Source organism: Canis aureus, chromosome 5, assembly GCF_053574225.1.
Source record: "Canis aureus isolate CA01 chromosome 5, VMU_Caureus_v.1.0, whole genome shotgun sequence".
NCBI classification, from domain to species: Eukaryota; Metazoa; Chordata; class Mammalia; order Carnivora; family Canidae; genus Canis; species Canis aureus.
This window is the reverse complement of record NC_135615.1, coordinates 85229929-85331150: the sequence shown is the minus strand read 5'-3', so window position 1 is coordinate 85331150 and position 101222 is coordinate 85229929. Positions and strand designations below refer to the sequence as shown.

Sequence of the window (101222 nt, the reverse complement as noted above, 5' to 3'; positions counted from 1 at the left end):
TTGAGCCCCACGTCAGGCTCCCTGAGCCTGCTTCTCCCTCTCCTCTGCCTGCCACCCTCCCCACCCTACCTGCTTGGGATGCGAGCTCACTCTCTACCAAATAAGTAAATAACATCTTTTTTAAAATTTATTTATTCATGAGAGACACAGGGAGAATGAGAGTCAGAGACCCAGGCAGAGGGAGAAGCAGGCTCCATGCAGGGAGCCCGACGTGGGACTCAATCCCGGTTCTCCAGGATCACAGCCTGGGCTGAAGGCAGGTGGTAAACTGCTGAGCCACCCAGGCATTCCAGTAAATAAAATCTTTTTTTTTAAGTTTTTTTTTTAAATTTTTATTTATTTATGATAGTCACACAGAGAGAGAGAGAGAGAGAGGCAGAGACACAGGCAGAGGGAGAAAAAGTCTCCATGCAGGGAGCCCGATGCAGGACTCGATTCCAAGTCTCCAGGATCATGCCCTGGGCTGAAGGCAGGCAGTAAACTGCTGAGCCACCCAGGCATCCCAATAAAATCTTAAAAAAAAAAGGTCCTCTAAGGGGAGAAAACCAGTTTGTGAGCCCCACTGGAGCCTGTGGCTCAGCGTCTCTAGGGAGGGGGCTTGGCCATCTGCGTGTTTGACGAGCCCCCTGCCTGGGTTTGAGACCGTCCTGAGAGCTCAGTCTCCTCCCCCACAGGCCCCAGGCGCCTGGTGAGCCTCGCGCTGGGGATGGTGCTGGGGCGTCGAGCCCGAAGCTCCCCCTTCATATGAGCTCCAGGGTCCTCGTCACCGTGGCCCTGCTGCTCAGCATCGCAGACAAGGCTGAAGGCGGGTCCATGCACTGGGAGCCCGACGTGGGACTTGATCCCGGGTCTCCAGGATCGCGCCCTAGGCCGAAGGCAGGCGATACGCGCCAACGAGTGAGCCGTGATCCTCGTTTCACACGGAGGGGCAGCGCGCTGGCTCTGCCCGGGGTCTGCAGTTTGCTGAGCCCCAGGCCTGTACGGCTGACTCCGGGGCGCGTGCTCGCAGAACCCTCCGCTAAGCTTTTAAAACCCCTCTGTCCTGGGACATCAACTCAAATCCATTTCCTTATTTTTTAAAGATTTTATTTATTTATTCATGAGAGACACAGAGAGAGAGAGAGAGGCAGAGACACAGGCAGAGGGAGACGCAGGCTCCATGCAGGGAGCCCGATGCCGGACTCGATCCTGGGACCCCGGGGTCACGCCCTGAGCCGGAGGCAGACGCTCCACCGCTGAGCCCCCCAGACACCCCTCAGATCCGTTTGTGCTCATAAGGGTCAGAGCGTTACTGAAGTGAACCCACGGCCATGGGGGTCTCGGCTCCCTGCTGGCAGCCTGGGTGCTGCCCTTGGGGCTCAGGTAGCTGCCCTGGGGTGTCAGCCAGGGTTCTCCAGAGAAGCAGAACCAATAGAATTTGTATTTTTTTTTTTTTTTTTTTTTTTAGAATTTGTATTTACGTATCTTTACACGTCTGTGTATTTATACTGTATTTATGCCACTCTACTCTGCGGCACCGGCTCACACTCGCGCAGGGCCGGCAATCCGCAGGGCGGGCCTGAACCTCCCGCAGGCGTTGATTCGAGTCTCGAGACCACCTCTCTTCTCGGAGATCTCAGTTTCTGGCATTTCGGGCCTTCACCTGATGAGATGAGGCCCACCCACAGGGTGGGTTACCTGAAGCCGATTGCTTGTAGATGATGACGCCGTCTCGGCTGCGCCTAGGTCAGCCTGTGATTAAATCCTCACCTGCTACAGCTGGGCCGCCACGAGACCGAACACCACTCGTCACGGGGGGGCTCCTGGAGCTCGGCGCCCAGCTCTGGATCACAGCGCCCGGGCACGCGGCGGAGTTGTGTTTGGTGCGTCCTGAAGTTCTGGGCTATCTCGGTCCTTCGTCAGCTTACGCGTCAGGTGGCAGCAGTGACCACCATCTGTCATGTGAGGGGACACGCACGTCCTCACCTCACGTCGGGATGGGAAACCCTGCAGGGCAGGGGGTGCGGGAAGGTGGGATCGTGGACCTTGCCCCTCCTCCTGCTCCTCGGTGATGGCGGACCCTGACACCTGTCTTTGTGCCCAGGGGACCACGCAGGACGTCCGGGCCCTTCCCGCAGGTGACCGTCCAGAGGGCCAGGCTGGCCAGCCCCGCGCACCGCGGTCCTGGTGTCTGTCCACGCCGGGCCTTGACCTCACCTCAGGGCGTGCGCAGAGCGGGACACGAGCTCATCTGCCGGGCTGCACCCACGGGGGGGGGGGCACCCTCCCCTTGTGCAGCTGCAAATGGGTAGAGCCGCCCTCCCAGAGCGGGGCACACACCACACCGAGAGATAAAGGCCACTTGTCCATAGCGGTGCAGCTGCTTAGTAGCAGGTACCAGGGGCCCCAGCCGGGCCTCTCTGACTCCGGGACCCGATTATGTGCCCCCGTCTCACGTTGCCTCTCAAGTGCCACGAGTTTGCTGAGCACCTACTAGGAGTCGGACACCTGTCCCGCTCGCCCCCTCCACCCCGCCCACACCCCAGGTCACGGGGGCTGCCCGGTGCATCCAGGGCCACCGAGGCTGCTCAGGGCCAGTAGGGGACAGGAGGTCTGCTGGGCAGGCCCCAGCCTTGGGCGGCCAGAACCGAAGGGCATGGCTCCCCTGGGCCGCCTCCCAGAAGGCCCCTCAGGTCGAGGTCCCTCTCAGGGGCCCGGCTGCCTGACCCCAGCGCCCACGTCCCCATTCTTCTGTCTCCCCCACACGGGCGCAGGCTCCCTGCTGCCCGCCCCCAGCAGAGGAAGGTGAGACCTCACGGAGCCCGCAGACCTGGACCCGAGAGCCCCGTGGGCCATTCTGACGCGTTCTCTGGTCCTGACGTGAGCGTGGGCTCTGGAGGGACGGGGCAGGTCTGGTGAGGCCTTGCCAGGATGGGGCTCCCGCCAGCGAGGATCACGGCACCCCGACGAGGCGGCAAAGCCTCAGGGACACCGGGAATCACGGGCTGCATTTTAAAGCTCAAGGCTGAAAAATAAATAAATAATAAAATAAATAAAATAAATAAAATTAAAATAAAATAAAATAAAATAAAATAAAATAAAATAAAATAAAAATAAAATAAAATAAAATAAAATAAAATAAGCTCAAGGCTGGTTTCGAGGAACCTGACTGGGACCCACGGACGACGGCCGTGATGCTGCCACACGCCCGGATTCTGAGTCACTCGGACACATATTTTGGAAGTGGCCCCCCTGGCTTTGACCAATCATAAAAACAAAAGCGTCCTCTAGAGAGGAGGCCTCTCGCACCTCCCAGCCTTGTCCGGGCGCCTCCGGAAAACCCGGGAAAGGAGAAGTAGCAGAACCCGACTCCCTCTGGGCCCGTGCTGCCCCAGGATCCTGTCCCCTTCCTGGCTCCGAGTGAGCGGTGCTGCGACGTGGTGACTGTCCTGACGAGTCACAGTGGTGTTTGATGCTTCCGGTGTCTTGGCATCAACCAGGCTCTGGGCTGAAGGACAGCGAGTGAAAGCTGGGAGCCCAAGAGAGCCACCCGACCCCAGTCCTACCGGGCTCCACTCGGGGCCTTAGCCCCTGCCCGTGCCCGGCCGTCTGCTCACGGCAGCTGGCCCTCGGGAGGAGAAAGAAGAGCACAGCCACGGGGGCGTCTGGGGGGCTTAGGGGTGGAGCATCTGCCTTCCCCCAGGGCGTGACCCCGGGGGTCCTGGGATCGAGTCCTGCGTCGGGCTCCCTGCATGGAGCCTGCTTCTCCCTCTGCCTGTGTCTCTGCCCCTCTTTGTGTCTCTAAGGAATAAATAAATAAAATGTTAGAAAAAAAAGGAAGAGCATAGGTGCAGATCCCAAGGCCAACACTGACCCACAGACCCCAGGCCTTCCCTAACCCCGGACCTTAGGCCGAGAAACACAGAGCCTGCATGATGGACACTAGCTGACACAGACCCTGGAGGACAGGTCTCAGGTCAGACCCCAGAAACAGCCCCTGTGCCACCAGGGCCCACGGCTCTGCGTCCAGGCCCTTCTCGGATCTTGCGGAGGGTCCTGCTTTCTGACAGGCACGTGTGACTCCGACGACGGTGTTTCAGTGACGCTCTTGGCTCTTTTCCTTCCCAGTTTGATTTGCCGGCTCCGGAAAGGGAGTGGCTGGGCGGCATCACAGCTGTGGGCCTCCCGCGCCTTGAGAACCAAAGGACCTTAGTGGGAAGGAGCTTCAGAAACCTTTTCATATTCGGTGCCCGGGACTGATTATCACTGTCCTCATTGTCAGGATGCAGAGAAAAATTTGGAGGGATTAGGTGAGAGATTAAGTGACAGATGCAAAGTGGCAGCGGGGGGTGGGGGTGGGCCAGAATGCAGAGGTCTCTAATAGGAAAAGGAGGATGGGGTCTTCTGTCCATCAGAGGGGTCGCCCCTGTGCCTCCATTCAGCAGGATTTATTAATAAATCAGCTGATTTATTAATCAGCAGGATTAAATTCAGCAGGATTTAATTAAAAAATTACCAAAGGAATTTTTTTAAGGATTTTATTTATTCATGAAAAAGACAGAGGCAGAGACACAGGCAGAGGGAGAAGCAGGCTCCATGCAGGGAGCCCCATGCGGGACTCGATCCCGGGACCCCGGGGTCCCACGCCCCGAGCTGAAGGCAGATGCTCACCCGCTGAGCCCCCCGGCGGCCCCTCCAAAGGAGTCTCTACATGTTAGACTCTCAGGCTCCTGGGGGTCGGGCTAAGCTCACCCGGTGCCCTCAGCAAAGTGTTGACAGTGAGGCAGCTGAGTCCCCGGAGGAAGGTCAGTCTGCCCGTGTCCGGGACTTGTCCGTGGGCTGTAGGTAGGAACGAAATTTAATTTTTCCGGTCTTTGTTTCCTGCATCACGGGGAGTGACCTCCTGGGGTACCCGCGTCGCAAGAGAACTGCAGGGAAGCTAAGAGCCAGTCGTTACCACCGGCCGCCGTGGCTCTCCGGGACGCACTTGTCGCTGCGGCGGGAGTTCTCGGCTCCACACGCCCCCTTCACCTCCGGGACCGCGGAAGGGCTTGGGCCTGACACCAAGTGCCCGGCGTCCGTGGGCAGACAGGGCAAAGGCACGTTTTCCTTACCTGGCCCCCGGCAGGCTTTGCCCTCTGGGACCTTGGCCAAGTCATCCGAGTGGCAACAGCCTCTCCGGTGACACAGCAGGAGTGGCCGCCCCGCCACGTGAGATGTGAAAAGAGAGCCGAGAGCCTTTCTAAAGGCAGGGCCACCGCCCCAGCCGCCCACCCCCCCCCGCCGCCCCCAGCAGAGCCTGACTCCCAGCGGGACCCTGAGCACAGGCCGAGGGGTGGGTGGCAGGTCGTCCAGGTCCTGTGATGGGAGGAAGCGGTGCACACGCACGTGTCGGCTGGTGTGTGGGTCGGTTCACCCCTAGGGCCTGCTGCGCGCCAGGTGGTGGCCGAGCACCCCGAGCGAGACCCCCTGTGGCACACGGGGGGGGGGGGCGGCAGATAAGAAACAGCCCGCAGGTAGCCCGAGAGGCCCACACCTTCAGACGTCGATAAGTGCTACAAAGAAAATAGGATAGGGTGCCCCGGCGTCTGGGACAGCGGTCTGGCAATTTCTTAAAAAGGTGACTCGACACCGGCCACGTGACCCGGTCCTTCTACTCCTGGATATTTTCCCAAATAGGTGTTGGGTGACCGGCCCGGGCGGGTGAGCGGATGAAAGCATCCATCCTGCACGTCTTTCTGGGTCGAAGGCGCAGAGGCAAGGCCTGGCCGCGGCACACAGGACCGGTGCGGGCGCGGAAACGAGCCCCGGTTCCCCCGGCCTGCTCGCCAAGGCCACGACCCCAAAGCCTCGGGGATCCGCTCTGCGGGGGATCAGGAGCGGCTGGGGGCGGAAACTCGGGCTCCTGGGAGAGCCGGCACGTTCCTCTGTTGCCCCAGAGCGACCCGCTAAGTCCAGCCACCAGGCCGGGCCCTCGCCCAGGCCGCCAGCCCAGGATGGACACAGGGTGACCGCAGGAGCCGCGGGGACACTGCATGGCCCCCGCCTGGTGCCCTCCGCTGCCCGCTCGCCCCAGCCTTTGCAGCCCAGCCTGGGCGCTGTCTCCGGGACACAGAGGCTCTAGCCTGAGGGGCCGAACGTAGGGCAGGAGCCAGCGCTCCGGGACCCAGGCCAGGCGCCCACCAACCGGGGCCTCGGGAAACCCTGTCGCGTCCTCACCTCAGTGGCCCTGCTGGACCGAAGGGCGGGGATGACACCTACACCGCGGGGTCACTGTGACGGAGCGGGTCTCACACTGCCTCCCACCGATGAAGTACTTAATGTCGCCCGTACTCCCGGGACTTGTTCGGGGTGCACTGTGCTCCTTCTGAGGCGACGGCGGTCTCGTTACACATCCAGAGGCTTGGAGGAAACGCGGCGAGGACCTGCGGTGCAAGGGGACTAGCTCCTAGAAGAGGACTGATAGGGACACCTTGGTGGCTCAGTGGGCGAAGCATCTGCCTTCGGCTCAGGTCATGATGCCAGGGTCCCGGGATGGAGCCCCATGTCGGGGGCGGAGGGGATCTCGGCTCAGTGGGGAGCCTGCTTCTCCCTCTCCTTCTGCTGCCCCCCCTGCTTGTACTTGTTCTGTCAAATAAATAAAATCCTTCTAAAAATAATAAAAACTTTTTTAACAAAGAGAATAATAAATAATATAATGTTATAATATCCACCATTTATTTGGGAATTACTCTCTTCTAAGATACCACATAACCAATCATTAACAACACCTTCTGCAGGCGGCCCCATGGCTCAGCGGTTTAGCACCGCCTGCAGCCCAGGGCGTGATCCTGGAGACTCAGGATCGAGTCCCACGTCGGGCTCCCTGCATGGATCCTGCTTCTCCCTCTGCCTGTGTCTCTGCCTCTCTCTCTCTCTGTTTCTGATGAATAAGTAAAATCATAAAAAAAAAAGCACACCACCACCATTTAGTGCTTACTACCTGCGAGGCGCTGTTCTAAATGCTTTTTCTGTATCAGCAAATCCTAACAGCCCTGTGAGGGAGGTGACCATTATTATCCTCATCTTACTGTGAAAAAACGAAAGCACAGGGAGGCAAAGCAACTTGCCCAAGTTCAAGCAGTAAGTGGCAAAGCCAGGACACAGACACCTGTTCCCCTGTGTGCTGACTCTGGAAAAACCAAACTCGGTGTGTGGCCATTTCCCAGCTCTCGATCACAGTGGCAGGTGCTGCGGTGCTCTGTCCCCTGGGCTGGAGCATCGAAGCAGGCCCGTGAGCCCTGAGGCCCTGCAAAAAGTCCCCCTTTCTTTGTGTCCGGAGAGAGTCTGTGTGTCTTGATAGGCTCTCCGGACCCTCCCACTCCCCACGGCCAGTCCCAGGCTGTTTCGCAGCCTCCCACCTGGTTTCTCCCTCCTAGAAACAGGAGCAAGCACTCAGACCCACCCTGAGGGGGGACCCCTACCCCAAGTGATGCTCAGGAAAGCGGGTGTTCTCCAAATGAAAATGTTCTCCGGTTACGGTGAAGGGTGGGCTGGGGAGGGGTGAGGGGAGGGAGTGGGAATCAATGCTCCTATTTGGGGTGGGGAGAGGGTAATCGCTAAGAGAGGTGCCGGTTCCCGCCCTTCCTTTCCGCAATTCTTCCCACTTACAAGGGGCAGACAGCGTTTAGGTAAAATCTTTCTGTTCTCTCCCCCTTCTGGAGACAGGTGCGTCCTACAGATGTTCTGCTGTTTTCCAGCTACGTTTTCCTGCAGCTTTTGGTAGGAGACTTGAGGGGACTCCCCCCAGTGTATGGTAATGACCTTGTGCGCGGCAAAGACGCTCTCCTCGACCTTATTCTAGCTAGGCTCCTCCGAGCCCTCCTCCCGACCAGGCCTGGCCTGTGTCCCCCTGTCCTTGCGGGCGCCGCAGGATCCAGCTTTAGCAAGAATCGCACTCAGTTGAGTGGGGATCCCCGGCTTTGCCCCCGGGGCACCGTCCCCACCCCCGTCTTTGGTGTCTCGGTGCTGGAATCCTGTTGCTCGGTGTAGGGAGACTCTCCCCGCCCTTGACCGCTGCTCTTGGTAGTTCCCAAGGCGGCCTGGAGCCCCGGGGGGCGGGCTCCCTCCCTGTCCCCCTAACGGCGATGCCCCTGCGCCAACCGTCTTGAACCAGGTCCAGCCAGGCCAGAGGCTTCCGTCGTCACCAACGGAGGAGTCCGTCTAACCCCGCACGGCTCGGAGGGGCAGGTTACGGGTGAGGCTGGGATGGGGAGGGGTGAGAGGGCGGGGAGGCGGGGGCGCCCTCGGGAGGAGGCATCAGCGCCGCCCCTGGACGGTCCCCCGGTCTGGGCTGCAGGGCGGCCGTCCGTGCACCTGCTGGGGCGCGCCCCGGGCAAGACCACGCGCCCTCTGCGGGCCTGCGCGGGAGGCGGCGGAGCGGGAACCCGGAGGGCGCGACGCCGTCGCCTAGCGACCGGGGGCTGGGCCACGTGACGCACCTCACGTGGTGGGGGCGGGGCGGAGGGGCGGGGCGGAGGGGCGGGGCGAGCGGGGCAGGAGGGCGGGAGGGGCGAGCGAGGCAGGAGAGGCGGGGCGGAGGGCGGAGGGGCGGGGTGAGCGGGGCAGGAGGGGCGGGGCGAGCGGGGCAGGAGGGCGGGAGGGGTGAGCGAGGCAGGAGGGGCGGGGCGGGCGGGGCAGGAGGGCGGGAGGGGCGAGCGAGGCAGGAGGGGCGGGGCGGAGGGCGGAGGGGCGGGGTGAGCGGGGTAGGAGGGGCGGGAGGGGTGAGCGGGGCAGGAGGGGCCGGGCGAGCGGGGCGGAGGGGCGTAGCGAGCGGGGCAGGAGGGAGGGGTGAGCGGCGCGGGCTGGAGGGGCGGGGCGGACGGCGGAGGGGCCGGGCGAGCGGGGCGTAGGGGCGGGGCGAGCGGGGCAGGAGGGACGGGAGGGGTGAGCGGCGCGGGGGGGAGGGGCGAGCGGGGTGTAGGGGCGGGGCGAGCGGGGCAGGAGGGGCCGGGCGGACGGCGGAGGGGCCGGGCGAGCGGGGCAGGAGGGGCGGGGCCGCCAAGTTAGTCGCGGGAGTCGGAGCCCGGGAGCGGCCGCGGCGGCCGCGCAGGTGCCCTGGGCCGCGTCGGGATGGAGCTGCCGTCGGTGAACCTCAAGGTGGCGGCGGGCGGGGCCGCGTGGCGCGGGGTCGGGGCGGGCGCCGCTGTCCCCGGCGGGTGAGGCTGCGGGCCCAGAGCGGTGGCACGAGGGCTGCTGGGCGGGGGACGGCGAGCGGGGCAGGGCCCGGCTGCGAGGGGGAGGCGGCCGCCGCGGCCGAGGGCTCCGGGGAGGGGCCCGCGGGGGGCGGGCGGGCGGCGCGTTGCCCTTCCCCGGTGACCCCGCCGACCCCGCCTGGGCCTGCACGCCCCGAGCCCCCTGCAGGAGGCCGGGAGGGGCGCCGAGAGCCCCCGCGGGCCGGGCGGACACCTGCGCTCGGGGACCCCGGCTGACCCCGCCCGACCCCGCCCGCGGCCCGCAGGCCCGGAGCCGCCCCGCCTCGTCCCTGTCGGCGTCAGCGGGTTAACAAAACCCGCAGTTCCCGACACGTCGTTTCCAAGCCTGTAGCTCCAGCGCCCTTATTTCCTAAGAACCGGAACAACGGATCGAAGTTACTTAAAAGCAGAAAACCTCAACTCTGGGCCACTAGGAAGACGCTGCGAGGCTTCCTGGGGTGTCTTCATTCCTGTGGCCTGTCCTCCGCCCCTCCAGATGCCAGCGGCTTCTTCTTTCTGTCGCCGCCCCTGGCCCCATGGGCTCCGCGGGCAGGAGGGGCGGGGCGGGCGGGGCGGAGGGGCGGGGCGAGCGGGGCAGGAGGGGCGGGTGGGGTGAGCGGGGCGGGGGGGAGGGGCGAGCGGGGCAGGAGGGGCGGGGCGGACGGCGGAGGGGCCGGGCGAGCGGGGCGTAGGGGCGGGGCGAGCGGGGCAGGAGGGGCGGGAGGGGTGAGCGGGGCAGGAGGGGCGGGAGGGGTGAGCCGGGCGTAGGGGCGGGGCCGCCAAGTTAGTCGCGGGAGTCGGAGCCCCGGAGCGGCCGCGGCGGCCGCGCAGGTGCCCTGGGCCGCGTCGGGATGGAGCTGCCGTCGGTGAACCTCAAGGTGGCGGCGGGCGGGGCCGCGTGGCGCGGGGTCGGGGCGGGCGCCGCTGTCCCCGGCGGGTGAGGCTGCGGGCCCAGAGCGGTGGCACGAGGGCTGCTGGGCGGGGGACGGCGAGCGGGGTAGGGCCCGGCTGCGAGGGGGAGGCGGCCGCCGCGGCCGAGGGCTCCGGGGAGGGGCCCGCGGGGGGCGGGCGGGCGGCGCGTTGCCCTTCCCCGGTGACCCCGCCGACCCCGCCTGGGCCTGCACGCCCCGAGCCCCCTGCAGGAGGCCGGGAGGGGCGCCGAGAGCCCCCGCGGGCCGGGCGGACACCTGCGCTCGGGGACCCCGCCCGACCCCGCCCGCGGCCCGCAGGCCCGGAGCCGCCCCGCCTCGTCCCTGTGGGCGTCAGCGGGTTAACAAAACCCGCAGTTCCCGACACGTCGTTTCCAAGCCTGTAGCTCCAGCGCCCTTATTTCCTAAGAACCGGAACAACGGATAGAAGTTACTTAAAAGCAGAAAACCTCAACTCTGGGCCACTAGGAAGACGCTGCGAGGCTTCCTGGGGTGTCTTCATTTCCTGTGGCCTGTCCTCCGCCCCTCCAGATGCCAGCGGCTTCTTCTTTCTGTCGCCGCCCTGGCCCCATGGGCTCCGCTCCCGGGCAGCTCCCGGGCAGCATTGGCCACCCAGGAAGGTGGGGAGCTTGGCCCAGACCTGCCATTCGGGGTGTCGGGCCGCCCCCTCTGACGCTGTACCCAGGGACGCCCTCTTACTCACCAGTGACAAAGCATTTAGCCCCCGTGGTGTCCAGCATGGAAAGGGAGATATGGGGGACCAGGAAAGGACACGAGATCCGTGCTTGGGTTACTGGGGGGGCATCTGTGTTACGACTCCCCAGGGGCAGATTTTTCTCTAATCAGAAGCCTCCAGCCGGTGAGGTTCCCCGAGGGCAACCGAGGGGCGGGGGAATCAATATTCACCTCCGTGGGGGCAGCGGGCGTCAGGCAGTGAGGAGTCCGCGCCCGCTGCTACCTTTTCTCCGATGTGAGATTCGCCTAAAGCCGTTGCCAGGGGAGCACCCGCTGAGGCACAGAGTTGCAGAAACTCGTTCCTGGAGCGTCTGTGGCTCGCCAGGTTGTTCACTTGGTCACAGCCGCCTCCCGAGAAAGCTGACACTGTCACCTTCCTGACAGGTGAGCAAACTTCAGCTCGGGTCAGATGAGTAACCTGCCAGGGTCTCACAGGGATTAAGTGGCAGAGTCAGGCTTCGAGCCCACTGGGGTCAGACTTCAAGGCCATGTCCTTTCCTGGCCATAAGTGTATCCGAGGCAGGGTCTGGGACACCCTAACAGAGGGTTTATTAACCAACATTCGAAACTGAGTGTCCTGTATTTGTGTCGTTAAATCTGGGCATCCTGGGGGGGCGGGGGGTGGCTGATGACTCCTTTCTGTAGGCACTTCAGTGGGATGTTCTGAAGTCAGGTCCCCTCGGGGGCTGGGGAAATGCGCCCCTGTGGGCCTGCACCCCCTCCTTTCTTACGTTCTCCGGCAACTGGTTGAATGCCTGTCGTGCCCAGCCCAGCCAGAGTGGCCGGTGTGGTGCCGGCGAAAGCAACAGCTGCCCCAGGCCCTTCACACAAAGGGCCGTCCCTAACCGAGTCCCATCCGTGAGGCAGGTCCTGAGCCGGAGACGTGACATTGTAACAGGCTTAGAAAGGAATAGGCTTCGGTCTGGGAGATCTTTCCAGAAAAGGCGGGTGGGAGGAGGGTCCAGGAGGGTAGTGTGCGCGCTTAAGGACTTCGGGAGCCGACTTCCTGATGGTAGTAGCGAGCAGGGCCATGCACGGGGCTGACCACCTGGCAGGCTATTATTGTGTGGTTTTTTGTTTTTTGTTTTTTTAAAGATTTTATCTATTTGTTTATGAGAGACACAGAGAGAGAGAGGCAGAGGCAGAGGAGGCAGAGGGAGAAGCAGACCACCTGCAGGGAGCCCGATGTGGGACTCGATCCTGGGACTCCAGGGTCACGCCCTGGGCCCGAAGGCAGACGCTGCACCGCTGAGCCCCCCAGGTGCCCTCTGTGTCCTGTGTTTGACGCCCCCCTCCACCGCCCTGGGCCCCAGGCTCCACAGAACAACCCCACGACACGGGCACGATGGGCCCTACTTTATGGAAGAGCAAACAGCAGTTCGAGGGCCCGGCGAGTTGCCCGGGGTGCCGGCTCCTGCCCCCCGGAGCCAGGCTGGGAAGCCCCGCCTGACTCTGCCGCCGCGGGAGGGTGCTGCCGTGGGCCTCTCAGCCCGGCCACCCTGGGGGCTGCCACCCCGTCCGCGGGCCGCTGGACCTTTACGCAGGACTAATGCAAACGGATTGCCTAGGAGGTGGGCCCGTCCCGCGCCGTTCAGCCCTGGGCCCTGTGTGGCAAGCGCGGGGCTGGGTCCTGCCCTCGGGCCCCGGCCTGCCCTTGGCCTGCCCTTGGCCTGCCCTTCTGGCTCAGCCTCCTGCTTGCGCCGCCCTTCCCTTGCTCTTCCAGGCCCTGCGGCGCAGCGCACGCCTGCGGCTCCCTAGCTGTGTGACTCGCGGGGCCTCTTACCCTCCGGAGTGTCCATTTCCTCCCCGTAAGAAGAGGGTCAGAATAAACGCTCCGTCCTGGGGTGACAAGAGGACAATCCGCGGTCCACGAGGGGGGTGGCGTTGCGTTTTATTAGACCCGAGAGCCGTTCAGACGCCTGCACCGAGCGCCGTGTATCTGAGTGTCGCCGTGTGGGCCGCGGGATGTCCCGCCGCCTCGGGGTTAAGAGCGTCGGTGCGCGCGCACACACACACACACGCACATGCACGCACACACATGCATGTTCGGTCGGGGCAGTGCAGAGGCAGCGGTCCTGGTCGGGGGCGGGAGCTGTGTCGTTAGGGTGGTGCAGGAAGCCTGAGCCACGTGGGGACCCATGGTCAGTGCGTGGACACGCAGTGCCTGCGGGACCGTGTCTGTGCACAGGAGGCACCGCACTGGGACATGGGGAGGACAGGGTGGCCTCTGTTGCACAGAGAACGAACCCAGTGCACAGACACCCAGGGCTGCGGCCCCGGACCGGACCCCAGGCGTCCAGGGCAGCACCCCACGACCCCGGCTGCCCTGGCTCCCCCCGCCCCCAGTCTCCTGGGGAACAGCCGGGCAGCCCCCAGGCCGAGCACTGTGTGAAGAGTCCTGAGCCCCCGGCTCTGCTCTTGCCCAGGCGCGTTGTCAGAGCCCAGTGCCTCCCTCCCCCGGTCTCAGGCGGTACCTGGGGATCCCTGGTGTCCCCCCCCCCGGTTACCAGAAACCTCTAGAGCAGCCAGCACGCGGCTCTTTGTGCTGAGACAAGTCGGGGGGCCCTCGTGGGTCGGGAGGGGCCGACCCACGTGGCTCGGTTTCTGCTGGGAGCTCTCCCAGACGTCGGGCCTCTGCAGGCCTGCGTGGCTGTGCCCTCCCTCCTCTACAAAGATGGGGACACCTGGGGAGAGGAGACGTAGCGTTCTGGGGCTTTCTCCTCCCGAGGGCTGAGACACGATCCAAAGCTGCCAAGTTTCTTAACTATAAAATGAAAGTGATGTCACGTGGAGGGCACCCCGCGGCCCAGTTCCGGGTCGCTCTCTTCCCAAGACAGACGGCAGAGGTTTGGGCTTCGGGCAGGGGCCCACTGCGTATTCCAGGTCTTTCTAGCTCTTGGCAAAGTCTTTGTCTCGCAGGTGACACCGCGATTGCCCCCGGGTCTCAGCCCTTCACCCTCCCTTCGTCACGCAGGCGCCGCGGGGCCCAGAAGCGCCCCGTGCTGGAGCCCCGCCGTGTGCGCGGTCTGGAGGTGGGAACCAGAGCGCCTGGAGATGGAGACGGTTCTGGAATAAAGGCCAACAAGGGGGGAGGCTCAGGTGTTGAGTCTTAGGTGGAAGGTGGTGATAGGAGCCCCTGCCCTGTGCTTCCTTCCCTGGGTCCGCCTTAGTGGGAAAGGCGGACGCCAGAACCACTGCGGCCGGTCACGTGCTGTGGCCTTGAGGCAGGCTCCCCTGTGGGCAGGGTTTCCTGTCAAGACTGGGGGGGCAGTGGTTGGCTCTTGAGATAAAGATCAGAAGTCTTCCCACAAGCCCCAGCTCCCCCACCCCCGCTTCCTGTGTGCCCTCCACGGTCTCCTGTCCGGCCACCTTGGCGTCTTTCCAGTTTCCAGAATGTTCCGTGCTGCCTTCTGCCACAGAGCCCTTGCAGGTGCTGCCCCTTCTGCTTAAAATGCTCTCTTTTTTTTTTTTTTTTTTTTTTTAAGATTTTGTTTATTTGATGGAGAGGGAGAGAGCACAGGCAGAGGGAGAGGGAGGCACAGACGCCCCAGTGACCTGGGAGCTGACACGGGCTCCGGCCGGACCCTGGGATTGTGACCCGACCCCTTAATCAGCTGAGCCCCCAGGTGCCCCGCGAAGTCTCTTCTTGACGCCCGCCTCGCTCACCGGCCTCGTAACCCCCCCGCACCCCCCTTGTACAGGAGGCTCCTCTTCCTTTACTAGAATCTCCCTCGGAAAGACGGTCTCATTGCTCATTGGGGCAGCCGCTGGTGGCTTAGCGCCGCCTTCAGCCCAGGGTGTGATCCTGGGGTCCCGGGATCGAGTCCCACGTCAGGCTCCCTGCACGGAGCCTGCTTCTCCTCTGCCTGGGTCTCTGCCTCTCTCTCTGCATCTCTCTGTATCTGTCATGGATAAATAAATAAAATCTTTAAAAAAAACAAAAAAGAAAAAAAAAAGACGGTCTCGTTGGACCCCTCGCTCTGCGGTGATGATCTGCTCAGCAGGTGTCTCCCGCCACATGAGGTTCTGGGAGGGCCGCCCAGCCCCACGTGTGCCCCGCTCACCGCTGGGTCCCCAGGCGGGTGCCAAGCAGATGCCAGGGGCGCCGGCCGACAGTCCAGATGTCTGAGACAGGTAGCCCCATTTGGTCACGTCTCGTAAGCCTCTCGGAGGACACCCTGGCACCTCAGCCTCCTCTGCCTCGGTGTCCCCATTTTGTAATGCAAGGAGCACACTGGGCCCCCAGAGGCCTGGCGGTCAGGGGCCGCGGCCTCCTCCCCTGCACATGGCTCCTCCGCTCCCCGCACAGGATGGAGGGTGTGCGGCCCTCAGGACATGCCCGGAGCGCCACCCCGGCCCCCCGGGTGGACAGAGCGGCTTCCCCAGAGGCGGGCGCTGGCCCCGGGGTGCAGCGGGACGTCCCGGCCGTCTGACCCGATTCCACCTCCCCCGCCTGCGGAGAGTGTGCGCGGTCGCCACCGGCTCAGGCAGCTCCCCTGGACCCTGGGAGCCTGGGCCACACTCGCCGCTGACCCCTAGGCCCACCGCCCGCCGTCCGGGGAGCCCGGGGCAGCCTCAGCTTCCTGAGTCTGGTTTTCCGTCCATAGAAGGGAGCGATCGTGGCATCTGTTCCAAAGGCTCGCGTGAGGGCTGGGCGCCGCTGGGTGCGCAGCAAGCGGGGCTCTTCTCGCAGGGCTCTTCCCTCCACGGCCACGGCTCCTTCCAGCAGGTGCCCTTCTGCCCTTTGCGGGGTCCGGAAGCCTGGACTGTTCCCTGCACGGCCTCGCCCTGTGTGCCCCCTCCTGGGCTCTCGGCATCCCCCCCAGCCCGACCCCCCAATCCCCTGAGTGACTCCTCCAAGGCCCCTTCTACCACGGGGACCCCGAGGAAGCCCCTGCTGGTCCAGGTCTGCTCTCTGCCCCCCTGCCCGGGCTCTGGCTCCTGCCTCCCCGTCTGTGCTCCCACCTGTGGCTCTTGCACACCTTGCCCCTCCCCTTTGCCAGGCTGGGCCCTGCTTGTCCCTTGGCACCCAGCGCCCTCCTCCTGAAGCTCCGCCCGCCGCCGGCAGCACCCTGCCCTCCCCATGGCATCTGCACCTCCTCCTCCACTTCCAAGCGGGGCCCTTGCCCTCACCAGCAGTGGAGACAAGTTCCACGAAGAGGGCTGTTATTTTAAACACATCCGGGACGGTGAAAGGGACGGGATAGCACAGAAATCTAGAAAAAAGTCGGGGGTTGTGTTTTGTTTCCTTAAACCGCAGCAAGTTACTTCCTTGCACAAAGCCCTCGGTGGCTTCCCTCCATGCACTTCAGATAAAATCCATGCTCCGCTGAGGCCCCAAGGCCTGCTCCTCCCGGGCCCCCCGCCGCCCTCCCCTGGCTCTTCCCCCGGCCCCCCGGTGCTCTCCCGCTCCTTGCACACAGGTGGCCCCCCACCGTACCCCAGCTCTGCTGTGCCAAGAAAGCAGCCTCGGTGGATGGAGTCCCATGCACCCCCCCACCCCAGCCATTCCCGGTCCAGGCGTCCGCTGACGCCAGAGCCGATTGCCAGGTGCCCCCGAGGAGCCCCCCCCACCCCGCCTCTGGGAGCAGGAGGGGCTGTGGGCGTCTGCTGCTCCAGGGCACGCGGCAGCCCGGGCCTGGCCTCGCTCCTCGTCCTTCACCTGAGCCTGGTTCGCTCAGTGTGGCTGGTGGGTTTTTGTATTTCAACAGGTGTTTGCAAAGCTTGTTAGGCCCTATGCAGGGGCTTCCTGTGTTTCCTGGCTCCACAAGCCCCCCTCCCCGCCTCCCCGCCTCCCCGCCCCGGGGGGCGTCTCACTCAGTTCTCTCCTTCCTTCCCACAGATGATCCTGCTGGTTCACTGGCTGCTGACCGTCTGGTGAGTGACTCCGCAGGTGCCCGGTCCTGGGTCATGTATCTCCGGGATCCTGTCCATGCGTCCCCTGGTCTTACCCGCGTGTCTCCTGGCCAGTCTAAGACTAAACAGCCCCTCTGTCTAGAACGTCATCAGCAAGCACCCCCGTGTTCCAAGACTGTCTGAGGGGCAGGCGGCTTCCAAAGGCCTTTGCCATCCCTGCCCCCCGTCGAGGCTTCAAGCCGTCATCGTCGGGGAGGTGGCCGGCCCAGGGCAGTCCGCACGGCTCAGACCCTCCTCCAGGCACTGCCCTTTGGGGCTTGGCTGACTCTGGTTCCTCCCCAGGCCTTCGTGTCTGGAGGGCGTGAGGTGCTAAAGCCAGGGGCTGGTCTCGTGGGCAGCTGGACTCCCTGGGCCTAGAGCTCCTAGTGTCTGTGACCTCGGGTCAGTCATTGGGACTCCCTGCGTCGTTCTCTCACCCATAAGACGAGGCATAACTGACCCGTGTAAGGTCACCGGGCGGTGAACGCACAGCTCCAGACACTAATAGGCACGATGGCTTACGGAGGGTGTCTGGGAGCAGCCACCGGGCCGAGCACCTGTGGGTGAGTCAAGGAGATGCTCACGACCCGAGGCGCAGGGCTGGACCCCTTTTCCCATATCGCAGTCCTGCCCAGAGACGGCCGACTCAGGATTCACACGCATCTGAGCAGGGCCTGAGCAGGGCCTTACCGAGTGTCCCGCCCCCTGGGGCCTCGGTTTCCATCTGTAAGGACGGCACACCCCTCCCTATGGGGCTGGGGGTGGGGGGCGTGTCGTGCCATCCAGCCCCCGGGGCCTGCCGCCAAGGAGGGCCCGAGGGTGGCGGGCGACTCCACGATCGCCGTGGGGCTGCCGGGGCGACCTCGCTGTCCAGCCAGCGCTGGGAACCGTTGAGCTCCCGCGCCTCTGGCAGCCCCCCAAGTACGCTGCGAGTGTCGCACACGGTCACGGCGGATGACCTCGGGAAGCAGGGTCAGGACGCGGACTTCCCAGTCACACTCCCGGGGTTTGGGTTGTGGTCGGGCCGCACTCGCTCCTGAGGACCTGGAAGTCGGTGACTTCTAAGGCTGCGGCGCCGCTCGCCTTCTGCTCTGAACTGCTGCGCGGCTCCCTAGGGCCGCTCCAGGGCCCGCGAGGCTGTGAAGGGGCGGCCCGGGCCGGGGCGAGCGTGGCTGGAGCCGCCTCTGCAGCGGCCCCTGAGCCCCCGTCCCGGCCGCAGCACCTGGGGGCTGTGCGGCCTGGGCCGAGGCACGTCATCTCCCCGTGGCCCAGCTTCCTCGTCTTCATTTTTTTTTTTTAAACATTTTATTTATTTGACCCAGAGTGAGCACAAGCAGGGGGAGCGGGAGAGGGAGAAGCAGGCTCTGTGCCCCGCAGGGAGCCTGACCTGGGGCTCGTTCCCAGGACCCCGGGATCGTGACCTGAGCCCAAAGCAGATGCTTCCCCAGCCGAGCCGCCCAGGCCCCTGGCTTCCTCCTGTTCAGAGCGAGGGTACTGCGCGCCCTGCTTTCTAGGGTCGTTACCATAAACGCGCATCCCTGAGTTCACGTAAAGCGCCTAAACGGGGCCAGGCGCCCCCGGGGGCTCTGGGTTAACTACTATTTTCGCTGGGTTGACGACCACCGAGGTAAACGTGTCGGTCGGCAGTCGGTGACGACACCCCGGGAACCACACGGGGCGGCACCGAGTGAGGAAGAGTCGAGGGGCGCGTCACACCCGGCGGTCAGGGCGAGGGCGCGGCGTCCACGCGGGGCCGAACCTCAAGCGGCACAGCAGGCCCCGCGTTCAGGGCGGCGCACGCAGGCGGCCGGCGGCGAGTCACGGGGCCCCTCGGGTCACGGGGCTCCTCGGGCCACGGGGCGGGTCTGTGTTTCATGGCACGTGGGCAGGAAGCTGTGGGAGACTCAGCAGACGAGGGGCGGCACCCGGTGACGTTAGTCGCTGCTGTTGAGGGAAGGGCCGGTGGGCAGGAGTGGGCGTCCGGGGCCCGCGGGGAGAGGCCCCGGTGGCGGGTCCTGGCGGGTGGGGGGCCGTGTGGCTGGAGGGGGCCAGAGCAGGGTCCCTTTGGGAAGCGAGGGCGACGGGTTTGCTGCCGGTTCCAGCGCCCAGCTGGGCGGGAGGAGAGCGAGCGCCCGGCCTCTTCACAGGGGCCCGGACCCCGGAGCAGTGGCCTCGGGAAGGGGGGCACCTGCAGGGTGGGCACCTGACGGGACCTCTTCCCACAGGGGCTGCATCACGTTCTCGGGGCCCTATCCCTGGGCCAACTTCACCGTCCTGGCCGTGGGCGTGTGGGCCGTGGCTCAGCGGGACTCCATCGATGCCATAAGCCTGGTGAGACAGGGGAAGTGGGAGGTGACCGGCCTGAGGGGCCGTGGCCCCCCATCCCATCCCATCCCACCCATCCCATCCCAATCCTGTCTCTTCCTGACGCCCCCACCTGCCCCCGATTCCCAGGTGTCTCACCCGGCCTGCCTGGCTCTGATAGCCCAGAGTCCCTTGTGGCTGCCCCGACAGAAGCATGGGTGGGGTCCCCCAGGGGGCCCCAGCGTCCCGCTCCTCGGGGGCGCTGGAGCACGTGCCCAGTAACCCGCCTCCCCAGGGAGGGGTGCGGCCGGGAGCCCCACCAACGGGGAGCTCGTCTCCGTCGTGAGGTCAGAGCAGATGCAGCCGTGCTGAACTCTGTCCCGGAGGCGCTCCCCCAGCCCCACTGCACCCCGAGGGCCCGTCAGGGTGACTGCGGAGGAAGGAGCTCCCCCTGGCAGAGACGGACCGGGGAACCCGAGGGACCTTCTATCCCAAAGGTTCTGGAACCGAGTCTTGTGCCCCATCCTGGCCTCAGGGACAGGGAAGAGCGGGAGTGGTGACGGGCTAGGCCAGACCCGGGTCCACCCTGCGCTCGACCCTGTCGCCCTCGGTCGGGCGTCTCACCCGCGGCTCCTGCCCGCGGCCCGACCTGCCGTCCAGCACAGCCCGGGGCCACGGGAGCGCGGACGGAGCGCCCAGGCTGGCGCGTGTGGCAGCGGACGGCACAGGCCCGCGTGCCTCTGTCTTGCAGTTTCTGGGCGGCTTGGCGGCCACCGTCTTCCTGGACATCGTCCACCTCAGCGTCTTCTACCAGCGGACGGGCTTCTCGGACACGCAGCGCTTCGGCGCGGGCATGGCCATCCTCAGCCTGCTGCTCAAGCCCCTGTCCTGCTGCTTCGTCTACCACATGTACCGGGAGCGCGGCGGTGAGCACCTGCTGTATACGGGTGAGGCCGCCGCCCCCGGCCCCTCTGTCCCGCCTGACCCGCAGCCCTGCCCCAGCGAGCGGGCCTGGCCCCGGGGTGAGGGGTCCGAGGGTGGGGCCGGGGAGCGGGGCCCGGAATGCCGGGGAGCAGGAATGCAGGCTCCCGTGTCGCAGCGCACAGGCTGCGGGCAGAGCTGGGGGCGGGCCCAGACCCCGTGTCAGCCGGAGCTCGGATGCCGCGGGGTAGGCTCCTGCGGGGCGCCGGGCCTAGAGCCCCCCCCAGCAACATGCGGGCTCCGCGGCCAAGGGACGGGAGCTGCTGGCCTGGGCCACGGAGCCTCGGCCAGCGGGCACGGAACCGCGGGCGCTTTGTCTGGGGCGTCCCGGCCACGTCCCTGGCCCGCCTGTGCCCCCACGCTCCTCCTCGTGGTGCCTGGCCCATTTTCCTCTTCTCCTTCCCATGCTTCTCCCGTCCCTTCTCTCAGAGGCAGGGAGAGGGTAGGCGGTGGCCTTCCACTGTCCCCTCCCAAGGAGAGAGGCCGATGGGCCCGCGACCCGCCTGCGGGAGCAGCTGGATCTGGGCAGCAGCGGCCTGTGGCCTCAGCATTGCCCTGGCCTGGCCCCCAGCTGGGGACGGTCAGGAATGTTCTTGCCGTGGGACAGATGAGGGAGTGGGCGACCAGAGCCCCTGGGACTTGTGCTGGGTCACAGGACGGTGTGCAGGGCAGGAGGGGAGCGAAGAGTATGGGCACACGGAGTCCGCCCCCCTGGCACCCTGGGCTCTGCGAGTGCCAGCTCTGGGCCTTCTGCAGAGTCACGTGGTGTCCACTGTGCGGGGAGGACCCTGCGGGCCCAGAGCAGAGAGCGCCGAGCGCGGGCTGCTCCGGGAAGGCCATCGCGGGGTGGCCAGGGCACTGGCTGCGGGCTCGCGCCGCCCTGGCGTAATGCCCTCGGCTTCAGGCTCCGCGCTCAGGGGCAGTCAGGCCCTCTCTTGGAGCCTCAGGTTCCCCATCTGTTAAGAGCACCCGCTCAAAAAATAAATAAAATAAAACAGATAAATAGATAGATGATAGATAAAAAGAACACCTGCTCTGTAGGGTTACAGGAGGACTAGCTGCACACCGGCCAAAAGCTGGGGACTGTCACCCCCTTGGCGTCTCAGTGCCCTCCTGGTCGGGGGTGGATCTTGGTTGGGGCTCAGTGGAATGTCCCGAGTCCTCACCCTTTGTCTTTCTCTTTCCCCTGTGACCCCCCAGGTTTCCTTGGGCCGTCACAGGAGCGCAGTGACTACCAGACGATTGAGTCACCAGAGGTGCCCGCGGACCCCTTTGTAGGCTCAGAGGGCAGGGGCCACTCCCCGCAAGGATACTGAGGCCAGCCGGCTTTGGCCGCAGCGCAGGGGCGAGGGTGGTGGAGCCCGGAGATGGCCCAGCGGCATCACCCCCCTTGCGCCGCGGGTGGCATCCCAGAGACGCTCCTGACCCCACGCCCCTGTCTTGGACTATGTTCCCCTGTCCCCAACCCGTCAGGTGCCCTGAGTGCTCACCCGTCCCAGGCTCCCTGCGGCCGCCTCTCCCTTCGCTGGTCCGGGGCCGGGAACCTGGGGTCTCGTTGCCTCCCGCAGCTGCCCCGTGCAGCCCCGTCCCAGCCTCGCCCGAGCCAGGCCCCACCTGTGGCTCCTGGCCTCCGAGCTGCCTGTGGGTCGCACTCAGCCCCGGAGCAGCCCGGCATGCGGTGGGGGTCCTGTGCTGCTCACTGCCTGGTGGCTTGCCACGTGGGGTCCTTGGGCTTGGGGGCAGCACCTGGGACCCACCACAGCCTCGGGCGGCCCTTCCTGAAGCCCGGCGTTGGCGTCGGGGCACGTGGCTGCGTGCACTTTGAGCCTATAACCCCCAGCTGGGCCGTGCCTGGACCTGCCTGCGATTTCCTCTTTGAGTCCGCAGGGAACCGGGACTCAGCTGGCCTGTCTGCTGTGGGAGGACGTGGCCTCACGGGCAGCCGGGCCCACGCTGCGCCCCGCGTTGGCCCAGCGAAGGCCCAGCAGTGGAGGGCGCTGCGTGGTGTCAGCGGCCTCCGTGTGTCTGAGTCAGAGGGCTCGGGTACCGGCTTGAATCCCTCTCTGCCGCTTCTGGCCGCGTGCCTCGAGCGACTTCACGCCTCCGACCTCAGTGTCTTCTGGAAAGGAGCTAATAATGCTGCCGGGGTGGTGATGCTGGGGAAGCGTGCAGTGCCCGGCCCTTGGAAAGCTCCCGAAATGGCGGCACAGTTGGTGGGCTGCTCCTTGATCCTGGGGTGCTGTGGGGTCCGTAGGTGGGAGGTGACCTCTTCTGGGCAGACCCTGTGTCTGGCCGTCGCGGGGACGGGACTAGCACTCGCCCAGAGCGTCCCACAGCCAGGCTCCTACCCTGTGTCGACCGGCCCGAGTGCCTGTGCTCTCCCAGGCCGGCCCGCCTGTCCCCGGCACGTCCCCCACGCCCCGTGTCCATCCATCCAAGGGCGCTCAGGACCTGCTGCTGCTGAGCCAGGGCTGCGGGGCTGAATCTGGAGCCTGCTCTCAGGGGACAGACCTCAGGAGTCTCTGTCAGGAGGCAGGAGCCCCACAAGGGACCTGTGGGGAGGGACCCGCACTTGGCACCCAGGGACACCGAGCTGGGGCAGCTTCACCGTCAGGGGGGTGAATAGATAATCCGCGGTACGTGCACCCTGTGGATGTGGCTCAGCAGGCCGCGCGTGTGAATAAACCACACCTGTTTCTGTCGACGTCGGTCCCCCGTGTGAGCAGATTGCAGAGTGGCCCCTGCGACGTGTTAGCATGAACTTGAAACCCGCCAAGTGAGCCCGTGTGTCATTCATGAGCGAGTGGGTGGTGAACTAGAGAAGTGTGGGCTAGAAGGGAGGACCCTGCAAGCTCGTGGTCGGGGCAGCCTTGGGGGGCGGAGGTGGGGCCTCCGGGCAAGGGACTGACCCCAAGTCCTGGGTCCTTTGCTTACACCAGCCCCTGGCACATGGCAGGCTTGCGCCGCACATGCCCCTGTGCGTATGTTGTGAATGTATCAGGTTTTCAAGGGGAATGACAAGGTGAGGGGGACAAAGTGGGGAGGCCGCTAACTGCCTGTGTCAAGCAGCGGGAAGAGTATATTCAGAGACTCTGGGTCCTCATAGTCCCAGATCTTCAAATCAGACCAGATCTTTACGAGGGGTGCAGAGAGGGCCCCTGTCTTAGGTCGGGGTCCCCAGAAGCAGACCCTGAATGCAGTGTCTGGCTTAAGGCGAAGCAGGGGAGCTGGGCTTTCTGGTCATTGGCCGGGGGCTGCTCCAGCTTCGGGGGACGGCGACTGAACCTCCCAGCTACACTGGCTCCCCGAACCCGCAGGCCAAGTGGCCCCGGGAGCCGGACGGCTGGCCTGCAAGAGCAGGGCCCTGATCCGAGGCCCAGGGACAGCGAGGGCCCCCAGTGGGGTGCCCCCTCTCCAAACAGCAGGTCTCCTAACTGACATTCTAGCATTCGTTCAACAAGCAACCAAGAGCCTGTGGGAGCTGGGAGTCCTCTAGCTGCTGGGGCTGCCAACATCAGGGGGAAAAAAGCCCCAAGTACCAGGCGATTCCCTTTGATCTGAGAGCTTCCAGGCAGGGGAACAGCTCGCGGGAAGACTTGAGCATGTGTGTGCCTGCCCAGCCTGTTTCCGGGCACAGTCAGGAGGCTGGCGTGGCTGGAACCAAGGGAGGGAGGAAAGAATGAGGTCAGAAGGGCAGCAGGGACCCGGTAGCAAAGGGTTAGGAGGGCATGTGGGGACTTTGGCCTGTTCTGAGTGCGCTGGGGCCGCTGGAGGGCTTGGCGGTCTGACCTACACTCTGAAAGGACCCTGTTGGCTCGGGCGGGCGGGGAGAGTGGGGTGCTGCTGGCCACATTGAACAGAACACCACGCACCCGTTCTCGGTCCCAGGGAGGGACATCCGAGTCCTGCCCACTGCATCCTGGAGGTCGGGACACCGAGGGCAGCAGGGCAGGCGCGCCCTGGACGGACCACGCTCTACTCGAAAGGAGAAGACCAGCCTCGGTGGGACAGGGTGGGGGGGGTGTCAGTCCCCCCTGGCCAGCAGCAACCCCCGCGCCCTTACTCTCACCCCTCCCTGGCCCCGGTGGGAGGACGCTCCCCTCCCCGAGGACAGGCGCAGCAGTGGCGTGGGCCGGGGGCCACATGATACGCATGCTTGAGCAGAACAAAAGAGCAAACCTTGGACTTGAAACAGAGTAAGATATTCCCACACGGGTGACAAGGTCAGCTCCGCCTGCGTGGGCTCTGCATCTCTGGGTAAGGAAGTGTTCCAGCCTCAAGGCCCCATTGTCACCCGGCGAGTGGGATGCAGCCAGCTTGCAAGAGGCGGCCTTTCCCAACAGGGCAGCCCTTGGGTGTGTTTTGGAGGCAGAGCGGCAGGATTCACTCGTGGCCGGGGTGTAAGAAGAAGGCCTGGGGCCCGAGCAGCTCGGAGCTCCAGCTGCCCCCGGCTGGGGGCGGGCGGCAGGAAGGCCGGGTCCAGGGAAGGGCCAGACGGGAATGGAGCTTCCAACCGACCGTCTCAACAGCGAGCTCTTCCAAAAAGGCCAGCTCTTGTAGACTCTTTTTTTTTTAAATATTTCTTTATTCATGAGAGACACGGGCAGAGGGAGAAGCAGGCTCCCTGTGGGGAGCCCGACGTGGGACTCAACCACTGAGCACCCCGGCGTCCCTGTAGACTCTTGCCAGCACTCCGCATTTTAGTCTGTAGCGTCTGCCGCTCTGGACTCTCGACCGCAGGCTGCCAACTCCTCTTGCCTCGGGTCTCCTGCTGGTGAGGGCTGAAGCCACCTGTCCGGTTCCCAACTCTTGTGTTTCTTGTTTTCACAAAGCTGAGCTTTCCAGATGAAGGAGCTGGAGATAAGCCCTGGTCCCGGGAGAGGTCACTGTCCTGTCCTGTTGGCCGGAACTGGACCAGAGCCAGCCGTCCCCGCAGGGGCCCCCGCCTTAGGCTCATCCTGCCTCAAGTCTCCAGAACAGCCTGGAAATTCCAGCTCTCCCCGCCTCCCCCTCCAAAACGGCCCTAGAGCCAGAAAGCTTTGGTCAAATCTCCACTGCCCCCCGTGACCGGCTGTACGAGACACAGGACAGCCCCTTCCCTCACCGTGACTCGGTTTCCTCATCTGAGAAGTGGGGATTGTCCCAGTGCCTGGCCCCGGGACGAGTGAGATCTGAAAATGTGTGACATCAGCGTTTCTCGTTGTGCTGTGACCGTTAATCATTGAGAGAGGGAGGGGGTGACGAGCGTAGGGGAGGAGAGAGCTTTCCTCCGTCCTCCGAGGGTCCCTGGCTGGGTCTGAAAGTTAAACTGACAAACACGAACAGGAGAAAAGCATGTGCGTTTTCTCGAACTTTCCCACGTACATGAGAACCTTCACAACAGAAGGACGTTTTCATGCCTTTCACACAACGAGACGACGAACACGCGAAGAATTGAGAGGTGGGGCCCGGGCTGGGGTAGTGAAGGTGACGCAGCAGGAAGACCAGGGTTAGTCTAGCGAGGTTGGTTTAGGCAGATCTCTCGGAGAGGAAGCCCCGTCTCTGGTGATAAGGATGTCCTCTCTCCCAGGCACACGGAGAATACCTTTCACGTAGGGATTTAGGGCTTGTTTTAGGGAGGTTCAGGGGACGGGGGCAGAGTGACTTTCCTGCTTAAGGCATTTTTTTTCCCCAAAAGCTTAGGGTAAGATGTTCAACACGCCACAGTGCCAGGCCTTGGGGGTAGCATGTCCTGAGCCCATCAGTCTGTCTGACCATCCACTCATTTATTCATTCATGATCAATTCCGTAATAATTTATCGAGTGCTTTCTACAAGTTTTGAAAAAATTATAAAACAGAGGTTTTCCTCACTGGCAACAGCAGAGCCCTGAGGGTCCAGTTCTCCGGGTAGTTGAGGGCTCACGTTCATACCTATTAATGTAGAGACTGTTGACAGAGTCAACAGGTTATTATAAAACATTACCATGTCAATGATCTTTTTTTTTTTAAGATTTTACTTATTCATGAGACACACAGAGAGAGGCAGAGACACAGGCAGAGGGAGAAGCAGGCTCCATGCGGGGAGCCCGACGTGGGACTCGATCCCAGGACCCTGGGGTCATGCCCTGAGCCCAAGGCAGATGCTCCACCCAGGTGCCCCCATATCAAAAATCTACACTCAGATTCACAAACTTGAACTCAAGGGGAGCTTCAAGCTCCCACAGCCCAGAAGTTTGAAAGTTTTAATTTCAAAACCTTGATTAAAAAAGAAATCTTGGCCAAGGAATAAGACAGAGCAGGTCTGGCAGAGCACACCAGCACCACCACCGCTGCCGCCACTCTGAGGTAGGGCACAACTGTTCTACATCCACCTTGTTTCATAGCTCAGGACACAGGCCCACAAACAGGAGACTTGGCCGAGGGGTACATGGAGACTTCTTGATTTTAGGGCCAGAATGTGCCAATGTGGAGATTAGGAAGCCAAGTAGAATTTAAAAGGAAATAAATAGAACTTCCACAAATAAATAGGAAAAAAAAAAAAAGGATTGTTGACATGGTAATGTTCTATAATAACCCGTTGACTCTATTATTTCCAGAAATAATAGAACAGTTAGAGACTCAATGGATGGGTTAATTCAAAGAATAGAAACACCAGAAGAATAGTAGCCTTGAAGATATATTCAAAGAAATTGCTCAGAATATACCAAAAAGCACAAATAAGAGAGGTTAGTAAAGAAACAAAGGATAGCAGGACAAGATCCAACATAACTCTCTTGGAGTTCGGAAGGAGCCCCTGGGAGAGAGGCAATAGTCAAAGGAATAATGGCAGAGAATTTTCCGGAACAGACAAGACACCAAATGCAGATTTGGGAAGCCAAACAATCCCCGCACGTAAGAAATCCACATCGGTAGTCATCCTGGTGGCCCTTTGTTCAGAGTTGCTTAATCTTGGACACCTGGAAGGGTTCTGGCACTGCTTTATAACAAACATAGAATGAGTGGTTCAGGACACCAAACATGAACATTAAGATCCCGAGAGCGGAGGCGGCTGACTGGCTACTTTTGATCTCAAGGTCATGAGTTTAAGCCTCGTGTCGGACTCTAGAGATTACTTAAAAAAAAATTTTTTTTAATTTAAAAATTAAATTTAAAAAATCCCAAAAGCAACCGGGTAGAAAAGATGTTGTCCTAAAAGAAATGACAATTACATGGGCAACCGATGTCTCAACAGCAACAAAAGGAGTCAGAAGACAGGGGACTGGTATCTTCAGAGTGGTGCGAAAGCAGCTGTGTGCTAGGAGTTATCTTTCAGGAATGAGGAAAATAAAGGCCTATTCAGAGAAATGACAACAGAGTTTGTCACCAACAGATCTTTGATACAGAAACATCTGAAGAATCTTCCGAAGGCATTTTTCCACAAGGAAGGGCTGACATACACAAAGGAAACAGTAAACACGATTTAATGATCAAAACAGTCCTGGTACACGGCGGGAGGAGCTGGCCAGGCACAAAGTGTGATAAAGTCCTTTTCTGTCTGCAAGGAGGGTAAACACTGGATTAACTTCAGATTCTGCCAAATTAGTGTCTCAGAGAACCACTGAAAGAATAGAGGTGGAATGTGCAACTTCCAGGACAGTGTTGGGCCTGTGGGGGAGAGAGAGCCTTGATCAACTCCCCTGTTGTGGTGGCGGTTGTTTGATTAATTCTTAAAAAGTCGAGAAAGGAGAAAAAAAGAAACATGAAGTTGGACCATTAGCAAACACAAAAATAAGATGGTTTTTGTATATACACGTCACGATCATACCTTTGCAAATGACTTCCTAGAAACTCCCAGCCCTGCTTGTGTTTATAAAAGACACACCTAAGATACACAGACACAGGAGGGCTGCCCATGCAAGAATGAAAGAACGTCAGGCAGGCGGGGGTGCCAGACCGGCTCAGTTAGTGGATCACGCCGCGCTTGATCTCCGTGACCTGAGTTCGAGCCCCGCGTTGGGTGTGGCGTTTACCTAAAAATAAATCTTTAAAAAAAAAAATAAGTCCGAACAGGCAAATGATGACCCAAGAGAGCTGGTGTAGCCGCATTAGTATCAGGCCAACTCGCCTTCAAGGCATCAAGTATTACTTGAGATAAAAGAGCACCAAGACCCGAGGAACGGCAGGGGCGGGCGGTAGACGAGATCTGGGAGACGTTAGACCCACAGACTCGGGCAGGAGGTAACAGTTGCTCCTCCTTCCAGAATGCTTCCCTTTTAGGAGGCTCTTCGGCAGTTACTTGGTAAAGGCTCGCCTCAAACCGGTGAGACGGCAGAGGAGGCGATACCACCCCCGCGGCTGCAGATGAGAAGCTGAGTGAGGGTCCTAGGAGTTAGGGACCGGCCTTAGGGCACAAGCAGCAGAACGATGGCCTTACGGGTCCTCTGACCCGGGGCCAAGTGCCCTTTCCTGTCTCGGTTGGAACCGGGAAAGCGACGGATCTGGACAGAGGGTAGAAAGGCAGGCTCCATGGGAGCAGCATGGCAAAGGCCTGGCAGGTGGGCACGCCTGGCCCACCCCCGGGCTCTGGGACACGGGAGGAGTGGGCGCGGGGGACTCCGGGCCGTTTCAGGGGGACCCGGCGGCCGGCAGCGTCTCCCGTCTCGCAGGGCAGCCCTTGCCCCAGGCCGCGCGCTTCGCCCTGGCGCTCGGCTGGTCGCCCCATCGCGCCCCGGGGCCCCCGCCTCGAGCCCCCGCCGCGAGCTCCCGCGTGCACCTGCAGGCTCCGTGGTTCCCCGGCGCCCCTCCCCCGCCGGGTCGTTAGCCTCTGCGGACGCTCAAGCCCCAGGGGGTGAAGGAGGCCCCGAGGGAGGCCAATGGACGCAGGAGCCGGTCCAGAAGGCCAGGAACACCGCCCCCGTTCTTGGGGTGGGAAGACGAGGAGGCTCTGAGGTCCTTAGCTGGGCGGGGGGGCAGACGGGGGGGGGGGGAGCACTCAGCTGGCAGGTGTGTGAGGGGGAGGGCAGGCTCTGAGGTCCTTAGCTGGGGGGGCGGGGGGGGGGGCAGACAGGGCGGGGAGAGGAGCACTCTGCCTGGTGGGGGAGGGCAGGCTCTGAGGTCCTTAGCTGGGGTGGAGGCAGACGGCGGGGGGGGGGGGGGGGGGGGGGGAGGAGCACTCAGCTGGCAGGTGCGTGGGGGGGGAGGGCAGGCTCTGAGGTCCTTAGCTGGGGGGCAGGGGGGGCAGACAGGGCGGGGAGAGGAGCACTCAGCGGGGGGGAGGGCAGGCTCTGAGGTCCTTAGCTGGGCGGGGGGGGGCAGACGGGGGCGGGGGAGGAGCACTCAGCTGGCAGGTGCGTGGGGGGGGAGGGCAGGCTCTGAGGTCCTTAGCTGGGGGGCTGGGGGTGGGCAGACAGGGCGGGGAGAGGAGCACTGAGCCGGGAGGCACAGGGCAGGAAGGGATCCCGCGGGGGCAGGGGTCCTCCCGGGTCCCTCGGAAAGAGGTGGGGGCAGGGCGGTCCTGGTTCTGAGCATGCGCCTGGAGCTGGGCCCGGGGCCTGGGCGCCTCCGCAGCCCCTGCTGGGCAGGTGGCCCCGTGGAGTCCCAGGGCCTCGTCTCTAAAACAAGGGACCCAGGGCTTGGGGCTGCGGTGCGGATTTGACGGGCGCGTCCGACGGCTCTTTGCGCGCAGGGTGGAAGCAAAGAGGCTGGGCCCGGGGGAGGGGGTCGGGGGACTGGGTCGCAGCCCCGCGGGGGAGCAGCCCCGCTGCATTGGCCTGTTGGGGGAGAAAAGTCCTGCAGGATAAGAGAGGACAGAGTGGGGATGGTGTGATTCAGGAGCCGACCGTCGAACACTGGAGAAAGAATTCTTTTTTTTTTTTTAAGATTTTATTTTATTTATTTATTTATTTATTTATTTATTTATTTATTTATTTATTTATTCATGAGAAACAGAGAGAGGCCGAGACAGGGGCAGAGGGAGAAGCAGGCGCCATGCAGGGAGCCCGACGTGGGACTTGATCCCCTGACCCCAGGGTCACACCTGAGCCAAAGGCAAATGCTCAACACCCAGGTGTCCCTGGAGAAAGAATTCTTGAGATGTTATCAGTGCAAAAAAACAAAACAAAACAAAAACGGGGGGTGGTTTTATTAAAGCACAGGGACAGGACTCATGGGCAGAAAGAGCTGCACCAGGATTGTGAGGAGTGGCTGATGATGGACTTTTACCTCTGTGGAGGGCCGGGCCGGGGGAGAGGGGGTAGAGGCGACTGTTTGTCGGGAATTGTGGCTGAGAGAAACGTCTGCAGGACCTTGGAGGTCTGGCTGTTGTACGTCTGTGATGCAACATCACCATGAGTTGCTTGAGGAACGTCACCCTCTGTCTCACATACTCAGCGGCAGGCTGCAAGCAGTAAAGAGATTTATTTATTTTATTTATTTTTAAAGATTTTATTTATTTATTCATGAGAGACACACAGAGAGAGAGGCAGAGACCCAGGCAGAGGGAGAAGCAGGCCCCATCCAGGGAGCCCGATGCGGGACTCGATCCCAGGACTCCAGGACCAGCCCCGGCCCAAAGGCAGGCGCTAAACCGCTGAGCCACCCAGGGATCCCCCCTGTAACCTTTTCTAGTCAGAGTTGTTTCCTTTATTTCCATCAGTCTCAATTACATTTAGCAAGACTTTAACCCTCAGGAACTTTAGTCTTCACCAATTGTGAACTACACCAGAATTCTCTAGATGGCAAATTTGTGCATACTTTTCAGAATTTTAAAAACATGTTTTGCCGAAGTACAATCTTTCAGTAAAGCACAAAGCATGTTTACCAACAGACCCAAGTATCCTCAGCTTCTCTGCAATATGAAGCCAAAAGCACAAACCAGCGTCCAGTAATCATTGCTTTAGTATTTTCTCTCATTTGGAAAAGACCTCGATGTCCAGGGCATTCAATCCCATTTCTCAACCAAATGAACCTTTAAAGCTTCAGGTTGCCAGAGACTTTTTTTTTTTTAAACTTTATTTTTTTATTTATGATAGTCACAGAGAGAGAGAGAGAGAGGCAGAGACATAGGCAGAGGGAGAAGCAGGCTCCATGCACTGGGAGCCCAATGTGGGATTCGATCCTGGATCTCCAGGATCGCGCCCTGGGCCAAAGGCAGGCGCTAAACCTGCTTCGCCACCCAGGGTTCCCTAGGTTGCCAGAGACTTTGAAAGCGATCCTAACGATTACCCATGAAACCCTTGAGACAGACAAAATCAACCATCATTTTAAGTCCTCTTTTTGCTGACAGATTGGAACAGAGGTCACGAGCTTATTTGACTTTTTGTAAACCTTAGCAGGATAGAAGTCTTAGGTTTAGTGCTGACACCTCTAAAGGCACGTCTTCATCCACTCAGCAAACTTAAATTGAGTTTAAATATCAAATATGTTCCTCCTGGGTCCACTTCAAAGTCAGTTTGTTCTCCATTGTCAGGGTCTACGTGGGGCCGTGGCGGGAAATCTGAAGGGGGCGGTGTAAGTCCAAGGGCTGGGGTGCTCCTCGCTCCCTGACAGCGAGAGAAGGGGCAGGAGCCAGGGAGGTGGAGGCGCCAGGAGGGCACGGGAGCCAGGTGGTCCCCGAGGTGGTGCAGAACCAGGGGGAATGGGAGAGGGCAGGAGAGGAGCCCCCAAGGCGCCTCCAGGAGGGTTGGCGGTGGACGAAAGCCCAGGGGGCAGGGAAAGAGGATTCCCGGGCCTGAAGCCCCTCAGCCTGGACGGACGAAATGACAGATTTTCTTTCCACCAACAAGTGGAAACAGGCGGTCCATGTCGGGCCGGAGAAGACAGAGAACAAAAGGGATTTTGGCAGCTGCTTGGGAATATTGGTGAAGGCCCCGTCCCAAGACGATTGGCTCCAATGATCAGAGCCACTGACCCAGGAAATGAAGGGGGGAGAGGCCCCCACACACCGCTGGAGGGATCTGGGACCGTCAGGAGCAACGGTGAGGCAGCGTCCCCCTTCGTCAGTGACCACCCGTGTTTCCTCCAGCAAACTGGGTTTGGTCGGAGGAAGCCTGTTTAGACGACATCATCCCGTGTGTCAGGAGACTGGCCAGTCTAGGAAACCAAACACATTCTACGAGGCCCGCAGCTCGGGGCCCTGACTGAGGGCCAGGAAGGCCTGGCCACCGGGTTCCTCCATCCGCTCACCCTGTGTCCTGCAGAAGAGACCTGCCAGATTGATTGTGTCGAAGCTCAGGGTCCCATTAACGGACCGTTTTCCCTTGTCTCCTAAGGAGAGGCCACGCAGTGTTCCGGAACACCGCTCCTTTCTTAAATCTTGCAATCCCAATTGTTTCCAGCGGGTAAAAGGGCTTCCCAAGGGAGGGTCCTTGGGAACTGAAAAAGAAGCCTAGAAGGCCTGTTACCAAGAACCCTCCACCCCCCGCCACTCCCTGGTGGCATCCCACATAGGATGTATCCGAGGCGCCTGGTGTCAAAGCGACCCCAAAGTGTCCCTCTAACAAAATTGCTATGATCCCTGCCCTGTAGGAGGGATGCTGGCGCCCCCCACCCTGCTTCCCCATTGCATCTGAGGCTACAAATGGGTCTTCGCCTTGCCATGCTGTGCCACAAAGAACCCGCCATTTTTAACCCGTGGAACATGCTAGAAAAGTTTTACAAGAGGAAATTAGCCAATGTAACTGAAGTGCTAGAGGATGTTGAGAGAAAACGGTAAAGATAGGAATCCATGTGGTTTAAGCGACATCCCAACACATCCAGTCCCTATAGCCAACTTCCCTAGGAAATAGTCCCGGCCGGGGGTTAATTCAATCAGGTGCTGCTTTCAGCTGGCTCCCGGGGGAGTTCTCACAGCCAGAAGTGGCTGGGCCTGGGATGTGGAGGGGATCACTGAGCCCCGGTGAGGAGGAAACCTCACATGGGAGTCTTAAGATTGGCTGCTGTGCTGGTCCCTTAGGTGGCTGTCCTGTGCCCAAGACAGACAACTGTGTATAAGAGTAGGAATAAAGGAGGAGCACTGGGGGGCTCAGTCGGTTGGGCATTTGCCTTCGCTCTGGTCACGATCTCTTGGTCCTGGGATCGAGCCCCATGTCGGGCTCTCTGCTTGGTGGGGAGCCTGCTTCTCCTTCTCCCTTTGTGTGTGTTCTCTCCCTCTTTCAAATAAATAAATAAATCTTTGAAGAATAGGAATAAAGAGGGACTCCAGGATGCCTCTCTTTGAGCACCCGCGAGATCGAGCCCTGACTCAGGCTCCTTGCTCTGTCTGCTTGAGAGTCTCTCCTTTGCCCTCAGCCCCTCCCTCTCATGCTCTCTCTCTCTCTCTTTCTCTCTCTCTCTCCTAAAATGAATTTTAAAAATCTTAAAAAGAGGGCAGCCCGGGTGGCTCAGGGGTTGAGCGCCTGCCTTTGGCCCAGGGCATGACCCTGGGGTCCCGGGATCGAGTCCCAAGTCGGGCTCCCTGCATGGAGCCTGCTTCTCCCTCTGCCTGGGTCTCTGCCTCTCTCTCTCTGTCTGTGTCTATCATGAGTAAATAAATATAATCTAAAAATAAAAATAGGAATAAAGAGAAGGCATCAAGTTTCTGGGTCTTGTTACCACTCTGGCCAGGGGTGTAGCTTCCAGCCGGAAGGCAGGCTCTCTCCTCGGCGGAGGACGGCCCTGGGCTGGAGGATTGCCTCCTGAGCAATCAACAGGAAAGTGTTCCAGGAAGACCGTCCTCCTTGAAAACCCCTGAAATGAAAGTAAAAAAAGAGAAAATACCAAGTTGGCACCGAGACTCAGGGTGGAGATGAGATGACTCAGGCCCCACGCTGAGCACCAGAATGACGTGATTGGATATATGGTTTGGGAGCAAACAGTCAAGAGAGAATTCTTGGGATATTTTTGGTGCAAAAAGGTGGTTTTATTAAAGCACAGGGACAGGACTCATGGGCAGGAAGAGCTGCACCGGGATTGTGAGGAGTGGCTGATGACGGACTTTTACGTTTGCGGAGGGACAGGGGTAGAGACGGTGTCAGTGTGTCGGGAATTGTCGCTGAGATGTTGGTCCTCCGACGTCTGCAGGACCTTGGAGGTCTGGCTGTTGGACGTCTGTGATGCAGCATCACCATGAGGGCAGCCGGGCCTTCCTACAGGAACGTCCTATTGCCCGGCTCAGGTATTCCTCGGGGGCTGCAGGATGGAGACTCGGATGAAGCTACGTTTCTCTGGCTTCTGTTGTACTCCTCAGGGAGCTGCCACATCGGGGACAACGGTCGGGGAAGGGCTCGGTGCCAGGGTCGAGGCAGGCCTGGAAGGAGAGAGCGAGAGCGAGAGGCCCCGGGCACAGGGAACGGCGCAAGGGAGGGACTCGGGGTGAGGTCACGAGCTAACTGGGGGCCAGGTAGCACAGGACAGGGGTCAGCAAACATCCCTAAAGGCCAAGGAGCACATGTCTAGGCCTCGAGGTCCAGGAGGTTTCTGTTCCAACTTCTCTGGCCCCTGGTACCTAGAGAGTAGCCAGGCCAAGCCATGGGGGGCGCCCGGGGGCTCGATAGGTGGAGCGCGGGGCGTGATCTCAGGGTCCTGGGGTCTCAGGATCCTGGGATCGAGCCCCACGTCGGGCTCCCTGCTCAGCAGCGGGGACTCTGCTTCTCCCTCTCTCCCCTACTCATGCTCCGTCTCTGTCTTTCTCAAATAAATAATCTTTAAAAAAGCAAGCAAGCAAGCAACAAGGCCATAATCCCTAGCTGGGGCTGTGTTCCAACATAACTTCCCTTACATAACAGGCCCCGCTATTGGGCCTTCAGGCGAGCTCGGAAGAGCAGGGACGAAGCCGGTGGGCAGGAGGGGAGGGCAGGAAGACCCAGTCAAAACCCAAACTGAATAAAACAAAGCAGAGAGTCAGGCTCATTGCCAGGCTCTCCGCTCAGGGCTGCGGGCGATGCCTTCCCACTGCTCGCAGGTAAGGAAGGGGTTTTTATGGGATAAATATGGAAGTTATCTGGCTTTTGTTGCCGGTTGGTCACCTAATGGTCTTTCTTACTTGGATCGAGGGAGCTGATTCAAGGGACTTGAGGGGAGGGAGGAAGCGCAGAGAGAGCAGACCGGCTTGGTGCTTGGGGTTTGCCCGGGGCCCTGTGCTGATTTCTGAAAAAATTCCCCTGTAAATTCCCCTAAGTTTAGGCTAAACGTCCTTTATGCACCTGCACTGAGCATCTCCGTTCTGCCCTTGACAGAAGGGACTCCATTTTAGTTTGGTTCGACATCCAAGAAGGGGGCATCCTGGAGCCAGGGAGGCGGGGTTCCCCAGGGGACCAGCGAGTGACCACCGTCCCAGTGCTGCCGCTGCCCCAGGGGTGGCCGGGGTGGGGGTAGCATCTCGGGGATCACCGGGAGGGAGGAAGGCAGCTCTGGGCAGGTGGGGGCGGGGGGAGCCAATTGCAGTGAGGTCAGCGGAGGTGGGGATGGGAGAGGAACTGGGATTTGAGTGTGGGGACAGTGGGAGAGGCGGCCAGGGACCTAGAGGCTCAGGAAGGCTGGTGCTGGGTTTTCTGGGTGGCGGGTCTTGCTTTCCGTCTTTTAAAGCTGGAAGAAACAACCACCTGCTTAAGTGCTCATGGGAATGATTCAGTAAAGAAGAGGGAAGTTTTGATGGGGGGAGGGGTGGTTTCTGGAGCAGGGACGTCGGAGCGTGTGTCCCACCCCCGGGCTCTGCACCCCGGTTCAGGCCTAAGTCTGTGGTGGGGTCATGGGGTCAGAGGTGCCTTTCCTGACTCACAGAAGGACCCCTCAGAGACTGTGGTGGCCCTGGGATGGCGCCCAGAGTGCAGGGGGGTGGTCAGGCTGGGAATGGGACCACAGGACGGGGGAAGGGCCAGGAGGCTCCGCCTGGAAGCTGGCCGGTAGAGAATGCCTTTCTCTTCTGATTTTGCCCTATTTTGTGAGTCTGCTGGAGGGGGGCGGGGAGGGGAGAAAGGGTGGCCCGGGTTTGAGGACAGGCCAGGAAGTGTGACCTGGCCTCTACGAGGGAGGGGAAAGGGAGTAGAGTCTGATTCTCCAGCAGCCTGTGCGCCCACTTGGGATCGAAGGTGGTCACTTGGAGCGAGGTCGTCGGTCGGTGCAGCAGGAGGGTGAAAACCACTCATCAGCTGTGTGCAGAGAGAGCAGGGGTGCGGGGCCAGGGCCGGGGTGTGCCAAAGGGCGCTTACACGCCCGCCCGACGGTTAAACTGTGGGAGGAGGGTGAGCCAGCAGTGGTGAGGGGCAGTCAGAGGGTGGCAGGACCCGAGCGGGGGTCTGATGGGGCAAAGAGCACCACATTGAGCGCCAGAGGATGGGAGTAGGCCCCGAAACTGAAATTATGGGGTGGGCGCAGTTATTTAGGACAGCAGGGCCTGGGGCACCATGGCAGCAGGTGGTTGAGGCAGGATGAAGGGCAGGATGGTGGGAGGGGAGGACATGGAGGACTCCGCAGGCCAGGAGTGAGAGGCGTGGCCATGTGGACGGTGAGAGCGCCAGACGGAGGTGTGTGTCGGAGACTGCAACAGTGAGCCAGGGCTGAAGCCTTCAAGGAACGAGGGGACAGGCCCTGGGCTGGTTTCAGGGCCTGCCTGGAGCTTCGGCGGAGTGCTCCCCCCTGGAGCGGGGAGAAGGCGGGAAGCGGCGGCAGGCAGCAGAGGGCCCCAGCAGTCTGGGAGGCCCCGACCTGAGAGGGCTGCCCCGAGAGCAGGGCCCACTGGGGGGCTGTGGTCGGCGTTGGAAGGAGCGGGGCCGGAAGACACGAGTCACGTTCAAGGGAAAGGGGGTGGTGTGGGGCCTGAGCAGGACCGCGGGGGTCAGGCCCCAGGGCCGCCAGGTGCGGGGGGAGAGTGTGGGGGGGGGCCCAGGGCAGGGGCGAGGCGGGTGGGAGCGCGCCTGCCGTCCTCGCCCTCCAGGACCCATCCCATCAAACCGGCCGGACCGCGGGCCACGTGGACCACGGACGCCGTGGCCTTGGCCTCGCCCTGGAGCCCGCGGAGCTGAGACACTATGGCAGCCGCAAGGACCGTGTGCTGCTCGGGCCCACGACGCCCCCCGGGTGGTCAGGTGGGTCCGGGTGGGGGCGGGGCAGCTGGGCGGCCGTGGGCCCGGGGCTCCTTGCCCGTCAGCGCAGCCCGGCCTCCCGAGTCCCGGGGACTGACTGGACAGGGCCTTCCCGCGGAGGGCAGCAGCACTGGGCCTGGCGGGGGCCCCGGCCGAGAAGGGAGCCCCGGGGCGGTCTGTGCCAGGCCCAGAGCTGGCACAGCCGTGGGGGAAGCGGCCCCCACACAAAATCAGGGCAGATCCTGATCCTCGGGGCGAGTTCTCCAGGTTCTAGCTGTGTGACCGTGGGGCGAGTGGCCAGACCTCTCTGGGCGTTGGTTGGTGTCCGCGAAGGTGCAAGTGTGGCCCGCTCTGGGTGCGGGGTCCTCCCAAGCACTTGCCCGGCCCCGGGGAGCCTCGTCTCCGCTGTGGGATGGCCTTGGGGGGCGGGAGCCTGACCCCCACCCCGAGGCCCCAGACCACTCCCTTGCGGCTGTTGGTTGCGGGGGTCTCACCCCGGGCGCTGTCCCTGTCACCTCTGCCCGGGCCAGAAATCGGGCCCCCTTGACTCCCCCCCCACCCACCGCCCCTTCTGAGTCTCGGGGCATATCCCAATCTGAGTCCTTCTCTCCCCTGTCACCGCCACCCCCGATCCCAGCCCTGTCGCCTCTCACCCGGGAGGGGATGCCCTAATGGCCTCGTTACTGTCACCCCACTTCCTTGTGCCCTCCCCATGCCCGCGCCCCGCGGCCAGGCCCCGACTCACACCGCCCCTCCGTCCGCGGGGGGAGCCCTGGCCCGCTCCCACCTGGGGCCCCCAAGCCGCCCGAGCCCTGGCCACCCGTCCTCCCCCGGGACCTGACGGTCTCTCCTCCCTTCAGAACAGCGGCGATGGCCGAAGAGCCTAGACGCCGGCCCGGGCAGGGGACCTGGCAGGGGGGCGCCCACGTGCGGGGCGCAGAGGTTCCCCTCGCCCTCCCCGGGGGCGGTGCTGCGCCGGGAGCCCGGCCGGGTGCAGAGCAACCTGGCTGCGCCCAGCCTCGTCCTGACGGACGCGGACCGGCTCATGAACTCGAGCCTGCAGCAGCAGAGCAACCTGCCGCCCCCCGCCAGGCCCCAGGGGAGAGCCCGAGACCCTGCCGTCCAGCAGAGCAACCTGAGCGCCAGGGGCGCCGGCCTGGCTGGGGGAAGGCGCTGCAGCCCCCGCCCCCCACCAGAGCTTCAGGAGAGCGTCGGGCCCCGGGGGGCAGCTCAGGGGAGCCCTCGGCCCCCAGGCTCGCTGGCCTGCCCATCCTCCACCCTGAGGTCACCCCGGCTGCTGGCCACGGACACCCCCTGCCCAGATGTCCCGCCTGCGGCAGGCTCGGCCCCTTTCAATGGGTGCGCACAGCCGGACTCCGGGCCCTGGGGTGGCCTGCGGAGTGGGCCCTCTCGGCTCGTGGGGGAGCCGCTCACCCTGGAGGACCTGACCGTCCCTGTCCACGGCCGGGCTCAGGCCCTGTCCCACACCGCCGTGCACCAGCTGCTGGCCTCCGTGCGACACCTGGAGCGAGCGGTAGCTCGTCTCGGGTGCCGACCGTCCCAGGAAGCCCCGGGCCCTGCTCAGCGGGCCCCCTGGAGCAGCTCGGGCCAGGCTCTCGCCGCCCCCCCACAGCCCGGCCGACCTGGTCTTGCTCCCTGGGGTGGGAGGAAGGAGCACCCGGGCCGCCTCGGGGGAAGCGCAGATTGCCCAGAGACTCGAGGGAGCCAGGCTGGCCCCGCAGGCTCTCAGGCAAGCAGGCGGCCTGCGTCGTCGCTGGAGGCCACGCTGGGGACCCTGGCTGGGGATTGCCTTGCCCCTAAGGACGGCGTCCCTCCGGCCACCCCCCAGAGGCAAGAAGAGAGCTCCCCGGGGCCTCCACGTGGCAGCTGGCAGAGGGGAGACCCCCAGCTCCCTCCAGGGGCGGGCAGCAGGGAGGCCAGACGCTGCTCGTGGGCCCTGTCCAGTGCTGCCCGGGGCGTCCCACCTGGGCGGGGAGGCGGGGAGGTGGCCCCTCAGGAGCAGAGCAGCAGGGAGGAGGAGAGGACGGCCTCCCGGTCCCCAGACGCAGCCCCAGCAGGGAGCAGCCTACAGGTAGGGGCCAGAGGAGGCTGGGCGTGGGGACCCCGGGATTCTCATTGCTAGCTGGCTCCTCCCCCCAGAAAGGGAGACCTTGGGCAGGCAGGCTTGGCAGAGGGTGTCCTGTCCTGCTTGCTCTCAGCCTGAGAACTCTGTCCTGCCCTTTTGCTTTCCAAGGAAAAAGCCCGAAACATCGCGGGCCTGGAGTCCGAGACAGCCGGGTGAGGCCGTGGGCTGTGGGGGCGCAGGGGGTGGCCACACTCCTGGGCCAGTGATGGTCCCACCTGAGGTCAGGCCCTGGAGGCAGACCCATGCAGGACTCAGGGTGGGGGGTCACACTGTCCCTGCTGGGGCATGCGGGGGCCCCAGGGCCCAAGGACAGGGACGGGGTGGGGGGGGAGTGGGGGTGGGGGCTGCTGTCGCTGCTGGGATCCGAAGCTTCTGAGGCTCTTGGCCGTCGGGGCACTGCGCGCAGCGGGAGCTTCCCCGTGGGGCTTCCTGGGCCTGCTGTAGCAGGAGGCCTCACCCACCCACCGGCGTGGACGGTGCCGCAGGGGGTGTCCAGCCCCCAGCTGCTTCCTGGGGCCGTGGGCCAGGCCAGCCCTGATCAGCCCCGGTCTGGCCCCAGCCGGCCGTGGCTGTCCCCATGTTTCAGAGCCTGGTGGCGCTGGGTGCAGAGGCGGCGGGCAGCGGCTGCCTTGGTGGCCAGGGGCCGGCGGCAGCTGTTGCACAGAGGCCTGTGGGCGCTTCGGGGGGCCCTGCGGCTCCGGGAGGCCCAGCTGGAGGCGGCGTGGGGGCGACACACTCGGGCCCTGCTGGCCCAGAGCTTCCGAAAGGTCAGCGGCCTCCAGGTTGGGGTGTGGGGAGGCAGTGAAAGGCTGGTACGTCTGGGGAGGAGGTTCCCGGGGCACCTGTCGTCTACCTCCCGAGTGGTCCAGGGCCACCCGCACACCTGAACCAGCTCTGCCTGAGTTCAAATCCTGCCTCCACTACTTTCTTTTTTCCACAACTTCTCACTGTGTGGCTTTGGGCAGGTTACTTAACCTCTCTGCGCCTTGGTTTCCTTGGCTCCAAAATGGGATAATCCTAAGAGTACATACCTCTGGGTTGCTGTGCGGTCCGATTAATAAGCACAAAGGACCTGGAGCCGTGCTCAGCACACAGCAAGCGCTCTAGCGTGAGTGCTCTCGACCTCCTACGAGCGGTCGGCGCCCCCGGGACTGGCAGGACACATCTGTGTTCTTCTGTCCTGAGGAAAGGGGGGTTCCGGGGGGGGCGCAGCCCCGGGTTTTGCCTCCCGAGGAAGGCACCGCACCACGGGCTCCCTCTCGCCATTCATTCATTTATTCCCAAAGCGTCCGGGTAAGACCCAAGGCTTCAGAGTAGGACGTCCCTGTCCCGTCCCCTCTTGGGGCACATTTGGAGCTTCAGCTGACAGCCTTCTTTCCCCCTCCTCCCCAGTGGAGAAACCGGACTCTGCAGCAGAAGCAGGGGCAGCCCCCCGTCCGGGCTGGGCCGGGACCCCCACGCCCTGGGCCAGGAGGAGGCCAAGACCCCTCAGGAAGGGGGCCCGAGGTGGACCCCGCCAGGAGCAGCAGGTAGTCCGGGTCCCCCCAGCGGTCCGTTGGTCAGTGTGGCCTGGGCAGTGCTGGTGGGCCGCCCCCCACCCCGCTTTCTGCCCATGGGGCGAGTGAGAAAATTATGGTTTAACAGCATGACGAGCATTTGGCAACCGTTCGATACGATGTTCATCAAGATTTTAACATTCCTCCCCATTCTTTTTTTTTAAATTTTTTTATTTCAGTAACTTTTGGGCGCTATTTCTAATTATAACAGTACTGTGTGCTTGACTTGATAAAAACACTCCAAATAGCTGGAAGGTTCACCCCCTCCCCAGGTATCCCCCTTCCTAGAAGAGTTTCATGGGTATTTGCATGGAATTTTTAGTGACGAGAAGAAATTGGTTATATGCCATGTCAAGTGGGGGGAGAGGAACTAAAAAAATGGTGTCTAAGATATTTTTTATGCACATGAAATGGTACAGAAGGAAAAATGGTGCAATGTGGCACCATTACTTAGCACTACTGACCCGCTCACTTAGAGGTGGTTCAGACAGTAAGTTTTATGTTTTGTGCATTTTTACCAGTGTTCAAAAGGAAAATAAGTATTTCATCCAAAAAAAAAAAAAAACAAAAAACCCATGCTGAAATAAGCAGATAGTGCACATCTCTGGGGCAGTGAAATTCAAGGTGACTCTTCCCCCCTCCATTTGCTGGGTCTTCCACTACGGCAAAGTGTGGTGTTTGTTCTTATTTGTAAATCGAAACCCACGTAGCTAAGACGATCATTCAAATACCAATGGTTTGTACGTGTTTGCTGTAAGAGTCCAAAAGGCGTTGGAAGAGAATGAAGCAAGAGCAGGCCCGCGGCCCTCCCTCCGTCACTCAGATAATCGGGGAGGAGACGGAGCATCTGGGGGAGAACGGGGTGGGGAGCGGCGGCTCAGGGCACCTCTGCACCTGTCCGGCGCCGGGTGGCCAGGTTGGGACTGTGCGTTGTCCCTCAGCCCGGCCCGCGGCGGCATCGGTTTCTCTCCGGGCAACTTCCCTCGCGGTCCAGGGAGTCAGAGGGAGGAGGCGGCAGCCTGGCCGGGACCAGATGGAGGCGATGGGGGAGCGCAGATGCTGCAGGCCTTAGGACACCTGGCCGGTGAGCCGTGGGCCCCCGGAAGCGGGGGGTGCGGGGTGGGGACCCGAGCACCCACACCGGGCAGGGCACGGGCTCCCGAGCGAGTGTTCCCTGAGCATCTACTCGGTCCGCTTCCCAGACACGATCTCATTTGAGCCTCGTGGGACCTGGGCAGGGCTTTGTGCCCGTTCACGGACGGGGAGGGGAGGCACAGAGAAGTGACTGGCTTGAGGACACACGGGATGGGCGCACGTCCTGCCTCAGTGTGCCGCTGAGGGTAGTACAGCCCCAGCGGAAGCTTGAGTGAACCGGAAGATCTCTCAGACATCACTCACTCACGGAGAAACTGAGGCCCGGAGACAGGGAATGACATAGCCTCCTCCTGTCCTGGGCCTCCCTACTCTCTCTTCTCGCTCTCTCTCCTCGCTCTACAGTCTTCCTCCTGTGGTGCCACCAGAAGAAATGGGCCAGGAAGGACAGGGGGGCCCAGAGAGAGAACCCCCGGGTCCCACCGAGGACGCAGGGGATGGGGAGACCCCCCGAAGCCTGGCGCTCTCATGCTGTAGATGCACCCAGGGCGGCCTCGCCGGACACTCAGCCGCGGAGAGCCTGGCTTGGCAGGTAGGGAGACGTGGAGAACGTGAGACTGGGGACCCTTCCTTGAGGCAGGGGGCGAGGTGCAGCTGGAGCAACCCTTTGAGGCAGCTCTGGACTCCTGGTGTCAAGAAAGGATGATAAAGACCAACCACGAGAGGCTCCTGAGTCTGAGAAACAGGGTTACAGAAGGGGAGGAGGACGGGGGTGGGGTGGGGTGACTGGGTGACAGGCACGAGGAGGGCACGTGACGGGCTGAGCACTGGTGTCATACATAGGCTGGCAAATTGAATTTATTTTTTTTATATTTTTTTTTAATTTTTTTTTATTTATTTATGATAGTCACAGAGAGAGAGAGAGGCGCAGAGACACAGGCAGAGGGAGAAGCAGGCGCCATGCACTGGGAGCCCGATGTGGGATTCGATCCCGGGTCCCCAGGATCGCGCCCTGGGCCAAAGGCAGGCGCCAAACCGCTGCGCCACCCAGGGATCCCCTGGCAAATTGAATTTAAATAAAAAATATATTTTTTAGAAAGAAACGATGATAAGAATAAGAAATGAAAACACCTGCTGTTTACTGAGAGCCCAAGATGCCACCCAGAGCCTGGGGTTTGGTCCCAAGCAAAGCTGGGTGCCCCCGCCCCCCTCCTGGAAGCGTGGCGGTCACACAGGGTGCGGGCCAGTCCCGCCCGAGTCACGTGTTGGGAAGGGAGAGAGCGCAGATCTGTAAGACGGCTTTTCCTGTGTTGTTTTATGATGAGACATTTATAACTTACACAAAAGCAGAGAGAATAGATGCTGACCCCGTGTCCCCATTACCGAGCTGCAGTAAAGTCACCTCCTGGGAACACCTGGGTGGCACAGTCGGTTAAGCATCTGACTCTTGGTTCCAACTCAGGTAGTGACCTCAGGGCCCGTGGGGAGTGACCCCAGGGTCCACAGGGAGTGACCTCAGTATCCTCGGGGAGTGACCCCAGGGCCTGCGAGATCGAGCCCTGACTCAGGCTCCTTGCTCTGTCTGCTTGAGAGTCTCTCCTTTGCCCTCAGCCCCTCCCTCTCATGCTCTCTCTCTCTCTCTCTTTCTCTCTCTCTCTCTCTCCTAAAATGAATTTAAAAAATCTTAAAAAGAGGGCAGCCCGGGTGGCTCAGGGGTTGAGCGCCTGCCTTTGGCCCAGGGTGTGACCCTGGAGACCCGGGATCGAGTCCCACGTCGGGCTCCCTGCATGGAGCCTGCTTCTCCCTCTGCCTGTGTCTCTGCCAGTCTCTCTCTCTGTCTAATGAATAAATAAATGAAATCTTTAAAAAAAAAAAAAAACTTTAAAAAAATCTTAAAAAGAGAAAAAAAAAGTAAAGACAATCACCTCCTGAAAAGCTTGTTTCATGTGCCCCACCTGCTTCCACCTACGTTGTCTGAAGCAGGGCCCCCTTCGTACCGCTGCGCCTGTAGATACTTCTAGAGCGTCTTTGTAGTAGGGACTCCCCACAAGGCACATGGAGCCGTGGTCACACCTCAGAGTGAACGTTCGTGCCCGAACACCGAGAAATCTGTGGCCAGCCCGGGTGCAGCTGCTCCCGGCGTGCACATCCCGCTGTAGTTCGTGTGAACCCGGATCGGGACGGGTTCCCCCGCTAACGGCGGCGGACGAGTCGCCACGGTCTGTCTGAGCTGCGGGGTCCCCTCCGGTTCTGGTCTTTGCCGCCTGTCAGGGGAGGAAACCGGGTTGCTGGTCCCATAGGATCCCCCGGGGCCTGCGTCCCGCTGACGGCACCCCGGCGGTTTCCGGGGAGAACTCCGGGCGGAGGACGCCGAGCCGCTGAGGGCTCCGCCGGGACCCGAGGGTGACTGCTTGGGCCCGCGACGCCTGTGACGCGGGAGCTCAGGGAGCCCGGAGGACGCCGCCCGGCAGTCCGGGTGCAGAGGAGGCGACATTCTGTCCCCAGCAAGGAGGCGGCCGCTGGGGGTTCTCAGCAGGGCCGTGAGCGCCCGCACCTGGGATTTGAGAAACATCAGTGTGAGGCCAGGGTGGACGCGGGCGTCCAGGCCCGGGGGCACCCACGCTGTCCCGACAGCTGCCCCATTTACGTATGACAAACAGGTTCAGAGGGCCAAGTGGCTTGTCCAAGGCCTCCACGGCGGCACGGGGCAGGTGGCTGTCGCTGCCGTCATCACGTACCAGCACCTCCCTGGCTCTCCAGGTGCTTTGGGGCCTGGCACCGGTTCACACAACGAGGGGCCGGGTTCCGGGAGCGGCTGGCCCACCGCCGGGCACACACCCTCAGGCTGTGTCTGCAGCAGTGGCTACGGATGAGGCGGCTCCGGGCCTCCGATGGAGCCAAGGTGACCCAGCTGTCCCTCTGCCGGCAGAAGGCAGGTGAGCAAGCCAGTGGCACGCCGAGGAGCTCCCTTCCCCTCCCACCCCTGCCAGCAGTGTCCCCAAAGCTCCCTCTGGGATGGTTTGAATTCTTGTGATGAGATGGAACCCGGAGCACTCGGGGGTGCGGTGTGTCGGCCCCGAGGGTCCAGGAGGTGCCCTGGGAGTGGCAGGCTTGCAGGGCCGCCTCCTCACTCCCAGTCATGGGCTTCTCTAGGCCAGAGACTTCCTTCCGTCTCCCGGCAGGAGGGGGGTGGCCTCTGCTCTCAGGAAGCTCTTGGTTGGGGTGGAGGGATAATGCGCATCCCTTGTCCCCCAGATCCGACAGGGGAAGGTGGGATCTTTGAGGTGTCTTGGAGGGGAGGGTTCGGAGGCAGTGGGGTGGGGCAGTGCCTGGGAGTGGGATCCTAAGGGGGGTGAGGCAGGGTCACTGGGGACCTGGCTGGTTCACCCTCTGACTGCTTCTCAGGGAGCGCGACTCTCTGCGGTGCAGCCCCTGGGGTGGCCCCAGCCCGTGGCCTGGGAGTGGTGGCTCAGGTCCAGGCGCCGGCCCAGGAGCAGGGCCGGGGCTCCCTGCAGGAAGCCTGCCGGAGACTGGCCCTCCAGCGGGCGCTGCTGCTCTGGAGGACGCGGCTGTCCCAGCGCCGGAGGCCTGAGTAGGTGTCCACGAGCCTGGGACCCGGGGTGCGGACGGGGCGGGCCGTGGGCAGAGCTCAGCGCTGGGAAGAGCATCCCTCCGGGAACAGGCCAGGTCCCACCCTCCCCGGTGGCTCCTGCGTGGGTTGTGGTGCCCGGCAGGTGCGGGGCTGGGGGAGGTGGCCTGGGGCCTGGGACGCGATGGAGCAGAGGGCCGCCGGGGCCACACGCACGGGCCTCTACCGGCTGCGGGAACCTGGCCGCGCGGGAAGCCTGTGTGCCTCCCGCCGCCACCCAGCGCCCGGCAAGTGTCCGCAAGTTAGCGGCTCAGCGTAGACCCTGCAGGCGAGTGTAGACGCCCCGGTGGCCTCACCGCGCAGCCAGGCTGACTGAGGCTCAGCGTGGAGCAGCTCGCTCCAAATCACACTGCGAATTGGGGCAAGAAGGTCCCGGTGCTTTTCCACAGTCGTGCTGGGATTGAGTCCAGGTGGCTGTGGGTGAGGGGGGCAGGGGGCAGGGGAGCAGGGGGCCGCTGCGCTGATGGGACACAAGTGGAACGTTTGCCAGCAGGTAAAGGCCAATAATTCCCTCGGGGAAAGTCACCACCAGGGCACCTGGGGGCTCACAGGTTTAAGCGTCCCCTCTCAGCTCAGGTCACCTGCCCACAGCCCTGGGGCCCCGCATCGGGCTCCCTGCTCAGGGAGGAGCCTGCTTCTCCCTCTCCCTCTGCCCCTCCCACCCTTGTGCTCTGTGTCTCACTCTCAAAACAATAAAATAATAAAATAAAATAAAATAAAATAAATAAAATAAAATCTTTTATTTTTAAAAGATTTTATTTACTTATGCATGAGAGAGACAGACAGAGAGAGAGAGGCAGAGACACAGGCAGAGGGAGAAGCAAGCTCCATGCACGGAGCTCGATGTGGGACTCGATCCCGGGACCCCAGAGTCACGCCCTGAGCCGAAGGCGGCGCTAAACCGCTGAGCCACCCAGGCTGCCCAAAATAAAATCTTTTTAAAGAAATTTAAAAAGGAAGCCACATACCTAGCATCCATCATGCCACACCCCCTTGGTCCACTTGGACCCTCGTCTGTTTTGATGAAAGCCCCAGAACTCCCGGGAGGGTCGGTGAGCTCACGTGATCCCTGGGAATGTAGCTCTCCCTCCTCAGTGTGCTCCCGCCCCGGCCTCGGGGAACTGTCCCTGTCCACCCAGGACACAGCTGGGGCTGCCCTGCGACCTCAACGACGTACTTGGGTCCCACGTCTTCCGCTGTTTGCCGTTTGGGGAACTGACCTCCCGCAGGCCTGTTTCCCCATCTTTACACCCGAGCAGAGGCAGAGCACCGACGTGGCTTCCCCCTGAGTCTGGGGTCCTCGGGCCTGGGGCCCAGCTCCACCTCCCCTCGGGAGCCTGGCTCCGATCGGCCAGGTGAGGCAGGCACTGGTGGGAGTCCCTGCGGGAGCTCTGGAAAAGTGAGGAAGCCCAGGTTAAGCTTGAGTGGGGGGGACCCCAAGGGGCACGGGTGCATCTCGGCCACCAGTCGTCCCGTGTGCGGCCAACACGGTGTGGGTGAGGTGGCCCTTCCAGAGCAGGGCGCTGGCAGAGGCCCGGCTGGGGGCCCCGCGTGGCAGCCCGTCCGCCGGGGCGAGGCTGGGCCGCAGGACACCCCTGCTCCTTCCCCAGCATCTCCGACCGGGCCTTGCGGCAGCTTCAACACATCCTGAGCGGGGGGCACCTGACGGCGCGGGGTCTGAGCGCCTCGGCCCCGGAGCTCCTGGGCAGCCTCCCGGGAGGGGAGCCCTGGCTGGGCAGCCGCCCACTTCGAAGCTCGCCGCAGCAGGTGAGGGGCAGGCAGGGGAGGGGCAGGCAGGGGACGGGCAGGGGCGGTAGGGGCAGGCGGGGGGCCGTGGTGGGGCAGCGCAGGGCCGGGGGTGCAGGACTCCATCCCTCTTCCCAGGCCTTCAGGGCGCCCGCCCCCTTGGAGACGCTCGGGCTGAGCTTTCGGTGGGCATCTGGGCAGCGGCGGAAGGGGCGGTGCCTTCGGCTCTGGCAGGTGCGGGCCCGGCAGTCCCGGGGTGCGGCCAGGTGGTGCCTGCGCACTCTCCAGAGGCGGTAGGGACCCTCCCCGCGTGGGCGAGCCGCCGTGGTCACCCTGCCTCCCAGCCCCCTTCCCGCCCACCCTGACCTTCACAGCAGCCTCTGTTCGGGTCTGTACCCCACAGGGCCCCCACGTCACCCCCCAGGCCGTTGGTACCCAGACTCAGGTCTCCGACACCTCTTGCCCCCCGGCCTGCCCTGTGGGGGCGAGGGGCTCCGGGGTGAGAGCTCCTCCCGGGGGCCCGCTGAGTCACCCCTTGCGCCACGCTTACCCCCAGCTTTGCCCCTCGCGGGCTAGAGCTCCCGGGGAGCAGGGGGGTGTGGGCCCAGGGTGGCCGAGCCTCCTCAGGTGGGTGCTCCCCTTCCTAGCGTCCTGCTCGGCTGGAGCCGCTGGGCCTCAGCCCAAGGGGCCCAGAGAGAGCTGGCCGTCGGCTGGGCCCGGGGCCGGTGCGGCCGGGCTGCGCTGCGCTGGTGGCGGCGGCGGCTGGCGCAGCGGCTGGAGGTGGAGCAGCGGGTCCGGGCTCGGGGTCGCGCGCTGGCTCGAGGCGCCCTGCAGCGCTGGCGCACCTGCTGGCAGAGTGAGCCTGGGCCTGGGCGCTGGCAGGGTGAGCTGGGCGGAGGGTGGGGGGACCTCCGCAGGGGCAGGGCGCGCCAGGACGGGGCGGGACGGAGCAGAAGCGGGGCGGGACACTGCCCGTGCGGTCCCGGCCGTGAGGACCTTACGCAGCCTACAGAACCTCCCTGAGGCTCAGCTTACTCATCTGTAAGATGGGGATCGTGCTGCACGCGCCTCATAGGGTGATTGTAGGGCGTCCATGCCACCATCCATGCCACCATCCATGCCACCCATCTTGGCTCACAGCCCAGCTCCTAGCGCGTGTGCCTGTCACCAGCATCATCTTCATCCTCATCCTCCTCACCCTCACCTGGCCTTCAGGAGCCCTGGGCCCGAGCCCGAGCTCTGAGTTATGGTGCCCTCAAAGCCCCGCGTGGGAGGTGGGGAATCGCTGGGGGCCGTGTTAGAGGCTTCCCACTACACCAACACATCGGATCAGTGAGCTGGCAGGCGAGGACCTCGTTGTTCTGGAAAGTTCCTATCCTCGTTCTCTGGGGACAGCTGCTTCTCCAGCCCATCACTGCCCAGTGAAGCTGACCCAGTGTTGTCAGACCTAGTTTTCAAAAAAAAAGCTGGAAATCTAGATTTTTGTGCAAATTCTCCTGATTCGTAAACATTTCCAAGAAATTAAAAACAATGAGCGGGGTTGGCCCGGTCATCACAGGACACTTGTAACCGAAGCGATTAAACCCAGATGGTTGGGGGGCTTCCTCTGTCCCCTACTTGTGGCTGAGGAGGGGCCCCCAGTTACCCCGGGCCGAGCGGCGAGGCTGGGATGGATGCCTGGGGGGCATCTCAGCATCTCTCTGGCCACAGGGCAGCAGTTCCTGCATGGAAAGTACCAGAGGTGGGTGCAGGTCCACCGCCAGGGCTTGAGGAGGTCGATGTTCCAGCGCTGGCGGCGGGCAGCAGCTCGTCGGAGACGCCCAGGGGCCCCGCCGGAGCAGCTTCTACTGCACAGGTGGGTGGGCCTGGGGGTAGGGGGGTGAGGGTCATCCCCAATCTGGAAAAAGCAGAGAGAGAGCCCAGGGGACCTCAGGACGGAGCCCCAGGGCCATGACCGCCGACCTTCCATGACCTGCTTCGTTGGAGTGGTGGGGGTGGCAATCCTTCAACCCCACCTGGTGCCCCGGGGAGCCCTGCGCCTCCGACTCCTGGGCCGACCTCCGGCCCCAGACTGGGCTTGCGAGGGGAGACCAGGCCGGCCGCCCCTGCCGAGGCCCGCAGAGCCAGCGCCTGGACCCGATACACACCGGCTCGGGCGTTCTCCATGCGGGTCATGCATTCTTCAGGGGGGCGTGTGTGCCAAGCCACGTAGAACCTATGGTACTCTGCAGGGGATTTGCGGGTGCGATTTTGAAGAAATGTGACTTTTGCATCTGAGGCCCCTCCTCTGTCCCTGTTTTGCAGCCACTCCCCGGCCTGGTGTGCAGTCATGAGAGACACAGGGGCACTCCCAACCACAGGAGCCTTTCGGGGTGGCCCGGGAGAGGCCCGCGGGGCGGTGTGGGCCGTGTGGCAGGGTGCCCGAGCAGCCGAAGCCTGGGCACGGGAGCGGCGTGTGGCCCGGGCCTCCGTGGGCCGCTGGAGGAAGCGCGTGCAGGAGCGCTGGGCAGACAGACAGCTCTGGAGGGCCCAGGCCCAGCAGGCCTTTGCGGCGTGGCGCACGGCTCTGGGCCAGCGCTGCAGGGTCCGCCAGCTGGCAGAAGAGAGAGCCACCCTGTGCCAGGCACCGCACGCACGGGAGTCCCGCCTGCACCGGGGCAGCCGAGCCCAGGCCGCCCGGAAGCTGAGCACCAGGTGGGTGCCCGTGGCCCGAGGGCAGCCCCACTGTGCCCCCAGCTGAGGCTGCTTCTGAGGCCTTGAGCTCTCTCTGGCTGGTGCCAGGGCTCAGGAGGCTGGGGTCAAAGGGGCGCGATCCCAGGCCCTGCAGCTGGTCCCAGGGCCACATTCCAGACCTGCACTTTCCAGCAGTGCGACTCCTCTCTGAGCAAGTCTCTAGAGGCCAGAGGACGATGAGAGGCCTGCCTTACAGAGATGAGGCCTGCGAGCACTCAGCTTGGGGGTCAGACACACGGCAGATGCGCCGTAAACTGTCCTGGCGAGGGAGGGCGAGGCCAAGTATGGCAGCAGGACCGCACACCGTCTGTCCCCTCAACAGGATGCTTGTCCCCCTGGCGTGATGTGCTGCTGCTCCCGGGCCTGTTCTCACCAGATTCCCCAGAGAAGGGATGGGGGCAGGAGCGCAGGGGCAGCCAGGCAGGGCTCCCGAGAGCCCAGCACAGATGCGGGCTCCTCCCTCCCTCCCTCCTCCCAGGGGCCTGGGGGCCTGGGCCCAGGCGGCAGTGAAGGGCCGTATCCAGCGAGCCGCCGTCACCCAGTTCCCCCAGGCTGGGTCCAGAGGCCTCCTGTGGACCCACAGGGCCCTGCACTTGGAGCCGCAGGCAGAGACCCAGGAGGCCCTTGCGGGGGACCCAGGGGTAGCCAACGAGGGGTGCCTCCCAGCGCTGCCGGACACTCCAGCCCCGCGGAAGCAGGTGAGGCAGCCTAGGTCGGGTGCCAGGTCCCCAAATGACCCGAGGGTGGGTGGCCTCAGAATCAGCTTGCCTAGGCTGATGGTGGCAAGTGGCTGGACACTCATCCGTGGGGCCCAGTGGCCTTGAGGGCAGCCTAGGACAGCCTGCTGGCTCTGGAGGACTGCCATCCCTGGGCCCATCAGCAAACACGTACTGAGCACTACTGAGTGCCAGCACAGCACAGGTCTGCCACGGAGATGAGTGCTGGGGTCATAGGCTACTAGGGCAACAGACAACCTGAACTCATATAGGGAGTCCTGGTGCAGCCTAGGGGCAGGCCCAGGGGGCAGGAGCAGCTGCTTGCCAAGTCCTTTTTATTCCTTATTGGAAAAATTAAATATGCTCACCACAGGAACATTGGGAAATATAATGGAAGGTTTCTTTCGTAACCCCGTCTCCCCAAAGACAACCACCCGCCGCCGCTCTCTGGACCACGAGCAGTTAGTTCTGGGGCGCCTGCCTGGCTGACCCAGTCGGTGGAGCATGTTAACTCTTGCTCTCGGGGTTGTGAGCTCGAGCCCCACACTGGGTGTGGAGAGTACTTAAAAGTAAAAATCCTTTTAAAAGAAGAAGAAGAAAAAAAGCAGCAGCAGTTAGTTTTGACACCCGCAAATGGTGACAAGAGCTTGGTGGCAAACAGGGCTGAGGCCACAACGAAAGCCAGGCACAAGAAGGGACACCGCAGAGCAGTGTAGCGACCGTCCTTGGGGGACACGCAGCCCCGGAGTTACTGGCAGGCCACGCGGCGTTCCTGAGCATGAGCTGGAATCACTCAGAATCCTGTTTCCGAATGTGAGGAGGCATAGAGTAGTAGATTCTAGAACGGCTCTAAGAAAAAAGAGGACATTGTGTTTTGGTGTTTTGGTCTCATTTATTGAGAGTCGGGGTGCACGGATGCACACGCGTGCGCCCGGGCGGGAGGCGCAGAGAGCGAGGCAGGAATCCCAAGCCGCCTCGGGCCTGAGCACAGAGCCCAGCGCGGGGCGCGATCCCACAACCCCGACACCGCGACCTGAGCCCAAATGGAGAGTCGGACGCTTCACAGGCTGAGCCACCCCGGCGCCCTGCGTTGTTGTTGTTGTTTTTAATGGAGGTGCAAGGGACGAGCTCGGGCCGTTTGCAGAACCCACATACTCGCACACGGGGCCCGGCAACAGCCGATTCCGGGGGCTCGGCATTTTACTCCCAGGTCTGTGTCGTGAGACAAGTTCACTTTTGGGGTCTGTTTAAGGATGTTAGCGTCGCATCATCAGCCGAGGCAGGCGGGCTCCCGGGCGCTGGGGGGGGCGAGGCCCGCTGACCCGCTGCAGGCCCCACGCGCGGCAGGTGCACGCGCACCCGCACCCGCACCCGCACCCGCACCGGCCGGCGGCGGCCTCGTCGGGGCAGCGGGGGCAGCGGGGGCAGCGGGGGCAGCGGGGGCAGCGGGGCCGCGGCCTGGGGGCGGGGCCGAGGCGGGGCGGCGGGGCGGCGGGGCGGGGAGGCGGGCCCGGGCTCAGGCAACCGCCCGCTGCTCCCCAGACCCCCCGCCTCGGCACGCGGCGCGGCCCCGCCCGGAGCATCGGCGGACGGGAGCGGACACCGGCGACCCGCGCGCGGAGTAAGGAGACCGACCCCGGCCCCGGCCCCGGCCCGCCGTCCTCTGCACTGGGCTCTGTCACCCTCTCTCCAGGCGGCGGCGACCAGCCCCCGGCCCGCCGGGCCCTCCGCGGAGGGCGGCCCGCAGGACCCCCAGCGGCCTCGGGCTCCCAGGTCCTGGGCGACGCCGCGGGGAGGCGGCTGGGGTAAGCGCGGCTGCGCGTGCGCGTGCGCGGGCCGGCGGGGGCGGGGCCTGCTGGGGGCGGGGCCTGAGCCAGGGCGGAGCTCTAACCGGGCCGGGGGCGGGGCCCTAACCGGGCCAGGTCGAGGCGGGGGCGGGGCCTGCTGGGGGCGGGGCCTGAGCCAGGGCGGAGCTCTAACCGAGGCGGGGGCGGGGCCCTAACCGGGCCAGGTCGAGGCGGGGGCGGGGCCGTCTCCGGCCCGCGCTCCTTCCCGGAGGACCCGGGGATCCCTGGCTCCGGCCCTCCTCCGGGGCCTGGGGGTCCTGACGCTCTCGGCTATCGGGGTGCACGCCGGGGCCTCCCCCCGCCAGGAGGAAATACGGGCAGCGCTGGCGCCACGAGGCGTTGCTTCGCCGGCTCCAGGGCTCGGAGCGGGCCAGGCGCCTGGCAGCGACATGGCAGCGCTGGGTAGATGCTCAGGGCGGGGAGCGGCTGGCACGGACGCTGGTGAGTGGGGGCAGCCCCTCCCCGGCCTCCGGCTGATGCCGCAGCTCCTCTCGTCCTCAGCCCTAACCCCAAGGAATGAGGTCTCTCAAAGCACCTTGGTCTCTGTATGGACCAAGTCTGAAAACTTGGGGTCGGGCGCAGGCATCTGCATGAACACACCTCAGGGACGCCACCCCCTCCACCCCACCCCCACCCCCGCCCGGGCCCCTTCACAGCCCCTCCGTCCTGAGGCTGCAGAGGGCCGGGGGCAGCAGTGGGCCCGCTCACCACCCACCCCCACAGCTGAGGCGGTGGCACCTGAAGTGGGCCTGGCGTGTGTGGCGGCGGCGGGTCCTGCAGCTGCAGGTGGCTCAGCGATTACAGCAACAAGAAGGTGGCTGGGTCCTTTCCCAGGTACGGAGGGTGTCCCCCTCTCCTACCCCCACCCCCGCAGCAGCTCTTCCCAAACCAGCACCAGACCTGGTCATATCTGAGCTGGGGGCCCTCCCTGTCACCACCCCCAGGGCCCCTCCATTTTCAGGGGAAGGGGGCAGGCCCATTACAGAAAACACCGCTTGGATCCTGATTTAGCTGGTGATCACGTGCTCAGCCCAGTCCTACCTGGCCACTTGGTGTGGGAACGAGGCTTGGCTACAGCACGGCTACCACTCACACTAGCCCATGGGTGCAAGTCCCTGAGTGCCCCCTCCCTTATCTGCCCCACTCTGGGCATAGCTTCCCAGGTCCGGATCTGTTCTGAGCCTGTGCATCTGGCCTGGGGCAGAGCCGGCTGGCTGGCTGGGGTGGACGGAGGGGTCTCCTCTTCCCTCTGGGCACAGGAGGAGCTGGGCACAGGTGTTGGCCTGGCAAATACAGTGGGCCCAGGAGGGAGCCAAATAGCCTTTCCTTCCTCCTCCCTGATTCCAGGCCTTTGAGAAGTGGTGCCAGCACCTGGCAGCCAGGGGCCAGAAGAGAGGGGCCACCAGCAGCCTGATAACCGCAGGCCTCAGGAGCCCTGGGAGCAGCTGCAAGATGCCCGAGCCCATGTGTGCGGTGGACTTGGGGCGGAGCAGGGGACCCAGCTGCAGCTGTGACTTGTTCCCATGGAAAGAAAAACAACACTGAGCCCAGCCTCCCGAAGGAGGAAACCATGCCCCACCCGTCTGGGGAGTGCAGGCTCAGGCCACCAGGCACTCATCGCACAGCCTGGTGACAGGGGACTGCTCTCTGAGCTCTGAAGGACAATAAAACACCCTCCTTACTCCTAGCTGCTTCCCTTGCTCCGTCTCTTCTAAATACTGCCCCCCGCGCCCCCCTTGGTCACCCTGGGGAGAAGTGAAGAGGGTACACCCGCGCCTGCGCCTGCGCCTGCCTCTTCTGCCATCAGGCTGCTCCTTGGACAGCTACCCCCCACCCCCCCACCACCTGCTGAGCTAGCGAAGAGCAGCAGGCAGGGAGGCTCGAGGGCTGACTCCCAGGGAGCAGCGCCGGGCAGAGCGTCAGGAACAGGGTGAGCACAGGGGAGGACGCGGCTGGTACTAAGAGGTCCCACCTAATAAGAAAAAATAAGCCTGAAGAAAGAAGTTCTGCTCAGAGTCTTATCTTGGCCCTGACAGGAACAGGCAGGGAATCCGTCCGTGGCTGGGGGCTTGGGGGCGGGGGGGGGGAAGGTATAAAGGCTCAGAGGCCTTCATCCTCTCTGGGGCACCTTCCCTCCTGAGCCACCGGAATACAGAAACTGTTCCTGCGAAGAGCAGCACGGTAGGAAGGTGAAAGCCCAGCTGGCTCTCGGGCAGATGGGGCGGGGATTTCTCGCGCTGACGGGCTTAAGCCAAGGCCTGTCCGGAGGCCCGGCCCGCGGCCTGTGCAAGCAGGTGGGCAGGACAGCGCTCTGCCCCTCCAGTCACAGGTAGAAGGGCCGGCGGCCCCCGCCTCGGAGGCCAGCGGGCGGCCCTTCGTGACGGCGTGTGCACCGGGAGCGCAAGGCCACCGGCAGCCCCAGGCCAGCATCTCCCCGGGGCTGCTCTGGTTCCAGGGCCCAGTGGGCAACACCCCGCCTCTCCCCCTCGCGGAGGACGCTGTTCTACCCGCGTGGTCCTCGCCAGCAGGGAGAGGCTCCTCACCGAAGAGCACAGGTCTCGGCGGAGCAAGGACACCAGGCTCCCATGTGGGGCCGACTCCGGTCCGGCCCGAGCCCGGAAGCCTCACACGGTCTAGCTGCTGTCACATGAGGAGTGGAGGCCAGGGCTCGGGAGAAATGGAGGGGAGGGGTCCCCCAGAAAACCAGGACTGGGGAGAAGGAAGGCAGGACACGGGTGGCCTCGAGCCAAGGACACCGGGGTGCGGGCTCATACAGCCTCTGCCTCTCGCTCTGGTGAGGGCCCCTTGAGAAGTTCAAACGTGTCTTCCACCACTTGCCACAGGCAGTTGTCCAGCGGAAACTCATTGTCCACCAGGTTGACCAGGAAGTAGTTGTCGTGGATGTACTGGATGATCATGCGGGACGGGGACTCCTCCTCATACAGCTTGCCCCACTGCTCGATCCACAGGGCGAAGGCTTCATCCTGCCCCCGAGCAGACACGCAGGCAAGGTGAACGAGGCTGCCCTTGGGGCAGGGCTCCATGCTCAGCGCCCCAGGGCCTCCCCGCTGCTCAGCAGGCCATTTCCAGGAATAGAACAAGGCGAGCTGCCAAAGCCGCCTCCCATCCTCCACCGCAGGAATCCACCCGGAGTCCAGTCAGGGCCCAGCCAGGAAGGCGGAGCCACCGGCCCCGGGGTGGCCCCGACGACACCTTCCCGCCCCCTTACCTTCCAGAACATGAAGCTGACAGGGTCTACCACCGTAGGCTGGATGATCTCCCGCCCCGGGAAGATGCCCCAAGTGACCGCATTGGGCTGCAGCTCAGGCGCATTGGTGATGTTTTCACCCTGAGGGCAGGAGGGGGTCAGAGCACACCTGGGCGCTGCCACTGCAGCCCCCTCACTGCCTGGACCCGCTCACCAGCTTCAGTTGCCCTCCTCGCTCTGCAGCTCCGTGAAAGCCCAGGGGCTGCCCATTTCCTTCCTCCCCCATGTGCCCCAAGCTCCACACCCCCCACGCCTGCTGGCTCCTGCTGGCTGCCCTCGGGTCTGCCCAGCCAGGCCTCTCTCTGCCACTCAGCCTGCCGCAGGGCCTCTGATTCCAGTCCTCCCTGGCGCTCTTTCCCCACCGCCATCCACCGCCTAGTCACCACTGCTGGGAAAGGCTCCCTCTCGCCTTCAGGGGAAAACCCAGACGCCCAGCAGGACAGTCAATCCCAAGTCAGCCTTCCTCTGAACCCACTCGGCATGTCCCCACAGGCCGTGCAGACAATGCATTCACACACCCCTGCTCTTTCCCTGTGACGCCCTCTGTCCTCAAAGATTCCAGCCACAGGGGACCCATCAAGCCTTCCCTGGCCTCCCAGGTTAGACGTCCCGTCCCTGGGTCCCCAGCATCCTCTAATGAACCTTACTGTTGAGAGTGCAACTGGATTGGTAATTACCCGCTGACTGGGCCCCCTCACTACACTGGGGGCTCTGAGCCGGGGCAGGGGCCTGGCTCTGGGTACGTGTACCCATTTCCACCACGCTGGCCAGGGCCAGGTGCTCAGCACTCACTGAGGAGAGCAGGACACGCGGTGCCTGCGGCCTGGGACCCTGGGCCACGGAGCGCCGTCTAAGCCCCGGGAGCCGGCCTACCTTCACGTCCACGATGTGGTAATTAACCCGGAGCTCATACTTCTTCAGCACCTGCAGAAGCGCCCCCACCGTCTCGCGGGACGTGAAGAACTCCAAGTAGGCCTGTGGGACAAGGACAGGCACCGCCCCATCAACCCCAGTCCCTGCACGCCCGGACCCTAGACCCTTGCCCTCCGACCGTCCTGGGGAGGCGCCCGGCAGACAAGCATGGCAGGACTTGACACACTGGGACTGGTGTGGCCACGTGGATAGATCAGGAGCTCAGAGCGGGTGAATACAAGCAGAGGGGAGGGAGCAGCTATGTGAGGTTTCTGTCTGGACAGGCCTGAGGGACACCTGTGCCACCCTTCCAACCAGGGAAGGCTCCTGGGAGAAGCCCCTTTGGAAGCCGGACAGGAGGCCCCGTTTGGTAAGTGGAGACCCGGGAGAGAGGCCTGACACATCCCATCCTCCCCACTCGCTGGAGGCCAACACGGACACCAAGGGCTTCTCGGGGCACCCACTGCCTGTCAGGGAGTAGGCTGCGTTAAACTGCAGGGGGAGCGCACTGATCCCCGTTTCACAGATGTGGAAACTAAGTTCAGAGAGGCTGAGCAACTTGGCTGTGCTGAAGGTAAGCAGCAGAGCTGGTCCTCAAAGCCAGGCCTTTCAAACTCAAGCCCACAGGCTGCGATTCTAGAATGTAATCTTAACTCTAGCAGCCCCAGGAGAAAGGTGCCAACTCAGGACACCAGTAACGGCTCCAGTAGGTGAATGCTTCCTGCGTTCCTCCCACCTGCTAAGCATGTGCTTTGTCATGTTTTGGCCCCAGAACAGGATGTGACCTAAACTCATTTTACAGAAGAGCCAGCTGAAGCTCAGAGCGGGCAAGCGACCTGCATCCCCAGGGCTGCGGGACTCAAAGCGTGGGCTCCTGGCCGCTCTGATCTTCTGCCCCTTAGAATGAAGAGACCCCAGGGAGGAAGGCTTCTCTGTCCCCATCTCTAGGGAACCCCTGGGTGCCGGTGGAGGTGGGGCAGCCCTGTGGGTCCCTGCCGCACCTTCTGGAAGACATAGCCCCCGCTGGGGCCCCAGCCCACGATGGGGTCAGAGGATGGTTTCCCGTTGATGTTGGGCTGGGAGTTGATGGTGAGGATGCCCTGCCGGTTCACTCGCAGCAGCTCCTCCTTCATCAGGCTGGTCTCGGCCGCCAAGGGCTCGTCATTCCAGGGCAGGCAAGTCACCTGGGAGAGAGGACAGGCTGAAGCTGCGATCACACAGGGCATCCTAGGCTCCTCCCTCTCGAGGGCTCTGCCTACAACTACGTCAGCCCTTCTAGGCACCCTAGGTGGGATCTTCCCAGCTCACCCTTCCCTCTGTCGAGGTGTCACATTCAAGCAGAAGGAGGGGAGGCCTGAGTGAGCAGGAGCACTGAGAGCCACGGCCCTGAGGTCGGGCCCACAGGGAGAAAGGGCAGGGGAGTATAACCGAGGAGCCCACCCCAGCATCACTCACCTTGTAGCCGTGCTGGTTGGGCTCTCCCGAGAGGTAGCGGGCAAAGACTTCAAAGACGCTTTCTTCACTGGTCAGCTCCTCCCCCCACATCTTCAGTAGCTCCTCCCTCGGGGACTTGCTCTTCAGGTAGAAGAGGTAGTAGTCCTTCAGCTCCCCGAAGGCTGGAGAGGAGGAGTTGCCCCTGGCAGAGGAGGTGCCCAGAGGGCAAGGCACACTCCTGACCTGGGGCTCCTGACAGAGGGACGGTTGCACCCACCCACTTAGGGGACATTCCTGTGAATCCTATCCCAGGCTGCTCCCCAAAAAGCACATAAATAAGCAGGCAAACTCCCTCCGTCTCCACCCCAAGCAACAGAATACCCTTGCAACGGGCTGCCACCAGCAGGTGCTCACCAGCGGCCATTGGGGAACTCATCCCACTCTTGTGTACGGTAGATGTAACTCTTTGGTCTGGAGGCCCAGAAAATGGGGCGTACATCTTCCTCCCGGCGCTTGGGGTGGGCACTGACAGCCCAGGGTAGGGGACGCCTGGGTGAGAATGGAGACAGGATGAGTAAGGGATTAGCTAGAGGAAGCAGGAGGAGTGGGGACACCACTCAGCCTGAGTTCTCTGATTAGACCCTCTGCATGGAGTTCCCACTGAGACAGAACGCAAGTGTACTGCTAGCCACGGCAGACATCTGTCTGTACCACCGTGGTGGCCAGCACTGCTACGGCGTGCTTGTTCTATGACCTCTTTTTGACTTCTCCGCCCATCTCACTTTCCTCTGTGCCTCCTGGGCCCAAATCCAGGACCACTGGCCTTACCTGGGGTCCTCGATCCACATGCCCAGGCGCTTCAGCACCTCTGTGGTGGCCATCTCGCGGTTGAGGGTGTAGAAGTGGAGGCCTGGCACCAAGCCACTGGTCAGAAGCTCCTGGCACAGGCTCACAGCCTGCTCGATGCCATAGTTACGGATCGCAGCATCATTGTCTTTGATTGGCTCAATCACATCTTTGATCTGCTGCGGTACCTCCAGCTTGGACAGTTTCACGAGCTGCCGAAGGGAGTGGTAGCCCTGTACGAGACACGGGGGGCTGTGGGGTGCCACCTCCCAGCCCATCTCTCCCCTGAAATACTTACCGCCCTTTCCATCCCCACCACGCCTCCAGGCCAACTGCAGTCTCACAGAGTGACTTGGGAAAGTCAGTCTAGATTGTAGGAGGACCCTCGCCTTGTCCTGCTGCTTCCCCTCCACAGAGTACAGCAGCTGCCACAGCATTCCTGCCCTTCCGCCCCTCGGTGTGTTTACTGATAACCTGGTGAGCATCAAGGCCAGTGGTTCCCAAGGTGCACTGATCGTCAGCACCAACTGTAAAACCTAAGAAGTGATGTGTAAGCTCCCAGGCCTCACCTCAGACCTATTAAATCAGAACCTCTAGACAGGGGATCTGGAAATCTAACTTTCAAAAAGCTTTTTCAAACAATTTTGATAACAGTCAAGTTTAGGAAACATGGATTTAACCAAGATTTAAAATGAGAGCCCTAATCCCTTTTAGTGACAGTTGTCAGCAAGCCCAACACACACTGCTGCTGTTTGGGGGGGGGGGGTGGACTAAAGGTGACCAAAATGGGGTGGCACGTTTGCAAGGACTAGAGCATCTGTCTGAAGGGAAACCTACTGAGCATCAGAGATTGGCATTTCGCCCCAGGGCCCTGGCCTGCGCTGGGACGGGGGCGAGGGGGTCCACGGCCCTCCTGGGACCCTCACCTGAATAGGAAAGATTCCGGGGAGGATGGGGCAGGTTATGCCTATCTCGCTGCAAGCCTTAACAAAGTGGAAGAATGTGTCAGCCTCAAAGAAAAGCTGGGTGATGATGAAGTCGGCTCCTGCGGATACCTTCTCCTTCAAGTACTTCAGGTCGGCCTCAAAGCTCCCTGCGTCGGGGTGGCCTTTGGGGTAACCTGCCGGCAGGGATGACAGTAGGGAGAGGCTGGCTCCCACGTGCTCAAGTGAGTGACGAAGAGACCAGAAAGCTGGGGGCCAAGAGTTCTCTGCCTCGGGGGTTCTGGACTTGGCCCTTGTAATACCGCAGCACGGGCAGGCCGAGGCAGTGAGTGGCTGAGCTCACAACGATGTGCTTCTCACTCTGGACACGACCTTTGGTGAGAGGTGGCTTAGGGCCACCCGCCCAAGAGCTGGGGGCGGGGGGTGGCACCAAACTCCCCACGCTGTCCTGCCTCAGGTCCCTGGCAAGCAGCTGGGCAGATCAGGCCTGGTCACTCTGTGGCCACAGAAAAGAGAAAATGCTGCCCTCAGCGTGGGTCGGGCGGCATCTGGGGTCCCGGGCTGGAGTCTGGGCCCTGGATTCAAAACCGGGCTCTTAATTTAACACGGAAATTACTCAGGGAGCCAAGAGACTCAGTTAGAAACCTCATTACCCAGGGGAGACCTGAAGAAAGTGGGGATGTTTCACCCGAGGGGAGAGTGGAGCGAACACCGGAACTACTTCCAAAAGCTCAGAGGTGCGTCGCGGAGGGGAAAGGGATTGACCTTCATCAGGTTCCTTCTTAGTCACAGTCTGTGTTGCTTCTGATGACAGAGGCAGGATCGGTCCCGGGGAGCTGCCTAACACTGGAAGCAGCGGCCCCACCAAGTACCAAGCTCCCGGAGCGTGCGGCACTGGCTGCGGGGTGAGCACGTGCCGGGGAGGCTGAGGACGGGGCTCCAGATCTGCCTACGTGTCGCCTCGGCTCCTAACCAGTGCCGTGAACCCCGGGGCCGCCTGCTTCCCCGAGCCTGAACTCCCGGGCAGCCGTGCTTGCAAAGGACGACAGTGGGCCTTCGTGAAGCTATGGGGGTGCGCCGGCTGCCTGGGCCTGCGCCCTGGGCAGGACCCTGAGCGGGGCTGCTGGGAGGCCAAGCTGCTTGGCTGTGATAAGGCACTTCTGTTCTGAAGAAACCCCAAGTCATCAAAAATGAATATAAAAACTCTCGTCCCAAGGGGCAGAGGGGAGGAAGGACCGAGCACCACAATTTCACTTTCAATAACGAGGCTATTTTTCCAGCAGGAGTTTCAAACACAAGGAGGCTTTAACAGCTGAACCCGTGGCTAGGAGTCCTCAACATCACCAAACAAACGTAGCATTTGCTTATAGAGTTCGCTCCGTTACTGTATTTTCTGTCTCAGCCAACGTGCTGTCTCTCCACCCCAATCGCCCTGCTTGTCTGTTTTATGACAGGCCAAGCCCCAGGTCCCCCAGCAGCTGCAAGCTCACGGCTTGGCCAGTCTCCACGCACGACCACCTAGTGCCTACTGCACCTGTGCACGTTCCCCGGTTAACTGACCAAATGGCCCGAGCAAGCAGCGAACACCTGAACAGGTGGAAATGCTGGCTCTGTTCCTAATGCCTCATCGGGGCCTCCCAGACTCCCCTGAACACCCCCGTTGACTGTGAAGAGTGGACAGGTACATGGGGGCTGGGACTAAGTTCAACGCCACCACCACCAACTCCCTTCCAGGAGGCCGCGGTGCATTCAGGTCACCTTGACATGCTACTCCAGAGCGCAGCCGTGTTTGTCTTGATATAAAAATGATGTGACTTTCCCTAAAAAATCTTGAGAAAAACTGTCACACCAAGATGATGTGTCAAATTAATCCCCGGACTTCCTGCGTCCCTGGCATGTGCTAGTCTGAGGCCCAAGCTTGGTTTGAGAAGCTGAGGCCGATCCCAGCGAGTGGAGGTAAGAGGGAAGGCCACCCACGCCTTCTAGCGGGTGAACCTGGCCTCTCGGTGGTGGCCCGTGGCACTGGAGCTGAGCCGGCCCAACGCTCCCTCCGGAGAAGCTGCAACTGACACTGAGACCTGCCAACCATCTGGACCAGGGGCCGGAAGCGGGCGTGCCCCCCAGGGGCAGGCGGCCGGTCAGGTGGAGGGAAAAGCAGATCGGGTGTGCTGGAAGCCTGGAGCACGTGTGCAGTGGACGCAGAGCTGAGGGCCTACATGGCTCCAGACAGGAGAGGGAGGCCGGCCTTTCGGACTGCTGCCCGGCCCAGTGCCATTTCCTGATAGGGGCCCGGAAATCCCCTGGTCCCACATCTGCCATCGTAACAAATACCCCTTTTGTGTTTAAAAAAGAAGAATCGGACTGGGAAGCAGGCTGGGAGCCCGAGAAGGCAGAGGGACAGAAACGTATGGGGTGACGGCAGCCGAGCCGGGAGCAGATGACCCACGGGAACAAGGGTGCTGTACGATGCACCTCTGAGGCTCCCTCCCTGGCAGGTGGCCTGGGTTACCGGGGCCTGAACTGAACGCTGGTGGGGGCCTCCTGTGCCTCTCCAGGTGTGTCCCGCCTTCCCTTCCCTGTCCCCACGGGTGGGGAAGGCCCGGCCACTCACCTGCCACACAGATGTCAAAGTAGTCCCCAAACTCGCTTCGGATGTGCCTCACCAAGTCCGCGGCATAGCTGAAGCCTCCTTCCTCCTCTTCCCACTGGTCGCCCACGGGGTCTGCGGGGGTGGTAGAGGTCACGGTCCCTGGGTCTCACCCGCGTTCCAGATGCCCTTCTTCCTCCTTGTCCTTACCCCATACCCGGTGCCCTGGGCTCCTCAGAGACGGGGCCCTGAGCTTCTCCAAGCGTGTGCCTCCTCCTCCCAGCAGGGCACTTGGCAAGGGGTGGCCGGGCAGCGGTGGCCGTCCTGTCACACACTTACTGAGCCCCGACCCCACGGGCAACGAGCTGCCAGTCTAACCAGGGGACAGCTGCTGCTCTTCAGTTAGCCGGAGCATCTGAGATCCCTGCCCTACCCAGATCTGGGTGTGTCGCACACCCGCACCCTCCCACCCTCCCGGGAGTCCTTGCAGGGAGCACGAGGCCACAGAATCCCACCCATCCAGGTCCTCTTCCCACACTCGGGTGCCTGATGACGGCAGGTGCCAGAGGCCGCAGAAGCTGCCTCAGCCCTGGGATCAGCGCCAGAACCATGCTCTTTGACTGGACCCAGAGCTGGGTACAGCCAGCAATCGATGAGGCCGTGTGGAGCCACCAGGCACCGGCCGCACTCCTGATGGAACGCCTCCTCGAGGTCTGGAGGTCGAGCAGTGGCTCCTGTGGGGTCCCCGCGGCACCCACCACCCACAATGCCCACTGACACTACTGGCAGGGAGGGAACCCTGAGCGTGCTCGGTGTGGGACCCTTCCAGGGGCAGAAGAGGCCTTCGAGGGAGCGAGGTCCCAGGGAGTAGAGTGCTTGCTCCACACCTCCCCTCAGCGCCAAGATGTTCTTCAGGCCCAGCCGCTTGGCCTTGTGCAGATAGCCTGTGATCTGCTCCCGGCTCTGACAGCAGCAGGTCATGTGCAGGATGGTCTCCAGGCCACAGTAGTTCACGGCGGTGCTGGCAATCATCATGGAGGACGTCTCCTTGTCTGAGCCAGGGTCCCCTGCCGGGTGCCAGGTCACATCTATGAAGAGGGGGCCACCTGCCCCCATCCGATCAAACCTGCAGGTAATTTCTTTCTGAAGAGGGGCTCCTGAGAGCACACGGCCCTTCACCACCTTCCCATGGGCCTGGGGAGTTAGGGAAACCTCACGCGCAGGTTGTAGTCAGACGACCTACGTTCACGTCCTGGCTTTGCTACTTATTAGCTGCCCGCTCTCGGGAAAGTAACTTAATGCGTCTGAGCCTCAGTTTCCTCATTTCAAACATGTGCCAGAGAACAGTACTTACTTTATAGTAATGACTCCAAAAATACTATGATAGACGGCTCCACATCTCTTAGAGCAGCGCTCGGTACACAGTGTGAGCTGCTATTACGATGATGATTTTTTTAAAGATTTTGAGAGAGTGAGCGAGAGATCGAGGTGGGGGGGCGGAGGGAGGAGAAGCAGACTCGCCACTGAGCAGGGAGCCTGATGTGGGGCTCGATCCCAGGACCCCAGGATCATGACCTCAGCTGAAGTCAGATGCTTAACCGACTGAGCCCCCTGCCCCCCCCCCGAACGCTGACGATGACAATGACGACGATGATCATTGCAGAGATACCTGATGTCAACAATGCAACCCTTTTGTGAGAAAGCAGCACTGCAGCCTTTCCAAAGTGCTTGCAGTTTGTTATCTTGGGTGATAAGATATTTTGATGATCAAAGGTACAGGGAATTCTCAGAGTGGCAAGCAGAGGCTCGCCCTAGGAAGAGGAAAAAGGAGGGTCAGCAGACAGGGTACTTTCCAGCCACCCTCCCCCCCACCCCGGGGTTGTGGTGCAGCAGCCAGCAATCTCACAGAACACGGCCACAGCTCCGGAACGAGACGCAAGAGCCACAGGTGCGCACACGTGCCTGTCTGACCAGCTATAACAGGGCATTTAAACATCCTCCTGCCTTTCAACTTCAAAACCTTCAGGGTGACACACGAAAGATGCAAATGATAAAATGCATAAACTTAGGAAAGATAAAAAAAGGAACCAAGGGGGCGCCTGGGTGGCTCAGTCAGTGAAGCGTCGACTTTCGGCTCAGGTCCTGGGATCGAGCCCCACATCAGGCTCCCTGCTCAGTAGAGAGTCTGCTTCTCCTTCTCCACCCCCACGTGTTCTCTCTCTGTCATTCATTCTCTCAAATAAATCTTTAAAAAAAAAAAAAAAAAGCCGGGGGGGGGGGGCCGCAACACATAATGTGCTAACAAAATTCATTCGACATTTTTAGATTCTGAGAGGCGTAAGTCAAATTCTTAAACTCGCTGAAAATGTGAAAATGTTCTCCAAGCTGCTGCTTTATGACTTCCTAAACCGTGTTCCTGTCCAGCCCCAAGTTCCGCCACAGAATGCAGTCTGAGAGAATCAACACTTTTAACCCGTTGAAGAGTGTGTCTAAAAACTCCAGATGCTCGCAGGGACTTTAACCGACAGCGGAGAAGCTGCAGCTCTAATGATCTACCCTGCTCTTTTCCACCCTCTCTGGCTGCCTTTTCCTCCCAGGTCAAAGGGTGGCTCTGCAGGAGAGCGGCCAATTTGCCTCCCCCGGGCCCCCTCATTCCGAGCCTGCTCCCTCACTACACCGACTCACCTCGAGATGAGGTTGACCGCTCCCTCAGCAGTCCGAGGAGGAAAGAACTCCAAGGAGAACCACCTGTCACCGGATTCCATCCTCCGCCTCATCTTCTCCCTGAGTCTCTCGTGGCGCTCAGGGTCCAGCCCCGGCGTGGAACATCTCGAACTATCCTTGGAGCTCTCGCTGCCGCTGCTGCTGCCCTCCGAGCGGGGAGTGGGACCGCCGTCCCCGTCCCCTCTGGGCTCCTTCACCATGGCCGGGCTCCTGCTGCAGAGAGTGGGGGCAGGAGCGTCAGAGGACCGGCAGCCAAGTCCCGGGGGGCAGGGTCAAGTGAGAGATGCGGCATTTCCACGAAGGAAGAGGGCGAGGGCCGGCGGGGGTTGGGTGGCAGTGCCCCCGGCCAGGGGATCCACCTACCACAGCTGTGCCCGTCTACGCCGCCTCACTCGAGGCTTTGCCCTCCACCGCTTCCTGGCTCCAAACCAACCAGCCCCCACCCGGCGCAGAAACACGCTCCTTCGGGCCCTGGCATCTCAGCGACAGCTACCTGATGGAGGGTGGCACTGAGAACCCGACCCTGCCGGCCTCCAGAGTCCACAGTCCTAGGCGGGAGCAGCGGACTGTGGCTGGGAGAACCCCAGGTGGTGGCTGGTCCATCTCTGCCAGCTAGGTCCCCGAGTGGGTGGGTTAGAAACGAGAGGAAACTTCCCCAGCGGGTGTGTTCATCTGCGCGGAGGGAGCAGTGACTCGGGAAGAGCCCAGAGCTAGGGCTGGGGCCCTGCGCAAGGGGGCGGGGGCAAGGCTGCCCGGCCAGAGGGAGGGCTGAGGCTCCAGTTGCAGGAGCCGGATGGAAGGAGGGGGGCGTTGACAGGGGACGGCAGGACTCGCTGGGTAGGAGGCCAGCAGACGCTCGGGGTCACCGGATTCCTTCCAAAGAAGGCAGAGCTGGGCCTTGGCCCAGCCCGCACATCTCCTGTTACTCGGAACAGCTTGCACGCAGGATGGAAGGAGCGTGGGCATGACAAAGCAGCCACGTCTCTCCCGAGTTCACGCGACTCCAAGATAGACCCTGTTGTGGGTTAGAACGCGACATTGGCTGGCTTCCGCGAGTAACCAGATTCAAATTCGGTAAGGGCACGAATTCACGTCCTCCTCGGAACAAGAGCCGTCCCGTCCGCGCCTGCCTTCCAGGCTGTTTCCCTCAGGCCACGCAGGTCGCTCACAGTAACCCCCGAGACCGCAGGGCCCCCACGCCCGAAGCCCCCCGCGTGGCAGAGGGCAGGCCCATGGCACCGCCGGCCAGTCCAGTGGGGGAAAATAAGACAAAAAATAAGTTAAAAACGCACTTTTACAAGTGTGCAAACACACTTCTTTCGTAGTGAAAAATCCATCGCGTGGGGACATGGGGCATCAGAGGGGCAACCAGGCCCAGTTCACTCCAACCGCCGCGGCTGAGCCGGTGTCCCCACCGCGTCTGGGGTCCTCCGCTGCCGAGACCTTGATGACCTTGATGACCTTCCCGCTGCTCCGCTGGCCCGAAACCCACGCAAGACACAAGTGCACACAACACAGACTTGCACGTCCAGAGTCGAGGAGCCAAGACCAGAGCGATGACACCCGAACCAGTGGTCTTCCTCCCCAGGGATGCCCGCTTCGATCCCGGCCTCAAAGTGCAGCTTCTCCGCAGGGCTGTCGGTGAGGACGGGGAGGGCACTCGGGGCGGCCGGCCGGGTCCTCCCTGGGAGCGGGGCTGGCCCACCGTCCGCTGGAACAGAGCCCGCAGCCCGGAGGGAGCGCGACCGCCCGCGGTGCACCTGCTCCTTCGCGTCCCGCCACCTGCGTCGCCGTGGGGCTGCAGGTCTCGCGTCCTCCGGTGCCCCGAGGTCCCCGGGCCCCGGCCGCACTGCGCTCTGCAGGCAGCCCTCGCCATCCCGACCGCGGCTTCGGCCCGGCAGCCCGGCGCACACCTGCGCGCAGCCCCGCGGACACCTGCGCGCAGCCCGGCGCACACCTGCGCGGCGGGGCCACGAATGGAGTCACCGGGTCACGGGGTCGAGGTGGGGGTGCAGACGGGGCCCAGGGCCGCCTCTTCCCCGGGACCCCCGCTTCCAGGCCGGGGGCTGACCCCGAGGGGCCCTTCAGGGCTGAAGCCCCGGGGGTCGCACCTGCCCCCCCGCGCCCCCACCCCGAGAGCTGATGAGCCCATCCCCTGCAGGGGCGAACCGCGCTGCAGGTGGGCGGCCCCCACTTCCCGGACGTCCCTCCCTCCTGGCGACCCCACGCCTCGCCTGCACTCACCCTCCGGACGCGGGGTGCTCAGCGCGCGCGCCCGAGCGGCGGCCAGACCTGCGGGGGGCGGGGCGCGGCGCAGGTGTCGGGTTGCCGCGGCGGGGGCGGGGCCAGACGGCGGGCGACCGGAAGCTCCCGCCCCAACATGGCGGCGCCCAGAGGCCTCGTTGGAAGCGGCCCCTCCACCGTCATGTGACGCGGGCCCTCGCCCCACCCGCCCGCAGCCACTCCCTGTCTCCGTCCCCAGCTCGGGGCACCACGTGACGCGGCCGGGGCCAGTCACGTGAGGCGCGCGTCTGGTGGGAGGGGGCGGCGGAGGGCTCCGGGGCGGCAGTAAAGGAGGGAGATGGCGGGGTGCAGGGGGGCCCTGTGCTGCTGCTGCAGGTGGTGCTGCTGCTGCGGCGAGCGTGAGACCCGCACCCCCGAGGAGCTGGTGAGCAGCGGGCGGAGCCGAGCTGGGAGCTGGGCGGGGGGCGGTTGCCCGGGCGGCGAGAGGCGTTGCCGGGGGGTGGGGCCCGGCCGCGCTGGGGCCCCAGGTGGCCGCGGGTGGGGCCGGGGCACCGCGTCCTCGGCTCGCGCTGCATCCGCGCCGCCTCTCGGGCCCGAGTCTGGGGTCCTTCCTCATCACCCCTCCGTGGGATGCGAGGGAGAAGCCAGGCCCGCTGCAGTGAACCCCGTCCGTGTTTTATTTCCATATGAAAGGAGTTTTGCACGAAACGAGCGTTTTCAGAATGAGCCTCTTCCCTGCACTTCGTGCTCCTCCAGCCGCTGGTCCAGCTCCCGCAGCCCTTTCTCACCTTTTCTGGGTCATTGATAATCCGGTTCTCCCTGCAAAGCACCCTGGGAAAACTTGAGTTGCTGTGACCCAGAGTTGATAGGTCCCTTCTGTTCTCAGATCCAGCACATTGTCAGGTGGAGCCTGCTTTTTTTTTTTTTTTTTTTTCCCCTCCTTTATCTGGCGTGGGACATGCTTGAGGTGTCCTGAAGACAAGAGTTGATTGTTTGGAGAACGTGTCCGTAGAACCAAAGAGCTCAACTGCATGACCATAGACAGCCGCCGCCATCACCCCCATCCCCCCGATTTTTTATTTTCGAGATCTCGTTCGCATTTGATCATCGTTCCTGATGATTTGGAAATTAGCAACAGATTTCAGAAAAAAATGTCTTTCTCTTTCCGCTTTGAACCTTGTAAGTATTTAACCATTCTGTGGATCTGTTTTTCTAGACCATCCTTGGAGAAACCCAGGAGGAGGATGATGAGATCCTTCCTAGGAAAGACTATGAGGTGAGATTCTTACTTGCTGCTTTGGTTCACAAGAGCAGTAAGGGACCCGGTCACTGCAGACCAAAGCATTAGGGTTCCAACGGGAGATGCTCTGTGATGTCTCTCCCAGGGAATGAATGGGTAAGAGGTACTTTCCCTCGAAAGGGGCTGTTTAACAAGCCCTTTTCTCATCCTGACACCCAAACAGGGTCTGGTGTCTCTACGTGCGATTGTACATCTGTGGCACCGCAACCTGGATAGGGTATGTTCACCGTTGAACTATTTGCTTTTGCAGCTGGAGACCCAGAGTCAAAGCCGCTGACAGTCTGTGCTCATAACAGATGTGGGACAGGAGACTCTCCTTCTCCTGTTTGAGAACTTAGTTTTCAGATGATTGTTTCCTGCTGAAGCAGCTTCTCTCTGAAGGGCTCTTGATTGCAAGTTCTGGTTCAAGTATGGGATTCTAGGGAGTGTGTGTTCAGTAAGGCCAGTGATGCTGGACTAAAACCAAACAAGTATGCCTTTTTAATCATTTAATCAGTTCCTGATAATGTTTCTGTGATTTTTTTTTATTATTATTTATTAATGAGAGACACAGAGAGAGAGAAGCAGAGACACAGGCAGAGGGAGAAGCAGGTTCCATGCAGGGATCGATGTGGGACTCGATCCCGGGTCTCCAGGATCAGGCCCTGGGCCGAAGGCAAGCGCTCAACCACTGAGCCACCCGGGCTGCCCCTGTTTCTGTGATTTTTGAGATAACAAAAACAAGCCATGATTATGATTGAGAATTCTTAGACTGTTTATGAAAAGAAGCTAGAGAAAAATCCATAACCTCACTCATTAAAAGATAACTATAAACCTTACTGAATATCCTTTTCCATGCTTACATTCCTGCTTTTTTGAAATAACAGAAGCGAGATTCAGCTACATTAACCATTTTAACATGTTTTCTTCTCAACTTGAAAACAATTTTTGTATTGCTAAATATATTTCTACGGTATCTTTTTAAATAGAGGAATACTCTTTTATTATGCTACAACTTATTTTATTTGACTTTACTATATGATGAACTAGTTTTGACCATCCTTTATTCTTTATCCCTTTTTTTTTTTTTTTTAAGATTTTTGTTTATTCATGAGAGACACAGAGAGAGGCAGAGACACAGGCAGAGGGAGAAGCAGGCCTCTTGCAGGGAGCCCGATGCAGGACTTGATCCCAAGACCCCGGGAACACACCCTGAGCCAAAGGCAGATGCTCAGCCACTGAGCCACCCAGGCATTCCCTTCTTCATCCTTAATTGCTTCTTTAAGCAATCTCAAGAAGTGTGATTAATCTTGTATGTTTAATGCTTTTCTTAAAATGTCACGTAGACTTAAAAAATTCAGTATTTTAGGGCAATAACATACTCAGGCTGATTTTCTTTTTACTATTTTATTTTTTGCTGTAAAATTTAGTGGAGCTATTAGGATTTATTAGTATAGTGTGGAATTGTTTTAAAACTTTGATTGTAGTGAATTTCAAAGATGAAGAATGGACAGAATAGTATATGGAAACCCCCTGTATTCATCAGTTTCAGCAGTCATTCAACTCATGCCCAGCCTTCATCTGTCTCTCATCCCCTCCCCCTTCCCATGTTATTTTGAAGAAAGTTCTATACATGACATCATTTCACCCATAAGTAATTAAACGTGCATCTCCAGAGGATGAGGATTTTTTTTTAGCACAATACCATTTTCATACCTAAGAAATTAACAATAATGCCTTGATATTAAATATCTGATGTTCAGATTTTCCAGTTGTCTTATGTCATACAATTTTTTAGTGTCCTGTAATTTTTTAATAGTTTGAATCCAGTTTGAATCCACATTGCATTCCTTTACCTTTAAAGTCATTTCTACCCCCAGCCTGGGGCTCAGACTCACAACTCCAAGGCCAAAGTTGCAGGTCCTACCAACTGAGCCCACCAGGTACCCCCTTTAAAACATTTTTAATCTTTAGATTCCGCCTTCATCATTTTTTTCCCCTTGCAATTTACTTAACAGAACAGAATTCTGGGATTTGCCAATTGTACCACCATGGTATAGTTTAATATACTACACTAATGGGAATACTTGTAAAGAACCAGAGTTAAAAAGCACGCTATCTACTGATGTGTTTTCCCATATTTCTAAAATATCTGTCTCCTTACACATAGTTGAGGGGTTTACAAGAATTAGTATAAGAAGCCCCATACTGGGCTGTCACCTTACACTCCCTTGTTGAGCCCAGTGATGTCACCTTGACTGGAACTTTCTGGCAGCCTTCATCTACTCCCTGGAGCTCACCATGGCTTCTCTGCTCCATTGACCCTGCTGTTCCAAGGATCCTTCACTCCTTTTACTAAATTGTACTTATATTTGTAATGCATTAACTTGTACCTGATACGCATATCTATGTCAATTTTATGTGTTAATGTTTCATGTGAGTCATTAATATTTCTCAATTCTTCAAGTATGAGCTTCAGGACATTTGCTTTATGTAAGAGCAAATTTAGCTAGACGCTTATTCAGAAAAGTCTGCTCAGATTTTACTAGGGGTCAACTAGAAAACCCTTCTGTTAAAATCTTTCTGAAATGTGCTCTTTCTCCTTCCTGCCTTACTAAGAGTTCACTGTACGTACTTGACTGTTTCTTTGATAAGTCTGGGTTCTTACAAGATGTTAGAATTCCTGGTTTGATTCCCATTCTCATTCTAAATGGTTTGAATAACAATAACCCTCTATCTGTGGGATGGGGCTGTTAACGGTGATGTTTTCAGGCCTGTGTTGCTCAGCACCCCTCAGAACAGAGGACTTGGAATAAAAGGCCTCTCTGGGCATCTGCAACTCTGCTAGTTCAGGGCCCATTGAAGGTGCTGCTTATGAGAGCACTGAGGTCCCCTTCTTGGTTGAACTTGGGTGGCCTTTCAGCCCCACCTACCCCTATGGCCACATGCCGTTTGGCTCATAACCTTGGGCAGCAGGCCTGCGGGACACTTACACAAATTGTATTTTACAAAAAACGTTATTAGCCACCCTCCAGCCAAAGAGCAGAATACAGCAGAAACAAAAGGAAGTTAGTCCTCACAAAGGAGAAGTAAGCAATATCTGGATTTGAAAACAGGTTAGGGGGATCCCTGGGTGGCGCAGCGGTTTGGTGGCTGCCTTTGACCCAGGGCGCGATCCTGGAGACCCCGGGATCGAATCCCATGTCGGGCTCCCGGTGCATGGAGCCTGCTTCTCCCTCTGCCTATGTCTCTACCTCTCTTTCTCTGTGTGTGTGTGTGACTATCATGAATAAATAAATAAATAAGTAAATTAAATAAATAAATAAATAAATAAATTAAAAAAAACAGGTTATGTACTCCATTGGCACATAGTTACAAAGTGTCAAATTCAGTTTTAAGAACATTATATGATTGGTACGTATTTTCAAAGTGTCACATTCAGTTTTTTTTTTTTTTTTTTTTTAAGATTTTATTTGTTTATTCACAAGAGACACACAGAGAGAGGCAGAGACGCAGGCAGAGGGAGAAGCAGGCTCCACGCAGGGAGCTCAACATGGGACTCGATCCCGGGTCTCCAGGATCAGGCCCCGGGCTGAAGGTGGCACTAAACCGCTGAGCCACCGGGGCTGCCCTCAAATTCAGTTTTAAAAAAAGAATAGATTGATGTTCTGGTGTTAGGATTGTTTTCAAAATGTCCCTTTTAACAGTTTTTTTAGCTGTAGTTCATATTCTATACAATATATCCATCTAAAGTATACAGTGCAGTGGGGGTTTTTTAGTATATTTACCCTAAGCAACCACTAATCTACTTTCTGTCTCTAGAGTTTGCCTGTTCTGGACATCTTAAACATCTCTTCAATGTTTATGAAGCCGTAGCATTATTAGACAAAGCCAGCAAGCAAATAATTGACCAGTAATTTCTTTATGTATTTGATAAGAAGGATTCATATTTTTCAACCTTTTTATTTTTTTTCCCATTCCTAGAATGTGATGTCATTTTAATAATTTAACAAGTGTATGTGGGGTGACTAGCTGGCTCAGTCCATAGAGCAAGTGACTCTTGATCTCAGAGTTATGAGTTCAAGTTCCACGTTAGATGTAGAACTTACATTAAAAAATGTATATACAATGCCAATAATAAAAATATAAATATGTGTATATTTTTATAAGCACAGAGGTAAAATATATGTGTGTTATGTGTATATACTGTATACCGCACCCCTGCACAGTCAAAAGTCTGCATATGACTTTGACCCCTCCAAAAGCTGAATTAATGGCCAACTGTTGACCAGAAGCCTTATTGACAACATAAACAGTCAATTATTCCATATTTTGTATTATGTGTAGTAGTCTGTATTCTTACAATGAAGTGAGTTTAGAGAAAAGAAAATCGTAAGAGAAAATACATACAGTACTGTACTGTATTCATTTAAAAAAAATTTATAAGTGAACTTGCTCAGTTCAAATCTGTTATTAAAAGCTCAACATATGGACAGTATGTTATATGTATGCAGTCACTAAATACATATATATTTTTAATCATTCATGGATGAGTCCAGTTTTCCAGCAGAAGTATTTTTTACTGACTGTGGTATTTTGTTTCATAATCAGAAAAACCCCATTCTTTTAAAATACAAAAAGTACACCATGTTTGCTGTAAGAATTTCAAACAACATCCAGACGCAAATAACTCCTAAGTATCACTTCAGAGATAAGCACTGTTAACAGTTTTCCCAGATGTTTTACGTTATATGCTGACATCCAAATCATCTTAATTTTGTTTAATCAAAATAGGATCCTATTACACATTTTATTTTGCATCTGGCTTTATTTTGTATCTTTTTTTACTTATTTTTTTTAAAGATTTATTTTAGGGAGAGAGAGACAGAGTCTGGGGGAAGGGGAGCAGAGGGAGAAAGAATCTGCAGCAGATCCCCTGCTGAGCACAGAGCCTGACACAGGGCTCCGTCCCATGACTCTGAGACTATGACCTGAGCTAAAACCAAGAGTAAGATGCTTAACCAACTGAGCCACCCAGGCGCCCCGTTTTTTTTGTTTTTTGTTTTTTGTTTCTACTTAATAGTTATATGTGTTCCACATCTATCTATGTGGACTTGTCGTAATTATTTTATTATTACATAGTCTTCCATATTCAGATGTCTGATCATTGATTTAATAAATTGCCTGTTGATGTTCCTTGGACCCTTTTACAAAAGGGATTTGGACTTTGAGTATAGATATAGATGGAATAAGTTGTCATGCATCCCACCCGTGTTTGGCTGACGGCTAGCTCCTGCATGGGAGTGCGGCCACCAGGCCAGTGTCTAGCTTGTTTGCCAGCTGATATGTAGGTAGCAACAGGTTCAGGAAGGAGAGAGCACACAGCAGACCATTTTCCTCTGTTGCCAGACTGCTGCTTCTCTTACAAAACATAGAAGAAATAAAATTAGTTCCTTTGAATTTCTCCAGATGTCTCTGGCACACAGGCAGATTTTTTTGCAGAGTAGCTGTGTTCTATGTTCTATGTTCTAGTTGAAGGAACCCTGCTGTAGACGTAGTTTTAGGAGCTATGCTGCATCGTGCCTCTTCCTAACATAAACTGAAAGTTGCTTTTTAAGATAGTGTCCATGTTGGTTAGTCTTGTGACTAACCACTTATTCATAGAAGCTGACTACAGAAGATACTTAGGATTAACTGATATTCTGAATTAATTTGGTTCTGGATAATTGAAACTTTTATTCCCGTAATGGGGTTGGTTGGGTAACACTGGTGGTAGCCGAAGGTCTTTTCATGTTTTATTTTTTTTCAAGATTTTATTTGTTTATTCATGAAAGACACAGAGAGAGAAAGGCAAGACACAGGCAGAGGGAGAGGCAGGCTCCAGGCAGGGAGCCTGATGTGGAACTCGATCCTGAGATCGCGGATCACGCCCTGAGCCAGGGGCAGGTGCTCAACCACTGAGCCACCCAGGGGACACCAGTCTTTTCATGTTTTGCAGAAGCTTTAGGGCTTAGGTAATTGAAAGCTTCTCCCAAAGCATGAACTGCTGCCTGGATGTTCATGTGTGTCAAGTGCAGGCCAATGTGGCAGGTCAGAAGGTCTGGGATTGTGCATTTCTAACCAACTCGTCCCAGGTGCTGCAGGTCCACTGCCCTGCCCATCCATACTTCAAGTAACAGCAACCTAAAGTTTCAATGCTTTCTAGGTTTCCATAATTCTTCCTATCTGGTTGTGACTTTCTTCCATTTCTCTTTCAGAGTTTGGATTATGATCGTTGTATCAATGACCCTTACCTGGAAGTTTTGGAGACGATGGACAATAAGGTGAGTCCCTTACTGATCTCTTGGGACTGAATAGATCTTACCAGCAGCTTCTTTTTCCCATCCACATTCTCCTGTAAATAGCCATACCCCATGGCTTTTAACCCGTTTCATGAGATAATCAGCATTTATTCCTTAGATCTTCATCCTGCCAACCAAAGTACCCACTGTCACTGCACCTGGCCCAGGCTCTTAGAGCTCATCCATTTGGCATTATAAAGCACCTGCCATCCCAGACACCATTGCTGTGTTTGCTGTCCCTGTGGAATTTAGTCTAAAACTGTTTGGCCGAGATGTGTTCCTTCCCTGCTGCCAACAAAACCGTGTAACAAGCTGAGTCTGTCTTTCCCTATGTGAACAGAAAGGTCGCAAGTATGAGGCGGTGAAGTGGATGATGGTGTTTGCCATTGGAGTCTGCACTGGGCTGGTGAGCAGAGGGCACACGGGAGGCATGATGGGTGGGTGGGGGCCTGGTGAGTCAGAGGGCAAGTCATTTGTCCTGAATAACAGGACCACCTTTTCTTTTTTTCCCTTTTTTTTTTTTTTTTTAAGTAATAATCCTGATACTGTTTTGTATTTACCTTACTTTTGCTTTATGAAAGTGAATCATACAACACCGGTACTCCTTAAGCTCTCAAAGGCTTGGTCAGGACCTAGCTCTTATGACATAGTATGGTCCTGTCAGGTGGACAATAAAGTGGGGGGAGCACTTCATGGAAAATGAGGTCATTCTGTAGGGAAAAAACAAAATTGTGGGATAAAACCAGCCATTACACCCTTTCCTTTAGTATGGCATGCCAGTAAACAGGATACCGTAGATGTCAATTTACTGTAATGTCCTCGGCTGCCTTCCTGCACATTGCTTGTTTTATCTAGAAGGTAGAGCTGGTGGCTGTGGATAGCCTGAATGCACAGGGTTCTGGGGTCAGCTTGGTCACAGATGAATCACAGACAAGAAAAGATTATGAAACACTGCCAAATTCTGTAGTAGCACATGGCCCAGAGTCCTCACTGCTGACCTAACCAAACTTAAAGCTGGGGAAGAGAAACTGGAAAAGTCAGCAGTCAGAATGATCCACGTCAGATCTGATTTTCCATGATTACAGTGTTCAACTCTGCGGTCTTCGTCCATTCGAGCTACTGTAATAAAATACCATAGACTTGCAGATGGCTTACTCAACAGATGTTTATGTCTCCCAGTCCTGGAAGCCAGAAGTTCAAGATCAAGGTGCCAACAGATTTGTTTCTGGTGAGGGCCTGCTTCTTGGCTCCTGGCTATATGCTCACAGGGCAGAAGGGGGCAAGAGCTCTCTGGGGTCTTTCATAAGGCCACTGATCTTATTCATGAGGGCTCCATGCTCAGGACTTAATTACCTCCCCAAAGGTACCACCTCCTAATGCCATCACAGTGGGGGCTAGAATTTCAACAGATGAATTTGAGGGAGACACAGTGTTCAGCCTGTAACAGGTTATATGTATTTCTAAGCAGCAGCCTGTTTATCTCACCGGAACTGACTACAAGTCTCATTCTTGATTCTGTGTGATAATACCCATAAACTGTAAGCACGTATTTAGTATAATACAGCCACAAAGGCTGACCAGTTTTTATTTTCCTGGCATTTGTCAGATTTTTACTGTAGTAAATTCAGAGGTCAAGGAACGTTCTACTAGTTAAGACAAATGGCATTCAGAAGGCCTCTTTGGTAACATTCTGTTGTGGGTTAAAACTTGGGTTGGTTTAATTGTTTTATTGAAATTTCAGTGTCTGTTTTGCTATATATAGGTTTCTGGTTGCAAATTTCCCTGTAATCATAATCACGAGCCGTCTACTTGTTAGTCTTTCTGCTACTTTCATACCAAACTCCTTGGAACTGCCATTTATCGATACTAGCAACTTCACTAGTCCTCTCACATCATCCCCTCACGTTGCTGGAAGGCCGACTTCCCTTTATTACTTAGCAACTAGCTCCTCTTGCTACTGGCTCGTTTATCCTTCCATCTGTCACAACCTATTGCTTCATTCAGTATTTAAAAGCCTCCGGGCATTGGCTTGAGGGAAGGTTGGAGCTAAAGCCTTTGATCCTGAATCCACCAAATCATGGGCTTGTCCAGTTCTCCCTTAAGCCCAGAGCAAAGACTTGGGTCTTAAAGTGGGCAGGTGGGCTGAGTGGTTTTCTCTACTTACCAGGGTGGTTACCAGGGTAACCATTGGCTGCAAATCAGAATAGTGCCCTACAAAGTATAAAATAGTAATAACAAGCACGCAAAAGCCATATACACCTGAGTAAATGTTGTCTTTCAAAGTAACATCCTAAGCTATATGCTTAATCAGCTAAGCATCACTGAAGGTATTACTGGAGTTCTTTTTCTGAAACTGCCTTTGGAAAATGCTGAGCGGCTCCTCCCTTGATTCTAGATTATTTTCCTAGGCACCGGATGGTCTTCCTTGCTTTCACAGCTTTTCCTGCATCCTTTCCTTTTGTTTTACTCTCCTTCTCTCAGCTTAGCTATGCCCTCTTCCTTTGTCCTCTGGAGGGCGATGGGGCCAGGCTGGCAGGAAGTCTCCTGGTGAGTCAGAGTGATGAGCAAGAAACCTGTTCACTCATTGTCTCTTGGTAACACGGGTGCATGTACCAGCCAGGAAAGGCCAGGGGGACATCACAGCCTTTGAGTGAAGTGTCTGCACCACGGTGAGGAAAAGCTGTGTGACGGTTCACTTGCTCTTCACAGGTGGGTCTCTTTGTGGACTTTTTCGTGCGCCTCTTCACCCAGCTCAAGTTTGGAGTGGTACAGACATGTATCCTTTTAATGGCTCTTGGTGTTCCCAGAAGTCAGCAGTTTCTGCCTCTGCTTTCTTGTCCAGAGACTAGTAGACATGATCTAGTGAAGAGCTATTTATTAATCATTTGGTTTCATTTTTTAGTTACCATTGAAGGACACAAGAAGGGCAGCCCTGGTGGCCCAGCGGTTTAGCGTCACCTTCAGCCCAGGGCGTGATCCTGGGGTCCCGAGATTGAGTCCCACATTGGGCTCCTTGCATGGAGCCTGCTTCTCCATCTGCCTGTGTTTGTGCCCCTCTCTCTCTCTGTCTCTCATGAATAAATGAATAAAATCTTTAAAAAAAAAAAAAAAAGACACAAGAGGAAGACTTTAATAGAAAGAGACTCACATTATACCACAATAATGCCTGTTTGTCCCAATTACCTATAAACTCAGTGTGGTTCCAATCAAAACTCCCAATCGAGTTTTTCGTAGAACCAGAAAATTCTCTTCCTAAATTTGTTGGGAAGAGTAAAAGGGCCAAAAGTAGTTGAGACAGTTTGGAACAAGCACGGGCGCTTGCCCTACTCAATGTCAATGCCTGCGTACTTTAAGATATGGTCACTGAAACTGCACTATTGGTGCAGGAATTGTCAATTAGGTCAATGGAAGATAACAGAGGAGCAGAAATTGGCTTGTGCATATGAAGAAGTAGGGTGAATGACAGAATTAAGTCGGTGAGGAAGAGATGGGCGTGATAAAAGATGCTGGGATGTTTCGGTGATCCATCTGGAAAAATATAGATTCCTACTTTGTACTATAAATTAATTCCAGATGGATTGAAGATGTAAATAGGCAAAACAAAACTTTCAGAGACTGTGATGTCAAGAGTAGGGAATAGTTTCTTAAAACTCCAGGAGGCACAAAGTGAAAGGGAAAAGATCAATAAACTTGACCATGTCAAATTAAGTTTGTTTTTCATACAAGCAAAAAACCCAAACCACAGCAGTAAAACACCATAAAGAAGGTGAAATACAAGTCCACGGCCTAGGAGAGGTTACTCACTGTATATTTAAGAGACAAGTAATTAGTATCTAGAACACCAAAAGAACTACAGATCAGTAAGAAAAAAGCCCAAACAGCCCAATAGAAAAATAAGCGGAGGATGTGAACAGGCAATTCTCAGAGGAGGGAAATGGAATGGTCAGTAAATCAACCTATAGAAGAGGTAAGGGGAGCCCTCTTACCACTAACCAAGGAGATGGAAATTAAATAGCAAGATACACCCCTTCTGACTCCCCAACCCTCTTTCCCATGTGGACCTTGGACATATACAAAGATGTTCATTACAGCTTTGTGATTGCAGAAAGGTGAAATCACACCAAATGGGACAACAGAAAAATTGTAGTGTGCACATACAGTATAATTTTTTTTCCTCAACGATTTTATTTATTTATTCATGAGAGACACAGAGACACAGGCAGAGGGAGTAGCAGGCTCCACGCAGGGAACCCGACGTGGGACTCGATCCCGGGTCTCCAGGTTCACGCCCTGGGCCAAAGGCAGGCGCTAAACCACTGAGCCATCCAGGGATCCCCTATGCAGAAGTTAAAATGAATGGACCAGAACTGTGTAGTTCAATATGGCTAATTCTCAGAAACTTGATGTTGAAGGAGAAAAAAGGAAATTGTAGAATGTGCATAAAGTGCAATCCCATTTTAGTTTTAGAGACACAACAATACGGCTATGTATAAAAATGCATAGGGAATGAGACTTAGTCGGTAGAGCATGGAGCTCTTGATCTTGGGGTTGTGGGCTTGAGCCCCATGTTGGGTGTAGTAATTACTTAAAACTTTAAATACATATAGGGAAGATCTACAATAGTTTTAGGTTAGTGGTTTCTCCCAGGGAAGAGAGGGAGGGAAACAGGATTTGTTTTGTGGCATCTAACATTTTAATTTTTTAAAAAAATCTGGGGCAAATATGGCATAATGTCAAGATTTGTTAAAGAGAGGGATGTAGGGGGAAGGATGTTTGTTGCTTTTTATACCATTTGAAGTATTGATTTGAAATGTTGGGGTCCAGGAGCAAATGGTCAAAGGATTCTTGAGACATTTTTGGTGCAAAAATGGTGGTTTTATTAAAGCACAGGGACAGGACCCGTGGGTAAAAAGAGCTGTACCAGGATTGTGAGGAGTGATTGATTATATTCTTTTAATTTGGGAGAGGTTAGGGATAGCGTTAAGTCTTTAAGGAATTTAGAAGCAAGGTCTGCAGGACCTTGCGGGGCTAGCTGGTAAGATAAGATTATTTAGTACTGTCTAGTAAAATCCTCGTCAGATGGATATCACTTGGGCCATGTGCTTGGAGGATGATTGCTAACCTGTATCTTGATGAGGTGGGGAGGGGGGGAGGGGCACAGTGGATAGAGATAAAGGAAGTTTCCAAGGGATTTTCATATGTTAAAGACAACTTATGGGATCCTGGGGATCCACTAACTTCAAGCTAAGGCTGCTTTTCCCCCTCTAGCAAAGCATTAGCATGGAGGCCACCGAGCTCCTCAAGAAAGGTCACTCTGCCTGCCTTAAGTATTTGTCAGTGGCTGCAAGTTGTAAGGAAGTTTAATTTTTTTTCTACATTTCTTTTGCCTTCATTCTCCACATCAGTATTTCATAATTTTTTTTTTTTTAAGATTTTGATGTATTCATGAGAGACAGAGAGGCAGAGACACAGGCTGAGGGAGAAGCAGGTTTCCTGCAGGGAGCCCGATGTGGGACTCGATCCCAGGACCCGGGGTCATGACCCGAGCCAAAGGCAGACGCTCAGCCAGTAGAACATGTTAACTCTTGATCTTGGGGTTGTGAGTTCAACCCCCGTGTTGGGTGTGTAAAGATTATTTTAAAATAAAATCTTTAAAAAACATCAAATCAAATCTTTTTAAAAATAAACATAAATGGTTCCTGATGTAGAAGAACTCTCAGATAAGTTTTTTTTTTTTTTTAAGATTTATTTATTTATTTGACTGAGAGCTGGGGTGGGAAAGGGGGAGAGAGAGAATCTTAAGCAGACTCCCCGCTGAGCATGGAGCCATTGTGGGGCTCAGTCTCCCCACCCTGAGATCATGGCCTGAGCTGAAATCAAGTGTCATGCCTGACACTCAGCTGAGCCACCCAGGCACCCTCAGGTTTTCTTATTCAAGTTTACATTGGAGAACAGGAAGATGTGCAGTAAGCAGCCAACATGTTTTAGAAGAAGAGACACTGCACTATTTCCTACCAGTGATGGAGGGATGCCCCTGACTGGCAAGCGTGTTTTCCTTAACCCCGGGTCTGTAGCGGTGGAGGAATGCAGCCAGAAAGGCTGCCTTGCGCTGTCCCTCCTTGAGCTCTTGGGTTTCAACTTGACCTTTGTCTTCTTGGCAAGCCTTCTTGTCCTGATTGAGGTGAGGTGGTGTGGGTTTTGCCTTTTGGCTGATGAGGTTTGGGATTCCTCCATCTTCGCTTCTGGAATGTCAGGAAACTCAATTAGCCTTGGGATATAGATTTCTGCAGAAAGCGGCCCCTCCTACACTTAGAGTTATTTCTGAAAGTAGAAGTTCGGCCTCTGGTGAAATGACAAAGGAAAAGTGGATTAGGAGGGTGGTTCTCAACCTCAGGAGCACATTAGAATCACCTGGGCAACTTTAAAAGTGACTTTAAATAACTTTAAAATACTTTTAAAAATGGCTCCTGCACAGCTCTAGTGAGTGAGATCAGAATCTCCGGAAGCAGGAGTGTCTGCATTAGTAGATGCACGGCCCCCAGGTGATGCCGAATCACCAGAACTTGTTAGGGGTGCAGCTGTTCCTGTTGCCCCTCAGACCTGCCGAGTCAGAAACCCAGGGTGGGGCCCAGCATCCGTCTAACAGACCCACCGGGGGATGCTGATGCTTAAGGAAGACGGGCAGTTCCCCCTTGTTAGCAGGGTTGTTGCGGGCAAGCCACAGAACCGGTGGACTTCTATTTCGACTTCACGGGCATCCTTCTCTCCCCCATCAGCCGGTGGCAGCAGGCTCCGGGATACCCGAAATCAAGTGCTATCTGAATGGCGTGAAGGTGCCCGGGATCGTCCGTCTCCGGACCCTGCTCTGCAAAGTCTTTGGAGTGCTGTTCAGTGTGGCTGGAGGTGAGGAGGGTCTTTCTGACCTTTAGTCTTCCAAGTATTCAAGAGGTGAAGATGACAAGAGGTACTGCATATATAAATTAAGTAGATTTGGATTTGAAAGGCCTGCCTTCAAACAGATCTCTGCCCTGCGTATTGATGGGTTATTTTTTAAACGTGGGCAATGTTAGTAAGTTGCTGGTCAGAGATATCTGACCAACACACACTTAGCTTTGAAGTGGAATGACCGTTTGGTTGGTGGAGTTAGCTTTTAGCAAAGTCAGCAAGATTTTTGTGTTAACAACCAGATAGTAAATATCTTAGGCTTTTTGAGCCAAGAGGCAAAATGGGAGGTACGATGCAGGCACTCAAACGTATATAACCATTTGAAATAGATCCATGTGAGGACGTAAAAGCCGTTCTTAGTTCCCAGGCTGTAGAAACAGGCATCGAGCCTGTCTTGGCCCATGGACTAGAGTTTTCAGACTCCTCATTTTAAAGAGTAGTTTTTCTGATTTGATGAGAATTTGACTCTTTATCTTACAAAGTCACGTCATCACCTCTGTTGTATAGTGATCAAGAGAAAGGTCTACCTAGCAAAGGTCTCCTAACTAAGAGAGCTTTTTGTGCTGACTTGATGGTCTCCCCGTTTTCCACCTGTCCCCAGGGCTCTTTGTGGGGAAGGAAGGCCCCATGATCCACAGTGGAGCAGTGGTGGGAGCTGGCCTCCCTCAGGTAAGAGCTGGTGGGCTGGGAGGACAGGTCCCTTGGCAAGGGCCCCTGGGCAGGGCCAGGTCCACAGTTAAGTTTGTAACAGATCCATCGGGAGCACCTAACATGGCCTCGGGAGCTGATGTCGGTTTGGGTTGATGTGAAACTGCTCTGGTCCCCCAGGAGAGTGGGTAACCGGTACCCCCGGGTTTTAACAAGGCCCTGCTGAGTACTTGGAGCGGCGACAGGACACTGAGAAAGTGTTCAAGTGAAAGTCACCTGGTACCACAGGCCAGTACTGAGCACCGGCCCATCAGGCAGTTGATAGATCACCTCAGCTGCCAAAACGTGCTGCCGAACCCCAAGGGGTTGGACACGCGGACCGGGCCGGTTCCAGACCCGGGTCTGTGGTGAGGCCATTGGAAGGAGCACAGGAATATTAGCTGCTGCTGTTTGCTAAAGTGCTTTCTGGGCCAGAGTCTCTGTGTAGCAGCTTCTTTCTTTCTTGGAGTCACTGCAGGTGTTTGCTTGTCCTCATCCTCCCCATTCTCAGTTGAGGAAACCAGGGCTTAGCACTGGCTCGGGCCTGCAGAGAGCCTCTTCTTAAGGCTTATTCCAGATCCCTGGCTGCAAGTTTGAGACGTCTCTGTTCCTTTGAACCGCCCCTTGTAGATGGTTAGTTCTCGGGCCGTCATGGGAGGGAGTCACTGTGGCTGTGGGCCGTTGACGGAAAGGAGAGAAGACTCTTTCGTCCAGAGTCCATCTGTTTGTCTCTCTTTTGTGACTGCATCCTCTCCTTTATGTCAAGCACCTGGCCTACCAGAAGTGGGCTGAGAGGCCGAAGGAGGCTAGGGGAGGCTAGGGGAGGACGGGTGGCAGCGTGAGAACTTGCTGGGCTCATTGGACGCTGGCTCCTTGAGCCCCTTCCACACCCACATCCCCTGATCAGAGCCCACTTCATCTTCAGCAGCAGCTTTCATTTCCTCCTTCCACCCAGCAGTTTCCCCTTTTTCTGTCTGATGTGTTGACTGTGTACCACATGCAATTTCCAAAGATCCTAGAAATCTGAGGGGCAAGAAAAGAAGCTCCTCCCAGAAGTAACGATTTTTTTTCCACGTTGCTGTTCTGGCCTCTTCCTTCTTGCAACACATCTGCCTGGGTGTGCTGAAGCAAAGGGGACCTTCTGGTGCCTTGGCTTCCTGCAGCTCTGGTCCCTGTGGGCATTCCCCACACACACTTTGTTTTCTCTTTCTCTAGTTTCAGAGCATCTCCTTACGGAAGATCCAGTTTAACTTCCCCTACTTCCGAAGTGACAGGTATGGAAACTCAATCCAGTTCATTTCCTGCTCCTCGGATCCGACTACAGTCACAGTAGCTGGCTCACCGGCTGCCCTGCTGGGCAGGCTGCGTGCAAGACCCACCTGTCAGAGTGGAGGGGGGGCTTTGATGCTTCTGAAAATAAGCACGAGGGCCAGGCTGACATCGTAGCTTCTATTTTGTCAGGACATAAGGCCTAGAACCATCTCAGTGAAGATGGTCCAATATTGAAAACACGACCAAGAAAGTCCACAGGCGTATTATCAATAATGTGTTTTATATTCCAAAGTGATGTTCTTGGTCAGCTGCCTTTCTGGGTTAGAAAGTGCTTGTCTGGGTACTTTTTCACCCGGTGGGATTTGCATGTGTACTGACGTGCGCACCCTGCCCGGCCTTTGGAATCAGCCCCGAGTTCAGAGTTGTCCTCCTACTCATACTGGGATTCCCGTAGATCACTTACCCACTCCTCTGCGTGTAACCAGCACTCTGACGTTGTCACTGATGCTGTGGCTTTCCGGGAGAAAGATCTGGTAAGAGCACAGCTCACACGGCCAGAAGTCTGTGCTCTGGTGACGAGATCCCACATTCAGAGCGGACTGACGTCAGGGAGCCCCTCCGACTAAGGGGAGGGTTTGAGTAAACCATATTTGCTGGTGAGTCTGCCTGCCAGACACCTGCCCCTCGTAAGCCCTGACTGTGGGTCACGGGTCCCAGTGTTGGTGGACAAGGAAGTGAACAACTGCCTTTTGCCTCCTGAGGACTCTTGCTCTTCTGGGTAAATCACCTCTCCGTCTTCTCCCCTCAGAGACAAGCGAGACTTTGTATCAGCAGGGGCGGCTGCTGGAGTTGCTGCAGCTTTCGGGGCTCCCATCGGGGGTACCCTGTTCAGTCTGGAAGAGGGCTCGTCCTTCTGGAACCAGGGGCTCACGTGGAAAGTGGTAAGGAGCACTTGCAGTGAAGCCTCTCCTAAATTAGCCACTGCCTCCAAAACGAAACTGGACATCTCTGACGTGGTACAGTTACCTGTCGTTTTGATGAAACCAGGAGAGTTGACTTTGTTAGAAATATCTTTGTTCAGTGGAATACTACTTAGCCATCAAAAAAAATAAATCTTGCAACTTGCAAAGATGTGGATGGAACTAGGGGGTATTATGCTAAGTGAAATTAAGTCCATCAGAGAAAGACAACTACCATACAATCTCACTCATATGTGGAATTTAAGAAACAAAACAGGATCAGAGAGGAAGGGAGGGAAAAATGAGAGAGCGAGAGACAAACCACAGGAGACTCTTAATCGTCGGAAACAGGGTCACTGCAGGGGGGGCGGGCTGGGGTAAGTGGGGGATGGGCATGAAGGAGGGCACGAGATGTAAGGAGCACTGGGTGTTCTGTAAGACGGATGAGTCTCGCCTACCTCTGACACTACTAATACGTTATATGTTAATTAATTGAATTTGAATTTTAAAAATTAAAAAAAAAAGAAATTCTTTTGCTCTAGACCAGTAAGTCCAAACCATAGTACTTTTTCTGTACTTTTCATGTTAAGGCCTCCTGTCCGTTGTCTCTTGAGAAACCACGTGGTATGAGAACAGGAGACCAGCTGGGGGCAGAGGCAGACAGGCAGTGGCAGGGGGTGGACTTGAGCCCTGCCCAGTCCCTGACCTGAGGCTACCCTGTTCCTCCTCTTGTAGCTACTCTTCCTTTTCGGCCACAAGATCTAGTCCGTAACAGGCTCTAGATAAATAGGCTCTCCTGGTAGGCTGCTGAGTGCACACCCCTCACAGCCTGATTCGCAGTTTTCTGCACCTCCGGTGTGCCCGCTGCGGGGGGGGGGGGTCCCAGGTCTCCACACAGACCTGGAGTTTCTTCGGGGTTTCTGCAGGGGAGCAGGAGGTTTCCTGAGGCCCCGAGCGCCCAGGAGGAAGTAGGACTTGTCTCTACTGAGTGTTCCTGTGTTTGTCACCTGTCTCCTAGCTCTTTTGTTCCATGTCTGCCACCTTCACCCTCAACTTCTTTCGTTCTGGGATTCAGTTTGGAAGTTGGGGTTCCTTCCAGCTCCCCGGATTGCTGAACTTTGGCGAGTTTAAGGTATGTTTCATCCTTTCTTCCATAGTTTTTGGGGTCATGGGGGGTTTTTTGGTTTTACTTGACCCATGAAAAATGCTCTTATTAATAAGCAAAGTACCTGAGAGCAGTTGTCAGAAGGGTAGGTAGAGCTTCTAGTGGGGCCTGTCTGCCTCGTTAGACGCCTGTGCATGCTCAGTGCTCGGTGCGGGCAGGCTTCCAGCACTGCATTGGCCCTCGTAGGTGGAAAGCTCGCCTCTTATTTCTGTCTTCTCTGCTTCTGTCCCTTCCTGTTCTCATGGGCACTCTGGTTTTTCTCTCTCCCTCCCTTGCCCCTTCTCTCAGTGCTCTGACTCTGATAAAAAATGTCATCTCTGGACAGCTATGGATTTGGGTTTCTTCGTCGTGATGGGGGTCATTGGGGGCCTCCTGGGAGCCACATTCAACTGTCTGAACAAGAGGCTTGCAAAGTACCGTATGCGAAACGTGCACCCGAAACCTAAGCTCGTCAGGTACCTGGTCGCCTCCCCCAGCCTGCTGTGGCTCCCTGAGCTTCCTGTGGACCAGGCCATCTCTCCCGAGGAAGGCACTCGTGCGAGCTGACTCTGCTTCCCACACCGGCTTGATTTCATGTCTAAGCCTAAAAATGTAGACCGGGTCCTAGATCTACTCTATTTGTCAGACAGGCCAAAAGTCTGAGTCTGAGCTTAATTTATATCAGAGGTGCTGGTTGCCTCCCAGCCACAAGGACACACGGCAGAGTCAGAAGGGTTGATGAGACTCTTGCCCCGGGACCTAAAATGGAAGGCCGTTGTGTTCCTCAGAGGGAGAGGAAGTGGGTGTAGCAGCCCATGTTACTGGTACCCCCAGCTGACGTACAAATTGCCAGGATAGAGCAAGTCGCTGGCAAATTCTGCACGTGTGCTCTCTTACTCGGGCTGCTGTGCATGCTCTTTGGGGGAAATGAGGGTTGGGGGTAGACAGGGCTGTGTTGTTTAGTTCCCGAGCCTGGGGGGTCTTTTATTCCGTAGTAACAGCTGTGCTTTGCTTCCTAGAGTCCTCGAGAGCCTCTTGGTGTGTGTGGTAACCACCGTGGTGGTGTTTACGGCCTCGATGGTGTTAGGAGAGTGCCGACAAATGTCTGCTTCGGGTCAAATCGGTAATGACTCCTTCCAGCTCCAGGTAAGCGCTGTGCACCCCGCCTTTGCCCTATTCCCACAAAGACGATGATTCCACAAACGTGTGATTGGCCTCTGCTTGCAGCCGGGAGAGGTGTTTCCTTGCTCCATGCCTGTATCCGGTCCGCAGGAGCCTTTTCACTGAAGAGAAAAGACTGTCTTCCTCTTGTCTTTCTCTGTCTTTTTCACTTCTATGAAGAGTCATGGTCATCGTAGAAGGAAGCTCCTCTCTCTCTCTTTCTCTCTCTCTCGTTCTCTCTCTCTTTGTTGAACAAAAGTAACTGGAGACAAGCTCAGGAAGCAGACGACCGCTTCTTCACCAAACCCCAGTTTACTCTTACCACTTCACCCCTGAAAGGTGCCCACCAGCCTCACCCCCATGGTTGTGAGCATCACCCTTGAGACAGGGAGAAAGGAATGTCTGCCTCAGGGTGATCGGTGCTCTGGCTCTCTGGGCATCTTGTTCTTACTGGGCTTAGGTTCTGGCCTATGCTCTTTTTCCATTTCTCCTCTCTTCTAGGAATATGTAGTACTTTCTAGAACCTTTTCTTGAAAGAGCAAAGGCAGTGAGGGAGGCATTCCAGCTTACTCTGCCCTGATAATCTCTGGTCCAAGCTAGTGGCTCTGAGAGCTGCCTTTGGTCAGCCAGATGCGTGGTTCTGGCCCCTAGGGGTGAGGCTCAGGAACGGTCCCTAAGTTCCTTGTCATCTTGTTGCCCCTGCGGAGCATCGTGGGGACTTTGTCTTGGATGGCTGCCCCTTTGGTGTCCCCAGGAATGTCCATGAAGAGCAACAAGTGTTAGATCGGAGGTTGCCAAACTGTGGCCCATTGGCCAAATGTGGCTTTGGCAACTGCTTGTTTTTCTGTAGCCCTCTAGCTAAAGAATGGTATTCACATTTTTAAAGAGTGTTTAGGAAAAAAAGAATATACAGCAGAGACTCTGTGGCCTATGAAATCTAAAATTCTTACTATGTGGCTATTTATGGAAAAAATTCACCAACCCCTGTTACTTGCTAATACTGAGGCTACCTCATTACAGAGCAGTATTTCCTAGACGCATTCTGTGGAACCCTGATGCATATGATTCAAAAACAAATGGAAAAAAATCCTGTGGTCTAAGGGGTTAGCCAAAATTAAATGAATTGCTTTAATACAGGACATTCTAGGGCGTTTAAAATTCTGTAAGTGTTACAAGTGTTTGGAGTATTTCTTGTGCGCCAGCTGTCCCACCAAGCACTCACATACATGACTTCGTGTGGTCTTTACCACCGCCATGCTGGCTGCTGTTATTATCCACGTTTACAGAGGAGAAAACAACCTGAGGCCTCTCTTTTTTTTAATTTATTTATTTATTTATTTATTTATTTATTTATTTATTTATTTATTTATTTATTTATTTTTCTTTTTATTTTTCTTGAAATTTTCTTTATTTATTTGAGAGTCCGTGAGAGAGCAGCAGAGGTGAAGCAGGCTCCCCACTGAGCAGGGAGCCCGATGTGGGACTCGATCCTAGGACCCAAGGATCATGACCTGAGCCAAAAGCAGACGCTTAACCGACTGAGCCATCCAGGCGCCCCACAAAGTGAGGTCTTGACCTGCTCTCACAGGGGATAGTATATGCCATGAGGTCAGCATTAACGTATTTCACAGGTGAGGCAGCCAGAGCGTTACAGAATGAAGTGCCGCTCCCACGGTCGCTGTAGAGTGGCCGTCTGATGCTGGAGCCTCTGCTCTGCCTTCAGCAGGTCCTCTAAGCTCCAGCAAGTGCTGTGATGCATCTCCGCCCATTTGACGCAGGACTCTTTCCAGGGAGCCCCTGGGCCTGGTGTACCCCCCGACATGGTTTGGGAAACCCTGCACGTGTGGATCATCCTGTGGTCGCCTCATTGTGAGCCACACACGTTTCTCCTTTGGCTGCTCGTCTCTGCCAGGTTCCACCAGGAGCGGGTACTGACCTGCTTCTCTTGGCGGTCTTCAGCCATCCTGCCCAGGCAGGCCCACCTGGCAGGACTGCACCCCCATCACCTAGTGTGGTGATAGTGTCCACATAAGGGTATCTCTACAGCATCCCCGACAGACTTGAATCCAGGAAAGTCCATTCCTTTCAGTGAACCGTGTACTAACACTCTGTGTGTGTGCGCGCTGGGGTAAATGTGAAGTATACCAGCTGCACCGTTGGACACTATCAGCTACAAAATAAGGACTGTCCTGCTCTGCTGTGTCGGGTACACTTGGACCCAAGCTCGAGCTTGTAAATAAACCCTCGTGTGTTTGCAAAAAACAAAAATAAGGACTGTCCTACTCCAGCGCCTTTGCCCCTGATGAGTCAGGCAAGTATCAGGATTCCATTGTCCTGCACAAAATGGTGGAGAGAGCAAGAGGTCTGAGATATGGAGAAATAACCTCTTTTCCCAGGTTGGGTTTTGTTCAGCCAGCTGGGCCTTGGAGGGAGAGGCAGGAGCATCCAGGCCCCATGTGGGAGTGTGTTTTCTTCTGCAGAAAATTCGGGGCAGAGATCTTTTCCATTTGGAGCCAAAGTTGGGGTGTGGGGTCAGGCGGTACCCGGGCCTGTCCTCCACCATCACCTGTCAACTCCCAGCTACTCACCTGTCACCTGCCTCGTCTCCCCACAGTGCACAGGGCTGTTGGGCCAGACTTCCAGTGGTATCACTTACAGAATTAGCATTGGGAGGGGAAGCAGAGCCAGATCCATGGTGTTTCATTGTCGTAACTCAAGGGCCCTCATCCCAGGTCTTTCTTTCTCAAAGTGTAAGGAATATAGTCTCATGGTTGACTGCTCTTGGCTAGAGATGTATTTTTTTTGCCACCTGTCTCATCTCCCAGTAAAGTTTGCAAGCCAGACTTTCTCCACCTCAGCAGAGACCTGCCACTCCAAGACTTTGAGCGCCCTGGTCACGTATGCGGACTTTGTACTGCCCTTGTACTGACTTTTTGATCCCTGTGTCTTAGGTCTCGTCAGAAGATGTCAATTCAAGTATCAAGACCTTTTTCTGTCCCAATGAGACTTACAATGACATGGCCACACTCTTCTTCAATCCCCAGGAGTCTGCCATCCTTCAGCTTTTCCACCAAGATGGTGAGTATCTGGGAGCCTGCCCGTTCTTGGGTGATTGTTTTCTTTCTGCAGGGAACAGATGATGGTTCCTCTACACCTTCTGTTGGCCCATAGACACGGCCAGGCTTGCCCTCAATTCTGATCAAAATAGGACTTTTCTTTTGTACTAGCAACCCAGACAAGGCTAGAGTCTCTGCCTCCAGTGTTGGAAGTGAACTGGTTGGGGTGTGGAAGGACCTGGGATGGGCAGCCCGGTGGACCTGGTGGCACCTGGTGGTGGAACTCAGGTTGGTTCTTGCCTCGCAGGTACTTTTAGCCCAGTCACTCTGGCCTTGTTTTTCGTGCTCTACTTCCTGCTCGCATGTTGGACCTATGGCATTTCTGTTCCAAGTGGCCTTTTTGTGCCTTCCCTGCTGTGCGGAGCTGCTTTTGGACGTTTAGTGGCCAATGTCCTCAAAAGGTAAGTGTGTGCATGTGTGTGTGCGAGCATGGCCATGTGTGCATGTGCACACGTGTGCAAACCTTGTCACTCTAAGCCGTGGTCTTGGTTTCTCTCTTGCCCAGCTACATCGGCTTGGGCCACATCTATTCGGGGACCTTCGCCCTGATTGGTGCCGCAGCTTTCCTGGGCGGGGTGGTCCGCATGACCATCAGTCTCACGGTCATCCTGATCGAATCTACCAACGAGATTACGTACGGGCTCCCCATTATGATCACTCTGATGGTGAGTACTCCCCCTCTGGGCCTCTCTCAGGCGCAGGGCCGAGCTCAGCCCCCCAGCAGCCTCTTTTCGATCTTTCCTCTGTGTTTCAGGTGGCCAAATGGACAGGGGACTTTTTCAACAAAGGCATTTATGATATCCACGTGGGCTTGCGGGGCGTGCCGCTCCTGGAATGGGAGACAGAGGCGGAAATGGACAAGTGAGGCTTGCCCTTCTCTTCTGTCCTGGTTGCAGAATGTATGACCTCGGGCCCGAGGGTGGGGAGTGGTGTCATCAAGGTGGGGAGTGGGGTGGGAGTCCAGTGAACTGGTAGGTAACTACGGAAGCAGCGGGGTGTGGTGGGAGCTGAGGGCTGGAGGTGGGCGGCTGCTGCATGGTTTGGTGTGACTCCCATGGCCTCCTGGTTCAACATGAAGGCAGGTCTCTGATCAGGTCTGCGTTAGGACCGGATGTTTCTGCTAAGGGTCTGCTGAGCCCTGTGAGTGAGAACCAGCCTGCCCCACGCGTGCCCAAGGAAGTGTCATGCCATCAGCAGTGATTATTCTGGGCACAGTCGCCGATTTATCCATCAGCCTGCAAATGGTTTGGGCCTCCTGTGTCTGGGGATCCCACAAGGCCCTTATAGTCCAACAGAGGGATCAGCAAACTTCTGTAAAGGGGCCGCTGGTAAATCCTTTCAGCTTTGCAGGCCACGTGGTCTCTGTCACAACTCCTCAGCTCTGTCACCGCAGTGCGGACAGAGCCGTGGATGATTGGTAAATGAGTGGGAGAGGCCAGATTTGACCTGGGACCTGCGGTTGCCCCCTGGTCTAAAGGGATAGCCCCCCCGCCTTTTTTTTTTTTTTTTTTTGATGAATTCTGGTAGTACCATTAGCAATCCGTGATAACATGAGGAATTGCCACAGAGGGCTGAGGAAGGGATGGCCAGTCACCCGGGCAAGTAGGTGAGGTTTGTGCTGAGAGGTTATTTTGTGTTGAGCTGAGGGGTGAGGAAAGGCCCACCGGCTTGGCAGAGCAGGGAAGGGCATTCCAGGCACGGGGAAGGGCACTTGCCGAAGGATAGAAGTACCAAGGAATGCGCGTGTGCAAGTAACTGCTGGAGGTGGCTCAGAAGGTGTGCGGGGGAGCCAGGACTCGCTCCTGGGGCACTGTGGGCTCTTGTGAGGCTGGACGGCTTTTCTCCCTCCCCCAGACTGAGAGCCAGTGACATCATGGAGCCCAACCTCACCTACGTCTACCCACACACCCGCATCCAGTCTCTAGTGAGCATCCTGCGCACCACGGTCCACCACGCCTTCCCGGTGGTCACGGAGAACCGGGGCAACGAGAAGGAGTTCATGAAGGGCAACCAGCTCATCAGTAACAACATCAGGTTCAAGGTACGGCAGCTGGAGGGAACGGTGGACGAGAAATAAGGTGCTCCCTGACGCACGCACCTGCTAGTGCTTGCCACACCCCGTAGATGGGGGCGCCGGTGGGCTCTCAGGGAGCATCAGCCTCCTTGTTCTTGTGGCAGTGAGTGTAGACGTGACCGCAAGTGTGGACTTTGCTGGCCGTCAGGACACGTGTCCATTCTCACCCAAGTAAATGCATGGATGGAATTTTTTGTCCTAGTCGGCATTGTTTGTGGTGTGTGAGTGGTTTCAGGAGCTTTCTAGAGTTGCCTAGGCAGAAATGGACTTTGGCCTTCTTAAGACAAAGACAAATCAGCTGGAAGCTGCAGGGCTGACCGGGGAGCTGGGGGACCAGAAGCGGTGCGCTGGGTGTGCAGGCGGCTGGCAGACCCCGGAGGGTGTTGGGAGGCGTGGCCACCAGCCTTTGCTCCTGATTTGAAATCTAGGCAGAGGAAGAGTCCCGTGTGCCCACCGTTGGCTCTGGGGGCCGGGCACACGGACGGTCCCACCATGACATCACATGGGAAAGGGCTCCCCCTGGAGAGTCGAGGTGCTGTTCTCAAATCAAAGGAGGGGGGACGTTGGGCTGGTCTGCACGCCCTGAGAGCGGAGAGGCTCCCTGCAGCCCCGGCCCGTGAGCCATGGAGAAGACGTCTTGCCATTGCTGTGTCGGCATAAGCTTGGCCCCACTGGACCCGCATCCTTAAGCTACGGAGGTGTCATGGTGGCGTGCCGGGCCCAGCAATCCGTGGCCTCCCTGGTAGAAACCTCTGTTCCCATCACCCGTTCCCACGCACAGAAATCCAGCATCCTCACCCGGGCTGGCGAGCAGCGCAGACGGAGCCAGTCCATGAAGTCATACCCGTCGAGTGAGCTACGAAACGTGTGTGACGAGCACCTCGCCTCCGAGGAGCCCGCCGAGAAGGAGGACCTCCTGCAGCAGATGCTGGAGCGAAGGTGAGAGCACGGCCCCCCGCTGCGTGGGCACCTGCTCGCGGGGCTCAGGAAGGGCCGGCGCTTTGCTCTGAGGCAGCTCCCGAGCTCCTTGGGGATTCGGGGAGCTGGTCAGGGACGTGGGGGCAAAGCAAGAAGCAATCCTGCTGAGGGTGTGCTAGGCAGCGTCTGGTTTTTATATAACAGATACACCCCCTACCCCAACCTATACCCTGACCAGTCCCCGAGCGAAGACTGGACCATGGAGGAGCGCTTCCGCCCTCTGACCTTCCACGGCCTGATCCTGCGGTCACAGCTTGTCACCCTGCTCGTCCGAGGAGTTTGTTACTCTGAAAATCAATCAGTGAGTCTCTCTGGTCTGCGCTGGGATTCTGGAAGGCACAGGGTGGTAGGAGCACGGGGAACAGAAGTGGACCTTTGGGAGTCTGTGTGCCGGCGGGCTGCTGTCCCGTGCTTGTGCAGCCAGCCCCGTGGTCCCCTCGGCCATGGCCGGCGCCTGTCAGGTGACACGCGGTGGGGGGCTCCCCCAGGCCCCCTGACAACTGCTGCCCTTGTAGCCTGTAGACTTTTAATAGACTTTGAGTTTTTTTAAAATGCTGTTCTTCCCACTAATTTTTTTTTTCTTTCATTTGGGTTTTGTAGAGACAAGTGGGGGTGGGTGGGGTGTGTTGTTCAAAGTGGTCCCTCTCGTGCCCTGAAGGCCTGGCCATCCCCACACACGTCACCCCCTGTAGACAAAGCCTGCAGAGGTTGCCAGAGGCCTGCTTTCCAGACTGACTGTCCTGCTTGAGCTCTTGCCCACAGGAGCACAGGAGGGCCGAGGTGGGCTGCGTTAGAGGCCTTGTCTAAAGGCAGAAACCAGCCAGTGCTGACCTGATGGAGCAGCGGGAGCTGCGTGCCGCTGGGCGGGCGGTGGGCGGAGAATGCAGCGTGCAGAGTGGAGCCGCGGGGAGAGTGACCAGGGCAGAGCAGTGACCAGCACTTGTGGCCACTGCGCCCAGCCTGAGACCCTGTTGGTGTGGCCCAGGTGCCCTTGGAGGGCTGAGGGCAAATGCGGGAGACGCGGGATGCAGGGGTGGGAACAGAGCCGCTGTGTCCAACTGCCACAGACCAGGTGGCTGCAAGCAGGAGGAACGCGTTCTTCCGTAGTTGTCAAGGCCGGAGTACAAAGCCCGCACGTCAGCGGGGCCTTGGCTTCCTCGTGCGTGGAGGCTGCCAGCCATGCCTGGCTCTCCTTGACCGTGGATCTGCCACTGCAGCCTCTGCTCCCGTGTCACGTGGTGTGCTCCCTGTGCGCCTCTCCTCTTGATATTGTCAGTGGACTGGGGCTCACCCCAATCCTGCCTGCCCTCTTCTGAACTGGCTTTTGTCTGCAGAGACCCTGCTTCTGACATGGCCACACCCACAGGGTAGCAGGAGTTAGCGCTAGTCAAGCGTGTCTTTTGAGAGACACGTCAACCCACGGGAGCTGGTAGGTAGCTCTGCTCTCACGTAGACTCCAGGGCAAGCCGTGTGCACCTCACAGACGGAGAGAAGCAGGTTCAGAGAGAGTAGGAGGTTCGCCGAGGGGCACAGCGAGCCTGGGAGCTGGCCTCGGGCCCCGGGCCTCTCACGGCAGAGCCCCCGTTCTGTACCACCTCGCACCAGGTGGGGCTGTGGACGTGGAGAGGGAGGGGCTGTGAATGTCCCCGACGGTGGCTGTACTGGGTACAAGGATGTGTCTTGGTTGGGATTGCAGAGCGCCAGCCAGCCGCGCCTGTCCTACGCCGAGATGGCTGAGGATTACCCGCGGTACCCCGACATCCACGACCTGGACCTGACGCTCCTAAACCCGCGCATGATTGTGGTGAGCAGGGCTGTCCCCGTGGGGCCGGGCCCCTGGAGGTGGCCAGCAGCCTGTCCTGCACGGAGCCGACCGCTGCTCGTCCACGTGTTCGCGCCTCGTCCAGGGCAGGGCGTGAGTGGCCACAGGTGACTTGTGTTGTCTTCTCTGCAGGATGTCACCCCATACATGAACCCTTCGCCCTTCACCGTTTCACCCAACACCCACGTCTCCCAAGTCTTCAACCTGTTCAGAACGATGGGCCTGCGGCACCTGCCCGTGGTGAATGCCGTGGGAGAGGTGAGTCTGGTTTCCAGTCGTGCCTGCAGCTGTGCCTGCTTCTGGAAGGACCCCGTCCCCACTATGTGAGTCAGGGCTTCCCACCCAGGAGGACCCCGGAGGACCCCGGAGGCCCCGTCCGCCGCTGCCCCCTGCACGCCCTCAGCTCGGCCAGCAGGTGTCGCCAGTGTCGCGAGCGCGGGGCGTCCGGGGCGTCCTCCGTCCTCCGTCCTCCTGTCCTCCGCCAGCTCCTGCTCTTCCCGCCAGGCCTCGCCGGCCTCGCCCGGCCTGCACCTCCTGGAGGAGGAAGGGGCTGCTTCCCGCCCGTCCTGGGCACTTAGGACAGTAAATGAGGGCATTTACAGCAGGGCGCTCAGAATTGTAGAAGATCCAATTAGATACGACTAGTAATCAGTGCTACAGACTTTCCTGTTTTTTTGTTTTTTTTTAAATACATTTTTATTTTTTTTTAATTTATTTATGATAGTCACAGAGAGAGAGAGAGAGAGGCAGAGACACAGGCAGAGGGAGAAGCAGGCTCCATGCACCGGGAGCCCGACATGGGATTTGATCCCGGGTCTCCAGGATTGCACCCTGGGCCAAAGGCAGGCGCTAAACCGCTGCACCACCCAGGGATCCCGGTTTTTTTTTCTTAGAACTTCTTTTTTTCCTCATCACACGGCTGTTTAGTTGTTAAAAAAGAAGAAAAAGAAAATACAGGGCAGGATAATATGAACAAAAGAGCAGTACCAAGCGCCCACCGCACAGAGGTAGCCACAGTCCTCCTAAGGTAGATCCTTTGGTGTTTTTCCCTCTGCGTCGAGGAGAGATTTTACGTATCAGGACCTAACGAGAGCGTCACCGCTGTGTGCACGGAGACCCTCCTGGTCTGGGCGAGCTGCGGGAGATGCCTCTCCGCGGCAGGAAGCGGTCCCTGATGGTGTCTTAGTGGGCTCGCCGGCGTCCCGCTGGCCACAGCCCTCTGGTGGGCGGTATTTAAGGGTCGCCATCCCCCTCGTGAGGCTTTTGATGCCCTTACGTTGCCAGTCTCCCCTCCGGGCAGTGAAACCTCGGTAAAGGAGCGCCGCCCAGCAGGACGCGGGCACAGCGCAGCCTGCCCTGCTCTCCGGGGTGTGTGGTTGCACTGATCAAACTTGGTTCCTCGAAACACGAGCCCGCTGACGGTTCCAACAGGCTGTGGCGTGAAGCGCCAAGTCAGTGGCCGCCGTGAGCAGCTCAGCTTCTGCGCACACAGGCCCTGTCACCAGAGGGGCCGGGCTGCTCCCTGCGCCAGCGGTTCTGACTGCACGTCGGTGGGCGCCCGGCAACAGGACCCCACGCTGACACCATCCACCTGCAGACGGCACCAGACCCCACACGTTCGGGGCTCGGCCTGACAGGACTGGGCCACCCCCCACCCCCACCTCCGCTGCCGTCACTTCAGACGTCAATCAAAAGTCCAGGTTGTCGCCTGTGTTTCTGGGCAGGTGGCAGTAAATTGGAGGTTCCCGTGCTCTTCTGCTCCTGGAACTCAGGAGAGCAGTTTCCTTAGCAGGTTCCCAGTGTGCCCAGGAACGGCCAGGTGGAAGAGGCCTGGGGCAGGTATGGGGAAGGGATGCCAAGCTTCCACACCGTCTCCCGCACACTCTGCTCCTGGCACCTTACGTGCTCGCCAGCACAGACGTTCTCCAGTGTTGGTAGCTTCATTACGTACGAACACGTGATTGAGGACATCGCGGCCATTGGTGATTGATTCAACCTCCGGCCGCTCCCCACCCCCAGATGGGGCTCGGGGCTGGAACAGCCAGGCCTCTGCTCACATGGTTGGTTGCCCTGGTAACTAGCCTCCATCTTTAGGGGCTTTGTAGAAGTTTGTCATTCATGTAGCTGAAAGGGGCTCGTCATGAACGGCAAAGGACACCCTTCTCGCTCTTTATCACTTAATCCCAAGAGTTCTTAGGACCTTGTGCCAGAACAAGGGTGAAGATCACATATATATTTCCTGTTAAAAGTCACCGTGACACAAGGACCCAGGTAGTGCGGAGAGACGGTGTTTGTGAACCACAGCAAGGTTCTGGGGTCTCAGCGGCTCGGAGCCTGCACTGGGCTGTCTGTCTCTTGCACACACGTGTGAAGCAGGGGGCAGGTGGTGGGAACGGAGAAGCCTAGAGAGCATGTGCCTGCTGAAAAAGACACTCCGATGCGGAGTTAGCTGGCCTTCCTGAACTTTCTCTTGGAGCTGGATTTGTCCCATTGGCCTCTAGGAGCCCTAGTTCCCTGTGGATCTCCTCCTCCTCTGGAAACCGGGGTGGCCTGGACATGCATAGCATGACCAGCTTGTCGGCGTCTGTCACGGCGCTCTGTGGGCCGGGCGTCCGTCCCCAGCGTTTACTGTGGTGGATGAGGCAAGCTGAGCCCACTCCCCTTCTTGCCCCAGCGGGTTTACCCTGCAGGTGACGTGGATCTCTTTCTTCTTGTCCTAGATCGTGGGGATCATCACTCGGCACAACCTGACCTACGAATTTCTGCAGGCCCGGCTGCGGCAGCACTACCAGACCATCTGACGGCCCGGCGTGGCCTCACTGCCACACGCCGGCCCGCCCTGTCCCGGAGCTGCCCAGGGAGGCAGCTCGCTTGTGCTCCGCCGCCACGGCTGGCTGGGGCTGTTCCAGGACACGGAAGATTCCCACTCACCCACTCGCTCGGAAAGCCTACAATCATCCAACACTCCGCCGGTCAGAGATCCCGGGGATGGTGTTGAACCGCAAGAGCTTGGACTTGTCTGACTTTCTCAGCAAGTATCTTCCTGTTTCCTGCTCCCTGCTTTCCTGCCGTCCAGCATGGGCTCAGGCCCCAGGCCCCTCCACCCCACACGTGCCAGGATCAGAGGGGGCACCAGGCCTCAGCCACCGGGGGGGCAGGGGGCGGGGGGGACACCTGGAGCACTTTTCATGCCCCTCCTGCTGCTTTCCTAGGGAACCCAGCTGTTGCCTTAAACCGCGACGGGGGAGGCTTTGCCAAGGCAAGCGCTGGGGCGAAGGCCAGTTGTGAACTGAAGTGAATCACCAAATTTAGGGACCGAGCGCTGAGACGGTTGCCCGTGTGTCGGGGAGGCCTTCCCTCGCTGGGCTGTTGCCATGCTCAGCGGTTCATCTGAAGGGAAACACTGCTTCTGGGGGGCGCTGCTGCTCAGGCTTGCCGCCGTGGGCACAGCCTCCTCGGAAGCACCACCCTCCAGAAGCACACGTCCCCCTGACCGGCCCTGAAGGATAAGTCTGACGAGACGTCCGGTTCACAGCCGCCCTAGTCTTGAGCATCTCAGCTTCTCTCCTGGTGATTCCAGTTTCCCGAGGTCCGTCCCTCCTCCCGCCCTCTGCGCCGAGTTGGTAACTTCCCTCGAGTTCTTACACGTGTCTTCCTGGCGAAGCAGCCACGGCCCAGAGGGTATTCGTATGTCCCCCCACCCCCCGACCAAGTTAGCTACAAGCTAAGCATCCCATGATAAAACTGCTCCACCCAACTCTGGGAAACGGTACCATTACCTCTAAGGTGGGCAGAAGCGAGTCCTGAGCCAGTGGCCACTGTAGGAACGTGACGCGGCCTGAGAAGCCCGGGTCAGGATGGAGCAGATGGCTTATTCCAGGAGGGGAGGGGGTGTGCCCGTCCTGGCCGTCCCCAGCCCGCCGAGGGGCCCAGACCTGGAAACTGTGCCGCCGGGGCCCTGGGCTGGGGGAGAGCTGGCCGCACGTGCCCAAGCCCCAGCACTGACCCCAGGAAGGAAGCCCCTGTGTGTCCGTGACCTGTGTCCAGGTGGGAGGCCCTCTGACTAGACCCCCAAAGTGAACACGCGGTGTCGGGTGTTTTGCACTCACTCTCTCAAGCTCTGTGCTCTCCCCTCACCTGCAGCCGCACCCTGGGACCGGCACAGCCCGTGGCAGATGCGCCCGGGGCACCAAGACGGCATCCGTCTGCATTTAATTTCCTGTTGGGCTTTTTTGTGTAAACTGTTGGCAGTCGCCTGAGAGCCTGGGCACCCGGCCTCTCCGTCCCCTCGCCCTCTGCCTCGGGCTGACTTCGTCGCCGAGTCTGGCACGCAGCCTGGGGGTGGGCGCCCGTCCCAGCGCGGCCGCCCAGGTCTCGTGCTCGGCGTGCTTGCTCAGCTCAGTGAGGGGCTGCTTCAGGCTCTTTGCCTCCTGACTGGCCGCCTCTATTCTTCCCATTTTCTCATCTCTCTGACCAAAAATACTTCGACTTCTAAATGTCTCAGCTTCCTTGAATGCGTTTGGCCTGTGAAATGTGGATGGGACCCCCCGGCAAGTAGTTGGGGAGATCACAAGGACCAAAAAGGCAAGCCCTGCTCGGCGTGCTCGTGTTCCGCCAGCTGCCACTTGCGGCGGCACTCGGAGCCTGGCCGCGCTGCTCCTTCCAGTCGCCCAGGTCGGGGAACACCGGGATTGCCCGTCCCACAAACTGAAGCCCTCTTCCCACCCCTCCCTGAAACTGGCAGAAGGAAAGTCCTCCGGGGTCTGGGTCAGCAGCGGCCTGCCTCCAGGCGGCCCCGGGTGAGTGTGGTTGGACTTTCCCCTCGTGCACATGCAGTCCCCAGATGCTCGTTCCCTCTGGTGCGGCCCACAGGTAGCTGGCTTGGCAGGCGCCTCCCTCCGCATGAACCGGCCGCACGGCCGCCGAGGACCCAAACTCAGGCCCCTCTGGAAAGGCACGTGGCTTCTTGTCCTCCGTGGGTGTCTGCCCTTACCAGATAAGCCCAAAGACAACCACTGCCCCACTTGTAACAAAATAACTGGAAGCCTCACCCCCTTGATAGTTAGAAACCCACGGTGTCCACGTCCCACCTATTTCCAGCCCCGTCGCCCCCTGGCAATAGGGTATGTCCACACACACAAGGCACAGGGGCCCTGGGGCTGGCTGGGGACAGTTCTCCGCGTGCTGGTCTCCTGCCTGCAGTGTCGGGCTCCCAGCTGGGGTGACTGGGAGGTCCCTCCCCACCGTGGGGCCTCGGCACTCGGGAGTGATTTGCTCATGACCTTGTTCAACTAACGGTTCCTGGCTGGGACGGACGCTCGCTTGCTTGACCCAACCAACTATATGACATTGCTGACGCAGAGTTGTACTGACGCAGCCGCTGGAGACTAGAAAGCCTCTGGAAAGGCCAGAAGCCCCGTCCCGGGCCCTGTGGCGTTGACGTGCAGTATTACCCACGGCTCCGTGGACACGGCCACCCCGACAGTCGCAGGCTTCCCTCGTTCTGTTTGCACTGTTGGTTTATATAGTAACACTAGCTAATTCTATGGTGTACATACATTGTATTTTTTTTAATTTGTAAAGTTCTATTTTTATTTGAACTTTTGGAACTTGGAAGTTCTCACTGTAACCGTAACCTGTCGGAATAAAATGTCTTCATCTGTCTCCTTTAACCTCCGTCTCAATGTCTCCACGGTGCTTGCTTTAGAGAGACTCGCTTCTCTTTCTCTCTAATGTGTAACAATCGGAAAGTGGGAGAGTAGATTCATGGTCTCAGAGCTCTGCCAGCAAGACTTCATTCCCAGGGGTCCACCTGCTACCAGCTTAGTCCTTCGCAAACCTCACGAGGTTCCCAGGCCTCGGTCTCCTCCAGACGCTGTGCGACCCCGTTTCCTGTGCTCCTGCTTGTAAGAACCCACCTGCTCCTTC

The 101222-nt window shown here is 58.5% G+C and overlaps 4 protein-coding genes and 1 long non-coding RNA gene across 26 annotated transcripts; 3 read left to right on the top strand and 2 right to left on the bottom strand.

Moving 5' to 3' along the window:
- Positions 1-4523: 4523 nt before the first annotated feature.
- On the bottom strand, positions 4524-8348 carry LOC144314946 (uncharacterized). The gene is made up of 3 exons (XR_013380785.1): positions 7630-8348; positions 7443-7511; positions 4524-6606 (listed from the first exon to the last, which is right to left on the bottom strand). It is a non-coding gene; the product is annotated as an uncharacterized LOC144314946 (long non-coding RNA).
- A 671-nt stretch (positions 8349-9019) lies between these two features.
- Positions 9020-22760, top strand: AGTRAP (angiotensin II receptor associated protein). Of its 5 annotated transcripts, none has more exons than XM_077899639.1 (5): positions 9020-9117; positions 16719-16753; positions 18997-19102; positions 19827-20022; positions 21257-22760. In XM_077899639.1, the coding sequence occupies exons 1-5, from the start codon at positions 9091-9093 to the stop codon at positions 21370-21372; spliced, it is 480 nt and encodes a 159-aa protein (XP_077755765.1). In that variant the 5' UTR covers positions 9020-9090; the 3' UTR covers positions 21373-22760. The 5 variants fall into 5 exon arrangements, with proteins under 5 accessions (XP_077755765.1, XP_077755767.1, XP_077755764.1 ...); XM_077899641.1 differs by lacking the exon at positions 9020-9117 and adding an exon at positions 9960-10090 and having other exon boundaries at positions 19827-20001; XM_077899638.1 differs by lacking the exon at positions 9020-9117 and adding an exon at positions 9967-10090.
- A 154-nt stretch (positions 22761-22914) lies between these two features.
- C5H1orf167 (chromosome 5 C1orf167 homolog) lies at positions 22915-54052 on the top strand. Of its 11 annotated transcripts, none has more exons than XM_077899617.1 (20): positions 22915-28570; positions 36925-37075; positions 37933-39164; positions 39327-39370; positions 39778-39985; positions 40611-40747; positions 41716-41858; positions 42272-42458; positions 44627-44802; positions 45272-45458; positions 46655-46870; positions 47126-47282; positions 47400-47554; positions 47909-48117; positions 48972-49116; positions 49566-49955; positions 50473-50692; positions 52253-52515; positions 53281-53391; positions 53905-54052. In XM_077899617.1, exons 1-19 carry the CDS (start codon positions 28553-28555, stop codon positions 53282-53284), a joined length of 4242 nt encoding a protein of 1413 aa, XP_077755743.1. In that variant the 5' UTR covers positions 22915-28552; the 3' UTR covers positions 53285-53391; positions 53905-54052. The 11 variants fall into 11 exon arrangements, with proteins under 11 accessions (XP_077755743.1, XP_077755753.1, XP_077755744.1 ...); XM_077899618.1 differs by lacking the exon at positions 22915-28570 and adding an exon at positions 34176-34953 and having other exon boundaries at positions 39805-39985; XM_077899621.1 differs by lacking the exon at positions 22915-28570 and adding an exon at positions 34176-34953 and having other exon boundaries at positions 46775-46870.
- A 5-nt stretch (positions 54053-54057) lies between these two features.
- Positions 54058-67618, bottom strand: MTHFR (methylenetetrahydrofolate reductase). Of its 6 annotated transcripts, XM_077899636.1 has the most exons (13): positions 65234-65372; positions 64455-64568; positions 64218-64359; positions 63436-63615; positions 62573-62683; positions 59944-60137; positions 59000-59250; positions 58586-58720; positions 58193-58373; positions 57739-57921; positions 56699-56800; positions 55787-55906; positions 54058-55541 (listed from the first exon to the last, which is right to left on the bottom strand). In XM_077899636.1, the coding sequence occupies exons 2-13, from the start codon at positions 64542-64544 to the stop codon at positions 55326-55328; spliced, it is 1905 nt and encodes a 634-aa protein (XP_077755762.1). In that variant the 5' UTR covers positions 64545-64568; positions 65234-65372; the 3' UTR covers positions 54058-55325. The 6 variants fall into 6 exon arrangements, with proteins under 6 accessions (XP_077755762.1, XP_077755758.1, XP_077755760.1 ...); XM_077899632.1 differs by lacking the exons at positions 64218-64359; positions 64455-64568 and adding an exon at positions 67517-67618 and having other exon boundaries at positions 63436-63674; positions 65234-65485; XM_077899634.1 differs by lacking the exons at positions 64218-64359; positions 64455-64568 and adding an exon at positions 67517-67577 and having other exon boundaries at positions 63436-63674; positions 65234-65482.
- On the top strand, positions 66139-100966 carry CLCN6 (chloride voltage-gated channel 6). Of its 3 annotated transcripts, XM_077899629.1 has the most exons (24): positions 66139-66346; positions 66598-66913; positions 68733-68792; positions 75053-75118; positions 75477-75542; positions 77846-77912; positions 81211-81317; positions 81913-82039; positions 82683-82750; positions 83984-84042; positions 84849-84981; positions 86018-86131; positions 86453-86619; positions 87163-87289; positions 90256-90382; positions 90668-90821; positions 90926-91085; positions 91175-91281; positions 92275-92461; positions 93276-93433; positions 93617-93773; positions 95169-95276; positions 95427-95552; positions 98015-100966. In XM_077899629.1, exons 2-24 carry the CDS (start codon positions 66863-66865, stop codon positions 98093-98095), a joined length of 2577 nt encoding a protein of 858 aa, XP_077755755.1. In that variant the 5' UTR covers positions 66139-66346; positions 66598-66862; the 3' UTR covers positions 98096-100966. The 3 variants fall into 3 exon arrangements, 2 of the variants coding, with proteins under 2 accessions (XP_077755755.1, XP_077755754.1); XM_077899628.1 differs by lacking the exons at positions 66139-66346; positions 66598-66913 and adding an exon at positions 67785-67940; XR_013380784.1 differs by lacking the exons at positions 66139-66346; positions 66598-66913; positions 95427-95552; positions 98015-100966 and adding an exon at positions 67785-67940 and having other exon boundaries at positions 93651-93773.
- The last annotated feature ends 256 nt before the right edge of the window (positions 100967-101222 follow it).

Excerpts from the sequence above, each read along its gene's own strand:
- AGTRAP (XM_077899639.1), top strand. The coding sequence starts at position 9,091 with ATGGAGCTGCCGTCGGTGAACCTCAAG. Across the intron at positions 9,118-16,718 it reads TGCCGTCGGTGAACCTCAAG|ATGATCCTGCTGGTTCACTG; the intron begins GTGGCGGCGGGC and ends TCCTTCCCACAG. Across the intron at positions 16,754-18,996 it reads CACTGGCTGCTGACCGTCTG|GGGCTGCATCACGTTCTCGG; the intron begins GTGAGTGACTCC and ends CTCTTCCCACAG.
- C5H1orf167 (XM_077899616.1), top strand. The coding sequence starts at position 34,933 with ATGCCTTCCCACTGCTCGCAG. Across the intron at positions 34,954-36,924 it reads TGCCTTCCCACTGCTCGCAG|GACCCATCCCATCAAACCGG; the intron begins GTAAGGAAGGGG and ends CTCGCCCTCCAG. Across the intron at positions 50,693-52,252 it reads CTCCAGCCCCGCGGAAGCAG|ACCCCCCGCCTCGGCACGCG; the intron begins GTGAGGCAGCCT and ends GCTGCTCCCCAG.
- MTHFR (XM_077899631.1), bottom strand. The coding sequence starts at position 65,875 with ATGGACCAGCCACCACCTGGGGTTCTCCCAGCCACAGTCCGCTGCTCC. Across the intron at positions 65,486-65,765 it reads TCAGTGCCACCCTCCATCAG|CAGGAGCCCGGCCATGGTGA; the intron begins GTAGCTGTCGCT and ends CACTCTCTGCAG. Across the intron at positions 56,801-57,738 it reads GGGGCTATGTCTTCCAGAAG|GCCTACTTGGAGTTCTTCAC; the intron begins GTGCGGCAGGGA and ends CTTGTCCCACAG.
- CLCN6 (XM_077899628.1), top strand. The coding sequence starts at position 67,854 with ATGGCGGGGTGCAGGGGGGCCCTGTGCTGCTGCTGCAGGTGGTGCTGC. Across the intron at positions 81,318-81,912 it reads GCCTTCTTGTCCTGATTGAG|CCGGTGGCAGCAGGCTCCGG; the intron begins GTGAGGTGGTGT and ends CTCCCCCATCAG. Across the intron at positions 84,043-84,848 it reads CCCTACTTCCGAAGTGACAG|AGACAAGCGAGACTTTGTAT; the intron begins GTATGGAAACTC and ends TTCTCCCCTCAG.